The sequence below is a fragment of the Paramormyrops kingsleyae genome, chromosome 1, assembly GCF_048594095.1.
Source record: "Paramormyrops kingsleyae isolate MSU_618 chromosome 1, PKINGS_0.4, whole genome shotgun sequence".
NCBI lineage: Eukaryota > Metazoa > Chordata > Actinopteri > Osteoglossiformes > Mormyridae > Paramormyrops > Paramormyrops kingsleyae.
This window is the reverse complement of record NC_132797.1, coordinates 33,142,445-33,267,066: the sequence shown is the minus strand read 5'-3', so window position 1 is coordinate 33,267,066 and position 124,622 is coordinate 33,142,445. Positions and strand designations below refer to the sequence as shown.

Below are 124,622 nucleotides of genomic sequence, written 5' to 3'. Positions count from 1 at the left end.
TCTGTTAGATATCCGGTGCTGGATGGCAAAAAATTTCCCAATGTTGAACACAGAAAAAACAGAAGTACTGGTAATTGGTCCCAAGGCTGCAAGAAATAAGTTTCACCACCTCAGCATTAGTGGTCTTCCTGCACAACCTAACACAGTGGTTAGAAATCTTGGTCTTCTAGTTGATTCAGATCTATGTTTTGATGCTCACATAAGAAGTATTACTAGAACTGCGTTTTATCATCTACGGAACATAGCCAAGCTTCGTAAGATGCTCTCACTTCGTGATGCAGAAAAATTAATACATGCCTTTGTAACTTCCAGACTGGACTACTGTAATGCCATCCTTTCTGGTTGTCCGTCTGGATCCTTACATAAACTTCAGCTGGTACAGAATGCAGCAGCCAGAGTTCTCACAAACACTAAAAAATTTGATCCCTTTTATTTCCCCTACTCCTCCTGGGGGGTATCCTGGGGGGTGCTGCCTGGAGACCTCAATCTATCAAGATGTCCAGCACACCCTGCAACATGTGACGTCACCACTACCAATGACGTCCGTGCATGCAGCTCGCCGTTCTGCCCGTGTCATCTTCCATGTATGACCCGCTGCCTGCCTTCTGGTTGCCTGGCGATTGGAGGGAGTGGTGGCACCGGCTTGCCATCTCCCCCCTGCTCCCCGTTTGTGTCTGAAATTTTACTGTATTTGACTCTCCCTGCCGGCCCCTGGAGGATGGGCTCCCCCTTTGAGTCTGGTCCCTCCCAAGGTTTCTTCCTTCTAGGGAGTTTTTCCTTGCCACTGTCGCCTATGGGTTACTCACTGGGCGCTTTTGGGTGGGGATGCTGTAAAGCGCTTTGAGACGATGTAATGTTGTGAAAATGCGCTATACAAAAATAAATTTGTTTGTTTGTTGTTTGTGTGGCGTCATCCAGCAGCAAGACTGACACATGGGACCCTTGCTAGGTGAGGACCTAAGCCCCTCCCCCCACTTCCCACGGCCATTTGTCTACAGAATGGGTTGAAACACCCAGCAGGTGGCAGAGAAGTACAAGTGGGGGCAGCATCCTATTAGGCAGATCAACAGAGGGAGGAATAAGGGTGTCTCTGCGGCCCAGATGGGACACTGCCCCCTGCAGGTTCTTCGCAAACCCACGTCTTGCTCTGCAGCCACTTCTGCGATTTTAGCAGCCCGCCTGACACCTGAGCGCGTCCTCAGCCGCCTCGGTGACTCAGAGTCAGCCGGCCGGTCACACACATGGTGACGGGGAAGGCTGTCCATTCAGGCTGCGAGCTGTCAGGACCCTGTGGGGTCCGTGGGCGTTCAAGGTCATGTGTGAGCTTCAGGGACCCTCAATGCGTCACCAGCAACAGCAGTGAAGATTACTTCACTTACTTCCAAAAAACTCTGCACTGCGTTTGCCGCAGGATGATTTAGGAAATCTGTATTTGCGAAGGAAGGGAATAAAGTCCCATGAAGTTAACACTAGATTTTTTATTTAACGTGGCAAAACATTTGCCTGAGGGCCTTTGGATTGGCTTGTTTGTGATATGGAGATAGGGTGATGAACTGCATGCAGAAACCCCAGCTTAACTCCAGATTTACTACCAGTGATCTTAGCAAAGAGAAACACCTTTCCAGTTGTGGCTGAGGTTGATATCCAGCCTCTACTGGAAAATATCCCAGTGTTGTCTCTTCTGAGGTATGAATCTTGCTGTGTCTGAGATTCAGTCCGGAGATGCATGTAGAACCTGGGCGATGATCAATTCCGACAGAGAATCACAGTGACGCTCCTGCAAAATGCAGAGTGCCCAGTGTCAAAGCCATCGCTTCCATCTTCTGTGCAAAAAGGGGGGGTCGGCTGTTGGATATTTAACACATGATCTAACACAACATGGCATTTCCGTCATGTTATGAATTCATGCAGTCAGCTGTGAGGTCATACGCAGGTCTGCAGTTTTCACACCTCACTCCAGCACCGATGTCCCAGAAGAGCAGCCATATCGGTGATCACACATACCGCACATCATAAATATGCAATATTTAAAATGATATTTTAATAAATAAACATTATTTAGATGCCAAAGTACAGTCCTTGCATATGAAATAAGAAGCGGATGAACAGGACCAGAGCGATAGTGCCCATAGAATGATACTGATGCTTCTGACAGATAAAAATGAATGAGGGCTGAAGCTGCAGCGCTGATTAGACAAAAGCTGAGAGTCAGCTGTTTAAAAAGATTCATAATATGCAGGAGAAAGGGTCACGCTTTCCAGCCGGAAGCACGGAGACAGCAAAGCGGCTCATTGGCGTCTTATACCCTGAACTACGCCAGCAAAGGGGAATGAAGGAGCTGCACCGTGCAGTTTGTCACGGCTGAGGTGGGCGGCTCTGCCCATGCTGCCGAGTCCTGGGCCACTGAGTCCCTCGCTGATGCAGGAGGACAGGGTGATGGCGTCCGCTCAGAGATGCCAGCACATGGCGACATGGGCACCAGGATGTGAGCCTTGTCATTTTATTTCCAGGCCACTCCAAGCGGCTCTGAGGACTTTATGTAACTTTCCTGGGCCTGGTGTCGTCTAGCCGCTGACTTACCAGAAAATCCAGGTGCCGTCAGCCAGGTTTGCTTGAGGGACGTCACCCCAGGTGCCACCTCCTGACCCGTGACTGGGGTCCTATTGTCTCCTGAGCCTCTTAATCTCCTGGAGCCTCTTACATTCTGGCTTCTCCTCCCGTGAAGCCCTCCCTCCTTGACCTCTATCGCCAATGTCTGGCTGACAGGAAGCAAGCTGATACCATTTATTACTGGACCTCCCTGCTTCCAACCAGATCTTCTGGACCTCCGGTTCAGACATGAGTCAGTACAACACACACACACACACACACACAGACACACACAGGTTTGTCATTAAATCTTTGTGGGGATTCTCCATTGATTTCTATGGGGAAAACATGAACCTTAAGCCTACCCAGCCCTAACCTTAACCATAAGTAATCAAACTAAATATGAGACTTTTTTTATTGCATTCACATATCTTTGTGGGGACATGAAAAATGGTCCCCACAGCATCAAAATAACAGGTTTTTTAAATGTCCCCCACAATGTAATATAAACATAATCCATAAACACACATAGACACACACACACACAGACTCCTCAAATGCCTGTGATGGTCTTTTTGCACTTCTGCCCTCAGTAAAGAGATTCAGGTATCTGCTAATATATACATGCATTGCTTATTATAATTGCTTACAGAGCTCAGTGTTTATACCCTGCCATATGTACCTGCTATACTGTGCAGATTCAGCATGCTTGCACACTTGCACTTTCATACTTGATATCTATCTACATGTACATTTACTCACATACAGTAGAGACTATGTAAAAACATTCAGTTCTACACAACACTGCCCTTGCTGAAGTGTAATCGCTAGACATGCCCTTCAGACAAAAGCTGATTCAGGCAGGCCAAGCCAGCTTTTTAAAGGATGCGCTCAGCGTAATTAGCAGAGGGGGTGGGCCGCGCCTCTCAGCCTTATTCTCTCTGACACCATGCTGCCTTCTATAACGGGGCACCCAGCAGGCCAACTGAATTCATTCAAATGAGTGTCTTGCTTTGAGCATCCACAGAGTCAGTGTCAGCTTAGTTATGCGTCCCCAGTGGAGGTCAGCTGCCAGCCCCCCACCGACGGCGAGACCTTTGCAGGTGTCTCAGGGTTTGATTTCAGCCGCTCCCCACATCACGTTCCGAAAGTTACCCTTGATGCCCACTGTAATCTTTCGGATAACAAATGTGTGATGTTCCCTTTTTTCTGGGGATGAAATGATGCAAAATGACTTCAGAATGCGTAATGTTCCCCGTGAATGTGTCTGATTCAGTGGGGGATGGGTGAAGCCTTTTCGAGACAGAAAAACTGGGCCTCTTTCTCTTGACACAAACGCTTAATCTCTTCATTAGTAGGTACTTGTATTTCTCTTGCTGTGACTTTCACAGAATATCTCCAACAATAAATTCTATGTGGTTGTGCGCAGACTTTCATTAATGAGCTGGAGAGCCACACATTGACAATAAACAACTTCAGTAGTGTCCCCAGTAAGCCTTTTGCTCAGCTTGATCTGTGATCAAGCCAATATGGCTGATTGATGTTAAATCTGCTGTTAGTGAAACGTTGCGTTTGATTTTTACTGTTTCAAGCGTTATTTAAGCCTAACAGCTTTGCTGTCATTGATCATTTTACCAGTTGATTATTTTATCTGCAGTCCTGTGCTGGATAAGCATTTAGAAAATGGATTGATGGTTGAAAGGAAGCAGAACTGAACCTGAGTAGCTTTGTGTGATGCTGGATCTCAGGTAGCGTTGATACGGGCGATTTATGTGAGAGACGCGATTTTGAGTACTGCGATCCAAACAGCGTTCTTGAAAGCTGCAGAATGAACAGTTTCTAACTGGGGAACATGGCAGACACTCTGTCTTGCCTGACGTTTCACTTGTAAATCAGTAAATTACGCGGTCAGCATTTTAACAGCACACCCTTTGGTGCTAATTTCTGTCGGGCAGGCAGAGGCCGCCCTCAGCTCCCTGAATTTCAGGCCTTGTTGGGATGGAGGCCTCTCAGGACCCATATTGATTTATTATGCAATGAACCCTTTTCTGATCCCTTTCTTAGTACCCATCTCTGCTTTGTGCTCCACTCCTGAAGGGTTTCTTTAGGTTGAATTAAATGACTTGAATCTGTCGATGCTGCAGATAATATAAATTGTTTTGATGGTGATTAACAGAGTAAGTCTGCAAAGTTTTAAACTCATTGAACGGTTTCGACAGGGTTGAAAAAGGGTCGAAATACTTTAATCGTTCTGAATAAAAGAAATGAACAAATGAATGTGTATCTGGGCAAGCCACGTGCAATGTCCCATTGAGTCAGTGACCTCACGCCTCCAAGGTTGTGGGTTCGAAGCTCACTCTTGACTCTATGTATGTGTGAAGTTTGTACATTCTATGTCTGTGTGTCCTGTGCCAGCTTGGCATCGTGCCCAGGGTGTGCCCTACTCTGTGTGTGAAGAAAAGGACAATTTGGCCAGACTTTGTTTGACAGGTGATACCGTACAGTAAGGAATACATAAGGTATATTAAACCTGGATTAGTAAATATGATGTATTACTATCAATCATACTAATCATACAGTGGTACCTCAGAACTCAAATTTAATCCATTCAGAACTCCGGATCGAATCCTAAAAAGTTCGAGTTGCGATTGAATTTTCCCCATAAGAAATAATGGAAAATCAATTAATGGGTTCCCGGCCCCAAAAAATTACACCTAAATATGTTTTTTTTAGCATTTAAACACAAAATGAACCGGATAAAACAAGAAAAGCATATACTGTACTAAACACATCTAAGCACATTTATCCAAACAGTCATTTGTAAAGTAAGAAAATAAATGTATCCAAACAATGTGTAAAGTTAAAAAAAACAATGTGTCCTGTCCCGATCGTCCGCTCCTTCCGTGTGCCACGCCCCCTCGTTAGCCCTGTGTGGAATCCCCGTGTCATCAGCTGTTTCTGGTTGTTGTCATTAGTCCTCTGTATTAAGTCCGCGTTTCAGTTTGTTTCCCCAGCCTGGTCATTGTATTGTCCGTCTGCGTTTTGCCTGCCTTACCTGTAATTAAACCCCATATTCCCTGACACCCTGACGTCTGCGCCTTTGTCTCCGTTCCGTCCCCGCTCGGCACGACAATTTTATTAATATTAAAATAATTAATAAGAAATCTATATTTTTAAATGTATTTTATTATATAATGATAATTACTGTTACTGTCTATCATTGTCTAAATGTATTTTTACTGTCTAAATATATGTATTCAGCTAGTGTAAACATGCATGATGCTATCACAGCAAATGCGAGGCTGAGACTGAAGCGTTACCCTTTGTTTCTACTGAGAAACGTGCCGCTTGTCACGCCCGGCTCGTCCGATCCTCGTGTGTGCCACGCCTCCCCATTATCCACGTGTACCACCTTGATTGTTCCCAGCTGTTTGATGTTAGTTTTGGCCTGTTTAGTGTATATTAGTCCAAGTCTACCTCTGTTTCCCAGATCTGTCATTAACGTTCATCCTGTGATATTCTCCGTGCATCCAAATAAACCCCATTTACCCGTATTTACAGCTCCGTTCGTCTGCTTCCCGGCTTCCTGCTTGTTCGCTTTTGCATCGACGTGACACCACGTCACTCATTTCCCCGCGTGTACGACATTCACGGTTTGAATTCTGAGATTCAGATCGAGTTCTAGGTAATTCTTTTTCGAACTGGTTGGTTCGACTTTTAAGAAATTCGAGTTCTAATGAGTTCAAGAAATGAGGTACCACTGTATTTGCTAAAGTATTAAGCTGATAAAAGAAAGACTTAACAATCTTGACAAACACACACATAAGTGTGTAACACGTTACTTCATCATTTCCTGTTTCGCTCCTCTTACCTTGAGATTTCGTTCCTCATGATTCCTTTTTTACCCATTTTTCCTGCCTTGGATGTATGTCAGGCTTCAAATGCTCACTACGGGTGAGACTGTAGCTCCTCCCCTGGAGAAACTCAACTGCTCAAAGCTGTGTTGTTTTTTTCTCAGCAGAAACACCAGCTAAGGAGTCCTTGCAGTTATTTCCAGTGGAGAGTCTGAACAGGGAGTTAATGCCTTACTGTATTACTATCATTTTAAGATGTCCCACGATGCAAAGTGTGCAGATTTTGTTAAATCTGTGTGTTTTAGATTGAAACAGATTCAGTCATCCTTGCTTTCTCATTGTCCATTATCTAGGACTGTTTAACATACCCAGTACTGCAGAATGACTGAGGGTGACGAAACACAGGGCAACTTTTTGAGCAATGTTACTGGGCAATGTTGCTTGGGCATTTTTCCATTGATATTGGGCAATAAATTTCTATTTGAATTTTTTTTTATTAGCAGTGGTCAGCTGTGATCACCCTGATCCAGACGAGTTGTCCTTTGTCTCATCTGTTGCCCGGCAACATTGCTCAAAAAGTTGCCCTGTGTATCATCACCGTAAGTTTGATGGCTGGTCCTCTCCATGGCCCTGGGAACATTCATCATTCATCTCAATCACAAATGGACCATAGTGTAACGTATAAATAAATGATGACTACCTGAGAAGTTCGATGGCTGGTCCTCTCCATGGCCCTGGGAAAATTCATCATTCATCTCAATCACAAATGGATCATAGTGTAACATATAAATGAATGATGACTACCTGAGATTTCTGTAATATTTTAATTTCCCTGTTTTCTTTTTTTTTTTACCTCTACATCTGTGATTGAAATGTCTGCTGATTTCGGTCAGAAGCTCCTGAATTAAGCAGGTGCATGATCTAGGTCCTACTGCTCATCTGGTTGATCTATGCAGCCTGACAAACATGAAGATTTGAAGAAACTGCACCAGCCAGTCAGCCACATCGACAGTGGATCCACCACACGCCATTCTCTTGCCACCGGAGTGTGACCATGAATTTGAGATTTCCAATGATGTTTTCTTGGAAATTCCTCGCCAGTTGGTTATGTTTTGTTTAATTTATCTCCAGCACTAAAATGCTAGGAGGGCCACAGGATTATCTAAGGGGCCACGGGTGGGATGTGACGGCCCCACAGTGAGCCGGGCTGGCCCTGCCCCCCCCCCCCCCATCTCTCTCCGAGTCAGAACTTGGATAAAAACATCACGAAAACGTCACTTCCCGTCGGAAACACATCTCCTTTCTGACGTCCATGTCGGACAGAATTTTGTTGTCTGAGATTCCCCTGTGACTTTTTGTTAATTGATTTAGTTAAATGTATTAATAGTTATAAATATAATTGTACATGGTTGATTTACAGAATACCATATCATGACCGTAAACAGTATACTACAGTAGCATGCAATATCAGATTTTTACTGAACTTGTTGGTGTCTTTTGTTTGTTTGTAATTTGTTTGCCTCTCGAAAAAATAATATCGCTATGGATCTACTAAAACATTTTATAAAGCTTTTAATGTGGTTTCATTAGTTTGTGTTTCTTGTTTGTTGGTCTCTCGGAAAAAAGAATCTCACTCCAAATCTGCTAAAATATAAAGCAACAACACACAGCAGCGTGTTCATGGAGGCAGCCATGTTTGTTCCGAGATGTGTAGCTCGAACAGGAGATTGGTCGGACATGACGTCACACACCTCAGAATTTCCGACTTCCGAGAGATAACCGAATGCAGGATATGTTCTGTGATGTACCCTGATTTACATATAAGAAAGACATTGCTGTTGCTGTATTCCCAGGCAAATTTTGTCATTTGTGCTACAATCCTTAGCATGCTTGTTTTAACGCCTCCATTTAACACTTACACCAGAACATGCTTTTCATGTTTTAAAACATATTACCTTGTTTGTTAAAACTTTGTATTCCTTGGTTTGGCAGAAAATTTGTCAGCCAGTTGCTAAGTTTTTCACCTGCATTTGATTGATGCCATGTAACTTTGAAGATGAGCATGAAAACATCTGAGATCTAACTCATTAAGTCTGTGATAGTGCCAGTCACAGTGCAAAAAATAATGTGTTTTTGGTCTGATTTTGCAGATTGTATCAAGGAGGAGCAATGGTGCAGATTTAAAGTGTGATTATGATAATAACCAGGGTCTGTGACATTTCGGGCTCAATTGACAGGCTAATGGACATTTTAAAGGTGCCGTAGAATGAAAATCTGAATTTACCTCAGCATAGCTGAAAAAGAAGAGTTTGGTACATGTATATTATATACAGTGAATCTCAAACACTGTTCTTCCCTCTTTCAAATATAATTCCTGAATATGTAAAAGAAGTGTAGGTTGGTTACTGTTACCACGACAACCATCCCTGTTTAGGATATGACATCAGTGGCTATAGAGCAGGTTGGAATATCGGAGTGGAAAGAACAAGGTGCGTGTACTGAATAAAGGATCCAGACTAGTTGTTACGCAGCTTGTGAGTGTCTGTGGTCTGTGTGTGCATATCTACATGGTGTCAAAAGAAAGCTGATATAAAGAATTGCTCAAGGACTACACTGTATTGACCTGCTTGTCTTTGACGAAAACATCGCTGATAACTGGGTGAATGGTGCCTGTATAGCAACCCCGGGTTCTCGGTAGTGAAAGCCTATACCTTTCTCAACCTTGCTGGTCCTGATGCATTGGATAAATATGACACCTTCTCTTTTGAGGAAGAAGAGGACCCAGAGAACTCCGAAGTGCTGGTGAGGAAATTTCAGGAATTATGCCTTCCCGTACAGAATGTGATAGTGGACAGACACACGTTCAATACAACGTGCCAGAAGCCCCATGAGACGATGCAATCGTATGTATATCCACGTTAAAAATGCTTGCAAAAAAATGTGAGCTTGGCATGCTATATTACGAACTTCAGTGGTACCTCGGTTCTCGAACTCACTAGAACTTGAATTTCTTGAAAGCCGAACAAACCATTTTGACCTAGAACTCGATCTGAATATCAGAAGTCGAACCGTGAACACCGACCTAATATAAATTGTACGCGCCAGGAAATAAGTCATACTACAATGCAATTCTTACTTGAATGCCTTCTTCACAGACTGGACGATTAACCAAATAAAGCAGCGCAACATTACAGTAACTAACAATAAATAAACCACTAACTTACGTGTACTATTAGAGCATTTATGTCATTTATTTAAACTTTATTTTACCAGGTAAATGAACTGAAAACCAGTTCTCACTGCTTTACGTGATATTCCGGAGAAAAAGCAGATTACGCATCGGAACTGCCTGGGATACAAACGTCATGCGTGTAACTAAACTCTTCAGCCAATAAGGGCAAAGGTGTGTCGTCACGGAGGCGGTTCCAGTTTGTGCAGCCGGGTGAGAGGTCGCAATGCATCTAACCGTAATGCATTGCGTCAGGATCAGATTCAGAATACGTTGCTTTAAGCCAGCGCTGTAAGCAAGTCGAACGCACCCAATGACCGGACTGGGGAAACAAACGGAAACGCGGACTTAATACAGAGGACTAATGACAACAACCAGAAACAGCTGATCACATGGGGATCCCACAAGAGGTTAACGAGGGGGGCGTGGTGCACGGAAGGAGCGGACGATCGGGGCAGGACAGGGGTAATGTTGTGATAAGATCTTTATCGTTTTGGAAGCCATTAAGATAAAAATGCTCTTCTTGTTCTATCCTGTTCATTTTGTGTTTAAATGCTAAAAACAAAACATATATTTAGGTGTAATTTTGGGGGGCCGGGAACCAATTAATTGGTTTTCCATTATTTCCTATGGGAAAAAATCGATCAGAACTCGAACTTCTTAGGATTCGATCCGGAGTCCGGAACGGATTAAGTTCGAGAACCGAGGTACCACTGTACTTAGAGATCGCTTAGTGTGCGGAATTCAAAATGATAGCGTCCGTTCACATTTGTTTAAAGAAAAAAACGTAACTCTAAATGCAGCTATTGAAATCTGCATGCTGCACGAACAGTCTGAAAAGGGCAACAGAGAGCTAAAGAAAGAAACATAGGTCTGCGCATTACAATACTCATGCTCAAATCATGCAGGGCATCATCCATCTGACCGCAGCAACTGTCCTGCCTTCAACAAACATTGTAAGCATGTGGGAAGTGGAACCACTTCTCTAAGTGTTGCAGGTAAACTAAGTTGCATGCCAAGCCACAGTACTTGGAAGAGTGTGACAGCCTAACAGCTACCAGGTCCGGGATGCAGATGCTATGTATGTGAGGAACAAGCGTTAACTCCTCCAGATACCTGAGAGTTTCTTCCCTCCTGCTGTCACTGAATTTTCTTTGACCACTGCAGAGCCCCCACCAGACACAAAGGCTGACATTGTTGACCCAGTAGTGGCGCAGGCAGACGAACCTGTGGTCATCACACGCTCGGGGAGAATATCGAAACCCAATCCAAGATACAAGGATTACACGGCTTAGTTTGAACCATTACACGCAAAAGTGGTGCTCTAGTTGTTTACTGTTGTACTCTGTGATCTGTTATTTTCCTCCTCTTGGAGATTTGCTAGTTCTGTTGGCATGTTGACATATTTCACCCTTCTTACATTTGTTAGGAGTTTATGCACATGGCACCCCCATGTTATTCAGTCTTCAAGAAGGGGGATGTAGATTGGTTACTGTTACCAAGACAACCATCCCTGTTTAGGATATGACGTCAGTGGCTAGAGCAGGCTGGGATACTGGAGGGGAAAGAACAAGCTGTGCGTACTGAATAAAGGATCCAGACTAGTTCTTACACAGCTCATGAGTGTTTGTGGTCTGTGTGTGCACATCTACAAGAAGGACGTGAAGCAGGCTGTTTAGAAATTTCTAAACCGTTATGTAACAGTCTTAACCACGCCCCCAAATGTAACATCTGCTAGTCCACTTTCAAGCTCAATCGGCATGCAGGTTCTGCAGGTATTGTGAAGAACAACAGTGAAAATGGCAGGCTGCGTTCATAATTGTTCCGTTTGAGGATGTGACCAGGATGTCGGCATCTTTCACACCCTTCCCAAGGAACCGAACTGTCAACAGGCATCTTTAACAGGTAAGTCAGGGTTACGTTTCCCTAAGGCTCCCATTAACAACATAGTTGGAACCATTCAGTTGCATGGATTTAACTACATTAGCTGGTAATTACGGTGTTTTTGAGAAAATGTACCCCAGTTTTGCAAGGACCTGGTAAAAAAAACATTATGAAGTCTGTGATACTAACATTCACGAGGCTTCTGTATTTCCTGTAGCCTAATTTTGCATTAAAATTACGAAGTTATGCTGTAGTTAAAAAAAAAAAGATGAAAGCAAAACTCTAAATTCATTACAAACAAAACACCTGCAAGCTGCCAAGCTTTCTGCTTGGAGTTCTTGATAAAACTTGCATGAGGAAGCTAGCATTTGTTGTGTGACGTGAAAAATAATTTCAGTGTTCTTGCTACAATGCTGAGAGATGCTAAAACTGGACCTAGGCTGAAGTGGGACTATTACAGTTATGGGTGGAAAATTGGTTCTGTGTGAACCATCACAGTGCCTCACTGTAAACCAGCCAATCAGAGCAGAGCTCATGAACTTAAGAGCCCACCAAATATGGCCAAATTAAAGGATTATAAATGGGCCTGCAAAACCACATCTGGACATTTTTCGACCAAACCAAGTTCACATACCCTCTATGTAGACACTTTTATTTAAAGTCCCAAAATACACCATTGCTTTTTACACACAGCGTTTATTGGGTTATACAGTAACCATGTATTATAAGTGCATTATTAAAAATCGGTTTGCTGTGTCTCATTATCCTGATTGGTGCAGCTGCAGCTAGCAGAGTTAAGAGGCAGTGGTAATTAGAGGCAGCCTCAGTGTGCCAGGTGAGAAAGGACAGGCTCCACGTATCACTTCAGTTTGGGGTGAACATTTAGGTGTGGTTTAGCTTTATTTTACATTTTATTCATAGGATGGTATTTAGAAAGTATGTAGGGTGGATGTATGCTTTTGTTTGGTGAAAAGCATTGGCATAGTTTTCAGTTTTCTAGAGCTACTGCCAGCAGTAGTTTTCATTCATTATTTGCAGTTAGCTGCTGCCGCTGGCATCTCAGGCTAAATGCATGTGTTCAGAGATCTGAGGTGGTTTCAGCTCAGTAGGGAGGGACTTCCATCCTCCCAGCATGTACATGTCTTTGGAGGGCCTAGTGAGAACTCAGCCAATTCTCCCTTAGAGAGGCTGGTGTGAGTTGGTCACTCCTACCTACAGGCTTGTGTTTAGATGACATTAGAGTCAGATGCTGCTACCACCATAAACACAGGATAGCTATCAGGTGTCATTAGGAAAACGTACGGCTTGAAATAAATGTTCGTAATGTGCAATTGGTATAGTCAATAGCACTGCAATCTCACGAATAAATGGAAAGATTCACATTAATATTGTGAGAGGTCCTAACTGGGGGGTAGTGGAGGCGCTAACCTGCTGTAGTCTGAGCTTATTTTCACAAGAATGGGCCCAGGAGACACGACAACGCTGCGTTTTTGTGGGTTTGTGCATAATATGGTTCCACGGCGAATCTGTGCTGCCATTTAGGACGTAGTGCTGTGATTTAGGTTAGTATTTCCCAAGCTGGTCTTCAGGGAGCCCCAGACAGCCCATGTTTGTGCTCCCTCCCAGCTCCCAGAGTGTTTCCCAGTGCTGAGTTAAGTGGCTTCTGGCATGTCCTGCCTGGGAAACCTGCTTCCTTCTGACACCAGCAGGTGTTTCATTGGTACTGTGGCCAGCATTAAAGCTGTCATTTGTGATGGTGAAACACCCATGTCTGACATTAATCCAAGTCCCCTCAGAGCTTGTGGTTAAAAGCTTCTGCCATTTTGATGAAGTTTGGTGGGATCCACTGCTCGATACTGATCGAGACGACCGAGGCTGTAGACAAACGGGGACAAAAGTTTGGGTCCCGTCGCCACAATTAACATGCAACAGTTACTAACATTAAATGTGACATACACTCCAGATATCGCAAAAACCTCATTACTTGTTGCAAACTTTAAAATATACCTTGGGGGTATCCTCAGGAGGGCAGCAGTCATCGAATCCTCTGTAGTGTCATTGGGGTCTTCATGCGTGAAGTGAATGCTCTCCCGTTCTCCCCTCTATGCATTGGGCTGCTTTTATCAGCCATACTTCAGTGAGCATAAAGCATAGAGTCATTTATTGTGGGGCTTTTAACAATCGAGAATCGGTGGAAATTGATTACATGCAAAGCTCAGCACCTGGTACATCATTATAGCACATCTCTCGTTGACTGTGCTATGTCAGAGATGAGCAGTATTCAGTGCACCATGTATTCATGAAAACACCCCCCCCCCCCCCCCCCCATATAATGGCTGCCTGTCCCATGATGACATACGCCACCTTCTGTGTTCTGGACTGCCCTGCCTGCAGCCCAGGTACTTTCTGCATTTGGGAGTTTGTTGTCATTTTGATGATTCGTATTTGTGCCCGGCACACAGGTCCTCGGGAGACCCTGGCTGAGCCGCTGTTTTCCTGCCCGCAAACATTAATTGGGAGTTCAGTTGCTTGTCAGCGCACGCAGCGTCTGGGGCCTGGGAGGCTGATTAAGATGTATTATCCAAAGCACAGTGGTGACTCTTGAGGCTGGGAGTGACCTCCTGTGGTGCAGACTGTCTGACAGTGCAGCTGGGGGGGCCAGACAAACCCACCAAGATGCCCCCCCCCCAACACACACAGAAACCTGAAAAAAAAAGAACTTTCCCTTACATTGTCCCTACTCCCCCCAACTCTCTGGCTGTGTTTTCATCTCTTAATATCTGCAGATGTGCTGAAGAATTTCTTCTTTTCTCCAAAAAGTTACCAACTTGTTGGATGGCTAGATGAACACCGCTTTGGTTCCCAAACCTCTCCTCAGGGGCACCTCAGCCATTCCATGGTGTGAATATCAAGACATTCTGGACAGTTCTCTGCTTCCAACTTTGTGGGAACAGTTTGGGGAAGACCCTTTTCTGTTCCCACAGGACGGTGCCCCAGTGCACAAAGCAAGACCCATAAAGACATGTTTGCGTGAGTTTGGTGTGGAAGAACTTGACTGGCCGCACAGAGCCCGGACCTCAACTCCATTAAACACCTTTGGGGTGAACTGGAACAGAGACCACGAGCCAGGCCTTCACGTCCAACATCAGTGCCTGACATCAAAAACAAAAAGTCATTATTCAACATCATTTTAAGGGTATATGCAGGGATTGACGTAACTGGTAGGCAAGAACACGCATTCACCTTTAAAAACGTTTCATGCAGCAATCGATTGTTACGTATTTTATGTGCGTTTGCGCCGATATGACAAGAAATTACCGCGCATATTAACCTCTATACCACAAATGAAGTATGAATTAGCATATAAAAGTTAGAATATACGATCATTGCTTGTCATATCGGTGCAGATGCACATAAAATACATACACATTCACGCTGTTTAACAATCGATTGCAGCATGTATTGCTTTATAAAGGTGAATGCGTACTTGCGTGCCAGTTGTCAATCCCTGGGTATACGCAAGTACAAAGAACTAGGATGCTGGGAGTCCACACGCTACGCTGCTGCGCGGCGGGAATAGCGACCAGAAGTCGTACTAGGTGGACTTGGCGCGCAGAACAAAATCAGATGTTGCGGACAGGAAACGGGACCCCAACGAACATAATTTGGACTTACAGTCCTCTTCGTTCGTATGTCTGAAAGTTCGTAAGTAGAGGAGCGTCTGTACTGTAAACATTTAGCACACAAACATGTCCGAAGCCAAAAGATCAAAAATGTATCATTTTCATTCAGAGGGGAGGAGGATTATTTTTTTGATTACTCAAATTCAAAGTCCATATGTCTTATATGCGAGCATGGCTTTACTGAAGGGCAATTTGGAGCAGCATTTTAAAACGATGCACAAAAGCTAGGAGACTAGGAGTTCTCTGCTAAAACAGTCATATGCAGCCGAAAAGTTGAACTGAAAAGTCAGTTAGCAGCGCAGCAGTCAGTTTTTACCTGCTGCATCTTCCCAGTGCCAGTGGTCCCACTAAGGTAGAGAAATACATTTATTTATACTTTTTCAATTTGGAGAATCACCTGGATTTGTCTGGATTTGCTGTGTGCAGGTTAACTATGTAGAAAGGCAATTGCTAGAGTAATAATAAAGTAAAAGAGTAATAGCTATGGTGCCCTATTTGAACTGGTAAATCTCAGCACACTGGCCACTTGAAAAGTAGATCTTGAGTTAAAAAAAAGGTTGGGCACCCCCGGTGTAGATGTTAATGTTTGGCTCATTTAAGACCCAACAATAATGTGGATCAGTGCTTTGGTCCTCAGCTGGTACTCTGACACCCTCTGAAGAAGCTTTTAAATTAATCAGAAGCTGGAATGCAAACACTTTAGTTTAAAATTTGTCATCTGTTTATTTTCAACTGTTATGAATCTCTCTTTTAGTGTAAGTACAATGCAAAAATACACTTTTAATATTGGTCATTAACTTCGAATTTTATTCAGCATGTTCACGCCAAGATATAGCTGACCTTTTTCTTTAAAGTTATTGGTTACTTGGCCAAAAAATGATCACAAAAAAGTCTGTGTTGATAGCCAGTCATGTTTCTCAATCTTTATTTCTGAGTCTGATAAATTGCTTCTAAATAACTGAAGATTTCACAGAGCTGAGAAAATGACACTTTGTTCATTCATTTATCCAGGGTAATTGGTCTGACCAACCAGCTGTAGAGTGGAGTTAGAGCAGGAGTATGGGCAGATAATCCTCTGAAATTTTAACTTTAGAATCCATCACAAGGATTGCAGAAGCCAATTCACTAAAATCTCAGCCATTACGAAGAGCTAAACCTATCGATCTTCCATGGCGTCACCTTGAAAGTAAAACGGAGGTTGATAACGCGCAGTCGCAGTCTGGTTGCTAGGTCTCCTCCCATGAACACCCATCTTTCATGGCTCATTCTGTTCGCATTTCAAGGTGTGAAGGCATCTGCAGGTCGGCTGCTTGGAGCTCAGCTTAGCTGTTATATGAGTAAGCATGCGGTTCAATGAAAAGGTCTCCTTCTCCAAACCTGGTCTGTGGGTGTGAGTCGAAGCTCATTCCCTGCAGAACCCACTGTGAAGCAGGCGCAGTTTTTCAGCTGAAGGGCCCAGGTCATGCTGTATAACTCTTTGGACTATAAGGCTGGTCCTGAGGGGGTGATTCTTCTTTACACTGGCTTTTATTCCTACTAATTATGACAGATGTGTGCTGTGATCCCTTACGAAAATTAACCATGGTTTAACTATGATTAAATAACCATGGTTTACAATGTTTTTCATGGTTTTTTGGGTAACTATGGAAACCATGACTATGGTTTTATCATGGTTTCGCTACAGTTAAACCCTAGTATAATCTTGGTCATAAACCATGCTTTTTGTTTTACCATGGTCTTTACCATGGTAGTACTATGGGTAGTACCAAAATACCATGAGATACCATAGTAAAACTATGGTTACTGCATAAAAACCATAGGAAACCATAATGAATTTCCCTAAGGGATGCCAGGGAACCCTTTATTTGTAATCACAGATTGTCTCAATTGGTGTAAGACAGTAATGTTTCTATCCTCTCCCCTGTGTTACAGCAGCCCAGCCATGGGCAGCTGAGGCACTTACTAACCCAAAGTATCCGGCTTTGATCCAGGCAAGGCAGAGTCTCAGGCGCCCGTTACCACGTTTCCCCAAGCTCATGCAGAATATAGAGATCTGTATGGCCGTCTGTCATCTGAATGGGGGGCCAGGTTACAGTGCATCCATCCATCCATCCATCCATCTAACATAACAGTCTATCCACTATATGAGACTAGGTCATGTCCCAGGAAGCGTGGGCAAAACCAGAGCGGATTAGCTTAACTGGGGGCCTTAGACTGGCATCAGCACTGAGACTCAGGTGTTTCTGTTTTAACTAGCTTGCTGGGGCTCTGGGTTATAGTTTGGGATAGCATATGTAATAGCCTATGTATTAGTCCATTTGTGGGCACATGGCAGGGCCCATTCTGCATGGAATGCCAGTCCATTGGAGGGCACATCCTGCATGGGACACCAGTCCATTGGAGGGCACATCCTGCATGGGACGACAGTCCACTGGAGGGCCCATCCTGCATGGGACGCCAGTCCACTGGAGGGCCCATCCTGCATGGGACGCCAGTCCACTGGAGGGCCCATCCTGCATGGGACGCCAGTCCACTGGAGGGCCCATCCTGCATGGGACGCCAGTCCACTGGAGGGCCCATCCTGCATGGGACGCCAGTCTGTTGCAGGACACACATAACTTCAAATCGGATCAGAGGTCCTCCAGCCCTTCAGCTCCCCTTGCTGTTTCTCTTGCGAGTGTAGAGGGTTAATCCATAGCAGGTCCCACCTGCAGCCATGCTGGAGGAAATGGAGCTGGTAATAAGCTCTGTCACGGAGTCTGGAAGCCCAGTACGAGTGCTGAGAGAGCCAGGGGAAACCCCTTATGAATCTGGCACAGAATGAGCCAAGCTGTGAGTACACAGCAGTTTGATTTATTTATTTTTTTCATCAGACCAACAACACAGTGTCACTCCCTGGGAAGAAGGTGTTCATGTAATGCACCTCCCAGACAGGAGTGGTGTATCCCAGTCTCCCATGTTTCTGTGAAACTATGCCTTTAGGGGGGCACCATGTCCCCAAGCTGTCCTCGTTTCTGTGAATGACCGTGCCGTCCGGGGGGCACCATGTCCCCAAGCTGTCTGCGTTTCTGTGAATGACCGTGCCGTCCGGAGGGCACCATGTCCCCAAGCTGTCCTCGTTTCTGTGAATGACGATGTACCAGACCTGGTTCCACATGGCTGCTGCGAATAGAGGCAGGTACATGGCTATAAAAAGGGGTGGTGTATCTTTTAAAGGAATGTGCAGATGGTGAATTCCGCTTACAGTCTATCTGATTTTATGCAAATGCTCTACATCTAAAATGACACCGCAGAAAACCAATAATCCCTGTGAAAAAGCAGCCGGCCTAGACGGAGTCTCAGGTCGCGTTTTTAAAACATGTTGCGACCAGCTAGCTGCTGTCTTTCAACACGTCTCTGAGAGTTTCATCTGTCCCCACCTGCTTCAAGCACACAGTCATCATCCCTGTCCCAAAGAGAATGAAAGTAGACTCCTTAATGATTACTGCCCAGTAGCACTTACTCCCATAGCCATGAAGTGCTTCGAGAGGCTGGTGGTAGAACACATCAAGGACATCATCCCTGACAGTCTGGACCCCCTCCAGTTTGCCTACCGTAACAACAGGTCCACGGAGGATGCCATCTCCATCACACTCCATACCACCCTGTCCCATCTGGAAAACAAGTACTGTTTTGACAGGCTGCTGTTTGTGGACTACAGCTCCGCATTTAACACCGTCATTCCATCCCAGCTCATCAGTAAACTCCTGGATCTGGGGCTTAGCTCTTCACTGTGCAACAGGGTACTGGATTTCCTCACTGGCAGACCTCAGCAAGTGCGTATTGGTGGAAAAACCTCCTCCATCATCACCATCAACACTTGCACCCCGCAGGGCAGTGTGCTGAGCCCCCTGCTTTACTCTCTCTACACCCATGACTGTGTAGCTAAGTACAGCTCCAACACCATCTTTCAGTTTGCTGACGATACCACTGTAATAGGTCTGATCAGCGAGGACAATGAGACGGCCTACAGGGAGGAGGTCAGACTCCTGGCAGAATGGTGTCAGGACAACAACCTCACCCTCAACGTTAACAAAACTACGGAGATGATTGTGGATTTCCGCAAACAGGCAACAGAGCACAGCCCCATCTACATCGGAGGTGAGGCTGTGGAGCAGGTCAGCAGCTTCAGGTTCCTCGGAGTCACCCTCACTGATGACCTCAAATGGTCAAGTCACACTGCGGCAATAGTCAAGAAAGCCCACCAACGCCTCGACTTCCTCAGGAGACTGAGGAAAGCCCGGATGTCCCCCACAACCCTGTGCAGATTCTACAGGTGTACTGTGGAATCCATCCTGACAGGATGCATCACATCCTTGTACAGCAGCTGCTCAGTTCAGGACAACAGCTCTGCAGCGTGTGGTGACCTCAGCACAGAAGATCACGGGCACACAGCTCCCTGCGATCCGCGACATCCACACTACACGCTGTCTCAGGAAAGTGAACCGTATCAGGCGGGACCCCAGCCACCCTGCACTGTCACTTTTCACCCTCCTCCCATCTGGGAAGCAACTAAAGTCCATTCGGATGCACACCTCCAGGTTCAGGAACAGATTCTACCCAACTGCAATCAGACCCATGAACAATCAGTGACCTGTGTCACCTCCACTGCTACCCACACATATACATCTGCCACTGTCTCTATTTATTCCTGGGATTCTGGTCTTTATTCACTTATTTATATTCACTTCATCATTACATAAACTTATTTAATGTGTTTTTTTTTTGTCGTCTTGTATATGTTCACTCTCTGCAGGGGACATGCAAGTAAGCATTTCATTGTACATGGTAATCGTACTTGTACATATGACAATAAAAGAACTGAATTGAATTGAATTGAATTGAATGTCAATTTTTAGTCTTCTGATTGAATGGCAACTCTAACACCAGTCTATGATGACCTGTCCTTCTGGGAGCTCAGCAAATAAAAAGGCAGCTTGATGAATCTTTAACAGCAGAAGGAAGATTGAGGTCATGTTACAGGTTCTTACAGTGAGATGAAGACCTCAGAAGATCCACCCACACATCCACCCTCCATACTTAGCCAACAGTGGGTCATGGACAAAATGCATTGCTGAATGAAAACTGAACTTTAAATATACAAATAATACCTTAAATAAGAGCTTTTATTGTAAAAGAGAATAATGTTAAAATATTTAACATGTGAATGTCCATTTAAAACAAAGTGCTCAGTTAAAAAATACTGTAAATAACAAGGAAACAATGTTAACACCCAGTTCATTTTTGTTTAGAATCCATTTTAATATTTGAAATGAACCATAAACAGCACAAGAAAACATTCTCATTTTAGTTACAAAACAGGCTGATCTAAAAGGCCGTACCATTGCATTCACAAAGCAATTTGAACAAAATATGCCTAAGATATTAGTGACTTTGAAATTCCCCACCCAAAACACATATAATCGTTGATCCATTGTATATACAGGGCATCCTTAAGAATTATCTGGAAATTTTGAGGTATATGACCAGAAATAAAAAAAAACCAAATCAATTAAAATTAAATATTATTGCCATGATTGCTTAAAACAAAGAATAATGCAAAGTCAGTGGAAAGATATTTTTGTGCGCTGGTGGAAACCGCCCAGTTCAATTAGCCCGACAATCTAATGGCTTTGCACAGAGAATATATACAATGGAGACGGAGATGGAAATCGGAAACCGTGGGCTGTCTGAGCCCTTGTTTAATTAATCAGCTTCATTAAAGAGGTACGTCGTGTTTGCTGGCAACATGGGTTTATTTAATTTTTTCTGATACCAACATTTAAGGCCCAATTGCAGTTTTGAAACACATGCAAGTTTTGAAAGTGGATTCAGAAGTAACCATATTGTACAAAATAATAATAATTACACGTATGGAAACACACCATTTAGCACCTGGATCGATGAAAGCACCTCCGCAGCTCCTGCTTTCTTGCAGCACCGTGGGAATCCACTAGGGGGCGGGCTGTGTTGCACCTTCGCTCTGCTCTCCGCCACAGAATTAAATGTCCTTCACATTTATCCGTACAAGGGTTAAGTCATGTGACTGGGGCCCTACAAGGGCGACGGCTGTTTCCTAGGTAACGCGTACGGCGAGGGCGTGTTCGCTGCACGGGTCCCATTCAGAACTTGCATGTGGCACGGTGGTGGGCGGGGGCCGGGTTGCCTGCCCGCTGGTCTGTCCCTCCCTCTGGCTTCACCCGAGGAAGCAGACTGGACCAACCTCGAACCCAAACTTCTGGCTCGGATCCCCAAAGTCACTGAGCAGCACATCGACGATGGGCACCTGGTCGATTTTGGGGGTGTTGATCTCCAGGACTGTTTTCCCATAGCCGCTCCTCGCCTGCAAAAAAAAAAAAAAAGTAGCATCACAGAAAACAGCAATAATGACGGCTTAACATTACTCCTAAGGGGATCCCATCACCGACTAGCCAGTAATAAATAACAAACCTGTTGCTTTAAGGCTGATTTCAGTGGAATCAGAGTATCAAACTAAAACTGACGGACAGAAGCCATCTGCAGATTGTTTGGTGACGGAAATGACTAGAAATGTTACAATATTCCAGCTGGCCAGACAAAAGGAAGCCAGAAACTGGGTGAGCCAGCAGCTGCAAACTGAGAGGTTGGGTAATTGATATGGATACTGGTTTCAGCTTTACTTGCAGGACCTATGACCCAATGTTCAGATTTCATATGATGTAAACAGACACAGGGTCTCCACACCCTTGCAGCTGCCACACCTTCATAAAGCCCCTCCCCCATCCTCCCCAAACAGCCCCACCTTGTACAGGGTCCGGGCATTCAGAAACACGTACCGCACAGCCGTCTGCGAGCACACTGATGTAGGGACTGTTGTCGTAGGATATCTCCTCGTCATTTGACCCCAGGAACCTCAGTGCTTTGTCGTAGCTGTCCGACGTGGCGTCGTGCCAGGCCACTGACTGGTGGCAGTGGTAGGTGAAGTTCTGCTTGGCTGAAGCCGTCAGGAGCTTCAGGAACGTCATCTGGACCATGTTTATTGGGTTGCCCTCAACATCCTCATATGACAGCTGTTGTGACAAAATGAAAAAGTTCAATTATGATGCATGACAGCATTAACGTTTAACTAAGGTAAAAATAATGCAACATCATAATGAAAACCCATGATTGGTAGGTGATAGGAATAAACCTCAAGGCCTCTGGAGACCATGGCACACCTGGAGATAGAGCAGAATGTGAAGAAGCAGCTAAAATGCTGCTTGACTGCTGATTTGCATATGCAGCACTGCTGTCAGTGTGTCAGAAGATGGCAGCTAGCAGGAGGACTGAGCAATTAGCAGCAGCCCCGAGGAACTAACAGGAGACCCATGGAATAAGCAGGAGGCCTGAGGAACTAGCAGCAGTCCTGAGGAACTAACAGGAGGCCCGAGGAAATAGTAGGAGGCCTGAGGAACTAGCAGGAGGCCCAAGGAACTAGTAGGAGGCCTGAGGAACTAGCAGGAGGCCCAAGGAACTAGTAGGAGGCCTGAGGAACTAGCAGGAGGCCCAAGGAACTAGTAGGAGGCCTGAGGAACTAGCAGGAGGTCTAAGGAGAGTTTGGGTTTTAGATAGATGTAGGACCGACGGGGAGTGTGATGCTCACCAATTTACCACGTTTAAATTCACTGAACCAGGACCCTGGAACTTCTTTTGGCCACGAAGATATTCTGACCTGTTGCAAAGGAAAAACGATCCAATGAAGAACCGATTTATATAGAAACACTTCCAAAATGAGAAAATATGTATTTTCAACCGACATTATAGTGTGGTTTTATGTAATCTTAAACTGCGAAATCAAACCATGATTTACAACCCACATTCATTCAGGTGAAAGAAAACACATACTCATATGTAATAATGGACACCGACACATTATGAAGTCAGTGTATGCTGCAGTGCTTAATGTAAGCTGGATGCCTTCGAATGTGTTCGCTGTGAATCGATCTCACTCACGCCTGAGGATCTCTTATCTGGGTAGATGCAGGTCTCACCACCAGCCGTGAAGTTGCAGAACACTTTGAAGGAATCTCCTGCACAGCCCTGATTTGGGTCGATCCAGTACTCCCCTAACAGAGCCAAAAGACAGGACTCCAATGCGTGAATAAAGCGAAATACCCTTTCTGACTAATGAGCCAACACACGACTGGTAACATTATAGTATGGGGCCCATGAGGAGATGTTGGGTATGTGGAGCAGAAACTGCAAAATGCACATAAAAAAAACAAGTTAAAATGAAAGTTTAATCTACCAACACGGCAATGAATATCAAATAACATGGAAAAGTGCTGTGTCAGTGCTCTTTGAAGGAGAGGCTCATACATTCTAAATTTCCCATTTAAAAAGTGTTTCCCCTACATCCATCCCAAGATGTCACAAGACTGCGACCCATGTACCGTCAGGGAAGTCGGGGTGGCAGAGCTGCAGGTCCTTGCAGGTTCTGGCTGGGTTCCCCTGCGTGCCCATTGGGTACTTCATGCGCTCGATGTCCTGCTTGAGGTTGTTCAGTGACGTAAAGATGTCCTGCATGCCCTCGCTGTAGTCCATCATGCTCTCGGCCTCGTCTGCCTGAGTGTCCGGTGACCGTCTTGTCTTCTTCGGGGACTGGATGGGCAGGGGTTGGATGATTTCACCAGGAGGACCCTGCGTGGGGAAATGGGGAACGTTATTCACACATGCTGCAGTGGAGACATTTTTTCTGCCAGAGATGTTAAAACTGACCCCTTATTGGCTGACCAATGAGGAAGACATTCCCAGGTGTTTCATTTTCTGATTTGTTTCCTAATATCATTCGCCGTTCATTTACAGATTCATCGGACTCTTTGTTTGTCCAGCTGATAGAGCTAAACTCAACGTCAAACCCAAAGGTAATGAAGGACGATCCAGCGGATGACTTACAGGGGGACCAGGTGGCCCAATCATGCCGGAATCCCCTTTCTGTCCAACAGGCCCCTAGATGTGGAGAGGAAGACAATTTATTCCCAACTCCCCATATTCTCCACATGGTGATGCAGCTGGCTTTGGGCAAACCGAAGGCACCGATGAACTCACCGAGGAGCCCTTGGCACCCTTGGGACCATGAGGACCCTGAAGAAAGCAGAGAGGAATGGATGTTAGTATTGGGTACAGGGGGGATTCTGGTGCTTCCTTGTTAACGAAGTAAAAAAAGTGGATCCCATACAGGCAGACCGGGGGGTCCGGGGGGTCCGACTGGACCGGAGGCTCCGGTGACACCCTGTGAACCAAAGAGAATATGGAGCCAGTTAGACGGCAGCTGGGGAAACGGGCCAGACCTCTGCCAGCGCCGTGGGGACTTAAAGGGCCCGAAAGGGGCTAGAATTTATCTTCATGAAAAATAAATGAAGAGTTCGGTTTGTACAGCTGTAGCTGTTTCTTTTTTTCCTTTGATATGATAATTTATCTGAACTGTTTCTGCGCTGTTATTCAAAAGCAAAAGGAGACTTTTTGGTTCAAGCATTTATCACTGGAAATATTATTCTAAATGACACAAGTGAATTATTCATTAGGTCCATCTGACTTGTAATACCTGAAATTCCCAGTGAGAGGCAGTAGAGAGATGGGCATGTCAAAGTGCTCTACTGTAAATGTGAAGCTTCCTGATGCACATATGGTTACCACAGCGACTGCGTGATGGAGGCATTAAGGAACACTTACGAAGTCGCCCTTGTTACCGGGGGTGCCCTGTGGTCCCGGCTGCCCCCGGTCTCCCTTCTCGCCCTGCTCTCCAGGCGGACCGATCAGGCCTATGAGACCGGGGTGACCCTGGGGTGGGGGGAGGGGCATGCAGGGGGTTAGAAGGAGCTCATCAGGCCTATCCGACATTAGAGGGTGAAATTACGGATATTAAAGGAGGGAGTCTGTTCTCGTGCATCTATTAATCTGTACCAAATCAGGCACCGAGCCGCCGGACAGGTCGCACTCTGTCCACACATACCGGCTACAGTGCTCTCATCGGCATCCCAGATAGCCCTTCAAAGTGCCCCCTATCTGCAAGGCTTGCTTTGAGCTGATGTGTGGGTCTCATGAATACAAACCACAAACACAAAGGAAGACTGGACAGGAGGATAGTTACCTTTTCACCTTTAGAGCCCCAATCGCCCTTCAGTCCTGGCAGACCGGGAGGCCCCTGTATGCGAGAGAAAAGGCAGACAGGTGAAGCTGTGTGTACAGGCCCGGTTTACGAATCCGTACAGCCTGCCGAGAAAGAGGGCTCCCTTACCAGGGGTCCGGGGGGGCCGTCCTGGCCCGGGGATCCAGGAAGTCCCTGCTCGCCCTGCAAACATCAGATCCAACACATGTCATTTTTTGTGACCTTTCAGTCATCTCAGAAGTTTTTGGCACTTTTGTAAATGTCATGAATTTTGAGGCCAGTGATGAACTCACCACAGGCCCTGGGATGCCACGCAGGCCCTCAGGACCAGGCTTTCCAGGGGGCCCCTGGGGGCCCACAGGCCCGGTTTTGCCTGGAGGACCCTCTACACCAGGTTCCCCCTATGGCAGGAAAAACATAAAATTTCAAACAGTGTTGTTACCTCATTCTAGACCTTGTGTTATTCCTGTGTAAAATGCATCATTTAAGTGAAAATCACTTTTAAAGACTTTACATTATATAAGGCGAAAAAAACTGTGTGTTTGTCAGACTCTAGAAATACTTCCTTTTTCAAAGAAAATGGGGAAATCCCAAGTTCATAGATTCAAAGGTTCAAAGCTTTCTATCTGACATTTTAAGGTTCTGCCCACTACAGATGAGAGAGATCAGTGGCAATTATGCAGTAAAAAACCACACAGCACTGTACAAGCAGGTGGTGCCTCAGAAAACAGTACAGAGCTTCATGGGTACTGGGATTTTTTTAAGGACAAAACATTCCGTTACGGCTTTTTATACATGTGCCTGCTTAACTGCACACAACTTAACAAGTGCCCAGTTAACAAGCTTAGTAGAAGATTCCTGTAACTTAATTTGAAATTCCAGTGGGAGTAGTATCTGTAAAACATATGCCCTATAATCTGGAACTATATTTTCTTTGGAAAAATTACCTGTCTGGTACAATTTTTAAGGGTTTTCTCTTTAAAAATGACAGTGTAAGGGAGGCAAAGCACTGTTATCCTAAATCTGTAAAACATGCAGCATCCAAAAATTAACATATATTCGATTTTGGGGATAATTAAGTGTAATGTGACTTGTCACACTGGGTTTCAGCAGAGGACTGTATGAGTGTGTGAGGCAGCCGGGGGTGGGGGTGGGGATGGGGGGGCAGCATTGATTCCCGTTACCTTTGCACCCTTCTCTCCCTGTCGGCCCTCAGCACCAGCAGCTCCCAGGGGCCCCTAAGGACACAGGAGAAAGAGCCCGCTTTCATGCAGCCTGCACAGCTCGGGGCTGCACACGAGCAGCTTACAATGCCAATACAGTATATCTCTCTGATGTACTGCAGTCATTCAACATTAGCTGTATAACATAATGATAATTAATGCCACTCTGATGCATTGTTTTATTTCACGCACGAACCACACACACACACACAGTTGGTTTACCTATCTAAATGGGGACCGTCCATTCATTTCTATGGGAAAAACCCCAATCCCAATCATGACACCCTTAACCTCTACCCATCCCTAACCTTAACTATAAGTAACCAACCCAAATACAAGACTTTTGGCATTTTTACTCTTTTGATTGCATTCATAGATTTTTATAAAACTGAGGTTATCCAAATGGGGACCTCAAAAGTTGTCCCCAAAAGTAGGGAAATTTCAGGTTTTACTACACTTTGGGGACAATTTGGTCCTCGAATGTTATCTATGCAAACCCACACACACACACACACACACACACACACAGGTTTGTAATGATATCTTTGTGGAGGCTGCTCATCCATTTCTTTGGGAAAAACGTCAACCCGGCCCTAACCATAACCATTATTTACCAATCAAAATGCAAGTGTCTTTGCAAGTGTGCGTTTTTTGATTGCAGTCACAGATTTTTAGAAAATCAAGTAAAAAAAGAACAGACATTCATCATTTGGTCCCCACAAGGTAAGGTATTTCCAGACCACACACATACACACACACACAGACAAATGCATGTGAGCAGGATCGCATCATGATGCACACAAAGCGACAGTGAGTAGAGCTGTCAGAATCGGCATGTTCCTCTGGCTGTAACCTGGCACCAAGCTCACAAGCTGCACCTTCTGCCCCAACTGCAGGCCCCACCGGCCCGTGTTAGGGGCCTTGCGATTCGGCTCATTCTCACGGCCGTGGTCGTCCAGCTCCACTACATTCCACACTGATCATGTGACATGCCCTCACTGGAACCGCATCTCTGGAGTCCTCAGACCCTCGTAGTGAGCTGGAAATAGGTATTAGCGCCTCCATGTGGCGGATGCGTTACATGCTGGTGTGAGGAACATGGTGTCCTCCACTAAGATTCGCCATCGGCAGCCCCGTGCTCCTTTGTGATCCAAAGTTTGGTCAGAAGATGAAAAGGCTCAGGTTCATAGCACGAGAGGCCTCTACTGAAACTCCTTTTAACTTTTCACCACCTGTCTCATGTGACCTAGACGCCTTCACATACACATGGCACGCTGAGAGACATGAGCCTCGTGCAGATTACAACTGAATGAATATGCGAGAGAAAATGGGGATTCTTACCTGAAATGTGAAACGGCTTCTTATCAGTGTGTTTGTCTCAGTGGAACAGAAAGCAGATCACAGTCTATCTCAGAACTTCAAGAAAGGAGCAGGGAGACTCCAAACACAGCTACTTAATAATGCTTCCATTTACAATGTTTACTTTCACCCAGATAAGCAACAATTTCATCTCACTCCACTAGATAAGCGTTTCTCTCGGAATTCACTATTAGCCACAGAATCATGGAAGCAGCAGCTCCCAGAGCGAGGACACCATCTGCACTTCCCCTCCTGATCAGTACAGGGCCGCTCTTCTGCCTTGGCTCATCTGCCTTCCACGGACGCTTAGATGGGTGCTCTCTTTGGAAGCCGCCTCTGTCTAAATTTGGCAGCATCTTCCACCCGAATGCAGCGAATGGACCCGGAGCACAGACTGAGCACACATTCTCTACCATATATTTATTTCTGTGTCACTGAGACAAAGTGCCTGGAGAAGTTACCCACTGTAATCCATATACCATATTCGGGCATATTAAACCATCATCATCACCATCATCATCACACAACACTCACTCTCTTGCCCGGTGACCCAGGTGGTCCAGCTTCTCCAGAAGGACCAGGAGGACCCTGCAAACACAATGATGGCAATTTAACTTTGTGCGGCGTCCATTGTCAGTGTCTGATTATAGAAACACGCATGTACTGAACCAAACAGCCTCATTACAATCTATCCAGAACCACTTATGTGGTAACTCTTTTATTACCATGAGGGCTGGGATTATGGAAGGTGGATGGTACATGTATCATGCAAAGGGACAAACTTACAGGCTGACCAGGTTCACCATCCTCTCCCTTGTCTCCAGAAAGACCATCGATCCCCTGAAATACATCAGCGTGGATAAGGAGCATCATTAAGGGCCCATTTCATTATGCTATGTTACGCGGTGTGCTTAGTGAAGGCGGATGTCTGTCGGACTGTAAATATAATCCCTGTCAGTGATTTATTTCTTATTATATGACCCACCACACATGATCTATTTAAACATACTTTCAAGGCCCAGTTCAGAATGAAGACTATGATCAATTATCCAGGCACAGTGCAGTATTAATAAGTGAGCAAACTTCATCGCCCTATACTCTGCCTCTGACTATGGTACTTACAGCAACGCCCGGTTCACCGGGGGGGCCGGGGTCTCCGGGAAATCCCACAGGACCCTAAGAGTTAAAAGAAAGACTGTCAGTGATAAAGAGAAACAACGAGATAATGGGAACCTCCACATCCCCATGACAACCTTAAACAGGGACACTCACTGGGTTGCCCTTGGGGCCGTCATCTCCAGGGGGACCCTTGGTGCCGGGGGGCCCAGAAGCACCAGGGGGGCCAGCCTCGCCCTTTTCCCCTCGCTCACCTTTGGGGCCCTGCAAAGAACCCAAGTATCAGCACCCATGTGGGATGGGATGCAGGGATGACTATGTGTGCTTTAAAATCATCATCATCATCACCACCATCCTCATCACCACTTTCATCACCACCATCATCATCATTGTCACCATCATCATCATTGTCATCACCATCATCACCCCACCATCATCATCATTGTCACCATCATCATCACCCCACCATCATCATTACCATCACCATCATCATCATTGTCATTGTCACCATCATCATCATTGTCCCCATCATCATCGTTACCATCATCATCATTGTCATTGTCATCACCATCATCGTCATCACCATCATTGTCATTGTCACCATAATCATCATCATTATCATCACCCCACCATCATCATTGTTACCATCACCATCATCATCATTGTCATCACCATCATCATTATTGTCATTGTCATTGTCATCACCATCATCATCATGTGGTGAAAGCCCAGGATACATCAAGAATAGGGCTGAACGATTTGGGGAAAATATCTAATAGCGATTTTTCTGACAGACACTGCGATTACGATTTGTTTTGCGATATAATTTTTTATGTCAAGCTTCAGTTCAATATTCAGTGTGTAGTAAATTTAAAATGCAGCATTACCACATTAGATACCATCAAATATTAAGTGGTCTATATTCTAATGCAAGGATGAGAATTTAAAGTTAAAGTAATAATGAAAACAATTGCAGCAGAAGAAAAACAATAGCAATCTTGCAGCTAATGCTGATTACCCTCCTAATAACACTAGAACCACCTTTTCCCAGGCCAATGAACAAGTAAGAACTACTTCAGCGTATGCAGCCCCACGGCGCTAATGTGTCATTAGTGTTAATAACAGCAGTGAATCTAACACTCTCAACCGAAAAGCCGCAATGTTCATAACAGAGTGGCTGTTCTGTCCTGAAACCGTAAAGCTGGAAACTTTTAAACGTAGTATGCATTTTAATAAATGTCGAATAAATAGAAGGAGTTTATTGGTGATTTCATGTTGGTCGAAGTTTCCACTCTTGTGTATAACTGTATACAGTTATTTTCTATACAAATCAATTCAGGTGAAACAAAAAAAAAATGTACGTGTTCAGGGTTGCAAACTCTTTCAGACTCTCACGCAAGAAATCTTACGGCAAATCTATATTATTCCATTCTGAACTTAAAATTAACTGCATCAAAAACGTTACGGCAGTTTGCAAACCCTACAGACTATTTACAAGGTAATAAAACATATACATTACATACATATAAATGTGCGTGCAGAACAGAGAACAGAAAATCTGACTTCATGCAGCTGACCAAAGTTGGCAACCTTGAATTTTATTTGAAATGAGAAGTAAAATGCAGTTTTTGACTGAAGCGCCTTATCATTCCTTTGCCTTGTTACTCGGACAAATACAAAACGAATGAATAAACATTATATGCGTCTCTTTTTGTATCTTTTCTAAATAATAAGACCGCGTGCCCATACCCAACTGTAATAGCGATTAACGCGATCTATTCTTTTAGTATTTATGTTAAAGCGAGGCTTTGATTTTATTACTGTTGTGGGATTAAGATTAATTTCACACGATTAATCTTTGGAAACACTTAAATTAATAAGCACAAAAACATATGACATAAACACGGGTTTTATGGCTTTTTTGGAGGTCACCGACTCCGCTGCTGTGAGAATTACTGAATGTCTCGTTGTTTTGATGGGTTAGCGGTATGCTAATGCTATTGCCTATTAACAAAAACAAAAGGTATGATACATTGAAGTATGTCGCTGCTGGTGTTTAAAAGGAGGTCGCCGGTTCTATTGATGATAGGCCCTTTCTGAAACAATCTCGGACCATGAAATAGGAAGGCAATTCACTTATAGCTCAGTAGTGGAATCAGTATTTTTTCCACACTGTGAATGCAACATTTTCCTTGGGAAGCACGGCACTTGATATTGGTGAGAATGGTTGTCACACAAGGAGCACGGCATGAATTTGTAAAATTATTCTCACAACAGTTTTAAACCTTAGGTCCAACATGCTGTATAATCTTAAATCCCAGCCTTTGAAATTTGTTAATCACGTTGTTTCAAATCGCGATTTCGAATTCAAATCGATAAATCGTCCAGCCCTAATCAAGAAGCACAACAGTGACCATGCTCACAATCAGCCCAGGGGAACTGCAGACGTATTGATCGGAATAAATCTCTGAGAGCCCAATTTTGGACTGTGCTGAACAGCACACGTGTCTCTTGATCATCTCCTCCAGTATTATCTAGGAGCTTCCGGGCTGATTGTCAGGCTGTAGAGGAGTTTGAGTCCACCTGAGAACACTATCGCCTTGAGTACCTACTCGAACCTGGTGCCAGTCTCAGGTTACAGAGTTGCCGACAACAGCGGCTCTTCAACAACAAGGACTCTTCACAGAAAGAAGACGGCTGATTGTGACACTCACCGGAATGCCGGCCTCTCCGGGGGGTCCGGGGTTACCTGCTTCTCCTTGCTCGCCCTGTGAGAAGTCACACTGGTTACCATGGCAACTTAGCACATCGCTACACAACAGTGATGGACACGTCTGGAGGAAACATAGGGCTCTGCCCTGCCGTGCCCAAGGCCGTCAGACGAGGCTGCAGGGATATTAATAACGTGCCGGAACATGATGCAAGCCGTTAGCCTTTAGCCACGGTGGGGGGGGGGGCCCTTAAGGGTCACTGCTGCTCACCTTCTCTCCCACGGCTCCCACCGCACCCACACCTCCGGGGGGACCTTGAGAGCCCTGTCACACATTACATCACGGAGACAACAATAAGCCATGAACATTTCATCACCCCAATTCTGCTGCACTAAACAACAGAATGAAACACTGGGCCTGTATCCGCAGCGGATCATCTGATCTTCTGCTTAACTGTAAAGCCCAGTGTCTGCTGCTGTGTGCAGCTCGGGGGTTGGTGCTGGACTCTAAAAGGTGTGAAGATTACACTCCAGGCCCAGAGATAGCAATCTTTCTGCGTTTCTACTCGTAATGGTGTACAAGTGCAGCCGAGACACTGACGTCAGCTCCACTGGGTCCTTGTGGTCCTCTTGGGCCTGGCGGTCCCGGTGGCCCCTGCGAAGAATCAATGGGGAGGTAGATCAGGTGAGGCCCGGAGGCGAGGCGTGAGGCTGCACCCCAGAACCCAGCACCAGGACTGTGCGATCAAAGCCTGTCCCTCCACTCACCATTGGTCCAACATCTCCGTGCTCTCCCTTCTCACCCGAAGGTCCAGGAAGACCCTGATATGGAGACAGCGCATTATTATTACAGCTGATGCTGAGGAAGCTGCAGTGAAGAGCGCAACGCATAGGTACTGGGATCATCACATTAAAGTGAGCCAGTTTATGCACATTGACTAACTGGACATCATTAGATATTGTAACGTTATATGTAATAACGTTATACGTAACTATAGAAATCTTCTGAATAATTCTCAATATTATCAATAACACCACGAAACGATATTTTTGAAGACGGAAGCGAAATGGCCTCGATCAGACCGAATGAAAGATCGGAATGACACCAGTAACAATTTGGCTCTTAAGACGAAGCAGATTTGATGTGGCGTCACCTGGAGAATGACCCAGCTTCAGGACCCTTGCAGAAAGTTGCTTCTCTGTCCTCAAAGTTCTCCTTATCGCTTTTCCGCCATGTGAGTGAAAAACCAGGGCTGGCTGCATTCTATACGCTTCTGCTTTGAAATCTATGGCTAATTAACCTGCATATTCTCAGTCGGCGATTTGAAGAATGACAACAACGGAGAAGTAAAATGAAACCATCCAAACCTATAACTCTGACACGATTTACGTTTACTGCTGAGTATACATTCTGGATAATATTACATTTATACAGAGACACCCAGTGTGTGTGACAATACGGACACATCTTCACGCCTTAAGGAGACTTTGGGAGACTAAGCCCAGCAAACCACCCCGACCTATCATCAACAGAACCCGCAGGAAATGGACCAAGGGCGAGAGAGCTGCTGGAGGCCGAGGCAACTACGTGATAAAAGAGTGAATGATTTAGCTTCTTTTCTGACTGTGGAGATGAATTCCAGGGAGATTACCATCATAAACAGTGGGCAAAGGACACAGCCCTAAAAAAGGTGGGAATATTCATGGACAGCCATGAAAGGGCACGATGAAGGGACATAAAATATATGAAGGGACATAAAATAATTGTTAATGCCAATGACAGATATAGTAACTTATTCTTCATTGAACATAGACGGAATCCCTTAAAGCTTATAGAAACACACGCCGTACACCAACACGAGACACTCCCACCGACTTCAGGCATGTGAGGAGATGCCATGACACATGTCAGGATGACTTGGGCCTTTAACACGCAGCTCGGGGGACCTACCTGCAGTCCGATGGGCCCTGGGGGGCCCGGGAAACCTCTGGGCCCCTCATCTCCCTTCTGTCCAAACATACCCTGCTGGCCCCTGGGGCCAGGCTCTCCATCGGCACCCTGGGACACAGGTGACACCGTCAGAGTCGTGGAAGCATGATTAACGACAAACCCTGGCCTGATTCATTAATTGGTTCCTTTACACGCTGTACAGGTGTGGGGTTACGCCTTTTGTAATGCACCAGCACATTAAAAACATGTGACTGCCTGGTGTGAGTCCTTGTCCAGCCAGTGTAGTGTGAGTCACTGCACTGGCTGGGCTAGGAGACAGCAGCCTCTGGTCGTGACTGCCCGCAGGGGTTTTGGGGGGGGGGGATGATGAGACCGTGGCTACTCACAGCGGGTCCAGGAGCACCGACAGGACCCTGGAGACCTGCTGGGCCAGGAGGACCCTGGGGAAGGAGAAGATGGGAGGACATGGAGAAAGAGGAGAGGTCAGTGATTAATGCAGAGCAACAAGCGCGACCTGACAGCACAGCACACAGACAGGAATAGGTCACTGACACCAGGAAATACGTGAGCTGCCAGAGCGGCCAGTCAATCAAGGGCTGGGGCAGGCTGACATAACGAGAACAATTAGCACAATATCGTAAATAAACACTGCTGGGAATAGTGAGGAGGAGCGCTCGGCTGGTAGCTTTATCAAATGTGATTTAAAAGCCATTTCCTTAATTACTTTCAAAATATTTTTATTCTAGGAAATGTATCCTGGTAAGTCCCATCCAGAACGGAACCAGAATGATTACAGACAGACTCACTTGTTCACCCTTGTCCGCTTTGCTTCCCTTTTGCCCTGGTTCTCCGACTTCTCCCTAAAATACATGGTAGAAAGTGTAATCTCCATATGGACAGCATTGCTGGGATTCAGGGCCTGTCACAAACCAGAGTGACAGCGCAAAGCCAGCTGCCATATTCCAGCTTGTGAACATGACATCAGATGCACACACACGTCAGTCCGTGTGATTTTGTGTGGTTCATTAAGTCCCTGAACACCGCAGAGGGAATGCTGCACCTCCCCATGCCTGAGTGAGGATGTGATGTAGTAACCAGTCATCACCAGTAGGGGGGGGGGGGGGGGCAATGAGGCTCACTTTGTCTCCATCCTCTCCAGGTGGGCCCTGAGGTCCTGGGGGGCCGGGGAGTCCGACTGGGCCCTGAATCCCGTCCCGGCCGGCTGGTCCTTGTGGACCTTTCTCGCCCTATGGAGGAATGTCAGAGAAATGGCAGCAAAACAGACAGTGAGGAGAATAGCCATACATATTTTTACAGTGAGACGGCCTGACATCGACTATGCTGCAGTTAACTATGCTGCTGGTGCCGTGCTGGAAACCACTAATGCTGGGTGGCATGGAAATCACTTCTATTTCTTGAAGCTTCACTACAATTTGAAGTACTGTCGTTCCCAGCCCATGAATCTGACTGTGAGACTGAGCTGAAACCCGTTTGCAGTCGGTGACCACACATCAGTCCCCTCGACTCCTCATCCATCGACATTAGCATAAAACGATAAACAAAAGTTGCCTCTAACTGTTCGATAGTGTCGAAAAGTAATTAAGGTCCATAATTAAATGACCCATGTAGCCAATCATCTATGTTGGTTGAGAAACTTGATTTACTGAATTTGTGCCCAAAGGAGCGGCTTCCGCATGTATTGGACCTCATCACATTGCACTGCTGGTCAGAACCTACTGGGGTGCCCTTCTCTCCAGCCGGGCCCGGGGGTCCCTGGGGTCCCGTCCGACCTGAAAGTCCAATGGGCCCTGCGGGACCGGAAGCACCTCTCTCTCCGGGAGACCCCTACGGCAGCAGGAAAGGAAAAGGAGAGAAAGAACGATAATACTGAGAGAGAGAATAATAAATATATAAGGCTGACAGACATGCTACTCCGAGGCTCCTGCTACATACTGATGCCCCTGATTACATTCACAGGCAGCTTTCATGCATTATTGAAGAATACCCGTCTTTTCAAAAGGCTCCTTTCTCAGATAATGCCCTGCGAAGTACCTCCTCCTCATGGCAAACGACGTCGTGACTGACAATCAGCTCCTCTAGAGTGTGTCCTCTAATGACACCAGCAGGTACATTCCTCCATTTAAACCAAAGTCCGTCTTGTTCGTACTTTTTAGACATGCATGTGGGTGAGAATATCCCAGTGAGCACTATCTGCAGTATGCACTGCTGGTCAATTACAGATAATGGCACAATGCTTAAAATGCATGATTTGGATACAAATTGTAATTCTCCAGCTACTGTATGTCTGTAGGAGGCAACGTAACCCAAGTGATGGCGGGGAAAATCAGTACTGCTGCTGACTGTTAGCGGCCTTAGCCTGTCCCCTAACCTTCTACCACATGGGGCCACATGTTCTGCCACTGGTGCAGTTAAGGCATGAGAGAAATTCTCATTGGCTAATGGCATGCTCATGCTGACCTCCCACCACATGGGGCAGTATTTTCTGCAAAAGGTGAGGTTAATGGTATGAGAGGGATTCTCATTGGCTAACGGCATGCTCATGCTGACCTCCCACCACATGGGGCAGTATTTTCTGCCACAGGTGAGGTTAATGGTATGAGAGGGATTCTCATTGGCTAACGGCATGCTCGTGCTGACCTCCCACCACATGGGGCAGTATTTTCTGCCAAAGGTGAGGTTAATGGTATGAGAGGGATTCTCATTGGCTAACCGCATGCTCGTGCTGACCTCCCACCACATGGGGCAGTATTCTCTGTCACAGGTGCGGCTAATGGCATGAGACGGATTCTCATTGGCTAACGGCATGCTCGTGCTGACCTCCCACCACATGGGGCAGTATTCTCTGCCACAGGTGCGGTTAATGGTATGAGAGGGATTCTCATTGGCTAACGGCATGCTCGTGCTGACCTCCCACCACATGGGGCAGTATTCTCTACCACAGGTGAGGTTAATGGTATGAGAGGGATTCTCATTGGCTAACGGCATGCTCGTGCTGACCTCCCACCACATGGGGCAGTATTCTCTGTCACAGGTGAGGTTAATGGCATGAGACGGATTCTCATTGGCTAACGGCATGCTCGTGCTGACCTCCCACCACATGGGGCAGTATTCTCTGCCACAGGTGAGGTTAATGGCATGAGACGGATTCTCATTGGCTAACGGCATGCTCGTGCTGACCTCCCACCACATGGGGCAGTATTCTCTGCCACAGGTGAGGTTAATGGCATGAGACGGATTCTCGCTGGCTAACGGCATGCTCATGCTGATCTGCCCTCGTACGTAAACGTGGTGGATTTGTGAAGGTGCTAGCAGTGGTGAATGCCACTAGCAGACTGAACGTTTATAATGGCACATGTTTGACGACAGTAAAAGAAAAGTGGCTAAACCATTAGCAGTCCATTAAATAATTTATTCAGTTCATTATCAACTGCACTGTTAAACTTAATGTTGATGTAAGGCATTTAAAAGCTCCCCATCTAGGATTTTACTTTCCTTGCTAATAAATTACAAGCAGACATATCTGCTGCTGAAAAAGAACTCAAACCATTAAAAGTCGACTGCCATTATAATGCTAAAAAAGCCTCCCAGACATTGCGACTCTCTGTCACATTTAATCTTCCTTGGCAGTTACAGAAGGTGAAATGTCATGAGACAGTAATTACCAAGCAGATACCTCTTCATCCACACTTTATGACTTTAAGATGGAAAACTGCCCTCTAGTGCTTAAAATTGGCGTTGCAGGCTGCAGTAATTAATTAACCAAGGAAACTCCCAGCAATGGCGCAATGGGAGCTCTGTAATGTCTGTCTGAAGACCAACAATTTTCCACAGTCCTGTGATCTACAGCACTTCTGTACATTGTGGTGATGTGGCCTGTTTTATGCAGGATAAAGGTACTTACGACTGGCCCTGGTGGCCCCTGGGGGCCCTCTCCTCCTTTCAAGCCAGGTGGACCCTGAAACAAGAGCCAGTGTTAGATGTGGGGAGTTTGGGCGGGAAGGGGGGATACTGGGGGGTGGGGTGTCCTTTCTGCTGCTCGCAGGCTGTGCCCAGTGTGCTGTCAGATGTACTTCTCGTGTGTATCGGGGATGGCAGGCCTTCCCAGGCCTTCTGCCATTGTTCTGCTTCTCAGTGCTGATCCACCTTTAAGAGAATCCTCAGGGTATAATTATCATAACTGTCAGAGCACAGTGGCTGCGGTGCCCCCGCCGGTAAAAGCTGGAAGGTAAAGGGTTTTGTCAAGTGGAGCGTCTGACTGTTGATGAAAAACAGGCTCTTTAATATTAATGCGAGGAACCATCAAATAAAAAAGGACCCATCCATGAAGAAGACACGTCTGTGCAGGACAGAGCCGCTTCAATTGGCTATGGGCCGCTGAACTCTTATTACCCCAGAATAAAAAGCATGTTTGTTTAACCCAGATTCGTCTGCAGTGGGATGCAGAGCAGGTCATTAGATGCCCGTGGTTGGCAGTGCACACACACACACACACACACACACACACACACAAACACTCACACAAACACGTACGCACATACACGCACACACACATGCATGCACACACATAAACACACACAGACACATACACGCACACACAGATGCACACACACACACTCACAGCGGCCAAAGTGTTCTGGAATATGTGTGCGGGACAGCTGCTCCTGAATCACACTGCATCAAAGCGAGCCGTGAGTGCTCACTCCTGAAACACTACAGATAGGCCTGCAGTATAACAGCTGGAATGTAGGGGGCGGTGGTGCACCTGTGCTCCAGGCAGGCCTCGCTCCCCAGGGAATCCTCTGAGGCCAGGGGGGCCATCCTTTCCAGAAGTCCCAGGAGGACCAGGGTCTCCCTGTGATGAAGAAACATGGAGCATGAGAGGGGGAGGCGTGTTCCTGTGTGTGCTGAGCTTGTACGAAGGGGGCTGCTTCATGGGTGTATCTGTGCCCCATTTAATTTAATAACAGGTATGCACCAGTAATCGCCATTATGATGAAGGAAACTCGATTCTCTCATAACAGCAACAGCAGAGACCTGCTTACTGTCCACCACAGGGCTATCTTTATCACAGGGCCTCTTTAACAACCAGTTTATCAACTATGTTTTATTGTGGCATGACAGCTGTAGTCACTGGATCGATTCCGTCACCATTATCACTGCATTTATGGGGAGGAATGTTCCGGCCAGCTTGCTGGCTCCTCGCCGAACGACAAAGCGTAGTAACCTTAAATCTAGAGCGCCACTGCCTCGCCTCGCCTCTCCTCCCGCCAGCATTCTGGCTGGCATCAGGAATGGTGGATGAGCCAGCAAAAGCCAGCCAAACAGAAATGAGCCATGCTGCATCAGTGGGGTATAGCCTGGTCAAATGGGGGCAGCAGATGAGGGATCGAGGGGCCCTATAGCGGCTGGTGTGAATGGGTGAGCAGTCACTCTCCTTCACCAGGAGTGTGGCAGGCTGAAGGCAGATGATCACTACTGTCTGACATATTTAGCATCCATAAACGACCTCTGCCTTTTGAGGCGCCCTCTACTGTCTGACTGTAGGAACTGCTTAGCGTTTTTAGGACTAGACGGCTCTTCCATGGCATATGTTTACACAGATTACAGGGCTGATTACGGCCTCAGAGGGACATGGTAATCATGGTTTGTCGTAGGGGTCGTCTTACCTTGGCTCCCTCTTTCCCTCCGGCCCCAGGAAGGCCCTGCTCGCCTGGGGGGCCGGGAGGCCCTGGGTGTCCTCTCTCTCCGTTGGGGCCCGTCTCCCCGGTGGGTCCCTGTTGTGTGTCAAAATAAGCGTTTATCACTGTGATGAGCACAGCTGGTCCTGTGTGCTGCGGATCCTGTGAGCACTGGCAGGTGGCGCTGTGGACTACATCTTTCAACAGAACAGTTAAAAAAAATGTTCTGATATCTTAATGCTGGGCAGCAGCTCAGTGGGTTTTGGCATCTCTGCCTGGAGATGGATGGATGGAATGGGTGCTGAAGGGGTGGTGATGAAGTGGCGACTGCTTCAGGACATTTTGGAGCACCAGGAGAACACACCTGCGGGCCAACGACACCTCCCGGGCCCGGTGGGCCGGTCTTTCCTTGGAAGCCCTGAGAGGTGAAAGTGACACAGCGATGCTGTTAAGACTGAACAGAAACATGAGCGCAGAACCGGCGCCAGTCCGGGGGTGGGGGGTGATGCTCACCGTCTCTCCACGCTGCCCGGGGTGACCAGGCAGCCCGTCCTTCCCGGGGGGGCCCTGCGAGCACGGGGGGGAAGCAGAGTGAGACACAAGAAATGTGGGCATCGCAAATCCCGGTGCCACCCCAACCCAAGATCGCCCCGCCATTTAAACATGAAGTTAACAACACCTTCTGGAGCGGGGCGGCAGTGTTTAAGCCTTTTAAATTAAACATTATATACTCAGGCTGGAGTAAATAAATAATTTCGTTTAGTTAAGTAATAATAATATAGGATTTATAGCAGTTAGAGAAAAATATCAGTAAACACAATGACTATTGTTTGAGGTTTGTACTGATTTAAATGCTACCTTTCATGTCTAATGAATTTAAATGAACTTTAAATGATTTGTATCACATGTATAAAGCGACATCCCCTTTTGCATATCTGCTAAATGTATCAAAGGATCTAGAGAACCTGAAAATACTCACAGAGGGGCCTTTTGGCCCCGGGAATCCCACAGGGCCCTGGGGTCCTTGGGGTCCCTAAAACATGTGACAGCCAATCAGAAACAAGGAAGCTGACACCTCAGAAAGCCACAATACGAAAACATCCCATCTGGTCCATGCTACACCTTGGTAAATCAGACTGTGCCAGCTGGACTGAAACAGGAAGTCAAGGGAGTTGCCAGGACCCATGGGAAATCATGAGGAATCATGGGGAAAAGGCTTGTCCTTCTACTTTAAATAAATCCAAAAACTGGCTGGAGGGTAGACACTAATTTTTATTATGGTAATTATGGCAATTAATCTTTATCCACTAACACTCATTCTCAAATAAGGCTTTTATGAAACACTGCAGTAAAAATGAAAAGAACAAATTAAATTATCCATAAACAAAATTTTCAGGCAGATCTGATCTAATGCAGTGGAATGATTGCTGAAGGACATCACTATTTCCTCAGCCGGTTTGGTTTTTAATAATAAGCATTAATTAACCAATAAATTAACTGCGCTATAAATGCACTGCATAACTTTAAATATAAAAACAGTAAAAATTGAATTAAAAAACGCTACTACACGGCAAACAATCATTAGCCAAACGTGTCGTGATGAAAGGCGCTAATAGATTCCAATTTTCCTTCATTACTTTCACACACTGACAGAGGTATGAGGAATGTGGATATTTCACAGAGGATAAGAAGATTCATAAGCCGATTCATCTCTTGTCTCTTTGTCTCTTGATTGATTATGACCCCAGATGTATGTTGTAACTCTTGGTGACCCCAGACCCCAGGTATGTGCTCCAACAATAAATCTTCGCAGGGAAATCAATCTGGATGTTACACTGTCTCTCACCTGCAACTAGGAGACACTGACCTCTGAATTACAGGGTTCAAGTGCTCGCATTCCATAATGCCAAACATTTTCGGCTTTGGTCATGGAAGTCTTGTGTACAGATTTCGTCAGTAGTTAAAAATGTAACCTAAAATATTGAGCAATAGACCAAATCAAACCAATAACACGCACAGAGATTTACAAAGGAGAGTCAAGGCTGACGTTACCCAGACGTGATGGCACAGGCTGTAGTGTTTTCATTCGTCTCCATGGTTACACTGTTTTAACCAGTGTGACGCAGCTGCGACAGGCTGGTTTTTAAAGCTATGGGGGGTTATCGTGTTGTTGGATTTAAAACTGGAGGATCAAACGCCCGTGTGTCTGGCAGTGCCAGACAGACCCCCCCCCCAATCAGGATTTCATGCTGCATCAGTGTGCTCAATGCTGCCCCCTGCTGGCTGGACTTACTCTTTCACCGAGAGGACCTGGTGGACCGTCGTTGCCAGAGGTGCCCTGAACGGAGACACAAAACACAGTGAGGTTGATGGTCAGATTCTGGGGGGACTTGGATGGGGATGGACAGGGCCCTGGGGATGTTGTTTGCTACCTTTGGGCCTGATTTTCCGGTTGGGCCTCTGGCACCTCGAGCACCACGTGGACCCTAAGAGTGCAGAGATATAAGGGTAATCCCAGCTTCAGGATTAATTCCCAATAGGCAAAGCCAGGAGCTGAACCTTCAGTAAATCTCCATCTTTATAAGTAACATTGTAAGCTGCAGAAAGACAGTATTGTTGGACCATCGTAGGGTTCAGAACATCTTAGACTACAGAAACTGAGATAAAGACGGTAAATAACACAGTACCGTTGGACCTCTTTGCCCACCGGGACCAGGTTTGCCAGCCACACCCTTTCAGAGAAAGAAACAAAAATGTTAGAGTCAATCACCTGTCCATTAGACGGACAGTGTATATAATTAACGAGGGGGGGGGGGGCTGCTGGTCTCAGGTGTCACAGGGCTTAATAACCCACCCTTACATTTGATAAAAAGTGTGAAACGGCTTAAACAGTGGCTGAAAAGATAGAGCATCTCCATAAACAAACATACTATCTTCTTTGGTGAAGAGCTCTCCACACCCACCAATTTTTCACAACTTTTCACACTTAAAGATAATAAAAACACACATTATATGGTACATAATAACACATTTTAGATTATGGGAGTGCTTGAGTTGTTTGGTACTTTTAGCCAAGGCTGTATAAGATAAGAAATACAGTACATCATACAGAATTTTCCACAAATTAGACAAAACATTTTCATAATATGCAACCTGTACACAATTAAGTGTACTTTTCAACACATGGCAAATCAAACTGTCACCACATTACATTCTTCAGGCAGAAAATTATCCTTTAGTATGATTAAACTGAGCTTGGATGTCTCCCTAAAGCACTTGCAGTCACTGAGGCATAGACAATGCCTCCCATGTGATGCGTAAACACAGTGCTAGCCCACTGCTCTGTGTTTAATTTAAGCGATCAAAGCCCTTCTTCTTCAAGAGCTGGAGCAGCTTTGTGAGGAGCCTGCTGTGGAACTTTGAGCAGGTTCTTAACGTGACTCTGCAGCATTATGGTGTATCAGCGCTCGGTGTGACGCCACTCTTACCCGGCCTCCTTTCTCTCCGTTGGCTCCCGGGAATCCAGGGAAACCGCTGGAACCCTAAAGGGTGACATATTCCGAGTTTGGACACGATTATTGCTTGTATCCTGGTGGAAACAGGAAGCAATCATACTAATATGTGATAAGGAGTCTCAATCCCAAAATGGATGATGGTCTGAGCAGAGATGAGGATGAGGAGGAAAGGCCAGAGGAACCAGAGAGGTTGCCCCTCATAGCCCAAACGTTCTTCTGTAGATGTTCCAATGAACATCTCACAGACACAAAGCAGGTAAGCAATGTGACTGGAATCCAAAGAATCCCTCTCTGGCATTAAACCTGTTCTCTGAGTCAACAGCAAGGTGATTAATCCTGTAATCAACCTGATGGGGTTGACGGGTGGAGTTTCACTTCTTCGCCATCTTACCTTGGGCCCCTGTCTTCCTGGGAATCCAGGTAATCCGGGGACGCCCAGTTTTCCCTGAAGGACACACAGAGGTTGCTGTCAGAGGGAGCTTCTTCCTCCAATAACAGAAATGAGATGTTACCGGTGCTCAGTGGACGTGGAGGCTGAGGATGACACCAGCGCACCTTCTCTCCCGCAGGGCCAATGGGACCCGACTCTCCGTTGGGGCCCAATCGTCCTTTGGGGCCCTCAGGTCCGTCCTCACCACGGGAGCCGAGGATGCCGGCTTCGCCCTGCAGACGTGGGGTTGGTGAGATCGCAGTGACGGTTACGCGTACGGAGGCAGCGGCGGCAGTGTCAGCGTGTTAGGGGACGGTCCGGTACGCACCCTGTCACCCTTCAGGCCCATGTCACCCTTAAAGCCAGGAAAGCCGTCTTCACCCTGCGACCAAAGTGGCCTCTTAATGCATTTACACACACACACGCAGTTTGGATTTTCCAAAACATTTCCAAATCACTATATTTGGTCTAAGTATCATGTAATGATGAAAAAAACGAAATGCAGAATGCTCTTTGTTTGTCATAATAAAGTGACAAAATATCAGGTTTAAATAAACTCCCAACGACAAGCAGCAATGTTGTTGCAACATATGAACTTGATATGAAGCATTTAATGTGCATATCATGTGAGCTTGAGTGTTAATACCATGAAAGAGGACTTACAGCAATATTTCCAATAAAATATCCACAGATAAAATCAAGCAGGTATTTCTGTCTTCACGTGTTTGTGTCCATGTTTCCGCTATACGACTGCACTTCAGTTTTAACGTATTTTTAAGAGTCCGTCGTCTTTACCTTCTCTCCCTTGCTGCCCTTGAGCCCGCGGACACCGTCAGCTCCCTGTAGGAAGAGATCACGGTATGAAAGGACAGAACAGCTCGGGTTCGAGCCGCTCCACAGGGGTGGTGGTTACTGAACCTTCACTCCGCGTGGCCCGGGGTATCCGATGGGGCCCTGGGGCCCAGGCTGGCCCTGGAAAGAAAATAAGAACACGGTCACATGCCACTAAGCTGTGGCAATGGGGAGAGCCAGAACATGTGTGAGTAAAGTGCAGTCTAAGAGCAGCAAGATTTACATGCACAGTTACACACAGCAGACACACTGTCACACAGTTACACACATCACACACTGTCACACACACTGCACATACTGTCATACAGTTACACACATCACACACTGTCACACACACTGCACATACTGTCATACAGTTACACACATCACACACTGTCACACACACCACACACACTGTCATACAGTTACACACATCACACACTGTTACCCACAGCAGACACACTGCCACACAGTTACACACATCAAACACTGTCACACACACCGCACATACTGTCATACAGTTACACACATCACACACTGTTTCCCACAGCAGACACACTGTCACACAGTTACACACAGCAGACACACTGTCACACAGATCACACACTGTCACACACAGCAGACACACTGTCAGACACAGCAGACACAGTCACACAGTTACACACATCACACACTGTCACACACACCGCACATACTGTCATACAGTTACACACATCACACACTGTTTCCCACAGCAGACACACTGTCACACACACCGCACATACTGTCATACAGTTACACACATCACACACTGTTTCCCACAGCAGACACACTGCCACACAGTTACACACATCACACACTGTCACACACACCGCACATACTGTCATACAGTTACACACATCACACACTGTCACACACAGCAGACACACTGTCAGACACAGCAGACACAGTCACACAGTTACACACATCACACACTGTTACCCACACCACACATTCTGTCACTCAGTTACACACGTCACACACCGTCACACGCAGCAGACACACTGTCACAAAGTTACACACGTCACACACTCACACACAGCAGACACACTGTCACACAGTTACACACATCATACACTGTTACGCACAATACACAGTTAAACACATTACATATTGTTACACAATTACACATATCACACAGTTTTACACACATCACACACTCTTACACACTTTACATACTTACCAACGCTCCTTTCTCTCCAGGGGGGCCTTCCTTCCCAGGGTGACCCTGTTAAAAGCATGGCTTACTTAAAAAATGTCTTACAAAAAATGCTTCTAACTTGATAACTCACTAACTGCTATAACAAAGTCCATTTCCACATTTGGAGAGGTGAGAGGTATTCTGATCAAGGTGTAAACATAGACACATTATGGAATGTGCTGGAAATATCATTAGCAGTTAGCGATCGGTGATTGACCGCACTGGGATGTTTCTGAAAAGCCCGAGTGACACAGGACCACGGTGGTCTACAGTTGCTGAGTTACATCAGGGTGTACTTACAGGGGGTCCATCAGAACCAGGCAGGCCAGGCAAACCCGAGCGGCCCAGAGGTCCCTGGGAAAGGAGAAGCGGCATTGGTCAGAGGTCAGAACAACAGGGACAGTGTCTGAGTGTGCAAACGGACCACAGGGAACAAGCTGTCACATAAACCCATCTCCACCGGCATCTGAAGCAGGCAGGCGTGGGAAAACCTCACTAAAATGTCTATGCTTAGAGGAGAAAAACGTCTCACCCAACGCTATATAAAGCAGATTCGGCTCGTATGCTGATCCTGCACTTGTTAGAGATTTAAAATCGCTTTATTTCAGGCCTGATGTTTTATTCAGTTTAACCTGGTTATTGCTCCTTACACAACCAAACCGAGCTGGGAATTGTTGGAATCAAACTCCTGTTATGGATTTAAAATAAGGGAGAGATGGACTTGATGATGATGATGATGATGATGACATTGAAGCTTGCTTGGGTCCCCAGCAGGCCCGCACCCTGTGTCTGAAACTACCCCTAACTTCTGTGTAACGTGTAAGAATACGAGCGTCTGTCAGCAGGTTATAGGCTGTGGGCTGGGTGACGGTGCTGAAAGCAGAAAACTCACCTTCTCACCCGGTGGTCCGATGGGACCCTGAGGCCCAGGGAGACCCTGCAGGAGAGAGAAGACAGAGGAAGCTGATGGCATGCGATCCACAGGGGAGCGCTCAGGTGCTGTTAACGGTCCCGTCGCTGGAGAGGGGGAAGCGGGTGATGTCCTACAGCCCCACCCGGGGCGAGAACACCATGGTAACCATGGTAACCTGATCCAGCTCTCAACGGGTGCGAGGAAAACCACGGGAGACCAGGGATGGACAATCAGACAGGCGTACAGTGTAACTACTACTCACCTGGGTGCCGGCGATCCCCTGCTGGCCTGGAGGACCCGGCTCTCCTTGAGGTCCCTGCAGGTGACAGGGGACAGCAGACAGGGTTATCAAGCCTGCACTTAATGGTAAGGCTATAAGACAAAGGGACATTCTGCAGCTGTCCTACTGAAACAGGGGCTCAACATTGAAATCCACCAGGAAGGTGACCTGTGGAGCACCTCACACTTTGTACATATGCAGTGTTTTTCAGCGTGGAAAATGCCGGAAAAAATCTGTGCAATCTCTGTGCATCGGGGACCCGCCAAAGTAGAGTGGATATTGTGGTAAACTTTACCCTAGTTGGCAGGAGAGCACCAGCCGCTCAGCCATGATTGTGGCATGGCACAGAGCTGCCATGTGTGAACCCGTGTTTGCGGGTTTTGAGAGCAACACAGGTCACGCTGTCTCTGCTAATTAGTCACACAAACTACAGACGCGAAGGAATATATAGAGATCATTACAGTTTTTCTCATTTGCTAAGACACGCTCAGTGAAACTGGGATTCACTTGATCTTCATCATCACATTCTTAGCACAGGAGAAGTCTTCTCTTTCAAATGCCTTAACACTTTTTCATTTGTTTCACACATTTTTCACACCCTTTGTCAAAACAGTCACCACAGATCTCATTGAAAGATCCCAAACTCCATTGGATTCACTGTGTTGAACAAAAGGAAAACATCTATTAACAGCTGATAGAAAGTACTTGCATAATTATGAATATCCAATGCACCTGTGTGAAACTTGTTTGCACAACTCTTCAATCAGCAATCAGTCTGTACACCTATAAATCAAGGTGTATATCAAGGTTTTTCACTGGGTGCAAGAGAGGATATTGAATGTGATGTGGATGAAGCCAGGTGGCCCCATCGTCAAGGCAGAAGAGACTGAGTATCAATAGTGGCTATTTATTTTTATTTATACTTTATTGTAATAGATTTTATTTTTATTTTCTTAGCATCTGATAGATGTTATTTTGGTTTACATGTATTTTCTGTAATATTTACAGTATTTCAGTTTTCAGCCACAGTTTGAAAAAAAGAATGTCATGAAATCAATAAAATTTGCATCAAAGCATTTCTGATTCTGGATCCAATTCTTTGCAAGAAGTCAAATTTGACACAGCCTATGTAGAAAGATAACAGATGGCACTGGCATGACAGCTATGTAATAGGCTACAATGACAAGCAATGGTGCACTGATTCGCACTGAGCGCTGCATTTTGAATTTTGTTGTCCATTGTGTAATGATTGATTGGAAGAGCTCATACACTTGTTTGCAAGTTGTGTTGTTTGAAGGCAAAATTAGCTTTTGTTTCATATTGTAAATGTTTTGGCATGGTTAGAGCCTTTTGCAAACAAAATGTGCCACTTTGACCATGAGTGCCACTGTTTAGGCCTGTGTGTTAACTGTTTTGTAATTGAGGAGTTTGAGTTGACTGCTGCATGAAAGCAATCAAGAAAAACTGTAAACATTCCATTACTTTTCCTTATGGCCCGATCGATGTGCAGTGTTTAAACTAGCCACAAGGGGCTGATTTCAAACCAAGGCCCTAAGAGTATAGCGGCAGGAGAGGGTGTCTGGGTCACGTGAATGACCGCTCACGGTCATGGTGATTCAATCTGACCATCGGAAGGGCTGAACAAGAACGTACCATATTCCCTTTGGGACCAGGAGGACCATCCACTCCAGCCACACCCTGGGAAAGTCAAACGAGAGAGAGAGAGTGAGAGAGAGAGAGAGAGAGAGAGAGAGAGAGAGGCAGAGCAAAGCCCTCAGGTCACAGTCAAACCCTGTGAGCCTCATATCAGGTCTGATTGAAGTAATGTGTAGCTTATGGAGGAGGACAATATACTGTAATGTTACAAATAAGTGAGACAATGTGAAATAAAAAGGGACATACAGGCTGTCCAGGAGGGCCGGAAGGTCCTTTTGGACCGAGCAATCCTCTTGGACCCTGGATGGGGAGGAGAAGGTATTAATGTATAGTATGATATCCATGTATATAAAGCAGAAGGGTCACTTTGTGTGAGGCCTGCTTGTTAAGCTATGCCATCTAGTGGCTGATTAGGCTCAGTGCACATCTTTAAGCACAAGCTGCAGACTTATTCTGGTTAATAATATATTATCATACACTGTCAGTTAAAAATGCTAAGCAAAATTCCCTTAAAAGTTATTTGGGTCAGATAAATAGGAGATTTCCTACCAAGGTCATTAGTTACTATTAACCACCTAGAGATCCCTTCAACAGCCTGAAACTCATAGCGTGACTCTCAGCAAACTATAAAAGCCGGCAGGTGGATGATGCTGGAAGCTGAGGGTGTGGGTTAGGGTTAGGGTTAGGATTAGGGTTGGTGTGGAGACTGCGTGCAGAGACGGGTCTCACGCTTTCTCCCGCTGGACCTCGGGGGCCGATCTCGCCATCTTCTCCCTGCGAACATAGACAGAATCATGCTCCATCACAGAATGAGGATAAACCAGGGCAACAAAGCGCAAAGGCAGCACAGCTACTCACCCTCTGTCCGTCCTCTCCAGACGGTCCGGGGGGACCCTGAGTGCCTGTCTCACCCTGTCAGGCAGGGGGCGATAGTGAGGCAGAGGCAGGAACTGATCGCCGTGCTGTTTATTGTGTCTTAAAACGCAAACCGGGCAGCCCTGTCCCTGCTGTCACTCATAATCACTGTTTATAGGACCCCTGGTGTCCTCTGGTGTCCTGTAATTATCGGGCAGGAGCAGGAACTCAGCACAGCGGTTGGAATTGCCCCCCCTGTGATCTGCAGCCCCGTCCATCTACCCCAGGCGTGTAATTTGGCCCTGAGTGAGCTCACGCTGGTTTCCGCGGGAAAAGTCACCTCATGATCTGCGCAGACGGTTCTTTTCAGTGGAGATGCTGACCATCATCCATAGGTGGGATGTGCATCCTTAAGAATGGTATCAGAGTATGTTTATAGTGTCCTCTGAGGCTGAAAGACAATCTGCTGAAGACAGCAGTCTCCTGGCTAATTAAGGCCCGCAAAGTAACAAGGGCGCCCTCTGTCTGTGTGTGTGAGCAGTACACTAGGATTAACATGCCTGAGCCACGAAATCGCAGGGCAGGGAAACACTGTCAGCACTTACCCTGTGTCCCTTCTCCCCAGGGAGGCCCGGAAGCCCGTCAAAGCCCCTCTCCCCCTGCAAAGGACACACCAGCAGTCAGTTCACACTCCACAGAGCACCTCAGCCATTCTCACGGTGTGCTTTTGATTAAAGTAGAAGGAGATGTTCATGACAGCAGCTGCTTTACACAAGAACATCAGAAACACAGCAGATGATGGGTGATCGTTTCACATGGATGATATTAACCGATCTAAAGATTCCTCTTCGCTATGAGGAAACCCTCCTTGTGTAAAGAAGACTGTCCTTTGTCCTCGTCTCTCACACCACACACGAGGTGCTTCTCGTACCTTGGACCCCAGTTCTCCAGGCATTCCTCTGGCCCCGTCGGCTCCTGAGCGCCCCTACCAGGAAGATGCAAGCGTTTGCTACATTCAGCACATTCCGCATTCTGTTACTTTCCCTTCCCAGCTAATAAGAGGTATTCAAAATAAGCAGTAAACACAGATCCATGAGGAGGAGATTAGTCTGATTCCTACTGCATGGTCGCTATGCTCTTTAACTTAATTGAAGGCCTTGGATTTGAAATCCTGTCCGATGCCTCGACCACTTCTGGCTGACTTCCTGGCACAGCTGGCTGAGCTCCAGATGACCAATCAGCCTGCTATCCATCTGAGGAGGTTCCTCATTCTTCCGGGCATTTCCAGAACGATCCGTTTAGGGCAGCCTGAGCCACTGCTTGTTTGATGGCCAGCTGTCACTTTCGTCACATTTGGCATGTAACTAATGTCTCGTCCCACAGATTTTCTCTACATTGCTGGTCAGTGGCTGGCTCACAGACATGTCGACGCTTTCACCACATGCACACACTCAAGAGGAGGCTGATTTATGCATGCGGACGCCACAAACGTTAGACATACCCTTTTCCCAGGTTTGCCAACTTGACCCAGTGGACCTTGGATTCCCCGTGGACCCTTGAATAGACAGCAGAATGAGTCAAAGACCTTTAAGCCACTTTACTGTCAGTGCATTAGATCTGATTTACTGCACAGTTCAGTGCTGAGATCCAATATAATTAAGAGACACCAATCATCACTGGACTGTACCGCCCCCTAGTGGCAGGGTTCCACTTCTCACCTGCATGCCCGGATCTCCAGATTCACCTTTAAAGCCCGGCACTCCCGGTAGGCCCTGAAGTAACAGATAAAGATCAGTGACGTTCTTCCATATGGGCTCTTCACTCGGCACAGGGGGTCACCGTACGTTTTCTTTGAAGAATTAGTGTCCGCGGGCCGGGATTAAATTGAAGTCAGACGTCTGAGCAGCAGCAGGAACTCAACAGGCTTATCTAAAGGGAAGCTAAAGTGCACTGACTGCAAATAACCGGGCGGCAGGCAGCCACAGATGGGGCTTTTTGGGGAAATAATACACATCGATGAGCTTGTTGCTTTACACCTGGACCTCAAGCTACGTCAGAATCCCGAGCAGCGCGACGAAACCCTGAAGCGCCTCCTGTGTCACAGGACACACGAAATTTCACTCAGATTCCGGAACATACAGACAAGAGGAAGAATATCCATAAAAACAAAAGGGAAAAAGCCGTGTTTTCTGATTAATCACGGTACCACATCTCTAAGATATTTACCATAAAACAAGCACAAAACCACAGTACAGAGACAAATCGACCACTTTGACCAGCTCCATTCACTATGCGGGAGTTCCTCGCAGACACACCATAGAGACCCATTTCCAAAATTTATTCATGCACCAGCGTAAATTCATAGACTGCAATCCGACAGACAGTTACAGTGGTGGATCTGCACTGCACTTTGTGGATGAACTTATCCCCTGAAATCAAACAGCATGTCATTTCATTCTCAAAGGTTGCTGCTGTCCCTCTTACACCTAACTCTGTTTCAGTTACCCAAGGCAGTTATTCCTCTCGCTTTTTTGGGTTCCCTCGGGCTGCCGTAGTAAGCAGAGGTTTCCTTGGCAGTGTGGCTAACTGAGCTTCTAAGCACCACCTGCTGAGGACGTGCTCTACATAGGCTCATCTTCCTCAGAAGAAACATGTGGGCACCACGCTAATATTTTCAGTCTCTTGTCTCCTTGACAACAAACCCCACATGATACTGGGTGACACTGCTCCATGAAAATGGTGACATCAAGAGGTTCTTTTAAGGGCAGGTGACTGATTAGGAGACCTTCAGGGCAAGAGGAACTTACCACAGGCCCAGATCTTCCTGTGAGACCCATCGGACCAGGGGGACCCCTCATGGCCATCTAGAAGAAACAAAAACCGACAGTGACCAATCAAGTAGAAGCTTGCATGGAGGGTCATTCATCTACTACAGGGTTATTCAACTCACGGTCCTCGAGGTCCGAGCACTGCTGGTTTTCCAGCCTTCCTTTACCTGTCAGTCAGGTGTGAAGCCTCTGACCAATCAGAATCAGTAATTATTAAACAACTATCTGGGAGAACTGAAAACAAGGCCTGGATTTGGAATCGAGGTCCAGAGTTGAAGAACCCTGATCTATTGGATGTAGTGCACAGTGATGCTGGTGGACTCAGGTGATAAGATCACAGTACTGTGACCTCTGATCGCGTCTCTAACAGCCCGTTACACCTGTCCACACAGGTGCCCTCCATCCAGAACGTACCCTGGCTTGGGACAGGATGGCTTGTGCCTGGGCCTCCTGGGCAGACACTGCTGGGCCCTTATCGATGTCCCCTCCGAAGCGGAACTGCAAGGTGGGAGATAGGCGTGTCAGTCTGCTCACCCAAACCTTCACGGAAGGTGAACCTGATACGTCCATCAGCATGCAAAGCTTTGTCTGGGTTATCATCAGTACCTGGAAGTCTCTGACTCCACAGCACAGCTGACAGGAGGACTTACCGGGAGCATCAGTATGGTTCCTGGTGGCCCAGGTACACCGTCTGCTCCAGGGAGCCCAGCTCGCCCAGGGGGACCCTGAGAGACACGGTGACAGATCAGTGGGACGCCCCAGGCACCAAGGGAAAGATGCCATATAGAGGGAAACGGGGACTGAAAAATGCTGAGTGGTACCCCTCCCCCTGCCCCCCAACACCCAGTGAGTCAAACGGCTCCCACACAACGTGCAGATCCTGTCTCCTGACGTCCCTTAAACCACCGAAACATCCCACAGACAAATACGAAGATCTGAAAGTAATCAATGGTGTTTCTGGATACATACCACTCCTACTTTCCCCATCCAGTTAAAAGAAGCATTTGTATTTAGTTTGATTTGTTGATGATCTAAGGATCTCGCCTGTTTTCCCTCTAAAGCGCAAACCGGGCTCAGAGCCCCGCGGGACCTGAACCATTAACTTGACGAGTCCATGTCCCTGACTGCTATGCTAGCACCTCCAGATAAAGAAGCCTACTCTGAAGTACAACCCAAAGCAACTAAAGCTCATTTAGTAGGCAGAAATGCAGTATTTCAATCTATGGGCTCCAGGGGGCGTAATAGTTAATGCTGCTGGATGTAATACCAAGAAGGGCACAAAATCTAATTGTTATTCTGTGGGACAATAAAAATAGAAAGTCAAGAATGGACAAAAGAAAATATCCCTAGAAGGACAACATGCAGACCAACTTCTGGTCAACCACAATTCTGTTTCACAGCCAATTAATGCAAGATCCTGAGATGAGTTCCCAGTAAGTTTGTTGTGCGTCTGGCAACTGAGAGCTGCCACATCAGGGAACAATATGTAAAGGGGGCAAGGAGCCGGTGCTGTGATAATCATAACAATGGCCACGAGGTCTGCTCTGCAAGTGGCTCCAGGTTTGCTTTTATTTCCTTCCTCTCACCCAGCCATAGCAGCTCACAGTTCCTCGCAGTCAAAGACCCCACTTAGATACCTCGGATCATAGAGATGCTCCTTTTCACAAGCTTAACCCATGGCAAACCAGCCTACCCGAGGAGGTCAAACGCCGTAGAGGCCTGCATCATTAATGCATGACACCTGCTGACCTTGCAATGGTGAAATGTTTGCAGGACAGTGTGAGAAGCTCTTGCTCCCAGAATGAGGTGATGGTCACAAAGGGAGAAGCCATCTAACCCTTACAAGAAGCTTCTGCAGACATAGTAGGACGGAAAAACCACCTTACCCTGTCACCAGAGTCACCAGCTGAGCCAGGAGGACCCTGTGGACCAGGAGAGCCTGGAAGACCCTGAAGAAAGAGCAGTGAATGAACGTGATGCCGGTCGGCTCCCTGATCCACCCTGCCCGAGGACGAGGGGGAAAGGGACGGGACAGCGGGCGGCCTGCGTTAGCCTTTAACACACTGGCTGCTTTCTTTTAGGGCTGAAGTCATGTGACACTTACTGCGGGGCCTGCTGGTCCTGGGGGGCCTTCAATGAGCATTCCCTGAAAACACAGAGAAGCTATAAATACTCCGAGTGAAGGAACAGGGACACTACACAGGCAAAATGCAGACGCTACCCATTCAAGCGGCGATCACAAGCTTCACGTACAGTTGCTTCACTCAAGAAGCTAAAACAGAGCATATACAGTAGCATGTAAAACAGAGCACCTATAACAGAGTGGTTAAAGCAGCACACATATGACAGCACGTGAATAACAGCATGTATGACAGAGCATGTATGATAGCGCATATATCACAGATCACGTATAGCAGCGCATGACAGTGAATGTATGGCAGGGCGTGTATGCCAAAGTGCTTATAGAATTGCACACATGACAACGTGTATAAAAGCACGCATATAACAGCGTGTCTGACAGGGAACGTTTTGCGCGCATGACAGTGCATGTATGCCAGAGCATGTGTAAAAACATGTATGATAACATACAGCAGTGCATGTATAACACGCTTACAGAAATGTCTCCATGACAGTGCATGTATATCAGCGTGTTAATGACAGAGCTTGTATGGCAGAGCATGTATAAAAGCGCCCATAGCAGCGCGAGTATGACAGCCTGCATAAACCAGCGTTTGTACAAAATTAAATGCCTGTCCCACTCACAGGCTCAACGACGGCCGGTTCCCCCTTCTCGCCCTTTTCTCCGAAATATCTTTCCTCCCCTCCAACCTGCCCACAGAAACACAGAGACAGTCATGACCCGAACCCCCCAGTCCCCAGGGGACATTAACATCAGCATAGCACAGGCTGCAGGCAGGCGCATGTTTAAATGCATGATACACTGGATTTACATCCTGCTTTACTTAGTGTGTGCCATTAAAAAATACATATTACTTTGATGTCTCATGTCAAATTGAATATATTGATTAATATTATTAGTTACACATGTATTTCAGGTTATATGCATTTTCCTACAGGTGTATACTATAATAATTAATGCAGACTTTCCCATTGTAACAATCTAAGAGGACCTGAACACTTCTAGCTGTAAAGATACTGCCGTGGAAAAAATTAAGAGACCACTCTATATTTTTAAACAAATCTTTGGCATTTTTATATCATGGTTTAATTGTGTTCTGCTGGCAGAAGGCTACACTGAGCAGCAAGATGCTTTCAGGTTTAAAATTTCTAAGACAGCAGTACACAAGAATAAGGTGAAGCAGGAGACACTGGGAATGACCAGAAACCAGCCAGGTAAAGGGCGGAAGTGACATTCTAATGCCAGAGATGACTGTTAACTTATCCAACAGAATCGTCATGAATCGGAGGATGACATCAAGTGACCTTCAAAAGGAATGGGAAACATTAAGTGCAGGTGTGACGTGCACTGCTAGGACAGTTCGTATCGGGCTCATAGAAGCAGGACTGAAATCCCATAAAGCAAGGAAGAAGCCCTTCATTAATGAGAAGCAGGGAAGAACCAGGCTGCAGTTTGCAGAAAAATATATGTTATTCACAGACGCACAACCATAAATTGAGAAATGAGTGAAACAAAAAATTGTGCTGTGGTCTCTTATTTTTTCCGCGGCTGTATAATGGCATTCTCATCTATTAAAAATAGAATATATATTATCCTGTTTGACCTAGCAAGTCACTAACTCAACTCTAAAATAACAGAAATAGAAAAAAACATGAATGAAACACATCAAGCAGATATTTTTTGGCATAAATTGTGGTAACTAATGAGGAAATTATGGTTTTTCATTTTTCACCTGTAAAAAAACATTAGTGGTTTTTAAAATGCCATGATAGTGACCACATTCAAAACATGCAAAACAAACAAGACACAAACCGGACTGAAGCAGGTTTCATCTCTTTAATATCACAATTCCAGACACACGACGAAGAAACCCAAACTGGGCATTAGACGGGGTCTTACTGCGGAAGTCAAGGTGGTCCTCATGCCATTAGTAATGTTAGTTTCACTAAAAAGGAGATGAAAATTAGCTTCCATTACCAAAAGTACCTAGATCCTCTAGCCAATCAGACGCTGGGTGAAAACATTCTTAGGGGAAGTGGGAGGAGCTTGGGTGGGGTCGGCTCTTTTTAGCATGAGCCTCCCCTGCCATGGGTGGGGCCCTGTGTCCAGGGAGGCTTGGCGGGAAGTATTACATGTATCGTGTGTATAAGCAGGTGTGTGTGACATGCCTGTATGTCATCATGCAAAGAACCAGTCACACTGTATCCAGGTTGTTACTCAGGCATATTTGTTTTGCAATATTAAAAACCAGAGTGATACATCAGTCTGACTGCGATGGACTAACATCCTGTCCAAGGTGTCCCCTGCCATGTGCTGCCTGGGACAGGCTCCTGGCCCCCCCAGACCCTGTATGGGATTACTGGCCATGGAAGACAAAGGGATGATTGGGTTTCAAAAGCAGACACACAGAGAGGTAGCTGCTGCACTAGTTATAAGATGAAAGCACTGGCATTTCTGGTCTCTCCCAGACAGTGTCAATGGACAGGAAGAACCCATCAAAGAGTGCATCCCAGCATGCAAAGCGGCGCAGCATGTGACCAGCCATGTGTCTATTATTCTGTTGCAGGCCGCGACAGAGATTGGCGCTCACCTTGGTCTCCGTGACGTCGATCTCGGCTGGAACGCCGGGGCCAAACTCGTCGTCATACACAGGCGCAGTGGGTTTGGCTTCACTAATCCCAAACTCATCATACGGCCCGAATTCATACTGCTTATTATCAAACTCCCCGCCATCGTACTCCTTCAGGTCATACTCCTTAAAGTCGTACGTGTGCTCTGCTCTGTTCCGTTCCGGTTCTCCTTGGTCCAGTGTGTCCACCATCCCCGCCACGGCAGTGGGCTCCAGACCCACCTGCTCCGCTTCAGTAAGACCATCATGAAAGTCCTCTTCAGCAGCCTTAGCCTACCCAAGCATGGAGGTCAAAGCGTTGGAAGCGTTGGATTTTAGCTAAGCGGCTAAAGCAGCTTCTAAGTTGTGGGTGATTTATGGGTGACTTATAGCTGCATATATCATTATACAGATGGTAAATCATGGACACAATCTTTAGTTGTACTTTATCAATGAATAAAAATGTAACCAAGCTTTACAACCTAACTTTATGTTAGTGTTTAATCAGCGGGGCTGGAACTGCACACATCCATAATCTTTCATCCTTGACACTATGACGTAAACTGCATAACAATATACCAGTATAATATATAGTCAAATCCCCATACAAGAGATACAGTTACACTCCTTGCTGCCATATTGCTAAATCCATAAATCAGCACTAAAAACTGAAGCAGTGTTGAGCGGTTGTTTGCTTTGGCTTGGACGCAGTGGACACAGTGCAGCGGGTGTAAAAATGTCCTCCGATGGGAAGGGGGCACAGCTCTTGGCCCCAGTTAACATGATGGTAAAGATACCCTGTGGCACTGTGTCCCTCTGGCCTGTGCAATAAGCGCCATAGCCCTGACTCAGCATCAACAGCAAGCACGAGACCTTCAGAAGTACAGAATAAAGCTACAGCAGAAGGCTGAGAAGACACGTCTGAGAGCAGGGAATGGAAGATCTAATAAGCAAACATCAGAGCTAGTTAAGGGTCCGATCTTAGCGAGTGTTAAGGAAGTTACTCACGAAACTAATCCATTAAAGGCAGATGTGGAAAGTTCAGGTCCAGAAAGTACAAATTCTGATCAAGGTTTTGTTTCAACCAACCAGTTGAGTACTCTGTGACTGTGACTCTTTATACTCCACTGGTTGGTTGAAATAAAACCTTGATCAGGATTTGTGCTATCTGGATCTGAACTTTCGACCTCTGTCTGTAATGGACTACTTTTGTGAGTAACTTCCCCAACACTTAGGATCTCAAACAATGAAACCGCTAGAGGTGTATCATAAAAACACAGCCGGGTTAACTGTAATCCAAACATACTGGTTTGGTTTGGTGCCGTATGGTTCTTATTAAAGCACAGAAGTTTACTTTTTCTTAGAATGTAAAAGCAGTTTCCTCCTTTTCCCTGCCATTTCCTGCACCCGTTTTCCTTTGCCATGTTCAGTCGATAATATTCCCTGGTGATTTCACGCCTTCAGAAGCTCGTTTGGTTTCAAACGCTCCTTTGTCCTGCTAGAGAATCCGCTGATTTCCAGGAAACACTAAACACTTCACATTTTATGCTTCTTTATATTCCTGTTTTCTAAGAAGCACCACAACATGACCTTTATTGACGGATAGCTGGGTAAAACTGCGTACATTACAATGGAGCTCTCGGTGAAATGTCACGTTTAAGGCATATCGGAGGCAGACAAACGGGCATGCTCGTGCTGCCAGGCCGGAAACGCTGCCAAACCCAACAGGCTTGGGTGCCGTGTGCTTGCACAGCTGCCTGCAGGACAAGCCGAGTGTCACAGAACCTTCCAGAACAAACGCGTCTTCAGCTCGGCTTCCTCTCTTGTTGCGCCACGAGGCACCTTCCATAAATACCCGCCTGCTGTATTTTAGCGGGCTTCCATATTGTTTTTGGAAGAGGAACAGAGAGGACTAAAAGAACAACAGTGCATACTTTGTCCACTAATATGTGTCCATCCAAAAAAAAAAAAGCATTAAAAGCATTAAAAGACATTAAAAGAGGTCTGGACACTCAGTGGGGTCCTGCAGTAAGGCCTCCATTGCCAGGCATTCAGTGGCTCAAACAAGAAAGAGAGACTGAGGATTAGCGCTGATAAGGTACTGTGCCTCATACTGACCGCAACTCCGAAAGCATATTATACCTCTACAGAATATGCAAATATGGAAAAAACTCAAAAAAAGAACTTTCAAGAAGGTGCAAAAACGGAATACTTCTTTATGGCTGCTTCTCCTTGTCACTCCATTACAACGGTTACCGGCCGTATCTTTCCTAACAATCATTAGCATTAGCAAAACCGGTAATGAAGCCACCTGTTTACCTCGTTCTGTCCGGGGGGGTAGCTGTCTGTCGTTCCGTAGTCAATGTCGCCCTCGGTATAATATTCGCTATCGACATTGTTCACCTGAATCCATGTAACATGGAGAGGGAGAAAACACAAAATGCACATGTCAGGTGATGTACAGAACTGTGCTGATCAGGGAGGCATTAGGGAGACGACATGTCAGCTGCTGTGTCAGAGGAAAGGTATCTGACATCACGTGGTGCACCTAGGCCTTCCTTGGTGAATGGCATTTTTAACTAAAGTTCAAAAACACAGACACACGTTGACAGACCTCACAGACGCACTGATGGGGATGGGGGCGTGAGGGCATGGAGATGGGACATCACAGATACACGTTGACAGACCTCACAGACGCACTGATGGGGATGGGGGCGTGAGGGCATGGAGATGGGACATCACAGACACACGTTGACAGACCTCACAGACGCACTGATGGGGATGGGGGCGTGAGGGCATGGAGATGGGACATCACAGATACACGTTGACAGACCTCACAGACGCACTGATGGGGATGGGGGCGTGAGGGCATGGAGATGGGACATCACAGACACACGTTGACAGACCTCACAGACGCACTGATGGGGATGGGGGCGTGAGGGCATGGAGATGGGACATCACAGACACACGTTGACAGACCTCACAGACGCACTGATGGGGATGGGGGCGTGAGGGCATGGAGATGGGACATCACAGACACATCGCCACATCACACAGGGTGATTGATAGCAAGCTGTCACATGCCAAGCCGTTACCTCATGGTCAGAATAAGCCTCTCCTGTGGGGGCAGCTGCCGTCTCAATGCCGCCCCCATCACTGTAGTCATAGGACTCACTGTACAGCATATCGGCAGTGGGGTGCTGGCTCACGAGGAGGGGGGGGGGGGGGATATCAAGCAAGGCAATGTTAGCATTATTAGGCAAAGTTAACTGAAATTCACAGAGAAGGTGGGTTTTGGACAGTCAGCTTGAAGGGCTGGAGAACCTCCAGTCTTCACCAAAGCAGCATCTCCATTAGCCTGCTGTCCACGACCTTCACTGAGCTCAGCATTACTGAATTACTGAGCTCGTGTTAAGGACAACGAGACACAGAGGTGACGGTGGGAGGATGAATGGACCAGTAGTACGTCTGATACAAACGTGAACATTTGTTTTGGTCTGTTTGGACAACAGAATAATGGACACATGACGCGTTCATGAAGTTCACAACAGTTGCAAAGCAGGTGAATAAGCAATATTAGTGTTAACCGCATTTTAACTATGAATAACTCATCAGTGATTATGCATAGATAAAATTTCTCAGATAAAAGATGGGAACCTTATTAAGTGGTTATGCATTTTTGCAATCTGTTGTGTGAATGAACTTCAGGATGCGATACACTCTCAGAAAAATTAATTTTCATTTTAAGTTCAGGTCAGCAAACATTCAGAGCCAACAGACTCTATGCATATTTATGTATATTTGACTTGCTAATGATTTTGAAGCTGTTCTGGATGGCTGCTCAGGACAAGGTGGGGTACATGCTCTGCTAATTAGCAGTATAGTAGCTCCTTCCCAGCTGAAGCTAGATGACCGTCCTGCATGTGCTGTGTCACGGCAGGCGGGGCTGTTAAAATCCCGAGATCTGCCCCCCTGGCCGGCTGCCACCGACATGTCTGAGCAGATTCATGTGGCTGTGGGGGCTGGGGGACTGACTGACTGTTTCATTCATGCCATCACTGGCCTTACAGGTCTCACCTCAAGGATGCTAGCAGGCTACAGGAAAACACAGAATCGACACGCTTTTGCATATCACAGCTTAAAATGCATCATAGCTGCCAAGGGTCGCTGACTTTTCAGTTCTGTTTGGTAAATTGTACTGTACAAAAATTACAGGTTCTGCAGCAGAAATCTTCAAAAAAACAATTAACACCAAGGCTGGTTTGCAGTGAGTGATGGCAAAAATGCATAAAAACCTTCCAGTGCAATCTCATGGATCACTGGGCAAACGAGCATCCGGATCGTGACACATCATACAGGAAATGATGTAAAGAGTTTTGATCCAGTAAGAATGCTGATGTAAACCTCATATTATACGGGACAGAAACATGGCCCAATAGCAGTAAAGCCATTTCCATTCAGACCGAACAGCTTATAAGAAGCTAGGTGTTGCTAAGCTAACAGGTCCAGTGCAGCTCGGAAGAACCTGCATTTCAATATGAACCCACGTTTCTCTCAGGCACTCACCTCGTCCTCGGGCTCCTGGGCTTGGGGGCGGTCCCGGTGGGGGGTGTCGCAGTCGGGACTGTAGTGGACACAGTACTCATCAGCTGCCCTAGGATCATCCACAATCAGCAGCTGCTGAATGTCACCCTGAAAACCACAGATCCAAACGTTCACTCCTTAATGGCAACATACGATAACTTCAAAGAGACGCTGAGTACAAGCGCCCAGGGGTTTTAGGACAGCGTGGCTGAGACGGGGCAGGTTTATTAGCCGAATTACAAGCAGGTGGCTGATCGCCACGGAAACCTCAGAACAGAACTGCATCGTAAACACACGCAAGTCTTTGGCTGACGTGCAAGTTTTCAGCTTATTTTTAAAAGTGTGGCCAAATTAAGTAACATACACAAACTTCTGGAAGATCACAGGGCACGGATAACGTGGAGAACCTCGGAGTAACCGCAGCAGCATTTCGCGAGAGACAGAAAGCTGAAACCTTGGCATGAACATACAGTCGGCCAGTGCATCTACAGTATGTGGATGAAAGCGGAGAGACAGCGGTGCACGGTGGCTGTGCTCAGCTGCGGCATTCAGTGTTCCTGGGGGGATTTTACGGCACTGTAACGTTCCATGTTGATGTTTAAGGGGGCCGGTGTTGTCTCAACCCCCCACAAAAAAAGGCATGCGATGAAGGACTCTGTAAACACCAATGGGGGCATGCCACCCCCCCAGATCTACAGCTGTGCATGATGGGATAAAACACAGGCTGTAAGGAACACAGGGCTTGTCGTTGAATGAGGGAGAGATAAATGAGGAGAGCAGGAACAGCAATGTTTCAGGCCACTTCTGGAGCCGCCGTCTTCTCGGATTCAGTGCCGGTTGTATAGTAAACATAAATACCGACAGCCAGACGCGGATAAAGCTATTTATCATGGAAGAAAGGGACTGAGGCTTCCTCAGGGCCTAAAGAGGCAGAAGGTGATCATCACGATACAGCCAAGGATGAAGATGCCTGCTTTCTGAACAGAATGGGATTTAATCCCAAGATTCAATTCTCACAAATCACATAGTGTGAGCATAAATATGTGTTCTTCACTCGACCTGGAACAAGCCCTCAATACTGAAGGTTAAAATAGTTAAAACTAAACTGACAAAATTCGGTGGGATTCTTCAAATCAGCATTCCATACTAAACCTCAGCAGGTTAATCCGTGTCAGTTTTATAGACTTATGATGAATATAATCACTCTCAAGGCTGCGAAACAGAGCCAAAGCGCCAATTATTTTACAGCAGAGCTCTGCCCTGAGAATGGTGACACCTGACAGTTTATAAGGTTTCTGCAAACCTCCCCGGCATTCCTACAGGGCCGTGAAACAATTCCACGGATTGATGGACCTCTGGCTGGTAAAGAAGCCCCAGGGAGAGTTACTCGAGCTGCCCGATCCTGCGCTGGTCCATTCGGCTTCACAGGCACGCGGCTCTGAAAGGCAGGCATGGTACTTCACACAAGGGGGGGACGGGATGGGGCAGGAATCAACATGTTGGAAGCTCTCTGAGGGGCTGGGGTTTAAATGCCAGACTAGATCTTCTTAAAAATCGTAGGCCTGGATAAGGTCACTCCTCTAAGGGACTGAATGACCAGCTGCACGTTTCCTGGACGGAGACCTTTTTACAACACTGCTGCTGTGCAGGAGATGGTCTGCCTCTGACTTAATAGACTGTGAAAATGCTGGCTGGCCCAGCGACCATGTGCCAGGTCTCCAAGGGGCTCCTGGGATATTAGGAAGATCAAGCCCGAGCCTGAATCGAGCTGACAGGCGTTACCTCATCCATCACATTCACCCCCCTCCTCCAAAAAAATGCATTTTAATCAGCCCTGCCTGCAGCCTGCGGATCTGCAGACGGCCTGCGACGGTCTACGTGCAGGATGAGAAGCTGTGTGGGGGTTCAGACCCCCCCAGCAGGCCTGAAATGTTTCTCATAAATATTACAAATAAAACATTCAGTATATACATGAAAAAATGACACCAAATGCATTCTAATGTGAGATCAATGTTCAGTCTGAGAGTGTGTGTAAGTTCAAAAGGTATGTAAAGAGAGTGTGCATGTTTGTCTTGGGTGGGGGGGGGAGCATGCGCACACATGCATACTGTACAGAGCCAGGAGCCACTGGGGGGAGGGACATCTCAGAATCAAATCTCTATGACACCTCAAAAAAAAGGTTTTATAAATAAAAAACAGTGGGTATGTGCAATATTAGGACTTCAGTTACTTCTGTTGTGAGATTAGCAACCTGAATGGACCAGGAGATGTGCTTAAAACAGTCTGTCATGCATTACCTGGCTAATCAAAGATGGACCTTCTCCCTTTAATGGTCGAACAAGCATCCGCCCTATTTCCCTGCTTAATTACAGAGCTGAATGTTTAACACTAAAGCAGGCGGCCGCTTTCATGTCCACCTGCCCGGGGCCACGTGTCAGACGCTGCTCAGAGTCACCTGGCCCCCCGAACGCTCAGTCAGTGATCTGCTTTCAAGGGGCCACGCACTGGTGTTAATCACGTAATTAATCATATCCTGAATCTCAAGAGGACTAAGCACTTTTTACAAAAGTAATTTCCCTTCATTGAGTCTCATAACTTCATTTCAATAAAAATGAATGCAAAGACAACAGTAAACAAAAAGAACTGAATCTTATAGGAGTGAAATATTCACATGATCTGAACTGAAGTATATAAACGTGATGTTTTCAGAAAACCATGATGGTAAATGAAAGCAGCGTTAAAAGCCAGCCACACCAAGGCTCTCCAAGCTGCAGAACACCTCACTGTAGTCCCACAATTACTAAGGCTTCCAGTGGGCAGATTCCACAGAGCTAAGTGGTTTTAATTATAGGGTGAAGAAGCTCATTAGGACAGGAAATGGAAGGAAAACCTGTCTGCAGGGGGGGGGGGGTAACAGTGAGGAAGTCCAGCTGCTGGTGCCCTCAGGAAGCTCCTGATTAGCTCCAAAAGTTTCCTTGCATTGTCAGCTGTCAGGTGAGAATTCAGTCAGTCTGTATTTAATTGACATTGTCTTTGTAACATGATGGACAGTCAAGGAACTGAAAGGCTTGGACCTTACTGCTTTGACTTTCCTCACCATCTAGATATTTGGCCATACCTCAATGGCGTCTTCATCATCTAGATATCTGGCCATACCTCAATGGCATCTTCATCATCTACATATCTGGCCAAACCTCAAAGATGTCCTCATCATCTAGATATCTGGCCATACCTCAAAGATGTCCTCATCATCTACATATCTGACCATACCTCAATGGCGTCTTCATCATCTAGATATTTGGCCATACCTCAATGGCATCTTTATCCTCTACATATCTGGCCAAACCTCAAAGATGTCCTCATCATCTACATATCTGGCCATACCTCAATGGCGTCTTCATCATCTAGATATCTGGCCATACCTCAAAGATGTCCTCATCATCTAGATATCTGGCCATACCTCAATGGCGTCTTCATCATCTAGATATCTGGCCATACCTCAAAGATGTCCTCATCATCTAGATATCTGGCCATACCTCAATGGTGTCTTCATCATCTAGATATCTGGCCATACCTCAAAGATGTCCTCATCATCTAGATATCTGGCCATACCACAATGGCGTCTTCATCATCTAGATATCTGGCCATACCTCAAAGATGTCCTCATCATCTAGATATCTGGCCTTACCTCAATGGCGTCTTCATCATCTAGATATCTGGCCATACCTCAAAGATGTCCTCATCATCTAGATATCTGGCCATACCTCAATGGCGTCTTCATCATCTAGATATCTGGCCATACCTCAAAGATGTCCTCATCATCTAGATATCTGGCCTTACCTCAATGGTGTCTTCATCATCTAGATATCTGGCCATACCTCAAAGATGTCCTCATCATCTAGATATCTGGCCTTACCTCAATGGTGTCTTCATCATCTAGATTTCTGGCCATACCTCAAAGATGTCCTCATCATCTACATATCTGGCCATACCTCAATGGCGTCTTCATCATCTAGATATTTGGCCATACCTCAATGGCATCTTTATCCTCTACATATCTGGCCAAACCTCAAAGATGTCCTCATCATCTACATATCTGGCCATACCTCAATGGCGTCTTCATCATCTAGATATCTGGCCATACCTCAAAGATGTCCTCATCATCTAGATATCTGGCCATACCTCAATGGCGTCTTCATCATCTAGATATCTGGCCATACCTCAAAGATGTCCTCATCATCTAGATATCTGGCCTTACCTCAATGGTGTCTTCATCATCTAGATATCTGGCCATACCTCAAAGATGTCCTCATCATCTAGATATCTGGCCATACCTCAATAGCGTCTTCATCATCTAGATATCTGGCCATACCTCAAAGATGTCCTCATCATCTAGATATCTGGCCTTACCTCAATGGTGTCTTCATCATCTAGATATCTGGCCATACCTCAAAGATGTCCTCATCATCTAGATATCTGGCCTTACCTCAATGGTGTCTTCATCATCTAGATATCTGGCCATACCTCAAAGATGTCCTCATCATCTAGATATCTGGCCATACCTCAAAGATGTCCTCATCATCTACATATCTGGCCATACCTCAATGGCGTCTTCATCATCTAGATATTTGGCCATACCTCAATGGTGTCTTCATCATCTAGATATCTGGCCATACCTCAAAGATGTCCTCATCATCTAGATATCTGGCCATACCTCAAAGATGTCCTCATCATCTAGATACCTGGCCATACCACAATAGCGTCTTCATCATCTAGATATCTGGCCATACCTCAAAGACATTCTCATTATCATCCTCATTATACCTGTCAAAGTGTGTCAGCTTAGCCATTTCAAAACCTCTCCATAAATCACCCCAGTATTTAAAGGAACCATCCAATACACACATGTATTTTTGGACTCTACCACGAGCGCATCTCATTTAGCTAATTAATATGTCATTGACCATTTTAACTAATTCAATTAATTAATTAAGTGAGCTGGTGGTGAAATTTAATAGACACATGGAATGGTTGGGGTGCCCCTGAGGAGAGGTTTGGAAACTGAAGCAGTGTTCATCAAGCCATCCAACAAGATATCAGTATTTGGAGACCAGAAAAGAATGTTGCTCATTTTTATTGTGCTACTCTTAATTTGCATGTGTTTTAATGCTAAACTGTGTGTTTTGTTCTGAGCAAAAGTGCACTTACTACCCAGATAAACAGCTTTAAACATTTCATTTGACTGCCTAAGACTTTTGTACAGTACTGTGTGTGTGTCTGTGTATGTGTCAGTGTTAATTCTGTCATAGTTATCGTCAAGTCAGTGTACTGACAATTTCGTAGACGAATAAAAACGAGATGAAAATGTTTGCAGAGACAAGATACAATCAGAACTAATGTAGTTCTCGTAAGGCGGGGATCAGTTGGAGAAAAATTCTTGAAGCAAAGGTTCGGAAGATCATAATGTCTATTTAGTGTGATATATATTTATTATTTAAGTAGCCTATTAGTTGTATCAACATCTACCAAATAAAGGTAGGGCTGCATTTCAAAATAAGAGAAAATAAATAAAATGTTAAAATTGTGCATGTTTAAATAAAGTGCTTAACTTAAGCCGTTAAACCCTAATACAGTCGTGTCTGTCATATATTTTAGTCTTTATGGATTTAAGTATTGGTTTTCTATAATCCCACACCGGTAATAAAATAAAATTTACATACGAATTTATCACTTTAATCGCTGTTAGAGTAGGATATGCACGGTCTTAGTATTTCGATAAGATATAAAACGTGACGTGTTTTTCTCATCTTCATTTTATATTTGTCGGAGTAACGACGCAAACGGAATGACAAGCAGTTTCAGGCGAAAACAGCGCATTTTACTTTTTATTTCAAATAAAACGCGGGGTTGCCAACTTCGGCCAGCTGGCCGGAGTGAGATTTTCAATTCGAGATGTCTGCAGACATGTAACAGTTCTTACCTTGTAAATAGTCTGCTTTTGTATTTAACCATGCAAATACACGTTTGACGTAGCTAATTTTAGGTTTATAATGGTATTATATAGATTTGCCGTAAGGTTTCCTGCGTGAGTCTGAAAGTGTGAGTGTCATGCCAGATTCTCGAGATTTGGCAACCCTGAAAACGTACATTTTTTGTTTCACCTGAGTTGATTTATATGACAAATAACATTACTTTATACAGTTGTTAAAAAGTGGAAACTTCAACGAACATGAAATCACCACTATGTCTACAAATATATTTTTTAATATTTCTATTATAATATTCAGAGAGCAGGCCTTGTGGCATTATAGCCTATGCACTTTGAAGTGATTTTATTTTTGCACTAATGGCTTTACTGATTTTACAGTACTCATTTTCCGGGTAAATAAACCAAGGTTTAATCTAATAAGTTGAAATCTGTGTCTTTGTGTACTGCACAGTCAGACCTTAATGTATATACATATATATATAAACCAATAAATGAAAAAGGTAAAAAACAGAAAAAAAACTTTCAAATCACACAAGAATCACACATACAGACGACTCTAAAAACCACTAAAAGTCTCAGCAAATAGGTGAGTTTTAGTCTAGTTGTAAAGCATTCAATGGAGGGTGCTGCTCCAACATGTAGCGACAGGCTGTTCCACGACTTTGGCCCTATCACGGGGAAAGTGCATTCCCCTTTTCACCACAGCTGACATTTTGGGACGCAAAGGAGAAGCTTGCCCGAAGACCTTAATACTCCACTTGGACAGTATGGGTGGAAAGGTCACTCAAATGCTCTGGTGCTAGCCTATTCAGCACTTTAAAGACAAACAGTAACATTTTAAAATCAGCTCTAAACTTCACTGGCAGCCAGTGCTATGAAGCTAAAACTGGCGTAATATGCCATAACTTCTTGGATTGAGTTAATAAACGTGCCCCAGCAACTGGAGATGAGACAATGCCGACTGATTGACCCTGCAATGAAATACGTTACAATAATCTAGATGCAATGAAATAAAAGCATGGATTATGGTCGCAAAATCTTTAAAGGAAAACATGAGCTTAACCTTACTTAAGACTCTAAGAGGACTTAACCAAAGCATTTATTTGCTTACCAAACTTGAGACCAGAGTTGAATAAAACACCAAGATTCTTCACATATGGGCCACATCCAGAGAGTGGCCCATGTTTACGAGTTAACACCCTGTGGAGGTCCAAAAATTGCAATCTCTGTCTATCTCTGTGTATCTCTGTCTTACTCTCACGAGTTTCAAAAAAATCTTGACAAATCAAAATATTCCAATAATCTAGATATCTATCCGTACCTCAAAGACATCCTCGTCGAGAAGCCTGGTACCAAAGACAGTAATGCCGTCCGTGCTGATGACAGCATTGTCTGTCCTGTTTAGGGCCTTGGTGATCTTCTTCTTACAGTCCACGGTGATGGTCACCTCTTTGTGGTGGACGCTGATAGCCACCCGATGCCACCTATTCAGAGAGAGATGAAGACACGGTTTCATGCATCTCCATTGCTACATTAACTCAGAAGATTATTATTATTATTGTTCTTATTATTATTAGTGGTATTATTATTATTACTACTACTACTCCATCACTGCTACTACATTAACCTCAAACCAGTATGGCATTAGTTCATCTGATACTCAGACGTTTCAGTGTCTTTAGACAGAGCAGGGGGGTATTCCACGAAGCAGGATTAAGGGAAAGTCTGCCTTTCTTTAGCCACTTTCATGGAATACCCCCCTGGAGATGCTTCTTCTGAGACATATCAGGCCACCACAGGGTATCAGTAATTACAAGCAGGTGAGCAGGCTCTGCAATGAGGGCCTCCTCATTTCCTGGCCACAGTCTCTGTATGGTTTGCTTTCACTTTTACTTTGTAAGTAAAAACAGATCTGTCCAGCCCTAATCTTATGTCACTCAATTATCATTATTATTATTATTATTATTATTATTATTATTATTATTATTATTATTATTATTATTATTATAAATATCATATTAGTCATTGCCTGCCACCCTGACCAGGGTTAGCAGTTAGCAGACAAATGGATGGATGGATGGATGGATGGAAGGGTGAATAGATGGATAGCGCAGTGTGTGGTCAGCATGCTGGTAACATCTGTGCTTCAAGACCAGTGCTGGGCCCGGGGTCCAAGGGAGGGCGCTCAGGTTTGTCAGCAGCCTGGAATCAGCGCCCTGCGTGTGAGGGAGGTGCCTGAGCACTGTCAGCCATAACCAGTACGGCCAGCTGTCGCTGTATCATTCTCTCTAGGTTTGAAGGACATTGATCATTGTGCCGTCATGCAGCATTAATATAACACATTTCTCCTAAGCATTTAAAATTCTCTAAATTATCACCCATGTTAACAGACAATTAGCAGCTCTTAATTACCTTCATGTAACAGACTTTAAGCTTTTCCTACCTGCTTCAATGAGATGGGTATTTACAGGCACACACAAGGACTCCTAAATGCCTTCTCAGGACCCTGTACTTCAGGGGAGTATTTTCCATACGTCGCTTAAATCATCCGAGATCAGATGCCTCATCTTGGATAGGTTAATGCCGGTGAAATTCATCCGGGATAAGTCGGTTTTTCAAATGCAGCTGTGTAGTAGATTAGTCTAGCTGGATCCATTAATCCGACATATTTGCGCGTGCCCGCGCTGATTGAAAAACCCATATATATCGAGTCTAGAAAACTTGATCAGCAAGTTTTTGATAGGCTGCAACAAAATGACGAAAGGAAGGGCGCACCTTCTCACACAAGTGGAGTCTACAAAGGTCTACAGAAAAATGTTTTTTTCAGGTGCCAAGGTTTTTTGAATGGATGTAAGGTATTTTGAGGGTGCTGAATTCAAAAATACCATTACTTTTGCTGAATTGGTTCTAGTTTTTGAGATAATGGACATCCATGAAAATAATGCATTCCCCCAATGTGACTTGTGTGTGATAACAAATGCAATAGCTTTGGTCTGTCTTTTGACTCAACAGTGACTTAGGTAATGAAATATCAACAAGCCACTGGTGGACAAGAACAAAATCATTCACCCACCGCTTCATATTAAGCTAGGATTGATGAAGCAATTTGTTAGGGCTATAGACATAACGGGTAATTGCTTCACGTACATTTGTAGATCACTCCCTGGACTGAGCATGGAAAAATTAAAAGCTGGAAACTTTGATGGTCCTCAGATTCGTACACTCATGAACGATTCCAATTTTACCAAATGCATGAATGACACTGAAGCTTCGGCCTGGAAGAGTTTTGTCTCTGTTGTGAAGAACTACTTGGGTAATCACAGAGCAGACAATTATGAAGAACTGGTGCAAGATATGCTTGTTAACTTCAGAAATTTGGGAGTTAATATGAGCATAAAGATACACTATAGCCATTATAGATCTCCATAGCCATTTAAACAGATTTCCAGATAACCTTGGAGACTTCAGCGAGGAACAAAGCAAGAGGTTCCACCAGGATTTGAAGGTGATGGAGGAGAGATATCAAGGCAGATGGGACATACACATGTTGGCAGACTAGTGTTGGAGTCTCCAAGGTGATTGTCCTGATGACACACATAAAAGGAAATCGAATAAATAGCGTTTTTTGAAGCATTGACATTAATAATTAATAACTATTAATTTTAATTTCTTTTTTGGTTGATGTTAGACTGTTTTCAACTTGTTGTAACTAAAATAAAAATAATTATGAATGCTTTTCAAACGTGTTGCGTTAATTAATTAGCTAAAAGCAGCCCTGGGACCAAATTGTCTGTCCGTTATAAGCGAAATTCCGTTATATGCGAGTACGCTATATCCGATGCTTGTTCTGCATGTTCTTAAAGGCGCACGGCTGGGACTAGCGAAATCCATTATAGACGATATTCCGTCATAGTGTCATTATGTCCGTCATTGTGTTTACATGCAGAAGGTGTTTCAGTTACACAATGGGCATGTTCTCTTTATTGTATTGACGGAGCTCGACATCAAACATACATATACAAACTTTTGTGAATAAATATTACGAAAATATCAAGTAATTTTCTTCCTAATAAACAGAATGCTGCCTTTTGTTAGTTCTTGTAGAACTCCAGCCAATTTCAGAGTGTTTTTCTATCTCTTTATTTATTTTACCAATTATAAACAAATATTCTTTTTCCCAGAAGGGTATAGTGTGGATCATTGCAGAAGCAAATATGCGCATTATTTTCCATGTAATGTGAATAATATCGATGTTTTATGGATTATTAGGGGTGCGTTTTGGTGGAAAATGTTTAAAATATATGCCTCATTATGCACAGGATTACTCTGGAATATTTTAGCACACAATGTTGTAACCAGATCGAATAAGTTCTCTTGATTCCAGCAATATGTGATTCATGCATATGCATCATACCTATCCAAAGTTACAAGCCTGAGATTAATGGGTGCAAAAATCAAGGCATTTTGCGTTTGTCCGGTTCTAAGGGTTCTAAGGCCTCCTGTGGTCCTCGGGGAACCCCAGACAGTCCACATTTCTGCTCTTTCCCAGCTGTCAACACACCTGAACCAGGTATTCAGTGCTCTTGATTGGCTGGGTGCTGGGAGGGAGCAAAAATGTGGACTGTCTGTATACCAGCACTGTCTTACACCCCCTACTGGGCATGTAGGCTAAGCAGCCAGAATGCCCCCCACCACAGATACTTAGCTATATGAGGTCATCGGGATCCCCTTTGATCTTTTTAAATGAACATCACCCCTGAATGTGCTCTGAGGGCCCTGGCAACCTTCACCTAGGCAACCGTCAGACCGTTGATCCCTCCAGGAACATCCATGACCACAAGATTATCCTTCAGTATGCACTGAGCTCCGCTCCATTTCCAAAAAGCAGCCATTCAGCTGTAAAGACCTCACTCACTTTCCATCAGCGAGGTTCACACTGCGGAAGAGGGGGTAGTCCTCGGGCCGGGGGCTGCCGTGCTGGTCCTCGTACAGGAAGACGGGTGCACGTCCAACCTCCAGCCCCAGCTGCTGGACACCCTGCTCGCTGTACACTGACAGCAGGAAGGCCTGAGTCCGGGCCTTGGGCCTGACAGTGGTGAGGATGGAGAAATCTTCTGGGAAAACTCCCGCTGAAATGGAAAGCAGAGCCCATTTATAAAGAAGGTAATTCACCAGAAAGCAGCCCTGAATCCCTCTCTGTCTGTGTTGGGAGTCACAGAAAAGGGTGAGCAAACTCAGCACTCCACTAACCCGGTGTGATTCTTCAGGAAGGTCAAATATTTGCTTACTTTCTCTCCATTCACACCTTGCTGTCCTCACAGAGGTCAGGGTTAGGGCTAACTAACTTAACCCTAACCCCAATCAAACCCTAATCCCTAACTCTTTCTGTCCTCACAGAGGTGTGAGGGGAGGGAAGTTGCACTCAATCTATGGGGGTTGGGGGACTGGCATCAAGCCAGTGTCATTTCTGAAACCTAACTGATCTATTAATCTATCTCACATCAGTGTGGCACGATGTTTAACCCTCTGCAGTTGGCAATGCAGCCCAGGGGATAAAACAGAAATCCCGCTAAACCATAGAAACATCAAAAACACCCCAGAAACCTTGAATGGTCTATTATCTGATAATAGACCATTCAAGGTTTCTGGGGTGTTTTTGATGTTTCTATGGTTTAGAATCATATCATTATCATATGTACAGCGGTATTTGCAAATGGGTGGACGGTCAATCACTCTTTTTATTCTCCTTACAAATCTAAAATATATAGATAGATAGATAGATAGATAGATAGATAGATTTTTAGATTTGTAAGGAGAATAAAAAGAGTGACTGACCGTCCACCCATTTGCAAATACCGCTGTACATATGATAATGATACGATAATCCAGCGGATGTTACTACCATAAACAAGAATACATGTCTGGGTTTTGTTTACACTCACTGAGGAGCTGCACGCTTTTAGTAAAAAACAAAAAACATCTCTTTAGTTCATGGATGACTGCTAATTCAGATAAGCAGTAACTTTGTAAATTACAAAATGTGACTTGTTTTCTAATTTTGATCGCTACTGTAAAAACTTGTCTTTTAAAGAAAAAAAGTTCAAAATCCACCCATCTTCCAGTAGCTTATCCTGTACAGGCTAGTGCGGGTGGGGGGGGGGGGGGTTACATTCATCCGCATTTTGGGTCTATGCATCGTTTGTATATTTTAAAGGGATAGAGTCTCCCTACATGCATAACACAGCCACACCAGTCAGAGAGGAGTGTACAGATACCAAAATAAGGGTATTGGGTCAGAGTAACAGCCTGATGGGGCGGGGGCTCACCTGGGAAGAGCTGCCTCGTGGGGGCGCTCATCTGCGCCGGCTTCTCCACCCTATAGGCTGTGTCCGGAACCGATGCCCTCCGGTGGGCACAGAAGCCTGTCGTCTTGTGGACTCCCTCACGGCCGCTGTCAAACTCTAATGCATTCAGCACGTCAACGGGCTCGGCTGGGTGGGGAAAGCAGAGGAGAGGGCCATGTTTGTATAGGGGGACACGGGAGCATTACTGGGCACGTCAGCTAAGAGTATGTTACACACTTTGGTGTACTGGAATAGCCCAGCTTATCCACTCCCCTTTTTTAAAAGGGTGGAATTGGTCATGTGACGGGGGAGCGTGTTAGACACTGTGGTGTACTGGGACAGCCCTGCTCATCTGCTCATCTTTATTAAAGGGGTGGCACTGATCTTGTGACAGGGAAGTGTGTTAGACACTGTGGTGTACTGGGACAGCCCTGCTCATCTGCTCATCTTTATTAAAGGGGTGGCACTGATCTTGTGACAGGGAAGTGTGTTAGACAGTGTGGTGTACTGGGACAGCCCTGCTCATCTGCTCATCTTTATTAAAGGGGTGGCACTGATCTTGTGACAGGGAAGTGTGTTAGACAGTGTGGTGTACTGGGACAGCCCTGCTCATCCATTCCTCTTTATTAAAGGGGCGGTACTGGTCTTGTGATAGGGAAGTGTGTTAGACAGTGTGGTATACTGGAATAGCCTTGATCATCCACTCATCTTTTATTAAAGGGGCGGTACTGGTCATGTGACAGGGGAGTGCATTAGACACTGTGGTGTACTGGGACAGCCCTGATCATCCATTCATCTTTATTAAAGGGGCGGTACTGGTCATGTGACAGGGGAATGAGTTAGACACTGTGGTGTACAGGGACAGGCCGACTCATCAACTCATCTTTATTAAAGGGATGGAATTGGTCTTGCAATGTGAGAGCGCATTAGACACTGTGGTGTACTGGGACTGCCTTGCTCATTCGCTTGTCTTTATTAAAGGGGCAGGTGGGCCTCCAGAGTCAGGCGCAGTGGTGGAGCATGGGTGACATGCACTGCTCACCGGGAGCCTCCAGAAAGGGTCCTGATGTTGTACTTTCGACAAAGGTCTTTAACCAGAAATTCTTCCATAAAGCATTCTCGCCCTCAGCTCTCATTATGACAATAGAAATAAAACAAAAAAAGCAGAATCTCTTGCAAGATGAGCCAGGCAGCACAATGACATAAGACTGACGTATACCCTGGACAGGATGCCCGTCCCTTATAGGGCACAAGGCTGACGTACACCCTGGACAGGATGCCCGTCTGTCACAGGGTACACGGAGGGGACTGCCTGGACAGGATGCCAGTCCCTTATAGGGCACAAGGCTGACGTACACCCTGGACAGGATGCCCGTCCCTTATAGGGCACAAGGCTGACGTACACCCTGGACAGGATGCCAGTCCCTTATAGGGCACTAGGCTGACGTACACCCTGGACAGGATGCCCGTTCCTTATAGGGCACAAGGCTGACGTACACCCTGGACAGGATGCCAGTCCCTTATAGGGCACAAGGCTGACGTACACCCTGGACAGGATGCCAGTCCCTTATAGGGCACAAGGCTGACGTACACCCTGGACAGGATGCCCGTCTGTCACAGGGTACACGGAGGGGACTGCCTGGACAGGATGCCAGTCCCTTATAGGGCACAAGGCTGACGTACACCCTGGACAGGATGCCCGTCGCTTATAGGGCACAAGGCTGACGTACACCCTGGACAGGATGCCAGTCCCTTATAGGGCACAAGGTTGCGGACACCATGGATAGGATGCCCGTCTGTCACAGGGTACACGGAGGGGACTGCCTGGACAGGATGCCAGTCCATTACAGGACACAGGGCAGGGGGTAGGATGCCAGTGTGACGCAGGTCACACACATGCACACACTCACACCAGGCAATCCAGGAATGCCAGTAACTGCCACTCTCAGTGTCACCGTCATTGTGCAGAAACAGAGGAAGGGATTTAAACCCCAGGCAAAAGCCATACTGGTTTACAGTGATCATCTTTTGATATTATATGCTACTATGCAATAACCATGCCATATTGCACTGATTATAATAATATATAAAGGCTACCATGATTGCTACCTTTAAGATGTATTTAAAAAAAAAAACAGCAATGGCAGATGAAGAAGAGAGTGAAACAGTGAGTAGGCCTGGGGTGATATGTGTGTATAATTCAGCAGGAGGTGCAAATCCTGTTAGTGATATATCACCCCTCATTGTGACAATCTGCAGTTGTGTGTTCCCTTGCACTGCAATCAACCTCGTATCACAAACAGCAGTAAATCAAGCCTGCAGCAATATCTGAGATTTATATAAATGCTTCTGAAATTCACAAGGCTGTTCCAGGCTGGTTCTCAGGCTCCTCATTGGACAGAACCCTAGCAGCAGCAGTGCGTGATTGGCTGGAGTGTGTCAGTCGGTACTGTGTCACTCAAAGCCCTCATCTGGTAATGGGTGACACACCTCAATCAGCACGAAGTGACATCCACAGAACCCTGCAAACACTACTTATATACTGAGTACTGCTTATTCAATGAGTATGAATACATGTACAGAGTACACAGTAAGCACACACTTTGCATATATTGCTTACACACCGAGTAAATGCTGGGTACACATTGCTTATATACTGAGTAATGGGCATGGGGTCACCATCAGAGGGATGTCAGCATCAGCAATGGGTCACTGTCAGCACAGGGTCACCATCAATATAGAGTCACCAACAGGTCGGGGTCACTGATAGGGCAGGATCACTGTCAGTGTGGGGTCACAGCCAGCATAGGATCACCATCAATGAGGGGTCACCATTAGCATGAGGTCACAGCTAGTGCAGAGTCACCATCAGCATGGGGTCACCGTCAATGTGGGGTCACCATAAGCATGAGGTCACAGCTAGTGCAGAGTCACCATCAGCATGGGGTCACCGTCTCCGCAAAGTCACCATCTCCACAATGTCACTGTCAGCATGAGGTCACAGCCAGCATAGGGTCACCATCAATGCGGGGTCACCATTAGCATGAGGTCACCATCAGTGCCGGGTCACCATCAATATGGGGTCACCATTACTATGAGGTCACAGGCAGCACAGGGTCATCGTCAGCCTGGGGTCACCATCAGCAAGGGTTTACAGTCAGCATGAGGTCACAGTCAGCACAGGGTCACCATCAATGCGGGGTCACCATTAGCATGAGGTCACCATCAGTGCGGGGTCACCATCAATATGGGGTCACCATTACTATGAGGTCACAGTCAGCGTGGGGTCACTGGCAGTACGAGGGTCATCGTCAGCCTGGGGTCACCATCAGCAAGGGTTTACAGTCAGCATGAGATCACAGGCAGCACTGGGGTCACAGCCAGCGTGAGGTCAGCATCAGCACGGGGTCACCATCAATGTGGGATCACTGTCAGCATGACGGGGTCACCATAAGCGCGTGGTCACCATCAGTGCTGGGTAACCACTAGCATGAGGTCACAGCCAGCTCAGGGTCACCATCAGTGCTGGGTAACCACTAGCATGAGGTCACAGCCAGCTCAAGGTCACCATCAGTGCTGGGTAACCACTAGCATGAGGTCACAGCCAGCTCAGGGTCACCATCAGTGCTGGGTAACCACTAGCATGAGGTCACAGCCAGCTCAGGGTCACCATCAGTGCTGGGTAACCACTAGCATGAGGTCACAGCCAGCTCAGGGTCACCATCAGCGCGGGATCACCATCAGCACAAGGTCACTCTCAGCAAGGGGTCACCATTACTATAAGGACACCGTCAGTGAGAGCAGCACAGCATCACCATCTGGGTGAAGTCACTGTCAGCATGACGTCACCGTCAGCATGACGCCACAGTCAGCGCGGGGTCAGCATCAGCATGGGGTTACCATCAGCTTGAGGTCACCATCAACAGATGGTCTCTGTCAGTGTGGGGCGGGGTCACCATCAGTGCGACGTCACCATCAGCGTGAAGTTACAGTCACCGTGAGGTCACCATCAGCATGGGATCACCGTGAACACAAGTTCACCATCAGTGCAGGGTCACCAACAGTGGTGTGGTCACCCTCACCATGAGGTCACCCTCACCATGAGGTCACCGTCAGCGTGTGATCACCGTCAGGGTGCAGCTCAATGAGACAGTGACACGCATCCCCGCTTTCAGGACTCCAATGCTGACCTTTGTGTCCCAGTCACACAGACGGTCAGACACACTCCTTAAATGCATTCAGTCTGTTCTGCACCCTAGGCCTCCGTAATCTATAAGCAGCAGAAAATCCACTTTATGTAGCTGAGAATATAATCCATCCCAACAGCAAACCTGAAACATCTCTAATTTACGGACATCTTCTAATCTGCTATCGGAGCCTGGTTAGAAATGCCACCCAGGGCATGTGAGTGCCACATTCTCAAAGTGGGGAGGGTACAGTCACCCCCCTAAGTGTCTGAACGGAAAGGTGGGAGACATCGATAATCCCTTGGTGCAGTACACGGTGCCACTGTGGACCAAGACACTTTTGGAGAGGTTAAAAGGACACAGCTCACACCTCTGAGTTGTGTTCAGCCCAGATGTGGGAAGCGCGTAGTCGTGGTCTTCTCCCCACGGTACCGAAACCTCGGCGAACCCAGAGCCATCAGAACACCGAAGTGCTGGGACTTAATGACGGGCGAAGGGGGGCACCTCCTGTCCAGACAGGCCCGGAACACGTGCAAGGAGGCATGGGAGACCCACAGAGCACATGCAAATTGCAGCAGGATAGCACCTCCCTGCTAATACCCTTAATACCCCTCATGCTAACACACACAGATCCCCGACGAATTAAAGGGGATGGAGTCGGCACATGCCACCGTGCAGAGCGGTTCTCAGAGACAAACGACACAGAGTCCTGCAGGTGAGTGTCGTCCGCAAGCACACGCCTGTTGCTCTGGGATGGTAGGGACAGACCTATCCACCTCCCATGCCCTGAGACCCTAATAACAGCCTGACGCAGTCTCTCCCACAGCTGTCACCCGAAGAGCATGGCACATGCCTCACACTGTTCCAGCTACTTCTGGCTCTGCTGTTTCCAGCTGTTTGAAACTTAATCCAAATATTGTATTACTTTCAGTGAGCTGGAACAACAAATGTGATCCGTTATCCGTTATTGAAGCTTTATACCGATATCCATGTACATAAATAAATGCATCTAATCTGCTTATTTACATGTAGAGTGAGGCCATGTGGGCCATTCACACTGCTAACTGGCTGTAATATTGTTGATGAGTTTAGTGCAGATCTACGTGCTGTTATATAATGCTGCCGGCCTGGCATTTCTCTGGGGGAAAGCAGGCGAATCTGTCGTGCTCCGCGCTCTGAAAGAATGCAGACCCTGGTCTGTTGCAGCCCTGGGGCTCACAGACATGTCTGTACACTGGCAGCCGCCCGCGGACGTCTCTTCAGGATCCGAAGAAAAATTCAGCAGCTTCAGGTGAGCGCCGTTTCAAGCGAGGCTGAGGAAAGCTGGACAAATGTGTGGCTCACTGGTCAGATGTGAACATCTGAGCTCAGGCCAGGATTTCTAACACGTCCTGTTCAGCCAAAAACAGCCAATCGATCAGCGTGACACTGCGGTTCAGGTATAAAAAGACATAAAAGGAATTAGACAGCTAAAGACATAAGCAGCAATTAGTGGTGGCTGTTTGGTTACTGACTGACACTTATGCAGGAGATGTGGATAGGCCTAGACTCCAGGTTACCTTTGAACAGTGGTAATCACAGGTAATTTCAAAGTACACCAAATAACCTTTACAGTTTTACAGCAACAAGGGCTAGCTAAGAAATGTCATTCCCACAGCGTGTTAAGGATTATTGTAACAAAGGCAATGTCACCTGGTCTCAATAAACTAAAAGGTAAAAGCAGACAAAAAGATCCCAGAATAGACAAAAATCTCTCTCTGGCCTTGAGTGAGAACTAGGGAAGTATGGAGAAAGGGCGATCCTTCCAGCTTGGCTGACACTCAGGTAGCTCAGTATAAGATTCAAACGTAGTTGACACCAGTATCCACCATGCACATGTCTCTGATTTTGAACCATGTTCATCCTTACAGGTCCATGGGCAAAGCACATTATTCAATCAAATCAAATTAATTTCCAGAAAACGCAGCACTGAAAAACTCTTCGCTTTACGAGCCCGTCTAAAAGCAGCGACCCCAAAACTCAGCCGCGAAGCGTGTAGAGAGAAGCTCTGCTTTCACAGCGTGTTTAGCCTATAAACAAAATGAAACATGATCAACTTTAAATACATTATTTATGGAGCAGAGGAATCCCCTCACTGAGAGTCAGCAGTGTGTTTTAATGGTATCTGGCTTGGCGGAGAGCGGCTCTTTGCGGAGATCCTGCGGAGCGCCGTGCGAATTCGCACCGCAGCGCAAAGGCGAATTCCGCAATACACTGTTAGGCTGCGCACTTATAACACGCTCAACACAGTCAATAACACACTCAACACAGTCAATAATACACTCAACGAACTCAACACAATCAACAAACTCCCCGTGGTCCCGCTGCGTCCACAAACACCGAGCGGACCACAGCGCACCTTCCCTACAGTGATGTGCGAAAAAATTAAAAGCTTTCTCATCTCCCGTCTCCAACTTTCGCCCGGGTTCAGTACAAACCGGTAAGGTCGTTGAAAACTTAAAGGCAGTTCCGTGATATTTTTGTATTGTTTTGTATTATCATTTTGCTCAAAGGGAAAAACATATATTTGTGAATTGTGGTGGACTGGCACTGTAGGAGCTTTATAACCTGTTAATGATGGTACCAACATTTTCTTTCTGGATGAATGGATGGATGGAAGCAGATTATCCCAGTTAAAATTTAGCAAACACTTCAGAAACTCTCCTACTCAGTTTTACTTACCATCCGCTGCGTGGAAGACCAAAGTTAAAGTGATAAAGACGGCCAAAGAGCAGTCCGAAAGCCGGCGTTTGGTCCTCCACCGTAAAGACCACCTCGCCATCTCGATACCCACTCACAGATCTGGGTCAATTCGGGTTTCGGTAGATCTCAGTCCCAGATGCAGTGAGTCTGCGCTACGCGGCCATAAGGGAGACGGTGCCTTTTCTCCTGTCTCCGATAGCCCGGCTCCCCCCGATACTCCTTCACACTGAAGCTCTCAGGATGCGCAGACACCGGGAGGAGGGCTGGCCACACCAGACCCACCATCACGGCAGGATGGCGGGGAAGGGAACCCCCCCGGCCGATCAGCAAATCAGGTGCTTTGGCATCTCAGCTTGAGATCCACCCATCGCCTCCACTAGGCGCTCCGAGCCGTACCATCTGCGCGTCCTCGGAGCGGCTTTGCGCGTCCCCGCAGCAACTCCGGGTCACCGAGGGCAGCTTCGGGGGTCCAGCCAGCGGTGAACCCGAACCTGCTGACTTTAGCATGGACTCGGGACCGCTAGGATGCCTGACTGTATAGCCTTTGTCCTAACACTGTGTGACGGGTATGGTGGTTTTGCGGCAGGGTTGGGGAAAAGGTACTTCCATAATGAGCAAAGGGAATCCCCTAGTTTATAATGCCGGCGGGGAATCCCTTCACGCTTTGATATGTGAAATAAACAACGACGTAATGTGCATGAATCCCAAGGTCTCCCCTTGATCTAAGTAGTTGTTGTTGTTTTTGCTATTATTTTTATTATTATTATTATTATTATTATTATTATTATTATTATTATTATTATTATACTGAAAAGTGCAGGGTGTATTCAATTACATCGGTAGAGCATTACAACTGAGCACTGTAAATACAGCTCCCATGAACCAATCAAGGCAAAGTACTGAAAACATTAAAAAAAATATATATATATTTACTTAAATAGAGAGACAACTGGCAGACAGATGACTCGGCTGGAGTTCACTGTTTTTTTTTCTCTTTCATTTCATCATTTCCATGTCAAAGGAAGGAAGTGGAAGTGTGTGCAGGGAGGCTCGAGGTGTGCAGTGTGTAATTAGGAAAAGGTACCCTGATAACACAGCTTCTAAAGGAGGTAAATTACCATGCTGTCCATCACACTGCATATAACTGCATATAATGAATTCATGCTCTGAATAACTGGTATCTCATCCTGCCTCATCCCCTGTGCTTCCTGGGATGGGCGCTAGGCTTCCAAACCCTGTCCCAGACCAGCACTTTGGAGGATGAATGGATGGAAGGATGGATGGATGGATGGATGGAAGGATGGATGGATGGATGGATGGATGGATGGATGGATGGAAGGATGGATGTTCTTATTAAGTCACATTGTCATGGCAACCTGACACATCTCTATGGAGATCAAGAACAATATGGTATCATATGTCTGTGCTGAATACCAGTGGCAGAACAATTCTCTGCATCATTTATAATTATTTTACCAAGGCATGTCAGACAAATTACAGTTTATAAGGTTAAGAAAATATAGATTTAAAGGCAATTCCTGCAATTATGTCAGGAGACCCATGTTTTTATTTTGCATGAAACTTAGAACTATACGTTAAGTGGTGCTTTACGTTCAGGTAGGGGCCAAGTGGCCCCAGGATCTTGCCAAAAGGCTTATCATTAAGCATCCTGCTCCCTAGCTGGCCGACGACACTGACAGACTCTCAATTCATCCAACTGATCTCTTCTTTTAATATAATATTCGTACATCAGCAATCTGAAATGTGAGAAGCTGTAACTGTGCATTAAAGCAAACATCCAGTGTCATAATTAGTCATCTGTTTATGGTAGACTGCAGAGAAATTCAGGTTTTGTCCTTCTGACTTTGAAGAGGTTCATAGCTGTTTAAAGTGACATCCAGGTCATGCATTTAGTGTCAGTAAAAAATTTAATATCCTTGGGGGAAGTAATTTTAAGTCTATGATGCCACCCTTAACTTTTATAAACTTTTAGATCACTATTTATCACTTTGAACTGAGATATTACTGTGAGATAATGAATACACCTTGGAAGAGGCCCACTTACTCTCCCGTGCAGGTTCCTCCCGATTCACAGCCCTGGCCTCTGTGAGGTGTCATGCGAAAACCACTTTTCACACTCACACACTAGCTGCCCACGGCCACTCTCCCCCTGCCTAAACACACAGGGGCATAGCCAGTGTATAAAGGGCCCTTTCTGCTTCACATAGGCTCAGTGCAAACATCCGAGGCACAAAGGCAAATCCTTTTTTATTAAAATATGAAACATTAAGGAATCCCCAGAAACCCCACCCACAGAAGAAACCTCCACCTTCTGTTTATCAAACCCAGGTTACGGGGTACAGATTTTAAGGTGGGGTGCCCCCCCCAGACAGGACCTTGGGGCACTGCTGGACTCTCGCTCTCTGTCATGCACACACACGAAGAACAATTTGGCCTGAAACGGTACATATTTGTGAGGAAATCTGAGCAGCTAGAGAAAACTAACATGTAGGTGGGGAGAAGGTGTAGAGATGGGGAAGCAGAGGAAGGCGGGGAGGCTGGCATGGGGCTCAGCTCGAACCCACAACCCTGGAGGAAGATATCTTAGAATGTAACAAATATTAGAAATGAACATAATTATCAGTGGAAAATACCTAGTCACATTTAAAATCAATGCAGGACAATCAGTCACATTCAGTTTGTTTGATTCATGTGCTGTAAAGAGTAAGATTAGTGGATGATGGAATTAGTCTCAGAGAATCTGAATTTGCCGCGTCACCCGAAGCAGGCTGTGTGAAATCGCCGTGGGCCCGTGGCTGGTAGACACCGGGGTAGGTAGCCATCAGACAGGAATGCACTTCTGTCCAGGCAGGCAGATGACATCTCCTGTGACGGGCTGGTCCTGTAAGGGCAGCCAGCTCCAAGCTTGCTCTGAATTTTCATACCGGCAGATTTTTTTTCTGGAAATAGCAGAAGATTCATCCATCACTTTGCTCAGGTTCCCTATGAAGATATTGCAGTCTATCTATCTATCTATCTATCTATCTATCTATCTATCTATCTATCTATCTATCTATCTAATCAGTAACACTTAATGCCATGTTTTTAGTCATTTATAAGCCCATTCATAATGCATTATAATGCATTCAAAAAGCATTATAAATATGGCTATAAATATTTATCAAAAACATAATGCATTATACCATGTACAGTACAAAGCATCCTTAATGCATTATAAAGGTATCTATAGTGCATTATATATTACAGCTTCTTAAGGCATTCAAAATGCACAACACACATGATATAATGTTTTATGTCTTTTGATAAATATTTATAGCCATGTTTATAATGCTTTATAAATGCATTATTTGTTATGAACGTGTTTCTAAATTATTAAAACACGGCCTTAAATAAAGTGTTACCTACCTGTCTAATTAGCTAGATATATTTGGGGGTGTTAATATTTAATCTCAAGTGTAATTCTAAGGAGAAACTCAGGGTTTCACTGCACACATTTACAGTATAATTCACTTAAGCCCATGAGAAGGAGACAGGAATTGGCTCGGCGCAGCACTATGTGAGGTCGGCTTTTACATCAGGCCTCATTCAGACACGGATAAACTGTCTCACACCGCTCTGAAGGGCTTCATCACACCTTCAGCAGCACCGTGTGTGTGTTGGTGCCCGCTCCCAACTGTCTAGCAGTCGGGGGCCTCCAGCATTCCCTCCCCTCGAGGCAAAGGGGGGGTGGGGGTGTCTGCTCCACCCAGGAAGGGTGGAAGAAGCCGGTTTGGGGCGTAGCGAGCGATTGGGCCTCTGCCAGCTAGGAATGGTGTTTAGGCATTCTGTATGAGCCTATCCAGACACACGTTCCGAGGCCGCGTGGTAACTACAGTGATGATGCCACAGCGATGATGCCACAGCGATGATGCCACAGTGATGATGCCACAGTGATGATGTCACAGTGATGATGCCACAGTGATGATGCCACAGTGATGATGTCACAGTGATGATGCCACAGCGATGATGCCACAGTGATGATGCCACAGCGATGATGCCACAGTGATGATCTTTGCACATGCACAGTTGCAGTTCCTGATAAGATGGCCCAAGAGGTCAAGCCAAATCAGTCCCAGATGGTGCTTCCTTTCCACATGATCCATCAGGAGCCACTGAGAAGCTGGGACTAGTGGCTGAAGATCCAGACCCTTTGTGGGTGGGTGGCCTGACCCCAGGGAGGGGGAGAAGGGCGGGCAGTGGGTGGGGGGAGTGAGCACTGACGTTCCAGAAGGAGCAGGTCACGACAAGCCGGTGAGTTTCCATTCATCAAGTAGCTCAAGAGACTGAGGCAGGAGATGAGCGTTGCATGGTGTTTCCATTACTGATGGGGGGGGGGGGGGGGGTGAGCTTCTCATCCTGACAGCTGCAGAACTCAGAGCTCATGGCAGAAAGCAATTAAGATGTGTAATTAGATGTCAGCCCTATCCTTATAGTCATTTAAGTTTAAAAATCAGCAATGGCTGATGCTGGTAGCTAAGCAATTTTTTAAGTGGTAGAGTTTATACAAATAAACATTATTTTATACAGGTAAGCCAGTGCTTGGAATCACCCTGGATGTCCTTTGTTCAGAGCAGTGATAGTGATGGGACCCTGTATTCAGGAGCATATGGAGCTGCAGAACTGTAGCTTCTCCTCTGAATATCGCTGCTCCAGCCAATCAGAGAGCAGCACTGTACACATTTGTTTTATAGCCTCAGTAAGGTGTTCCAACATGAATCCTACCTGACACTTAAAGTTTCTGCAGTGGAAATCCCCAAAGGCATTAACGTGTGATCGCTGCAGCTTTACATGTACATACAGGAAGAGGAATAGACCCTCCAGTGCATCACAGTCCAGTGCTATCTGCCCATTAATTGCACATATAACATAACTAATTTATTATTCTTATCTTTACATATTTATTTTTCTATTATCACAACATTCAATTTCTTCAGGATATTTTATGCACTGTGTACTCTTTAAATTTGTTTGCACTGCGTTTACTTATTTGCACAGTGTGTACTGTGTTTGGCACAATATGTATGTTGGTCTGTACATGTTCTTGCTTCTGAATGCACCAGAATTTCCCCCCCAGGATCAATGAAGTCCATCTTAATCTCATAAACACACTGTGTCTCATTTCATTGCTGTTATTTTGAATGCACCTTGAATCGTATTAAATGTACAAAAGCTGAACACTGCAGTGCATTATGGGAAATGTTACAAAGTCACTTCACTCTTAATCCTAATTCATCCTTTTGGAATTTGTGCTTCCAGCTAAAGGGTGGTTACAAACTTCTTCTTGGGTACAGAAATCAAAGGCTGTAAACCAAGATGGGACAAAGATGGAGAATGCCATATCCCACAATGGATAAATCACCCAGGAGCCAGACTTAGGACATGCATCCTGAGATTTTTCATGAGTTTTCTCCTATGGTCCATCCTACACAGATATGGACAGAGCAGTCATGGCTCTAAGGCTTCAGGTTGCAGAAACCCTAACTGGATAAGTGGTTTCTGGAAAAAAAAACAGATGAATAGCCAATCAAACAGTAACATTGTGGCTTAAATCATGGTGGTTGATGTTATAATACAAGTGGACCCCTATCATAAGGAGCAGCTGGTGAATGTGAATTCTACCTGGCTGGTGTAATGATTCTTGTGGATGCACATCTGTCCTGGCTAATATATGTGGATACGGTGCTAATTGTGTGACTGCTAATTCACAATCCTGCTGTAGAGAAAAAGGCAGCCAATCTGACCCAAGATTCTCTCACAAGACATGAAAGAGAAATGCCTACAGGGTTATGTACTGTTGGTATATAATTGAAAACAGGGAGCTAGGTGATGAAAAACAGCGAGCCATCAAAAAAGACTCTTTATTGTCAATACCTTTGCTTTTATAATTATTGTTATTATTAGAAAATAATGCTTGCAGTTAGATGCCAAATATGATCCATAATGTCTGAAACTACAGAGTATAACTAATCAAAAATCTAATTTTGTGTATGTATGCAGGGCATTTCTTACAGCTAAAATTAAGAGACCACAGCAAAAATTTCAGTTTCACTAATTTTTCAACTTATGGATATATGCCTGTCTGAAATATACATTTTTTGCAAACTCCAGCCTGGCTCTTCCCTGCTTCTCATTGATGAACGGCTTCTTTACTTGCTTTATGGGGCTTTATGGGCTTCTAGGAATCCTAACAGTCCTAATTGTCTTAGCAGTGCACTTCACCCCACTTAATGTTCCCCATTCCTTTTGAAGGTAACTTGATGTCATCCTCCGATTTATGAGGCACTCTGATAAGTTGACAGTCATCTCTGGCATTAGAGAGTCACTTCCACCCTCTACCTGGCTGCTCATTCCCAGTGTCTCCTGCTTCGCCTTGTTCTTGTGTACTGCAGTCTTAGAAACTTTGAGCCTGGAAGCAGCCTGCCGCTTAGTGTAGCCTTCTGCCAGCAGAACCAGGATTAAACCAGGATTTAAGAATGCAGATTCTTAAAAATGAAGTGGTCTCTTAATTTTTTGCAGAGCTGTATTTTTATGTGCATTCATATAAGCCCTTTTAGAAAGTCATTTCTGATTCTGAAGATTTTTTTTGTTTGGTCTAAATGCCTCAGCAATGAGGAGGTAAGGAGCATGCACTGATTACAGCACGCTGCCACACCCACTACAGACCAAAGCACCTCAGGAACGAGAACCTGAGTGCAGCCATGCGATACCTCAGCACCACACTAGACCAAATGAACCAGTTTAAGCTTCCCCCCCCCCAGTGGCTGAAGAGCCAATCCTGCCACCAACCCCCAAGCTTTCCCCTGTAAGTTGGAGGACTTCATTATAGGGCTTGAAGTAGATTAACATCATAACCAGGATGGAGCAACTGCAGGTTAAGGGCCTTGCTCAAGGGCTCAACAGAGTAGGATCACTCTAGGGATTCACAGGATTTGAACCAGCGACCTTCCTGTTACTGGCACGGATCCCCAGCCTCAGAGCCACCACTCCACCCTCAGCAATGACACAGCAAAAAAAGACAAGAAACTGTGAGCCGCACAGGTAAAATGCGAGACTTCACATCTCTGCAAATCCAGTGATAGCTGGTGGCACCATAATGTTCTTTTTTGATCAGTAGCTTCTTCAAACATAACTGACAGAACTTCATACTGCAGTGCTCATAATTATAGATACATCCACGGGGTAACTTAGCAAGTCAGTTTTACCCTATACTATAAACATCTGAACACGAGTTGATGACACTCTCCATCCATACCCTCTCCATACCTGCCCTCTCCATACCTGCCCTCTCCATACCTGCCCTCTCCATACCTGCCCTCTCCATACCTGCCCTCTCCATACCTGCCGTCTCCATTCATACCCTCTCCATACCTGCCCTCTTCATACCTGCTCTCTCCATACCTGCCGTCTCCATCCATACCCTCTCCATACCTGCCCTTTTCATACCTGCTCTTGGTCGGATGCCGTAAACGTGCCCTCGGCATTCCATACCTGCCCTCTTCATACCTGCTCTCTCCATCCATACCCTCTCCATACCTGCCCTTTTCATACCTGCTCTTGGTCGGATGCCGTAAACGTGCCCTCGGCATTCCATACCTGCCCTCTTCATACCTGCTCTCTCCATCCATACCCTCTCCATACCTGCCCTCTTCATACCTGCTCTCTCCATACCTGCCGTCTCCATCCATACCCTCTCCATACCTGCCCTCTTCATACCTGCTCTCTCCATACCTGCCGTCTCCATCCATACCCTCTTCATACCTGCTCTCTCCATCCATGCCCTCTCCATACCTGCCCTCTCCATACCTGCTCTTGGTCGGATGCCGTAAACGTGCCCTCGGCATTCCATACCTGCCCTCTTCATACCTGCTCTCTCCATCCATACCCTCTCCATACCTGCCCTCTTCATACCTGCTCTCTCCATACCTGTCGTCTCCATCCATACCCTCTTCATACCTGCTCTCTCCATACCTGCCGTCTCCATCCATACCCTCTCCATACCTGCTCTCTCCATCCATACCCTCTCCATACCTGCTCTCTCCATCCATGCCCTCTCCAAACCTGCCCTCTCCATACCTGCTCTTGGTTGGATGCCGTAAACGTGCCCTCGGCATTCCATGCCTGCCCCGGCATCTCTCCGACTTGCTTGCTGCCCCATCCCTCTTGCCCTGATAACACCTGTGACACCTGAGCTATGTGCCGCAGGCCTGGGCTGCCCTGCCACCTGGGGGAGATTTATGGGGTGCAGGCCGAGCGAGACCTGAAGCCGGCTGCTTCTGCAGCTGCCCACCTGACATCACACATGCCCCATAAGCCTTTTATAAACCTTTCACAAGCCTTTTAGAAACCTTGCTACAAGGTCTCTGAGGAGAACCTCTCCTCACATTCAGAAGCTACTACCAGCAAAACTTTGAGAACATCTTTGAGTAGAATCCGGACCTAGTAAGTGATGGACAACTAGAATCTTCTCTTTAACTGAAAGATTCATCCCTGCCATTTCAGATGAACATATGAGCATCGTGACCAGATTTCCACCTCAGGTTAAATCGAGTTCTGGTATAGCTGTGGTAGCGGGGAAAAATGGACAAAAACACAAGTGATGAAAGTACAGATCTCCATGTAGTCACCTAAAAATAATCACACTCTGAAATCAGGTGAGGATTGGCTCTCGCCCTTGAAAATACCTGCAAGATCATTGACCAATATACCACTTATCATTTTCCTGGCTGATACTGTATACAAACTTAAAATGTCACATGTCTGTGTGTATGTGCACAGATCACTTTTTGAGACATTTTCCATTTGCATAACCTCAATTTTATAAAAATCTGTGAATGCAAACAAAAAACTAAAAATTCCAGAAGTCTATTTTGTGTGGTTGAATGAATGGTCCCCACAAAGATGTGAATACAGGTGTGTGTGTGTGTGCATGTGTGTGCATATGAGACAGCTCTCATAGGACATTAGAGATCACATTAATTAAGACACAAATTCAATCTCCTCCTCATTTCCATCATTTATGTATCTCAAACTGTTTGCTGACAGGTAATAACTTCATGCCCAAAATGCCACCAAGCAGGTCATTCAGGGAAGCAGAGGATGTTGGAGATCTCTGTCAAATTGATAGCAAGGATTCAGGAACACGCCACCAAACGGGATTTGCCGGACACTGGGTGGAGGTGGCATTTTGTCTGTAATTCAATCCTGAAAACCCTGAAGATTGATTCTTCGTGTTCAGTGATGTTCTCCTAATGTTACCCATTAGCTCTTTTCAAACGCTTTATTAATTTTAATTGACTTTTATCAGATGATACAGATCTGTACATTTGTGATGTTTCTGTAGAATTCGCAGTGAAAATGTGGCCAAATGGAGTTTTAAGTTTCCAAGTGGATTATGAGGCTTTTAATGCAGTAAATGTACTACGACAGGTCTTGTAATGAAACCCCCCCCCCCCCCCCCCCGTTCCTCGCCGTAGTTGCCCAGTTTGATGGGCACAAAGTCTTATTTTGGTCACGTTTGGTGGCCCGGATGTGAGAATTTCTACTGTAACTGGCAGCAGTAAATGCAAGACAGAATATTTAGGTCCTAGAAGACGAGGTGTATGACAGTGTTGAAAGGGGCAGCGGTTCTCTAGTGGACCTGACCGTTGGGCTCTAACATGTTAGAGAGTTTTGGTCAGTGCCACTGGGACATTTCTGTGCTTTGGTACCAAAACACTGATGCTCCATAGGAAGGACTGCAGACCATGGCTTATATGACTCATGGAGGGGGGGTCTGTCCTGTGCCAGTGTGGTCCGGGGACACCCATTAAAGGGGGGGGGGGAGGATGGGCTTGGAGCTGCTCCATTCAGGCAAACGGTGCTTACAGAGCAGACAGGACATGCATGTGACAGCATCACGGATGGCAGGACCAAAGAGGCTTCTGCAGCGTAGCACGTCTTTAATAGCTGTTCACTTCTACACCCAGGCTTCTTTGCTACTGTAACTCTCACACTGGAAGCATCAAGGAGTCCGCAGCCTCCATGCTGCTCCAGCGGCATCAGCTGCAGTTGGAGCCTCAAAGTCGCTCATTTTGATCGGGAAGTCACTCTGAATCCTTTATGGAAGCTCCATTCCATTAAAAGGACGTTCCTGACCTGCCGTGCTGTCCGCCTCTTGTCTGTTCACCGCCACACGGGTTCATTAGCATTCAATGTCTCAGCGTGGGGATTAAGAGACGCTTAGGTTTGTTCACTTTGAAGATGAGCAGCTTTGTTTTGTAGGGCTGCTTATCATTTGAAAGCTGCTTCATTACCCCCTTGGCCCAGCCACCAGCTGTTAGATGATGCCCTCAGCCTCTTCGGGGTGGATTCCCCGCTTCCCTGTGGGTGTGTATGACCTGCTCTCCCCCCCATATGCTTTCTTAAATCAATATAAATGAGCTAAGATAGCAGATCTGCATACAAAGGGCAGTGAGGACTGAGGGGAATATTCTGTCCTTTTTGCTAATCTGACATTCGCAGTTTCTGTTATTGCCAAATTGGCCTTGAAGAATTTAATGGGAATATTTTTGGAGCTTGCTGGAGGATTGCAAAGACTCGGAGATGATGTGTAATCCGAAAACATATAAACAATACTCAAAACGATATCGGTGACAAATAATACTTGTTCACGTAAGTGCGTACCGTATCTTTAATATTAAAAGTCTTGGGTTGGGCACGCTGTGCATCTTTGTCTCTGTAACCAGCCTCACTCTCATGTTAGCTGTCTCTGTGAGCGTGGAATCTCGCATTTCTCACGGTAACTTTTCAACTTTTCAGTGCCGTTAATTTTGCATTTTTAATAATGGCCCCAAGTATCGTCATAGACCCCACGCTACAGTGAACGTTCGTTGCGGAAATGACCCCCAAACTATAATGCTATTGGCTGCCCTCTCACTGGGTTTAAGTTCAGAACCCTGTTAACATAGGCCTGTAAGGTAAATATTGCAGATTACAGATTAGTCTAAGATACACTACCAAAAAAACCCAGATGTATAGTAAAAGTCTTGGATATTACTATAAATCACAGGGCTGTCAGATGCATGATTTTTAAACAGGAAAAAGTAAGCGGTCTGCAGTCATTTTTAAATGGAAAAACACCTTCACTGCTTAATGGAATGGCTGCACTCCCGGTCAGGTGGTGTGTAAGTAGTTTTCTAATTTGTGTGCAGCCCGACACCCCCTCATTTACTCCCCCACCAAACAGCAGCATCAGTCGTCTGATGGGCCGATGCATGCGGAGCGCCAGTCCCACAGTCCCGCGCTTGTGTAGGAAGCCTGTCGCTCCTGCCTCCTACCGCCAGTCACCATCACAGCCGTAACGTCACAGACACAGAAAACCCCATCAGACACCCTGCACGTCTGCAAGATTTGGCTTCTGTGGGGGCGGCGTGTGGCCCAGCGGTTTAGGATGCTGTACTTATGATCGGAAGGTTGCTGGTTCAACTCCCATGGTCGGCAGTGTGATTTCACTGTTGGGCCCTTGAGCAAAGCCCTTAACCCCCAACTGTTCTAGAGATTGGCTGACCCTGCCTTCTCAAACATGTATGTCACTAAATATCTGCAGCTCCTCTGACTGGTACATTGTGGATTGTAAGTAGACACCTGCCTCAGAGAGGACATGTGGTTAAAGGCTGCTCTCTCTTTATAAGCTATTTTAAAGGCTCTTAAGCACTGTGGTCCAGACACGATGATGTAAGAGGCTCACTGTCTCGGGGGGCCTTCTCGGGCCTCTCTCACCTCCCTCGGTGAGACTGGGAGTGTGTCGGGGGCTCCAGGAGCAGCAGAGCTGGGGCCCCCACAAGGTTTCCCTGCGTCTGAGTCGAGGGAAACCCCATTCTCCACTGAAAGGTGGAACACCTGTGTCGTTACAGCCGGCACCCTGCGATAAGGACTCAAGCAAAAAATGTATACACTGAAAAACTATGTAGTGCCTTTGTGATATATGTCCTGAATTTAGCTTGGCTTACATATATCTCATGCCTGGCTGATAATTGGTTTCTGGGTTTCATATACATACGTTTAAGATATAGTAACATTTAATGTAAAGCACATGATCAGCATGGATTGCCCACAAAAACCAAATGTTAGTTACACAAATGCCTTGGTTAGGAACAGCATTGTGGCTGTTAGTAACGGACGCTGTCGCACGCTTTGCCTTTTCTGTTCCCCTGACACCTGCGGGTGGTTACAGGGTCGCAGCTCTGTGGGTCAGGGTGCACTGCTGTCAGTATTCCTGGCCCAAACAGGGCAGTAGGCTCGTGAGGGTGGGATCCCGGGCTCACACCGCAGCCCTCTCCCCAATGACTTCCTCAGAAGCTGTTTGTCTTTGAAATTCTGAGCTCTTCCCAACATCTGCTGGACACATGTCTCCTTGCCAGAAGGGTTCCGCTAGCCGCTCAGTGATGCTAATGCCGAGTCTTGAGTCTCTTGACGCTTTCTCTCTGCTCAGAGTAGGCCTTCGTGTAACCTTTTCAATCTATTCTGGACCGAAAGGGATAATGGGCTTTTAAGACAGCTGTTTATGCACCATTTACATGGCCTATAAAGCCATATATAACTTATTTTGCAAGCTAGTATTGATATAACCGAAAGAACATCGTTGGAGAAATGCGTTTCACAAGAGGTTACCTCGGTGTCCTCTAATACATTTATTTTAGGCAAAAACCTCACATCTCCTGGCTTGATTACCATCTAAAATCTGTAAACCTGTCATTAATTACAAATGGGCCGGGTACTTTCGGCAGGGATTATGCAAAGTGCTTTGACACAGTGTAATGTTGTGCTATACAAATAAAATTGAACTGAATGGAAATACTCGCCTGTGAGCCCTTTCCTTCTCCTCAGGCACCATGTACATATGCTCATGTGACACCAGCTACAGACCAAGATGGTGTCCTCCTCTTCGGATGGAGCCTGTAGGTCCAGTGATTAACACACAGCACAAGACAGAAAGCAGACCTTCAACCAGCTTGGGGTTCAGGTTTCATGGTAAAATTACCAAATGTGAGCAGCCAACACTTGGCTAACAGTAGCTTTAGAGACAAACGCAAAACACTTAACTTTTAACTAGGTGTCTGTTTGGACAAATTCCAGGAGCGGAGTGTCAGTGACACCAATAAACTGTCTTAGTTTCCAGCAGAATGGATTGAGATGTTGGCAGGTGTCCCGGTCCTCTCAGAGCACTGAAACCACAGATGTAGATTATGAAGAGTTTTATACTCTCAGGTAATAGACACTAACTGAGAAATCAACAGCCTGATGTGTGCCCCTATCACAAAGGTGCCAAGTGACCCAGCAAACCTTTAAACTCAAACGCAATTTCCAGTCAAGCATTGAAAGTCCAGTGACACAAATCTGTGTCTGCACTTACGGGATGCTTACAGTAACCGCGTTGCCTGCCAAGCAACTACTCAGAAAGCCGCAGGTGCACCAGCGTCGCAAAGTCAGCCGCTTTCAGAAGAAAGAACTGAGAAATGGTGGGACATCCATTTTTTATTGGGGCATGGTGATAAAGCAGTTACTGTAGATTATAAATCATTATGCTCCAAACTGGTGCATGTAAAAATGATAATAATGCTGGAAAAGAATTAAACAATGGTGAAATAAAAGAGCAGGACCCTTGTAAGGTTCACCACAGATATGATGGCACTGTTGATGATTAAATTCTGGGAGGCCAGTGTTTGCCAGTGGCCAGTGTCTCTCCAGCAGTCAGCTGCACCTGGAATCTGCTGAACGGTTTGCAGATTGATGTATTCATTGTTCTGCTGGGTTCCTCCTGAGCACCATGAGCTGGGGCAGCATGGCTCTCCGCAGACCGCCCACATGCTCCCTGTGTCCTGAAGTCTCACTGCCTCACTGCCATGTTGAATACCCTCCCTACTCCCCCCCCCCACCCAACCGTGCTGCCTTCAGCTTTGCTCAGTTCGGACTCTTTCCAGGCAGTTTTGGTTAATTTATTTCCCATCACTGCTCTGTAAAGCGGACATGAGCGCTTGCATGATGGGCTCACTGTGAAATGTAGGTAGGCCTGTGGGATCCTCATCTCCTGCAGAACGGGAAAATCATATAGTAGTCTGTAGGCTTCCTGGAGACCAGGGTTGCATAACTAGAGTCAATAAGAGCTGGAATCCGGAAGCTTCTGGAAAATTCCTTTTAATCAGCACCTGATGACCACTAGAAAATCCTGACTCACTCTATTAATATTGGCTTCAATAAAGCAATGACAGGTTGAGGTGGAGCAAAGAGCAGCAGAGACTGGTGGAACGAGGCCACTGCTGTGTGGAGCTCGACAAACGGCGTCGTGTGCAGCACGTTGCTGTGTGAGGGACAGTGAAACCCCACATCACCAGCCAGAATGTGATGGGCTGCTGATAACAGAAGAGCTTCACTTACAGTAACTGCAAAGCTGGGGGGAAATGGAAGTGAGAATCGCCCTGAGAGAGACCGAATGCCAGGATCCTGGACACATCGCAGCCATGGAAAGGAGATCTGAACATCATACGGGCTTCAAGTCTGAATAGTGGAGACAAGGACACTTGTCTTGATGTTTTTGGCAGGAGCTACATTCTAAAGGGATCTTAAATATCACAGAAAACTGGTCAGATTAAACTTATTAGGGGTTCAAACAGTGTTAGCTGCAGGATCCCTTTTGTATGTACTATTGTTTTTACATTAAGGAACTTTTGGATGTTCAGCAAATAGGACATAATTGCAGTGTGTCAGTATGAATGATGTTTAGTCCTCAGTGACACATCAGAGATACCTGATGTCAGCTGAGAATAAAACTCTTTTATGTCTGCCTGACCTTTGCTGGCCGGCTGACAGCGACGGGCACATTAACGGCTGCTCCCTCTCCATAAATCTAACCGCTGGCTTCTCAGTTTGAATAAAATGACTGCTGTTCTGCCCCTTACCTGCGAAATTTCAGAGCCGGTCAGCCTGAAAAGGACCATTGTTTGCCCTGGCAAGGAATGCTCCGGGTTGTTCCGTGAAGAAAAGGTTTCATTTGCTCAGGAATTTCGAGGCTCCTTGGCGATAGTGGTGGATGAAGCAGATTGAACCAGAGGCTTTGCTTCATATATAAAGTAAAAGGTGATGCTTCAGCATTTACAACCAGAACTGTGAGAAATGTGAAAAATTTTATTACATATTTTTAAGGTAGAAATCTAGGCAAAAGATAAACAGAAGAAAGAGGCCTAAGACTGCAGATTAATGTGCGTGAAAAAGCCACTGATAAGTGCCCTACTGACTGAATGAAAGGTCATCTTTAACCCAGCTAATCAAACACACACTGCAATAATACACACTGCAATAAGCACCACGGCCACTGGAATAATTAAATTCTTTGGCTGTTTTGTTTTGTCTTACTTGTAAGTTTATTTGCTTTATAAATGGTTAAAATTAGGACATTTTAATATAAACGAATGTGTAATTTGAAATGTTTAATGAAATACACCGAATACAAGTGAATTACAGCAGAGACAGTGAGGAGCCTGTCCAGTGTTTACTGCTCACATACAGTACAGCTGCCCCTTGGCCATGTCTTCCGCTGGGCTCTGTTTTTAATACTCCCCCCCCCGCTGAGTGAGACGTTGTTACCCCTCTGTGTCAGGCCACTAGCTGTGCTCTGGTGCTGTCTTTGCTGTACTTACACTCAGACTGTGAGGCACATTCCACGTGGGGTTTGAACACTGCCAGTGCAGCCACTGCTCTCTGTGTGCACAAGTGTTATTGCAAGCCACTCAGCTTTATTAAGCACTGTCTCTATCTTTAGGAGAATATTTAAAGGGTGATATATTTAATCACGTGTTTGGTTAGGCTGATAAGAAAAAACCTCAAAATCACAGATTCATATCAAGCCTAGATGATCAGAGAAGCAGGCTTTTGTTTACCTTCGTGCTCATTCTTCTGTTTGTCACCAAACACCACACCTGCGAAAAAAAGCTATTCACAACACGTTTTGCTAGTTAAGATTTCTCCAAAATTTTAAATCCTTTTCTGCTGCTCATGGTGACCTCTAGCGGTTGAGAATAGAAATTTACATAGTAATAATATCGCCCCCTTCAAAACAAGATAATAACTATTTAGGTACACTACTAGATATTTAACAATATGCACTATACATTCACACCTTATAAGAACTATTGTTAAGTTAAGGGTAAAACTAGTATTTATTTCCAGTATCGAATGAAATTCATTGATTGTTATACTGTATTTAAATGTACAATCAGAAATGATCTGAACCGGAAGTAAACTTAAGACGAACATCATCGATGGGCGTATATTATCTGACTGACCAATCATAAATGGTCTTTACCGGAAGTACATTTATAGGCGGAAAGTCGGAGACTATCGTATTAAGATAGATTTGTTCGCTATAGCTGAAGATGCTGGTTGGTTATTATACGGTGTTGCGAGTCTTCATCTGTAAAGTGACGTATTTCAGTTAGATGAACGTTATTCGCGGTTATATACTCAGTTCCTGTTTGCAGCATTAGCCAGTTTTAACTAATAGCACCGCTGTGATGGATCAATGTGCAGACCAAGACGGCGATCCGGTCCAGACCCGGCGCAGTAAGACTCTCATCATACGGCACCTTCCTTCGGAGCTGAGCCGGGACGAAAAGGAGGATTTGCTGAGATACTTTGGGGCGGTGTCAGTGAGAGTCTTCTCCGATAGGGGACTGCTGGTGTGTCGGACCCCCTGCCGCCCGTGTCTCGCGTTGTTGTCCGTGTATCTGTTCTCAGTAGTCTAACGATGTCATTGTTTTGCGCAGAAACACACCGCCTTTGCCAGCTTCGCCAGCGAGAAGTCCGCAGCCAAGGTGGGTCCTGCTGAGATGCTCCCTGGTGTCACGTGCTCCTGTCACCAGCTGCCTGTCCCATTGTCGGTGACCTTGTGGCTCCGCTTTCTCCTCAGGCTCTCGGCAGGCTCCACCAGCTGAAAATCCTGAATCACACGCTGGTCGTACAGTTTGCGAAGGACCAGGACGCCGTCACCGTGCTGAAAAACCCCCCAGTTTCGGACAGGTACAAAAGTGAAACTTCGGCGCAGGTTTGTAGGACTTAACGGAGCTTTTTAAGTCCCTTTTTAAACCCCCTGTCTCACACCAGCTTAACTAAGGAGAAGGATGTGAAGGAGAAGAAAGACGGACAGCAGCCCAGCGCTCCGTTAATAGAAACCGGAGCGGCCCCCAGCCTTGGGTGAGTGTGTAACTCCGAGTCCGAGATGCGCCGTATTCACCGGCTCTCATAAAGTTGCAATGTGTGACTGAGAACGTGTTTCTTAACCAACAGTTTAACGTCTTTGTTGGTAAACATTTTATGCATCTGCGTTTTGTAGTGGCTTGTTTCTGCTGTAATGTTGTGGTTTTCCCCTGCAGGCTGAAATTCCAGGTCAATCCCTCACTGAAGTATCTGTACCCACCTCCATCAGGCAGGATTCTGACCAACATCACGCATGCCCTCGTCAGTGTGCCCAAGTTTTATGTCCAAGTGGGTATATCCAGTTCATTTAAAAAAGATAAAGGGATTAGTATTTGTATTGTCACAGAGCAGCAAATTGTTATTTACTGGTATGTAGTCTGTTGTGTTTAAATGCTTTCAAAAAAAATAATCTCATTTTGGTTCATATAAAGTGGTATATAGTTTAAATCTGCATTAAGGGGCTCCTTTTAACATGCAGGTTCTTCACCTGATGAACAAGATGAATCTACTGTGTCCTTTTGGAGCCATAACTGCCGCCCCCCCTTTGGTACGAGGGCGCCGTCACCCCAAGCCACTGTCGCTGTGCTGCCTGACGCGTGTTAAAAGCCGCTGGGTCTTCTGTGCCCCCAGTATGAGAGCGTTCCTGTGCAGCCGCCACCCATGCCCCCACTGCCCCCCGAGTACCCTCCCCTGCCGGAGGAGGAGATGGAGTTTTCCAGCGAGGAGGAGTCCGAGTATGAGAGTGAGGATGGGGAGGAGAAGGAGAGGTGAGCTTCAGAGGTGAATTTGTCATGCTGAGGAGGGATTTCTGTTTTGACGGATGTCATTACATAACATCTTTATATGACCCTGCTCTAACATCACCCTCCGCCTGCCCGCGCTCCGATGTGTCTGCCATCGCCCTCAGGATGGTCAGGATGATGGGCATCGTGAACCAACAGTGCAAACGGCTCCTGAGGACGAAACGATCTTCCACGAGGAAGAAACCCAAGCTGAAGGACCTCCTGTTTGCGCCCAAAGCAGACACACCCAGGTAAGATTGCATCTTGCCACGTGGACGGGATCCTCCCAGTGCTGATGGAGACTGTTGCTGGAAAATGGATGAGCGGCTGACTGTTACTCGTTTGGATGCTTGGATGAGTTACATCATGTGATGATCCTCTCTCAGTCATGCTCTCTGTGTCAGGTTGCTAGAAGCACTTTAAAATGACAACGGTGTGAAATGCTGTAATGTGTGATGTTTATGAGGGTGCTGATGACCAGAAGGGGCTGGGGTGTCTCCTCACCTTTTGGAGAGCATCTGGTCACTAAGTCGCTGGGCCTGTTGCTGTTTCAGTGGCCACGCCCCCGCTCTGCAGCCCTCGGACGTGTTCGAGCAGGCCCAGGCCCTCAGCCAGAAGAAGATCGAGTTCCACATCTCCGCTGACGTTTCGGAGCTCCTGGAAAGAGGAGCTGCGGCCCCGGCAGAGGAGCCCGAGGGGCCCGAAGGTGAGCGATTTCCCCTGGGGGCCTTCACATGGATAGGTATCCAAGTTCCCAGCCTGATGGAAAACCTTAATCAGCCCTCTGCTGATTCATCTTGACAGGCGGTGAGTCCATATGTGTGATTAATAAGTGGTTCAGTTTGAGTGGGAGTTAGTGGCTGTGCTGGTGAGCTCCCTGCGGTAGAGACTGGGCTAAGCATGGAGATCATTGTCTTCTCCAGTTGTTGTGGAAGAGGAGACCTTGACCTTGGAGCAGCCGGCTGACGGCTTCGGGAAGATCTACCCAGTGCCCCAAGTGGCGAAGGTGGAGGAGGACAGCGATGAGGACACTGAGGTCCCCTCTGACTTCATCTCCAGGAGAGAGCTGGAGAAAGGCAGACTCACCAAAGATGGTATCAGCCAGGGGTTTTGGTCAGGGTCTCTGATCCATACATCATGGGAAAAAATTAAGACACCACTCTAGATTTTATCTCCATTTTTAAATCCTGGTTTAATCCTGGTTCTGCTGACGGAAGGAAAATGAGCAGCAGGTTGCTTCCAGGCAGCAGTACACAGGAACAGTGTGAAGCAGGAGAGCCAATGTAGAGAGCCAAAGTAATTTTGTAATGCCAGAGATGACTGTCAACTTATCCGACAGTGCCTCATGAATCAGAGGATGACATCAAGTGACCTTCAAAAGGAATGGGAAACATTAAGTGCAGGTGTGACGTGCACTGCTAGGACAGTTTGTATCGGGCTCCTGGAAGCAGGACTGAAGTCCCATAAAGCAAAGAAGAAGCCCTTCATCAGAGAGAGAGAGTAGAACCAGGCGGCAAAAGTATATATATTATTCACAGAAGCTCACCCATAAATTGAGAAATGAGTGAAGCAAAAAATTGTGCTGTGGTCTCTTAATTTTTTTCCAGAGCTGTATGTGTGTGTGCGTATTCATATAAAAATTAAAAACAGTACAAATACACCTTCTGCTGCATTTTTCTGAAGATGGGGTACAAGATGTGTGAATGCTGCTTTTTCCTTTCATCTCAACAGAGATTAGGAGAATGTCCGTATTCAAAAACTATGAGCCTGGAGATCCAACATGTCGGCTGTACGTGAAGAACATAGCGAAGCAGGTGGAGGAGAAGGTGAGGCCCCGTTTCCCGCGTGACCGTCGCACTCTCACTTATTCTCTGCGATCCATGGTTTGTGTGTCTCATGAACATCTTTGCGATTCTCACCCTGTCCTCTAAAACGCTGCATCACCATTAATTGCTTTCTGTCCAATTCAGGACCTGAGGTACATCTATGGAAGATATGTGGACATGTCCTCAGAGACGGAGAGGAACATGTGAGTGCTGTGTCTGGTCACATGTCTGCCGGCAGGGACATGTCCGTTTTTGATGGTCCACCGCCGGAGAACATTTAGAGCAACTTGCTCCTCAGGTTTGACGTGGTGCTGATGAAGGAGGGCAGGATGAAGGGGCAGGCGTTTGTCGGGCTTCCGAGCGAGACGAGCGCAGCGAAAGCTCTGAGGGACACCAACGGATTCGTGCTGCAGGACAAGCCGCTCATCGTGGTATCCTTCACAATCTGGGTTTGTGTGTCTGTGCACGTGTGTGTCTGTGCACGTGTGTGTCTGTGCACGTGTGTGTCTGTGCACGTGTGTGTCTGTGTACCTGTGCCTCTGTATGTCTTTGTGTTTATCTATAGTGATGCTGCCATATTCCCGTAAATGTAGAGGACTGTCCAGAGCTGCTGGCTGTAATGCTGAGATTTGCTGTGTTCAGATGGTCACCTTTTCACACTCCATCAGTGTAACATCCTGCTTTTGAACAATCCTCTGCAGTGCAGTGACCCCAGGCGCTTAGGTGGGGGACCTGCAGGGCTGCAGATTTAAAGCTGCCTCTCCAGCTTCCCAGGGTCTAGCAGGAGGTTTGTAGATGTGGCCTTAACTCGTGGCAGCAATTTGCCAGGTCAGCCAGGCCGAAGGAGGCTCCCGGGGATCCGAGCAAGACCCAGAAACGGCGATGAGCAGGTGAGGAGGAAATAAGGATCTGTGTGGTGCCAGCAGCTGGCCCGTGCCGCGTCCCACACGGTGCGTGGGGCTTCACTGGTCCTGGGGCTTCACTTGTCCGGGGGCTTCACTTGTCCTGGGGCTTCACTGGTCCTGGGGCAGCTCACTCAACCATGCAGGCAGCTAATCGAACGTAACAGTAGAGGCTTCTCTGCCTGCTTGGTGGAAAAATGTTTTTTTTTTCTGTACATATTTGTGGTTATTTTTATTGTGTTGTGCTTCCTCCGAAGGCCTCGTTCCTTCCTGGTAACTTTGGTTTAATGTTTTGTTTGTTTAAGATATTAATGCCAAGTTACGGCCCTCTATTGTGGCTCAGCAGGACACTGTATCCTTCTGAGATGACATATCCTTTCAAAGGACTTTTTCTACTATCTACAAAATTCTGATGATCGTAGTTCATGTAATGTAACTTCCCATGCCATAGAAGTCAGCTTTTCAGTGCCTGAATGCTGTTGGAAATTTTAGCCAGATGTGTGTGTGGTGATGTATATGTACCTATATTAAGTGTGACAAAATCTTGTTTGACCTTGTGGGGATGTTTTTTTGGTCCCTCCAAAGCGTAACTCAGTTTTATAAACTCTGTGAAGGCAATCAAAAAACTTAAAATGCCCAAAGTCTTGTATTTTGTTTGCTTACTTATGGTTAAGGTTAGGGCTGGGTAGGGATTAGGGTTATGCCCATAGAAATGAATGGAGTGACCCACAAAGATATAGGTAACTGTGTGTCTGTGTTGTTCTTCCGCTTATGTGTTGAGAAACGTCTGCGATGAGGAGGCATCTCGTATTAGAGCACACACACACATGCATGCACACTCGCTCCTGCATCTGTGCTCTCTCTTTAATCTACCTCATCTCTCCCATTCAGCTTGTCCTGCGACGACCCTGTGAAGACAGCAGCTAGAGATGTAAAGTTTTTGTTCTTAAATAAACCCGGTTTTCCCAAGCTGTATCCATACTCTCTGTTTGCCCTGCCCTCGTCTTCTCAAGGTGTTTCAGCGTGGAGCTGTGACTCTCATGAGGGGGACACTGTCCCTTTAAGACTGAATTTAGAAGGAGAAAGCAAATTGAAATCCTAATCAGGCCTCAGCAGCTCAGCAACAGATGGTGGCATTAGCTATGGAAATCTGGAGAGAAGATCGAAAACAAGGAAGGAAACAAACCCAATAAAACTGGGCCCCAGGTGTGTGTGTGGGGGGGTGATCTCTCATGAAGGCCAACTGAATGCTGGGGCAGAATGTGGTGTCAGAAGCATGCGTGCTTGATTATGGAGTAATAAAGAAAATAATCTAGTGTAATGTTGGTGATGGGATGGTTGCTGTGGATTGATGTGTATGTGGGCGTGGCCTGTGACAATTTATGTTGAACTTTAATTGTAAATTGTGACAAAACCGGACGTACGGCGGCAAATTGGAAGCCATATTTTGAGACTACTTTAAAAACTGTAGAACATGCACTTGTTTTTGTTAAATCGCCTAACAAACAATTTTAAAATGTCGGCCGGCGTTATTAAACTAACTGCCTGGATTTGGAATCGAGGTCCATATTTCAAGACCCCTGCTTTAGAGAGGGCCATATATGTGGTAGAAGTGATTTGGTGCGTGATGCTTCACGAAAAAGCCGCCCCCCTGTTTTTAGAGCTTACTAAGATTAAACGTAATAGGTTCAGCCAGCAGCAGTTCTGGTGTTAGTAAGAGAGGTCAGAGGAGAATGGGCAGGCTTGTTAAAACTAACAGCACAACCAAAAATGCAGATAAGTCATGAACTAAATGCCACAAGGAAACATCCTGGCATTTTAATTCATGTTTTTGAAGAATTCGGGCTGCTTTGTAGGCTACAGTGGGTCCTGCCTGGAACTCGTTATCTCGTTATGTGTGTCTTGAAAAGTGGATTCTTCTGGGCACTAGTTATTTGTAAGCAGCTAACCAAGTCCTACTTGGTCCAAGCAAGGTGTACCTGGTGGTTGCTGAGATTATTTTTATTTTAGCTAAAAGACAGTGAGAAAAAGCAGAGCTGTAACCTCTACTCTCAGGGGGTGTAATGGAATTCCAGACACCTAAATATAATTTGCTAATTATCTCTAAATTAACTTTTACTATGTCTCTGAATGAATGATGGAATGAAATTACCCGCTGCTGGAATTATTCCGAAAGACAGCAATCTAGAGGCTGCCAGGGCAGTGTTGGTCATTGATGCCTGATCCTTTCTGGTTGTCCGTGGTTCTGAAGGTTCCCACCGATATGGATCTGAGAGCAGATGAACCATTTTACCTCACTTTATCTTCAAAGGAACCCCAGCATACTGGCTTTCATTTCAAATCAAATTAGACTTCTCAGATAATTACTAGTAATTTTGTTTGATCACTAATTTGCTATAACAACAGTAACATAAACTGCTGAAAAAATTGTGCCTATCTATATGAGATAAGGTACACTTTATTGACCCAATACAGACACAAGAGGGCAGTCTGATCCACATTTGCTCCCTTTGCTACGGCAGGAGCCCATGAGGAAGAAGAGCCCCTGGTGCTCTGCCCACTAATGAACCCTCAGCCTGATCCTTTGGAAACAGCATGGAGGACTGCTTGGTATTTCCGTCCCTCAGTTACGTGCGGTTTTCCTGACCCTCACACGCCCCATAGTCTCCAAGCTGTCTGCGCTTCTGTTCACCCGGCCTGGTCCTCGCTCTGAATCCTGCCAGCATTCCCCCTTCCCTGACCTCCTGTCTCTCTGGCAGCCATCCCTGCCTTATCCGCTGATCCAGTTGGTTCTGGTCATGCTCTATGTTTGGCTTGAGATCTGTTTCCCTGACCACAGTCTGCTGGTTGCTCAGACCTAGTGGTTGATTGCTGGAAGCTCAGCTGGAGCTCTGAGCAGCTATGGGATGGTTAGTGGAGCTGGCAGGGGGGGGTTTGGACTCTGGGTGAAGGACCCATGCAGACAGGATCAATGGTCCTTCGGGGGTCAGTCACGGCGTCCAACAGCGTCTACTGTCCTTCAGTGGTCGGTCATGCTGCCTCATAGCATCTTTAGGTCTTCAGGGGTTGGTACGGCGTCCAACAGCATCGACGGTCCTTCAGGGGTCAATCGCAAGAATCTGACAGCACCTGCCCTCCTCTAGGGGTCGTCACGGCATTGCACAGCATCTGTTGTCCTTCAGGGGTCAGACCCCGGCATGTCTATAAGCTGCCGCATTAGGGGCTGCTCAGGCAGCGATATGAATGTGCGCATGATCCTCCAGACTCTTCATCCTTGAATGTCACACATGACTGGTCTGAATCATGGCGATGATGCTTTCATGCATACATAACACTACACGCTGACCTCCTCGGGAACGCTTGTGCGGACAACCCGCTAACTCCGGCTCGTTGGTCTCTGAGTGGCTTGTCTCTGTCCCCATTAAAATGTCATAAACAATGAGAACGAGGTAGGGATGGGCTGATAAAAAAAAAGCTGCCATGAAATCACATGAGGCTCTGTGATGGTGATTCATAGTTTTAGGACAGATCTCAGAACATCCCACCAAAATTGGCTGGAAAATGAATAAGAGCTCAGTAAGACCAGAGCACAGGTAGGGGGAGCAGAGTGTAGCACAGAGCTGGGGACATTCCAGTGTGTGGCGCTATTAAAACCTGGTATTGTGTAAAGCCTGCTGTATATAAAGAAAGCAGCTTCAGGGAGGAGAGGCCAGGATATTCGCATTAAGGACATCAATAATAAAGGCAGAATGCAGAAAGTCGCAAAGGATGCGTCGGTGTGCTGCTCATTCAGCCGCAGAAGGACCAAGGCTGAAAACAGACAGGTATTCACTTTTTCCAAGAAAGGGATTTGATTTCCAGATTATATCTTATATTCTTGGGATGTCCGCACAAAGAAGGTAATTACACAAAGCCCGGTGGCCCCCGTCCCCTTTTGGCCTCACTTATATCTCCAAAAGTCGGTCCGTAAACACAGAACAATGGGTCAGAGCTCCAATAAATTTCGGCTGTGGAAAGCAAGCAGGAAGCGGCATCGTGGGATTTTATCCATTCGGTATATTAGACAAGAGATCAATAAACAAGTAACCCAGCGGTACAGCCTATAATCTATGGACTAACAGGTAATTGGCAGATATAATCCTCTCCCACGCTGTTGATATTAACTCAATGCTATGAACAGACTGGAGAAATCAATCCTTTGATAAACGCAAACCTGAAAGGAGCCACAGAAGCGGAGTTGTGCCATAGCCTGCGTTTGGAGAAGCTGATCATTTACCGTTGGTATGTCTGCATTCTGTGATGATTCTTAACAATGCAAGGCAACAACAGATCTTCACGTCATTACAAGTCTGAGCAAAATTTGTTTTTCTTTCTTCATATCACTTGTACCAATTAACAGGCTGATTTCCCAGTAACTCTGACATACCCCCGCAGTGCCAAGGCTCAGGTCTCTGTGGTATTCTGCACTTCCTGAAGAAACAAACACATTTACCCTGAAAAGGTGTTGCGAGGCAGTTTGTCACTGTGAGAACAAATCGATAGCTCGCGCACGTCTCCACTTGTGTGTCCCAGTTGTCCCTGTCAAACACAGGAATCCGCTCTCTGCTTCTTCTGGTGATAATATTACACAAAAGTTGTATTGATCTGCTGTGGATTGGTGCTTTTGTCACTGCCGTATAGCCATTTTCATCAGAAGTTATCTGAAGTTACGATTCAGCTACGTACAGAAATATGAAATGATCGAATGTGTCCATGGCCTGATATTTATCAACAATCTCTCCAGAGGCTGTTGGAGTTGAGGACAGGTTTATGTGTCTGTAAGCCATAATGCCCATTTATTATGGAAGTGCTGTGTGGAATATGGCCCATACAGGGGCCACAACCCATAATAATCAGTTACTAAGTGTAGTGGTTATTGAGCTTGCAACTGGGGGGCTCTTTCAATCACTTGACACTTTGAAAAAAGTGGGACTTCCTTTCAGAGAATAGGGACTCGGCGAATCACACACTGGCCTGTCTCTGTGGCTGGTTCTAGCACGACATGTCATAACAATCCATCAGACATGTTCAGTCGGTGCTCCCGCATCAGACATAACTAATCTATAACCACTGTTCAATTTAATCAAGCCCCCCCCCTCAGCCCCTAAAACAGGTCAGAAGCTGTTAAATTTGTATTTAGGAAATGTTTTCATTAATTAGTAATACTGATGATGTTCATACCGAACATTTTTAAAAGAAATGGTTCTGGACTGTTTAAATGCCATCTGCGCATTTTCATCTCTGGTAGGTTAATATTGTTTGTCTAAATGAAGTGTTTAAGTCTTCATTTCTTCGCAGAGCAGATGTGATTAACTGCCTACACCTTCCTTCCTAAGCCGCTGGTGCCAAAGATCTTAGAAAAAAGGTACCGTAGATGGCAGAGCTGATGTGGACTCGGATCTCTTTGATGATGGTGGTTGCACATCTCTCAGATCAGGCTGTGTTGCATCATCCAAGCAGGCCTCCCTTCTCTCTACATCAGAAAGCTTCGCCGTGATCTGAAAATCTCAAATGATCACAGCCTGTTTCCACCCCAAGTGGAGAAACGTGGTCGGTGCAGCTGGCTGAAAATGGCGGTCGCTTAAGTTCAGGTTACTGTCAGAGAGCCTCTCATCTCACCAAGAGCCCAGCCCAGCCAAGGGCAGGCCCCTGCCTTCACCACGAGGCCGCATCACTCTCACCCGAGTGCCACCGTGCCACCCGCCATTTGGGCAGTGGCGTGGCAGAAGCAGCAGATTGTGAATCATGCTCCCCCCCCCCAGCTCTCAGGAGGAACGCTTCTCAAGGTCAGCCTGTGATTTCAGACATCTGTATGGGAGCCGCATCGCCTGTGATCCTGCAGCAAAGCGAGCGAGCGCCGTGTGAGGTGAGACAGCGAAGGTGAAACCAGCACCCCGGCCCAGTTTGTTGTTATGGCAACTCAGTCCCGATGAAAAGCCAAAAAACAATCAAACATCTTCTTGACAAAAAAAAAAAAAAAAACAGAAAAGGGGAAAAAAAAATCACTGTGTTACACCTTGGGAGAAGCTGAGAGGACAGTAGCGCTCTCTAAGGAGAGGCTGAGAGGATGGTGACGCCCTGTAAGGAGAAGCTGAGAGGACGGTGACGCCCTGTAAGGAGAAGCTGAGAGGACGGTGAAGCCCTGTAAGGAGAAGCTGAGAGGACGGTGACGCCCTGTAAGGAGAAGCTGAGAGGACGGTGATGCCCTTTAAGGAGAAGCTGAGAGGACGGTGACGCCCTGTAAGGAGAAGCTGAGAGGACGGTGACGCCCTTTAAGGAGAAGCTGAGAGGATGGTGACGCCCTGTAAGAAGAAGCTGAGAGGACGGTGACGCCCTGTAAGAAGAAGCTGAGAGGACGGTGACGCCCTGTAAGGAGAAGCTGAGAGGACGGTGACGCCCTGTAAGGAGAAGCTGAGAGGACGGTGACGCCCTGTAAGGAGAAGCTGAGAGGACGGTGACGCCCTGTAAGGAGAAGCTGAGAGGACGTTGACGCCCTGTAAGGAGAAGCTGAGAGGACGTTGACGCCCTGTAAGGAGAAGCTGAGAGGACGGTGACGCCCTGTAAGGAGAAGCTGAGAGGACGGTGACGCCCTGTAAGGAGAAGCTGAGAGGACGGTGACGCCCTGTAAGGAGAAGCTGAGAGGACGGTGACGCCCTGTAAGGAGAAGCTGAGAGGACGGTGACGCCCTATAAGGAGAAGCTGAGAGGACGGTGACGCCCTGTAAGGAGAAGCTGAGAGGACGGTGACGCCCTGTAAGGAGAAGCTGAGAGGACGGTGACGCCCTGTAAGGAGAAGCTGAGAGGACGGTGACGCCCTGTAAGGAGAAGCTGAGAGGACGGTGACGCCCTGTAAGGAGAAGCTGAGAGGACGGTGACGCCCTGTAAGGAGAAGCTGAGAGGACGGTGACGCCCTGTAAGGAGAAGCTGAGAGGACGGTGACGCCCTGTAAGGAGAAGCCTGATATTTCCACCCGAGTATGATGACTCCCTACAATCAACCGACACGACAGCTATTCTCCGCAAAGGGAGTTAGGGTGAGCATGTCAGGTTCCTGAATTATTTAGCCCCTGTTGTTGCTGGGGGCAGGACAGCAGTGAGAGCTGTACCCCCCATTAGAGACCTGGGCATCACCGGCGCCTAACGGACCCCCGGCCCTGGAGTTTCTGCTCATACCTTTTGATGAAGCTGTCTGAACCGTCTCATCATGGCATGGCATCCCTGGCATGAAAGTGGCTGTCAGCTGACTGATGGATGTCTTCACTCAGCCAAAAATATGTGACCCCCCCCCCTTCAAATGATGCTAAATGTTCTTATGTTCTTATGATTGAGTTTAAATGGATTTCTGTGGATGAGATGTTGACATCACACGGTAGTCACGGAAACAGAGATGGACACAAGTTGGGAAGTCGGAGACCAGTTCACATGCCAGTACTTTTGGATGAATCACTCATTTAATCGCTTTTGGCTGTCACTGTAACCATTATTAGACACATGGTTAAACCAAGTATGTTTTTGCTGGACAAAAAACGCTTAGTATAGTAATTCATACCAACTGTTATTTTGCACAGACATATTATTGGACAGAGGTTGTGCTCTGTGTCAAGTTAAGTCAAGTTATTTTATTTATATAGCACTGTTAAAAACAACCAGAGGTTGACCAAAGAAAGTGCTTTACAATAAAAAATAAACAATATGCATAAAAAGCGGCGGGTAAATGTAAATATACGAAAAAAAACATGTCCCTTTGCAGAATAAAAGTCTTTAGGGTCTTTCATATGGCTGTATTAAGACCTGCGGCGTATTTTACTTTTGCTTTGTTTTGAAGCACACGAAACACCACAAAAATAACAGCGGGATCTATGATAAACTTCCTCTGCTCCACCAGGGGGCAGTGTTGAACAGGACAGAACAGCAGCGCTGCTTCATCAAAGCCCTGGGGTTGGAATATGAGGTTACATTTACTTAAGCAGCAACGATTCCATTCTTAGGCTTTCTTTCTCAAGGATAAGGGGGATCCAGGGCCGCTCGAAGCTCATGTGGCACCTCCAAAGGTGAGCTTCATTGCTGGCGCCCCCCCTTCTCACATTGCTACCAGTGACGCCAAAACAAAAAACAATAGAAATGATGGGAGAAAAGAAATACGGACTGTTCATTGTTTAGAATTATAACACAATACAAATATAATCATTATAAGTAGCACTATTACAAATAACAACAACTAGGGATAGGCCGATCCACATTTTTTCATGTCCGATCCGATACACAACTGCCGATACCGATTCCGATACAAGAGCACTTTTTACTTTGTTATACTTTATATATAATTTTTTTAAGCTAGTAAATACAGATGGAAAAAATGTATGACAAAAAAAATATTTAATTAGGCTACTACAAAAATACATAACGTACTGTTCCACCTCGTTTGTGTCTTGTTTTAAGCGTTTTGAGGTATTTGCAGTTCAATATGAATATCTTCAAAACAAGTATATACACAAGTGGCGAATGCTTAAAATTTTAACACATTTTTTCTCCCATTGGCGTCAGCTCAGTTACACTTTGTTGTGTTGGCAGCCCCTCTTGTATAACAAGCTGCAGCGAGTTCGCAGGACAGTCCAGGTTAGCGACTCCCAAATCATCCATTGCTTTTTTTGTCTTGCACAGTTGCGTGCGCTTTGTTAAGTGGGATTGTGCATGAAACGCTATAATAGCGTTTCCCACCTCTCAAAACTTTATTTTACAAAGATTGCAAATCGCTGTGCTACTGGTTTCTGTTAAAAGCGTAAAATACTCCCAGATCGTCATGTTTCATCTTACGCTCCTCGTACTGAGAAGGGTATACGCGTGACGTCACCGCAGGCAGAAGTCACTGTACTCACACCCACTGAGTAGCAAAAAAGACTGAGGGACAGCGTTCGATTTGAATGCCGCAAAAAACACATGTAAAATGGGAAAGAGCTATTGTGCGATTGATTGTACAAATAGATTTAACACGAAATAGGAGCTATCTTTTTAGAGATTGCCAAAAACTAAATAAGTAAGTATAGGACGTGGCTCGGTCACGCATGGCCAATACCCGATCTGTCAAATAGATCTGGTCCGGTGTTCTGTCGATATATGCTGCCTTGTCGAAAAATGCTACCGTAGTGCTAATCGATAGCCCTAACCTAACTCTTACCCTAACCCCCCAAAACCCCTAAAACCTAACCCTAATCCCAAAACGGTGGAACTGCACATGCGCAGAAAGGCTCGATAACACGTCTCGATAGGTAGTATTTTTCGACAGAACACCGGTACCGATACTGATCCGAATAGGATCGGTATCAGTGCATCTCTAACTACAACAACAACAATAATAATATGCCATTGAACGGGTCATGATGTGTTATGATTGCTTGGATTGCGTTAAATTAAATTATGTTTATCTCCCCCCACCCCCAATGGGAGAATAGTATGATACTGGACACGTTTAGTTTACATGCCAGCAGTGAACGTGCCAGTGTTTCCAGCTTTGGTCAGCTGGCTGGCGCGAGATTTTCAATTCGAAACAAGTATGCACATGTATTTACATGTACGTAACAGTTTTATTACATAAATAGTCTGTAGGGTTTGCAAACTATCCAAAAGCTTTTGATGTAGCTAATTTTAGGTTTATAATGGAATAATATAGATTTGCTGTAATATTTCTTGCATGAGAGTCTGAAAGCGTGAGCAACACGCCAGACGCATGAGAGTTGGCAGCCACGACGTGCTATACGTTCAGCACGGGAGCGCAAGCACTGTGACGTAGCCCAGGCGTAGGACACTCCCAACACATGACCTATCCATTACATTTACACGTTCTCTCTTTGCACCACACTGCACACGCGCACAAAATCATAGTTTTGTACACTTTTTATATTTATATTGCATTGTATTGTATTGTATTGTGTTTTTTATATTGTTGATATATTTATTTATTGTAATTGTATTTATGCTTAGCACCATAGGGTGCCCAAGGGAAACAAAGTCCTGTGTTCTTGAACATGGACGTGTTGATAGTAAAGAACTCTTGAGTCTTGAGTCAGATACTTGCTCTCTTGGAATCTTGGGACCACTTCCTGTCCAGTGACAATCCCATGTAAGGACTCCCCTATGTCCCATATTATTGGAATTTGCACATTTATAAATTACAATTTAATTTGATTATTATGCTTTATTTTGAGAAATCTTATGCACATTGAATCTGAGCGCTTGTATTTCCATTTTTTGGAAGGAGTGCTGTGCTTTCTCATTTCTTCTTTTTAAATTTCTGCAACCCACTGAGATGTTTCATCTGGGCTCCGATATGCAAATGAAATTTCAGTTCAGGGTTTGAATGGCGGAGGGATTATGCAAATAGCAGCAGAGATATAGGTGTTTAAGGGGCTGAGTCTCTCAGGTCGGGATAATCTCCTCCACATTCACAAGATGACAGGATGATATGGTTCTTAAGGACTACAATGCTCCTTAAGCACTGCAGTCACTTCTAGAAGCTTCTTTTTGATGCCCTGTTCTTTCTGTCCAGCTGACCATGACCATGTCCTAGTGACTATTACATTACCAAGTTTTAGCCTAGATGTCCCTAATATCTCATTTTAAGTCATTTTTCAGTTTTTACTCACTATGCATTTCTGCCAATATGTGAAGCATGTTATAAAATGCTAGGTTAAAATACCAATAAATGATGAAATATAAAAACTATACATTTTGCCACATTGCTCTAAACAAATTATCGTTCCAACTGAATATTGTTTACAGCCTGCACAGCATATTGGCTTATAGAAAATCCAGTGTGATTATTCAATTAAGGCCTTTGAAATGTTTGGGCAAATGCTGCCTCCTGATTAACATTAGATTTCCATGTTGCATTAATTGGACCATAGAGTATGCCCATGTTAACTCATGGGATAGGTATGTTAACTCAGGGAAGTGATGAAGCCACAATTGCCAGGCTGTCCTAACAACATCAATGCTCAGACATCCCATAATAACCTTTAAAAAGGCTGAAGACACTGAGACCGATTGAATGGTGCTGATTTACCATCACATGCTAATGTCTGCTCGCAGTGTGATGTTGACAGCTTGCTGTTTTTTAAATAGATCAACCTGGTAAATGTTATGTTTTGCTGTATCGCAGCTCCTCTAACATCGTGTAATAAGTATGTGCATGCATGTGCGCACCTGTACGCCTGTGCATGCGTGTGCTGTGCGTCGATCTGTAGACACGCCCTGCTAACTGCTGTCTGTAGCCTCCTTCCTGATCAACTGATCCACATTTATTCTGCGTCATGAGGACGTCTGTCTGGCTTCCTCCCACCTCTCCCGTTTCCCAAATCCTCTCCTTCCCAGGTGGTCCCAGACCATCTGTCAGCTCCTCTGGCTTTGCATCCAACAAAGTTGCGCTCTGGAGCTCGTGGCCACCGCCGTGTTAGTCAGATGTGTAACACGTCCCAAATAATGGAGGGTTTAGCTGGATATTTGCTTGCTGTCATAAGAAGCAGGGCATTAGTAAGAAGAATGAGTCTCTCGGCCAAATATGGTGCGGCGGATCCATCTCTGTTTTTATAGCGAGCGTTAGCAGCAAACTGAAGTCTGAAACTCACACCTTCTACAAAGACAACAGGAGCGGCATGTGGGATTTAACGTCCCCCAGCTCAGCAACAGGCAAACCTGGCTATCAGAAGCACCGCAGAAGAGCTGCAAACTCCTCGTTTTTCGTGCTTTCCTCCTCTGCTGGAGGCGCAGGCCTGCAGAGCTCGGATTCCCGCAGCCCTTCGTTCCGCCACGTTCCCGTCCTTGCCCACCGCGAGCTCTGACAGGCACGAAGTTCCGCGCAGAGGCAGTGTGCAGGAGTCTCCTTCCAGGCATGGTGAGATTGAATTTTCTGCCAGTGTATTTTCCCCCCGTGGGGGCAGACAGGCATCCCCAGTCTCTGGCCGTGCTGATTCAGGAGAAATATGGCTACAGCTATGTACCTTTTTCTTGGCCTTTAATGCCCCCCATGTCACAGCAAATGCAAGAGGGCGGCAAAGAATTCATATCTGACCAGGAATCCGTACCAGGTAACGACAGACCCTCTCACCTGGTTGTCTCTGTGTCAATTCAGTATAAGTGATTTGTTTCCACTTAACCTCATGTTCATTAACACACAGTTAGAGGATCTTTATTCTTTATGACTGTTATTGAACTAGTAATTAGGAAACAGATTTACTGCGGTCAATTATTTATGGCTGCTATTGAGTAAATGCAGCACTTCCTCTCACACCGGTGGATGATGGTGTGATCCAATGCCAAAGAAGAGGCTTTCAGGCTCCATCATGGTCACCGTCACTAAGTGTTGATCTTAACGAGACCCCAGCGGCCAGGCCGGTGACCCCGTTCCCGAGGGAAGCAGCCCATGAGGGACAGGGCGGCTTCAGGCTTGGCTGAGGGGTGAGGACGTGTATCAGGAGAAGCGAAAAGAATGAGTGCACAGCTGAAAAGATATCTGCCTCAAACAATGTGAGGAACTAGAGGGGCGGACAGAGAAGGTTTTCTACACCAGCTGGAATGAGGAGTCAGTCGTAAGATGCTGAGAGGGGGTGCAGAGATCATTTGGGGGCAGCATGATCCAGTCCTAAAGGCATTTCAACATGAGAAAAACTAGGAGTGGGAGAGATTAGCATACACTGTCAAAACTGACTCATCAAAGCCACTGCTTATTGGCTACTGTACTCTACACTGCATTCCTTATGGATTAAAGCAGACAGTGACTGACAGCACACCATAATCCCAAACACCCGGCTGGATTCATTTGCACTGTAAACAATGAGCTCTTCTAGAAGAGACCAGCTGTGTTCTGTAACTATGCCATTTTGTTGAATGAATGAATGAATTTCATGATTTGCATCCTTGTTTGGATCTCTAGTAGGATGCAGGACAAGGAGAACCACTTCAGGTGGACAGCAAACTTCATGAAAATCCATGTAAACAAGAAGAGACTGAGTTTGCAAGATCTTGGGATCTTGCAGTATTTCTTTTGCAGTACACCGCTGTTCAAACAAATACTCATGAAGGTTGTCATATTTAATCAGGGGTGCTCGATGCATCACAAACACGCTCAGGAAAGCCTAATGAGAGTCCTTAATTAGCCAGAGTGAGGCAAGAGCAATAATCACTTCTGAAGCAAATTAAGCTGGAGGTATTTTAGCAGAGTAATGAAGCTCTTTGGTCCCTTCAGCCACTGGGCCAAAAACGCTGCATGTTCACAGAGCAGCAATATAAAGAGCTTAGTTTGCTCTTAACCTTTTCCACAGGTGAGCTGTGTAAATATTACATTTTAATCCTGGTGCATGAATAGTAAAAAAAAGAGGGAAAAAAAAAGTCGAATACTTAAAGAGAGCACCATTCATCTCTGCCATGGCTGACCCCGCTCTGCTCTATCGGAATTCACTTTGAAATAAGGCTTCTTGAATTGTTTTTGAAATTAAATGATGTGATCCAATAAAAAGTGGAGAGACTGGAGAGAGGGTAACGGTGGACTGATCCATAATGCGCAAGGAGCTCTAAAACTGTTATGCTTAGAGTCCACATCGATTGCGTTCACCGCTCAGTGTGCAGATTACAATTTAGAGTAGAGTCTGATGGCATTGATAGAGATGTAAAATGAGAGAAAGTCATTCAGCATATTGTGTTGTTACGGTTACAAGCTACAGTTGTGGCTGTTATTGTATATTGGAGTTATTTCAAAACACATTATTATTGTTTAAATAAGTGATATTTTCAGGATGAATGCTAAACTCTGGTGTCTATTAAATGTAATAAGAGTGTTTGTTGTTTCTTTCAGTGGTGAAGTTAAAAAAAAATGTAATAATCTTACTGATATTTAAAAAATGTAGGCAATCTTGATTTGTAGTTATTCTACAAAAGGTCTGTTTGGGGCTTTTTTTGTAGGGATGTGCTTGCATGTATACATTTTGTAGGGGTCCTTTTGCTCCTCAGCTCACAGCTTCCAGGCACCAGTGAACCTTTCAGGTTGGGGTTCCCTTTCAGGTGAGGTCTGTAGGTGTGCAGGTCGAGGATGAAAGTTGGGGATGAAACCCAGAACCAACCTCAACTGCTTTTTAGACTTTGAGGAGGCTATGGAAAGGCTGCAGTCGGCTCTGTTTTGTCCATCAATGGCAACACCAGACCCCACAAGAGAAATTGGAGGTATTGAATCTCCCTTTGCTCAACGCACAGGCTGAGCTGGGAGGCCCAGGTCCCTCACTGATTGTAGCACCATCCTCAGGTGGTCCAAACATCTAAGTTAATCTTTACTATAAATGATGGCATTGTCAAGACATGCAGAGGCATAAGTGACGTGAATGTGAAGGGCATCATCCATTAGCCTCTGAAGACATGGCCGGTGACCCCTACAGACCAAATGAAACACTGCTAAATTGCTACAAACTGACTGGTGTAGGGAGAAAAAACAATTTTTTCTTGGACTCCTTGGGCCAGTGTCCCTTGCTGAAATCTAGTGATGAATAAATTTAGCTGTCAAACCTTTCCAGAAATTCACCAAAATGAGCCGTGGGATAGACAGATCTAGATCTGTTGGGTTCGGGAACGAGTGTGATGAAGCTTCTTCAGGCTCAACCTCTCAGCTGTCCCATGTCTAGCAAATGGTGCTGAGGTACCACCTATAGAGAATGGAGTTCACTTTCAGGTCCAGGAGGTGATGAGCGCTGTTTGGTACTGGCTTGTGCTGTCCAGATGTTCCAGAGTGAGGTCCAAGTTACCCCAGGGCATTCTCACCCAAGAAAGAAACAAGATATTACAAACCAGGGAATATCACCCCACCCCCCAGGATTCTCTCTAAAGGATGAATTTTAGTACATTTTGTATCACTGAGAAATAAATGGCATTTGACCCCCCTCTGATGTAGACTCAAATGTGCAGCATCTGCTGTGAGGAAGTGACACAGTTTACACTCTTAGCTTGACGCTTTTCAGAGGTGCTCACCGACTGGGCTCACACACTTTCAGGAAGCTGTGGGCGTGAATCTCAAATTATGGCGGTTTGACTAGAAATAAACAATATGAATTCATCATGTCTGTGACACAACTGAAAATTCCATGAATGCTTATCGTTTGTTTTGTGAACTACCAGCAGGGATATAGTTTATGCAATATGTCACCCTCATGTTGTTAACATTGTTAATACGGTGAGAAATCACTCACTCTGCTCCCGACGAGAGCGAGGGCTGTGCAAATGCTTTATTTAGGCTGGTGATTTTGTTTTTCTCTGTCTCTGTTCTGGAGTTCTGGACCTCATGTCTTAGCCTGTCTGGTGTTTATATATGTGTCATTTTTCCTAGTGGGAACCCTGCTGTGCTGTGAATCCGCCCATCGCAGCCTGGCTGACTGGCACCCCGCCCCCCCGTCACAGGATTGATGTGCGTCTGCAGGGTCATCCGCCTCCCTGCCTTGCTGATTTATGCTCGTTTACATTCGGCGGCCGTGTTCAGTGTCACTCCGTGTTTAATTGTTGGCATGACAAATGACAGCAGCTGATGGACAAAACTGTTGATATAAAACAGACGAATTTACTCAGTGGCCAACCATACAGGAGCAGCACCCTGAGCAAACGCCAGCGGGAGGGACACAGATCCCAGGCAAATGTTTGCCAGTCGAGCCAGATTTCGTTTCATCGCCACAGAACAAAAATAAATGTTGCTGTTAGGTTTTGTTTAGCGGGTCTCAGTTTCAAGGAGAAACCTTCAGACGGGGCCTTTGACGACCGGTAACTTTTTGTGACATCTGACAACCTACTTGCTAAAAGAATATTGAGCCAAATGGATTCTTCCCTCTGAGGATCAAGCCGCAATAAAAATGAAGTCACATGGCCCTAGGATATGCTTGTTTTCGTTTCAAGAGCATATTAGCAAGTGGACCCCGGCCAGCATTTGGGAGCCAATCTGTCAGCAGAATCTGGCAAACAGTCATAAGCTTATCTGCCAGATTCCAACCGACTTCTGTTTTTCATCTTTCCCTACATTACTTAAAGTTCCTTCTCTTTTGGCTGCGTTTTAACTCGATGAAGACGTCAATAATATGTTCTTCAAACACACCGACGCATGGGAGGCTGCAGATCCGTCACCGACTGCTTAAGACAATCAATCCCAAATGTATTACGCTGTAATTGCTGAGTCAATAGGAGGGGTAGTTAAATATTGATAAGTGTCTAAAAGGACCATCATGGTGTATTGGCAGGCTGGGAGATGGACGGCGCTCCATGGCCGAGGGGAGCTGAGGCAGCGGGGGTGTTGAAGGCGAGGCAGCGGGGGTGTTGAAGGCGAGGCAGCGGGGGTGTTGAAGGCGAGGCAGCCAGAGGTGCCACTCACACCCGTATTACTGTCAGCTCACAGCAGTGCCAGGCTGCCTTTGCCCACCGCCTCTGCCCCCCCAATACTCACCGAAAGTTATACCTTTGCTGATACGTCGTGTGTAAATATCAAGGGGGGCCATTGAGGGGGGCTCGCATTGCGGGAAAAGTTAGGCTTAACCAGGACCAGGAACGTACCCCCCAGTCCATAAAGAGGTATAAATCATTGCCTTGGCTGCAGCCCCCTAGTCCATAATCTCAGAAATCCCATCTCTATTTCCATGTTTACCTTTGTGTGCTACCCCCCCCCCCCCCCCCAAATAAGGCACATCCCACAGCCTGATCCCCACTTGACCAGGCTCTGTTTGCTGGCCTTGATGGAGTGATTCGCATGGCACTATTGGGGGGGGGGCCCACACGCTACATCACTTCCTGCCACTTACCACCCAAGTAGCAGAGCAGGACTGAACATCCGGAACTATGTACTTATTCAGGTTTATTTATAAGTAGCTTCTCAATGGTCAAATGATCCCCATAAAGCAAAAATCGATGTGGGAATCGATGTTTTTTTCATGATGCCGCAGAAAGACAGTTTTCACGATACAGTTCTTAAGGTGCAGAAGGTTTTGTGAAAATATATTTATCATAAAAATGGCCATCTAAGTCATGCCTTAGATAACTGTGTCCTGATGTGTTTCAGCACATAATTCAATATATTCCATCTTATTCCAATACCTAACGTGATACATAGTTTTGTTTTAAATCAATTTAAAGGAGTTTAATATGTTAAAAAATGAAGATCGGTCTGCAGGCTGGCCACATGCACGGTATGGGGGTCTTTTGCAGCCGCACAATGTGCAGGCCCTCTTCACCCTCCTCTCCAGTTTATCTCAGATTGTTTGTTTATGCCTTTCATGCTCTTTGGGTGAAGACAGCTGTCGCGTTTGGGTAGTTAACGGGGTCATACCCCCATGGTGACACAGGCCTGTGAGGAAATGCCAGCTGCTAATTTTCGACACGTTATTGGAAAGGATGAGTTGGTCCATTAATGACGTTAGAAAATGACGTGGTTCCCGATCACTAGTCGCCGGTTTTCAGCCGGGAAGGCGCGGACTTGGATGTGCGATCCGGGCAGCAGCTGCGGTGCTTGTTAGCGGCCTGATTGATTAAGTCTCCCTGGGGCTGTCACGGCGCTGACTGGCACGTCGTCCACAACAGCAGGAAAAACCGAACACAGCCAAACCAACAGGTGGCGCTGCCATGACAGGTTGCTGATGGTCCACTTTTCCCAAATCGCTGCGTCTCCAGGGCTCCTGGACAGGGAGCCGCGTTTCAGCAGTGCAGTCTCGATTTCCGATGCGTAGACTCTCCTAATTTGGCCTGCATTTGCCACACAGTACATTTTCTCAGTTCCAGCGATACAGTACATTTCTGTTAAGCCAGGAAGCTGAGCGTGAGAGTGGGCGGGGCAGGCTGTGGCCCCGCCCCACGAGGGGTTTAACAGAACGGGAAATCTGAGCATGGGGCGCTATTGTAACACAGGAACAGGAAAGTGAAGATGGCTGTAGTGATGTCGGATGTTTCTCCTCCTCTCCATATGAGCAGAATTTAAGAGAGATCAGAGGTGGGCGTGTGAAGCAGCCCCTGCAGCTGCTTCATTACCTCAGCATCTCCAGAGGTCTCAGCTTGTCCACACTCCTATTAAAACTGCTGTCAGTGTGGTTTTGCATAGACTGTGGTCCAGACAAGGGTACGGAGTGAAGTAACAGAATTTGAGGCGGGTATATTCCTCAAGGACTGTAACTGTGGCAACATTGGTCTTCAAATCCAAGGTTGTCTGAGTGGAAAGCAGACCAGCAGCACCCACAGACTGGGACTGTAGGGTGGAATGTGGTTGATTTTAATCGGCAACCTCGAAATCTTCCAGGACGGCAAACCAAGCAATGGGCTCGTTAAGTCATGAGAGCCAGACCATCAACCCCATTCTCTCTCTTCACCAAAACACACAACAGCAAATCAGTTTACCAGTATTTACCTAACCTTATAAAAGTGTAACCCTTATTATAAATAATGAGGGCTAAAATGGCTTTATATTTCAGACTAAAAGGACAAGAAGAACAGAAGGAGGTGGCAGTGGGCCCTGGCCTCGCCCTGGCTGAGGTGGGCTTCCGTGATCGGTGGGGGTCAGCGTGAGGAATGGCAGCCTGTCACAGGAGGGTGTGAAGCTCTGCCGACCCCTGTCTGACCGTCTTCCATTTACGGCCGCCGGTAGCTTATTAAGACGTGTTCGCCTGGCCGCAGGGGGACGGCGCTTCGTTACAGAAGTTGGACACAGACAGGCCCAAGTTCTTCAGGCTTTTTTTTTGGTGAAGGTAATACAAAAAACACACCTATGCCATCACGACCCTGATGACCAAAGATCTCACAGCAATTTGGCAAATAGAGAGAAGCCCGTTAGCCTGATAATGGCTTTGGAGTCTGACGGTCTGATTCACTGAGTTTAAGCTTTAAAGGAATTTTTATAACAATTCCTTGCTTACTTTACACTGTATAATCAATGCAGTTCATTATGCGATGCCTTATAAGGAGAAGGTGTGCATTATTAAAGTAAATGGAAGTGAAAAAGTTACTCCTGCTGTTACATGTTAATTGGATCAGCCTCACAGGATTACTCACTCAGGGTAGGGGTAGAGTTGCTGGGATTTTACTAAAAGCTGAAATGTGATCAAGACGGGATTTCGCGAGAATTCCCGCATTCATCCTGAAACGGACATCACACTAGAGCGGAATGCAACGGCACATCCAGGGCACCTCGTAGCCAGCCTGTTAGTGTCTCCCGCAGGCATGCTGCGGGGGGCACTGCTCCTGCCCTCTCTTCCTGTGATTCTGACTGTCATCCTGAGAATGGCGTGGCGAGCCAAGCGAAGGCACAACAATGGCAGAGCAGCGGCCACATCATTTAGCCCCCACCGGACGAGGGTGCCGTGTCGGGGCGACTTTGGGGTATCCCTCAACGTTCCTGCCAATGGGCGGATTTACCGCTGCGTCGTGCTGCCCATGTCTCCTGCAAACACACAGGCCACCGTGCAGTACCTTCCCATTGATGCGCTCGTGTAAAGTGCTGTACCTGTGCCCCATGGTAAACAGCAGCCCTTTCAGCATTCAGTTATTCAGTGGCACAGGAATATAAAGCAGATCTAGCATATGCTACATGCGGCAGAAGCACATTGCTGTGATTTGTGTTGCTTGCCGGACATTATCTCGTCAAGCCGAACGCTTAGGAGGGAATAACAAGCGGCTCCAAGCGGGGGCCCCCTCCATCACCACGTGCCCCGTAAAAACGTCAGGCCTTAAATTTATGGAGGATCGGCCACAGCCAAATGGCCAAGCAGCTGTCCGCCATAACGATTCTGACAGGTGTTATTGGATGCTGAATGCTTAATGAACAAATCTGAAAAAAAAATGTGGGTTGGGGGTTTGAATCATGAGTAATTAGAATAAAACCTCCCCCAAAGTCACCACCCGCTCTGAGTCTCTGTGTGTTTTATATCATGCATTTTGACCATACTTTACAAGATTGACTTGCTTCTTTGGCATTAGCCTACACTTAAAATGTCTTCCTTCTGTGATTGTGAATTACACCAATATCAGAGTTGCTTCACATCAGATGGACGAGGAGTGCGAGGATAGCCTTTGTTTATCTGACACACGGATTTGGTGCTATTCACGTCCAGAAAGATCTACAGCAATTAGCCTGTCTTTCAGGTGGCAGCAGGAATTCAGTGTTGCCATAAAATAAACCGTGCTGAATCTGGTGCAGGTATTCATTTCTGTTTGTAATTCTAGCATGTTCTTATAAGTCTTACAAAGTATAAATCCAAAATCATTTAATGTATAAACAGCCAGCACAGGGAAAACCATGGTAAGGTTGAAATGTTGGTCTCAGAGGGATCACGACGGGAAGGATGAAGGACTCGAGAGCAGGCCTTGTGGCAAAACAAAGGGGGTTTTTATTAAATTCACAGAACAGAAGCAAGAAATAAAGAAGACTGCAAGGGATCCAAAAGGGAGGAGCAGAACAAGGCAGGGCACAGGCAACATGAGGTTATGACGTCAATGATTGGACTAGGGAACACGGAACTGGGAAGCACATATGTATGAGACTAATGAGAGAGCTAACGAGAGGCAGCCGGGAGTGATTAACACGAGGATTAAGAACGAGAGGTAAGACAAATGAGTAACAGGTGTAGTTTGTTAGGGTCATACTATGGAGGAGACAGGAGGGTCAGGTGGGCTTGGCAGGCAGGGCATGACATTGTAACTTTGACAGCGATACCGGCAGCAATCTTTCGACACCCACAGCGTGACACTATTTCCTTAACCCTCAGCGTTTACAGTGTCAGTGAGTGACCAAAACCAGAAAATAGTTGGAGGAGACGAAAGCACTTGGATAACAGCTCATACACCTACAGGGGACGACGACATATAAGGTCCTTAAAGGTCTGTGGGTGTGTATCATGCTGTTTACATGCCATAATCCCATATCCTACATCTCCATGCAGTGTAAAAGCGTTTGAACAAATCATTCCTGTTTGTTTCATCAGTCTAATGCCGTCCTGTCTGTCTTTATGTCACGACAGCACACACCGAACCATGTGCTGGACCTTCAAAGGACTTCACACCTTTGATGTGGCAGGTTCTTTAACTGTAACTGATCAAGCGTGGCCCGGCTCACGGCACGCCTTCAGCTCACGTCGTCGGCTTCAGGAGGAGCTGGTGTGACTCGTGTGTGTAGTCATAATGCGTAGTAGGTGCCAAGTACAGCACGTTATGCCTACGGTGGTCACTCTGTGTAGGGGCATGAGTAAAGATGGCATGTGCAAATTCAATTTGTGATTCTAGAAGTTGCTGCTCTTACCATCAATAACTCCAAACTGGGGTTCCACAGCTGTTGATTAGTTTATTTTTACTGCTTCAGTATGCTGTTATTACACGTTCAATCAATGTGGATGGGAAAAAATATGGTTATTCTTTAGAGTAATACATTCTATTTTTGGTTATTTGATTTCCAGGCTTTCTTACTTAGGGTCAGTGTTAATATAATGTTATATGGAACATTAATGTAACGTCAAAGTGCTGAGCCCTCCATCCTCTGGTGACAGTGGTCTCCTTGAAAGGTCGGCTTTGTTTAGAATTTCTGGGGAAACGTCTTATGTAGTTCACGGCCAGGGACTTAGCCAATATGACAGCGAATTTAGTGTTTTTTTTTCCCTCAAGAAAAGAATAATTTACCATATTACATTATTATGAATAATCAAGAAGTAAATATCTAAAGAAAAATTCTGAAAACCACTATAATAAAACATGTTCTGCCGTATTAACCCTCAGACGGAATTACATCTGTGTAATGATGCATTTTATCACAGATATAAGGAAAATTAAATTGCACTGAATGAGATTAGACTGCAAATAATAGATGTCACTGTACTGAGTACTGAGTTAGGGCGTGAATATACAGCAGCTAAGAAAAATCCTCTCTGTTTACTTTAAATGAATTTTTTCTTCATATTTTTTGCCAGCTAATTAATTAGTAGAGTGTTTCCTAAGTCCCAGCAGGTTGCTGGTAAAAAAGGCCACAGAATCATAACCCAAGGTCAGTTTTAACCTCGTCTTTAACCAGACTTTCTCTCCACATCAAAGGGTAAGATCAGAAGCTGCATTACATAAAGATCTTAGCTAATGAATAGAATCAAAAAATAAAAGAAGAAAAATATTAACATGCTGTTGATTTTCCTGAACACTCCCACAAATTATATTGGGTTTGAACCATTTTCATGGGTAAATCTCATGGGCACACTGCACATGCGCTAAATGTTGAATGATAGAGATGTTTCTGGTAGGTAGATGGGTGATATTCCACCTGGCTTTGCTTGTGTAACCCAGGCCTTGTCCGTTTATGCAGCTCACAGTTCCTGCTCGCCTGCATGAACGTTGGGACGATGATGTCAGCGGAATGAGTTCACAGAATGACTTGTCATTCCCTTTGGTCTGAGTGTAGCAGCCAGCTTGGACTGAGACGCACTGCGTGAAGCTTTCGCCACTGTCCACGTATCACACACTCAGGTGCATCAGCAGGATCACGGTGGTTTCTTCTGGCAAGCAGTGTGTCCATTTTTAATGAGACCAGGGCCTGGCTTTGGCAACACAGAGGGAGAATCTCTCAGTAGTCAGGAACCCAGCTTTCACACGCTCTGTTATGTGCTGTGTGCCACTGTGAATCTGGAGAGAACCTTCATCTACATCCATCCAAAGCAGGGAACAGCAGGATGAAGGTGTGTGTGTCCAAGAAATTGTGCCACATTTCAAATGTTTTTGATATTCAGTGTTTCTGATGGAAAACATTTAATATATCTGCAATTATTAATATAAAATTACCCTTTTTGAGTACAGACTTCAGGTCCTGCTGGGATTGGTCAGTCATTCCTTCTCTTCGTCTTACAAGCCTCTGAAGTGCTTCCGTTGTCTGTTTTACTGACATCATATTAGTGCTCCTGGAATAAATCACAGTTTAGGTATTCCTGCCTTGTTTAATACAGCCTAACAACGGTACCTCATCAAGGAGGATTTTAAACACCATTAAAATGCAGCTCTAAAATGCTGATAAAATGAAAACAGTTGGTCTGGGTTCGTAAATGTGTTGTTATGAGGAAATACCGCTGGCATTTGGATACGCACCACTAAAGAGAATCATTCTCTTACTGATCTCTGTGGTGCTGGTCTGCATCTCATTCACACCACGCGGGTCTGGTACTGAACTCCTCTGGCCTACTGCTACAGGTCC

At 45.9% G+C, this 124,622-nt stretch overlaps 2 protein-coding genes and 2 long non-coding RNA genes across 9 annotated transcripts; 2 read left to right on the top strand and 2 right to left on the bottom strand.

The window, feature by feature from the left end:
- Nucleotides 1-10,950: 10,950 nt before the first annotated feature.
- Nucleotides 10,951-24,592, top strand: LOC111840754 (uncharacterized). The gene is made up of 3 exons (XR_011992323.1): nucleotides 10,951-11,577; nucleotides 24,102-24,160; nucleotides 24,242-24,592. It is a non-coding gene; the product is annotated as an uncharacterized lncRNA (long non-coding RNA).
- On the bottom strand, nucleotides 20,454-80,982 carry col11a1a (collagen, type XI, alpha 1a). 3 transcript variants are annotated; one of them, XM_072714119.1, is made up of 67 exons: nucleotides 80,563-80,982; nucleotides 73,637-73,801; nucleotides 72,226-72,439; nucleotides 68,632-68,794; nucleotides 61,304-61,429; nucleotides 59,833-59,937; nucleotides 59,057-59,140; nucleotides 56,720-57,031; nucleotides 54,753-54,818; nucleotides 54,094-54,135; nucleotides 53,876-53,938; nucleotides 52,640-52,714; nucleotides 52,404-52,487; nucleotides 51,969-52,025; nucleotides 50,880-50,933; nucleotides 50,663-50,716; nucleotides 50,093-50,146; nucleotides 49,767-49,820; nucleotides 49,165-49,218; nucleotides 49,036-49,080; nucleotides 48,553-48,606; nucleotides 48,304-48,348; nucleotides 46,633-46,686; nucleotides 46,350-46,394; nucleotides 45,758-45,811; nucleotides 45,440-45,484; nucleotides 44,326-44,379; nucleotides 44,203-44,247; nucleotides 43,736-43,789; nucleotides 43,533-43,640; nucleotides 43,369-43,422; nucleotides 42,951-43,004; nucleotides 42,150-42,194; nucleotides 41,895-41,948; nucleotides 41,756-41,800; nucleotides 40,442-40,495; nucleotides 39,976-40,029; nucleotides 39,827-39,880; nucleotides 39,451-39,558; nucleotides 38,547-38,636; nucleotides 37,686-37,739; nucleotides 35,501-35,608; nucleotides 34,903-35,010; nucleotides 34,570-34,623; nucleotides 34,150-34,203; nucleotides 33,764-33,871; nucleotides 32,581-32,634; nucleotides 32,414-32,467; nucleotides 32,084-32,137; nucleotides 31,817-31,870; nucleotides 29,259-29,366; nucleotides 29,109-29,162; nucleotides 28,773-28,826; nucleotides 28,521-28,574; nucleotides 26,589-26,642; nucleotides 25,698-25,805; nucleotides 25,534-25,587; nucleotides 25,387-25,440; nucleotides 24,969-25,076; nucleotides 24,475-24,528; nucleotides 24,345-24,380; nucleotides 24,192-24,245; nucleotides 23,690-23,936; nucleotides 23,250-23,362; nucleotides 22,900-22,968; nucleotides 22,094-22,327; nucleotides 20,454-21,621 (listed from the first exon to the last, which is right to left on the bottom strand). In XM_072714119.1, exons 1-67 carry the CDS (start codon nucleotides 80,660-80,662, stop codon nucleotides 21,475-21,477), a joined length of 5,445 nt encoding a protein of 1,814 aa, XP_072570220.1. In that variant the 5' UTR covers nucleotides 80,663-80,982; the 3' UTR covers nucleotides 20,454-21,474. The 3 variants fall into 3 exon arrangements, with proteins under 3 accessions (XP_072570220.1, XP_072570229.1, XP_023661710.1); XM_072714128.1 differs by lacking the exon at nucleotides 56,720-57,031; XM_023805942.2 differs by lacking the exons at nucleotides 56,720-57,031; nucleotides 59,057-59,140; nucleotides 59,833-59,937; ... (3 more) ...; nucleotides 73,637-73,801; nucleotides 80,563-80,982 and adding an exon at nucleotides 56,029-56,068.
- Nucleotides 80,983-94,147: 13,165 nt separating this feature from the next.
- On the bottom strand, nucleotides 94,148-96,968 carry LOC111840649 (uncharacterized). 3 transcript variants are annotated; one of them, XR_011992320.1, is made up of 5 exons: nucleotides 96,555-96,968; nucleotides 96,315-96,375; nucleotides 95,577-95,781; nucleotides 95,056-95,175; nucleotides 94,148-94,978 (listed from the first exon to the last, which is right to left on the bottom strand). It is a non-coding gene; the product is annotated as an uncharacterized lncRNA (long non-coding RNA). The 3 variants fall into 3 exon arrangements; XR_011992316.1 differs by having other exon boundaries at nucleotides 94,148-95,175; XR_011992319.1 differs by lacking the exon at nucleotides 96,315-96,375 and having other exon boundaries at nucleotides 94,148-95,175.
- A 13-nt stretch (nucleotides 96,969-96,981) lies between these two features.
- On the top strand, nucleotides 96,982-102,348 carry rnpc3 (RNA-binding region (RNP1, RRM) containing 3). 2 transcript variants are annotated; one of them, XM_023805661.2, is made up of 15 exons: nucleotides 96,982-97,352; nucleotides 97,440-97,487; nucleotides 97,583-97,692; nucleotides 97,777-97,866; nucleotides 98,046-98,157; nucleotides 98,348-98,416; nucleotides 98,500-98,636; nucleotides 98,777-98,902; nucleotides 99,206-99,357; nucleotides 99,575-99,745; nucleotides 100,383-100,477; nucleotides 100,622-100,680; nucleotides 100,776-100,908; nucleotides 101,295-101,367; nucleotides 102,271-102,348. In XM_023805661.2, exons 1-14 carry the CDS (start codon nucleotides 97,188-97,190, stop codon nucleotides 101,361-101,363), a joined length of 1,536 nt encoding a protein of 511 aa, XP_023661429.1. In that variant the 5' UTR covers nucleotides 96,982-97,187; the 3' UTR covers nucleotides 101,364-101,367; nucleotides 102,271-102,348. The 2 variants fall into 2 exon arrangements, with proteins under 2 accessions (XP_023661429.1, XP_023661427.1); XM_023805659.2 differs by having other exon boundaries at nucleotides 101,685-102,348.
- The last annotated feature ends 22,274 nt before the right edge of the window (nucleotides 102,349-124,622 follow it).

Coding starts and splice junctions, on each gene's coding strand:
- rnpc3 (XM_023805661.2), top strand. CDS start 97,188: ATGGATCAATGTGCAGACCAAGACGGCGATCCGGTCCAGACCCGGCGC. Junction 97,488..97,582: donor GCGAGAAGTCCGCAGCCAAG/GTGGGTCCTGCT, acceptor CTTTCTCCTCAG/GCTCTCGGCAGGCTCCACCA. Junction 97,867..98,045: donor GGAGCGGCCCCCAGCCTTGG/GTGAGTGTGTAA, acceptor TTTCCCCTGCAG/GCTGAAATTCCAGGTCAATC.
- col11a1a (XM_072714119.1), bottom strand. CDS start 80,662: ATGGCGAGGTGGTCTTTACGGTGGAGGACCAAACGCCGGCTTTCGGAC. Junction 33,872..34,149: donor TCGGTGCTCCTGGACCCGCT/GTGAGTAGCCAC, acceptor CCTGTGTCCCAG/GGTGCCGATGGAGAGCCTGG. Junction 32,138..32,413: donor AAGGACCCAGTGGAGCTGAC/GTCAGTGTCTCG, acceptor AATGTGTGACAG/GGCTCTCAAGGTCCCCCCGG.